The sequence below is a fragment of the Rhineura floridana genome, chromosome 1, assembly GCF_030035675.1.
Source record: "Rhineura floridana isolate rRhiFlo1 chromosome 1, rRhiFlo1.hap2, whole genome shotgun sequence".
Lineage (NCBI taxonomy): Eukaryota > Metazoa > Chordata > Lepidosauria > Squamata > Rhineuridae > Rhineura > Rhineura floridana.
In genome coordinates this window covers 163,464,684-163,608,862 of record NC_084480.1, presented here as the reverse complement: position 1 = coordinate 163,608,862, position 144,179 = coordinate 163,464,684, and the positions used below count along the sequence as shown (strand labels likewise).

Below are 144,179 nucleotides of genomic sequence, written 5' to 3'. Positions count from 1 at the left end.
GCGTAATATTGTTATGGGTTCACAGCACACAGGAGGAAAAGAAGCACATCCCACGGCAGACTCTGTGCATGATGAATGACATGTTTATGTTACCGTAGTCACAATGCTTGGAGCAAGAGCCCGTGGTAAAGGCTGAATAACAACATTACATGTTCAATGCTTCCTCAAAGCACCTCATGTTACCCTGCTGTTGTGTTGTGTTTGTTAATGAGTCTCTTTGGGATGAAAATGGTACAATATTAAACAATGATCAGGCCTGGAACTGTGCAAGAAAACCTTTTTGCGCACACTGTTTTATCTTTTGGTAAAAGATTCTACTCATGTCCACTGCTAACTGTTCACCAGAATAGTCAGTGCCATTATCTACACATTTTTTAGTTCTTTTTTGTGTGTAGCAAAGGACTGCTGTTCTTCACAGTGCTTTTTGGCGGTGGAAAAAAAACATTGTGCAATTTTTGTGACTATCATTTTTTTTACCAAGGGAGTGGCCCTGGACTACCCTTTAGGAGAAAGCAATGATTTTTCCCTTCCACTCACATATAGTCTCACATATTGCACCCTTACGGTAATCTTTTCATGACTGTAATCTGTGCATGCTCAGACACAATGCAGGTCTCAAGGTTCTTAGAGTGTATGTGACAAGTATATGTGTGTTTTGCATCGTTATCTGATATATACCTAGAGAATCATAGAATCATAGAATAGTAGAGTTGGAAGGGGCCTATAAGGCCATCGAGTCCAACCCCCTGCTCTAAAGTCTAAAAGCACTTGTTAAATTGCAGGGGCATCTTTGAATATATCAGCCTTTTGAAATGCCGATTGGAGAAAGCCCCCAGCAAACAAGCAACTAAGTAGTTGGCTACACTGGACAACCTGAAGTCAGATAGCCCAATATAGGTTGTCTGATTGGACGCAAAGGTGGTCAGGGTTCTGAACGGGTTACTTTTCTAGGCTAGGGGGATCACAATTCAACTTTGCTTCACTGGCAACATCAGTTTAAAATAGTAAGGGTACATCAATGTGTTTAACAAAGGGGGCAGTTACAGCTGCAAATGACATTGCTAAGCAATGAACCCAAGAGGCTTCAGGGCATGTCTTCTTGCAAAATGATAAGATTTATTATTTCTTTCACATTTTACATTTCAAGCACAAATTTACCACTCTACAGGTAACTACAGTGAACTAGTAACCGGAGTCATTGTGATCATGTCACCCAAATTCCACCTTTACTGCTGCTGCCTGCATGAGCCAAGCATGTCACACAACATTTATTGGGTGGTTAAAATTGGTTGCTTGTACTGCATGTCTTATGTGGTGTTGGTAACCTTCCTGTATATAAAAATTTCAGAACATCACTGCTAATGTCCCTTTTGACTGCTGTTTCCCAGTATGAACCACATTTTAACATATTTACAGGATGCACAGAAACATGTCAAAGCCTTGCATAGACATAAGGGTAGCCATAGTTTCTCTTTTCTTTGCAGGATGGCTACACCATTCAACCTATAGAAATACAAAACTTTCTTTTGTCATGCATTTGGAGACAAGGCATTGAACTGCCTCTTGACTGGGCACTCAAGTATCCTTTCAGTGGAGAACACACCACAGAGGAACGATAGGGAAGAACTCCTAGAAGAAAAAATAGCACCAATAGAAATCAATATATCAGTCTTCGATCATTTAGCAAGTTCTGTTTCAACAGGAACAACAAGAAACAGTGCTAGAAGGTATTTCAGGGGACAAAGTTTATCACATTTGGCTATAGAGTGATCATTCATCATTTTTTCCCCACTTAGTACAAAACAGAGGGAATTGTCTTCTGACCTGGTTCACTGGTATATAAACGTGTTGGGGTTAGTATTGTGTGTGCCAGGAGAAAAAACAGACCATATTTTAATTTTTTGAAAATTATATTTTACTGATTGCCTTAATATCCCATGCAAGTAAAGTAATGCTCAAGATTCTACAACAAAGACTCTTACCATATATGGAGCGAGAAATGCCAGACGTCCAAGCTGGATTTAGAAAGGGAAGAGGCACCAGAGATCATATTGCAAACATATGTTGGATAATGGAACGGACCAAGGAATTTCAGAAGAAAACCACCCTGTGCTTTATAGACTACAGCAAAGCCTTTGACTGTGTAGATCATGAAAAACTATGGAATGCTTTAAAAGAAATGGGGGTGCCACAGCACCTGATTGTCCTGATGTGCAACCTATACTCTGCACAAGAGGCTACTGTAAGGACAGAATATGGAGAAACTGATTGGTTCCCCATCGGAAAGGGTGTGAGACAGGGGTGTATTTTATCACCCTATTTATTTAATCTATACGCAGAACATATACGGAAAGCGGGATTGGACCAAGATGAAGGAGGTGTGAAAATTGGAGGGAGAAACATTAATAATTTAAGATATGCAGATGATACCATACTCTTAGCAGAAACCAGTAATGATTTGAAACCAATGCTGATGAATGTTCAAGAGGAAAGCACAAAAGCAGGACTACAGCTGAACGTAAAAAAGACTAAAGTAATGACAACAGAAGATTTATGAACCTTTAATGTTGACAGTGAGGACATTGAACTTGTCAAGGATTATCAATCCCTCGGCACAGTTGTTAACCGAAATGGAGACAATAGTCAAGAAATCAGAAGGCGGCTAGGTCTGGGGAGGGCAGCTATGAGAGAACTAGATCTTCAAATGCAAAGATGTATCACTGAACACTAAAGTCAAGATAATTCAGACCATGGTATTCCCCATCTCTATGTATGGATGTGAAAGTTGGACAGTGAAAAAAGTGGATAAGAGAAAAATCAGCTCATTACAAATGTTGTGTTGAAGGAGAGCTTTGTGCATACCATGGATTGCAAAAAAGACAAATAATTGGGTGTTAGAACAAATTAAACCAGAGCTGTCACTAGAAGCTAAAATGATGAAACTGAGTTTATCATACTTTGGACACATAATGTGAAGACATGATTCAGTAAAAAAGACAATAATGCTGGGGAAAACAAAAGGAAGTAGAAAAAGAGGAAGGCCAAACTGTCAGCTTCAGGGCTGGGGGCTGGGCAGTAACGAAGCAGCCAGCAGTTAGCTGGGCAATAAATCAGTCAAGGCCAGGCAGATAACGGAGGCTGGCTGGCAGAAGAAAGGCTTGACAAACTAACCAGTAGCAGTGTCCAAGAGCGTCATCCAGGTAGGGAAGCAGAGTTCAGAAAGCCACGGGTCCAGTCCGAAGGTCTAGAGGCTAGCAACGGTGTTACATGCGAGGGGTCACAACCAACGTTGTAGTCAGCAGTCTGCTGCAGCCACAAACTGCCTTTTATAACAGACTCCCTAAGCCAGGTGCCCGTGATTAGTCTCCCAGCTGCTCAGAGCTGCTTGTTCTTAAACGACCCGACCTCTTCCTTCGTTGCTGTGCTACTCGCTGGCATCTCCTTTCTGCAGGGGGGAGGGGAGCCTCCTGTTCATACCCAGAATCCGATTGAGGGGCTTCAGCCAGGTCCTGGACATTCTCCAGCTGGGGAAGAGCCAGAGTTGTGTCCTCAGGGGTTCCACTAGTTCCTTCTCCTGGGTCTGCCAACTCTGCCTCTTCCTCCTCCTCTGAGTCCTCTGAAGGGGCCATGACACAAAGATGGATTGATTCCATAAAGGAAGCCAGAGACCTGAACTTATTATTATTATTATTATCTATTATTTATTGCACTTTTAGACCGCCCTATAGCAACAGGCTCTCAGGGCGGTGTACAACAGGATAAAAACACATTTAAAACCAGCGAATGTGAATACAACATATAAGTATAAAACAAATTAAAAACAGATTAAGACAAAATTAATAAAAATTACAATTAATTAACTATAACATTAAAATTAAAAACTAAGACTAAAATGCCTGGGCAAAGAGGTAGGTCTTTACCTGGCGCCGAAAAGATATCAAAGAAGGCGCCAGGCGGATCTCATCAGGGAGGGCATTCCATAATTCGGGGGCCACCACTGAGAAGGCCCTAGATCTCGTTATTGCTCTCCGGGCCTCCTTGTGAGTTGGAACCCGGAGAAGGGAATTCGACGTCGAGCGCAGCGAACGGGTAGGTTCATAGTGGGAGAGGCGTTCCATCAGGTATTGCGGTCCGGTGGAAACGTATTGGTAGCCAGTACAGTTGGGCCAGGACAGGTGTTATATGATCAGATCTTTTAGTCCGAGTGAGAACTCTGGCCGCAGCATTCTGCACCAGCTGAAGTTTCCGAACCGTCTTCAGAGGTAACCCTACGTAGAGTGCATTACAGTAATCCAATCTAGAGGTTACCAGAGCATGGATAACTGAGGCAAGGTTCTCCCTGTCCAGATAGGGTCGTAGTTGGGCTACCAGCCGAAGCTGGTAGAACGCATTCCATGCCACCGAGGCTACCTGAGCCTCCAGAGACAGGAGCGGATCTAATAAGATCCCCAAACTACGGACCTGCCCCTTTAGGGGGAGTGTAACCCCATCTAGGGTAGGTCGGACATCAACCATCTGGGCAGAGAGCCCCCCCACCAACAGCATCTCAGTCTTGTCAGGATTGAGTCTCAGTTTATTAGCTCTCATCCAGACCATTATCGGACCAGGCAGCGGTTTAGTACATCAACAGCCTCACCTGAAGAAGATGAAAAGGAGAAGTAGAGCTGCGTATCATCAGCATATTGCTGAAAATGCACTCCAAAACTCCTAATGACCTCGCCCAGCGGCTTCATATAGATATTAAAGAGCATGGGGGACAGAACTGAGCCCTGTGGGACCCCATATTGGAGTACCCAGGGCCTCGAGTAATGCTCCCCAAGCACCACCTTCTGGAGACGGTTCTCTTTTTTTTTTTTTCAATAATTTTTATTCAGATTTTCATAAAACATACAAGACAAAATCATAAAACATTCAAAGACAAAAAACAAAATCAAAAATAGTTAAACAAAAAGAAAAAAAGAAAAGAAGAAAAAAAAAATAAAATAAAAAATAAAGAGTAAAATATTGACTTCCCATTTGTCAAAGATCAAATCAGTTATAAGTCTATAATATATAGCAATCCTGTCTCTTAAGTCATATTATAAAATCACTTTCCTCCAGTAGTTATCTTACTTAATCATCAAATCTCATAAACATTACTTTATTCTTTCCACAAAAAGTCAAAGAGAAGTTTCAATTCTTTAAGAAATATATCTATCAATTTTTTTTTCCAGATAAGCATATCGATTAATCCATCTCATTACTAATTATGATAATCTTATTGTCATAACCATAGTCAAAATAAACATTTCAATTAATCCATCACATCAGAATCTGTTAGGTTCAGTAATTTCAGTAGCCATTGTTCTATTATCTCTATTAGTTCCATTTTCCATCTTCCATCTTCAGTAGTCTTGTTAAGTCCAGTAATTTCAATATCCAATCTTCCATTATCAGTATTCCATAATAATCTTGCTGTCAAAGCCATAGTCATATAATAAGAGTCTGATGGGAATTACCTCTATCCCAAATATTTTCTTGCCATCCATTCTGAATAAGTTGCTGAAATACTGCTGTAAAATCATATCTCTGTTCTTTTTTTCAAAATACACTGGGTCATCTCTTAAAAGTTTTTCCATTGTCACATGGCTGCAGTTAATTCCATAGATTTTCTCTATATTGGGCTCCATCACATCATTCCAGTCCAGAAGATAATCCATGCCATTGATAACTTTATCTCTAGAATCTTCATTAATTTCTTCAGAGATAACATTGAGTTCCAAACAATAGATTTTATTTCTAAAGTCCATAGACTCCAAATCTTGTTCCTGTTCCACGTTTGTTCCAATCTCCGGGATCTCCTCTCTCACAGGGACCCCTATTCCAGTCTCCAGGGTCTCCTCTCTCACAGGGACCCCTATTCCAATCTCCGGGGTCTCCTCTCTCACAGGGACCCCTTCCAGGGTCACCTCTCTCACAGGGACCCTTATATCTTTAATCTCCTGCTTCATTTTACTCAATTCAATTTTCGTTATCTCAATCTCATTCATTATTCTCTGAAACATAGTTATTTCCAGATTCTCAGCCACTTTCTTAATTGCCATTTTAAAAGAAAAATATAGGAAAACCACTTCTTATTTCAGCAACAATTGGGTTAATACTCCAAACTTGGTGACATCACAGTATAAACAGAGCAGACAGCCTTATCTCTCCAATAGTTAAGTAAACAAAATGCAGTTCCCAGGATCGAAGCAATTAATGGCAATCGTCAAGAAACAGATTCGTCAAAATAAAATAGACCAAAAAGAGAGTAGTCTCAAAACAGTATAATATTTTTCAAAATAAAAATCTGGAATAGAAATCCCTCTTCTGTGTGTATCTTTAGAATGCAAATCCAGGACAGCTTTTTGCAACAAAAACAGAGATAAGCTATTAATTAGTGCGTAGCAGAGAGAAGTTACGGCTCCCCAGTGAGATGTCAAAAACCGATCAATCTGGCAAATCTCTTTTAAACAGCAACAATTTAAGTCAAGTAAAAGAAAAATATAGAAAGAAGGGTGCTTGCCTGTTAGTGCGTTCTCTCTTAGAAGATAAGATGAACGTTCGCTTTAACAGATAGAGCTTGCTGTTGAAAATCCGTCCCACCTTCGTCGGCTGGACCTCGTCCCATAAATTAATGAGATCTGGTCGTCCCAACAAAAATAGGCTTTGAGGTTAATCTCTTCGTTTCTCCCTACCCGGGAGAAGTTTAATCAGTCAAAAAAAAAAGAAAAAACTGACTGATATATCTGAATAAGCTTCTTTTGAGGCAGGAGCCCGTCTCAAAAGCAGGCACAGGCTAAGTCACCCTTCCCGGAAGTCCTGGAGACGGTTCTCGAGGTAGGAGCACAGCCACTGCCAAGCAGTGCCTCCAACTCCTAAATCCGCAAGTCGCCCCAGAAGGATACCATGGTCGATGGTATCAAAAGCCGCTGAGAGATCAAGGAGAACCAACAGAGTTACACTCCCTCTGTCCCTCTCCCGACAGAGGTCATCATACAGGGCGACCAAGGCCGTTTCTGTACCAAACCCTGGCTGAAAGCCCGATTGAAATGGATCCAGATAAGCAGTTTCATCCAAAAGAGCCAGGAGCTGGCGAGCGACCACACGCTCTAGGACCTTGCCCAGAAAAGGAACATTTGCTACCGGTCTATAGTTGTCAAGATTGTCGGGGTCCAAGGAGGGTTTTTTTAGGAGCGGTCTCACCACCGCCTGCTTTAGGCAGAGTGGGACCACTCCCTCTCGTAAAGAGGCATTAATCACCTCCTTGGCCCAGCCGGCTGTTCCATTTCTGCTAGCTTTTATTAGCCACGAGGGGCAAGGATCCAGAGCAGAAGTGGTTGCCTGCACCTGTCCAAGCACTTTGTCCACATCCTCGAGCTGTACCAACTGAAACTCATCCAATAAAACAGGACAGGACTGTGCTCCGGACACCTCATTAGATTCAACTGCAACAATATTGGAGTCAAGGTCCCGGCGGATGTTCATGATCTTGTCTTGGAAGTGTCTCGCAAACTCGTTACAGCGGGCTATTGATGGTATCATTGCGTCCTGAGGACCAGAATGTAAAAGTCCCCGGACAACTTTATAAAGTTCCCCTGGGTGGTTAGCAGATGACTGAATGAAGGCAGCAAAGTACTGCTTCTTTGCTGCTCTCACTGCCTTCACATAGAGTTTGGTAGAGGCCTTCACAAGTGCATGATTACAGGCGTCGGGAGTTCGTCTCCATTTGCACTCAAGCCATCTCCTATCTTGCTTCATCACTCTTAACTCCAAGGTATACCAAGGAGCCAAGTGAGCTCTGCAGCGGAGAGGGCGCACCGGGGCGATCGTGTCAGCCGCCCGGGTCATTTCCGTATTCCACAGAGTGACCAGGGTTTCGACAGGAGCGTCAGTTTTATCAGCCGGAAAACTCCCTAGAGCCTTCTGAAAACCCTCAGGATCCATCAGTCTCCGGGGACGGACCATCTTAATTGGTCCTCCACCCTTGCAGAGGGGAGAACACATTGTGAGTCTAAACCTCAATAGGCGATGATCTGTCCATGACAAAGGAATAGATGTAAAATTCCTTACTCCCAGATCATCATCCCCCAATCCAGTGGCAAAAATCAAGTCTAGAGTGTGCCCCGATATATGCGTAGGGCCAGTAACAAATTGAGACAGCCCCATGGCTGTCATGGTGGTCATGAAGTCCTGAGCCGCTCCAGACAAAGCGGTCTCGGTATGAATGTTGAGATCCCCCAATACCAAAAGTTTGGGGGATCGCAACAGTAAATCCGAGACCACCTCTGTCAGCTCAGTTAGGGAAGCCGTTGGGCAGCAGGGTGGACGGTACACCAACAGTATTCCCAGTCTGTCTCACTGACCCAACACAATATGAAGACATTCCAGACCATTAGCCACATGGATAGGGTGCCTAACAAGAGGGATGGAACTTCTATAGACCACAGCGATTCCCCCTCCCCGACCCTCGGATCTACCCAGATGCTGAACCGAGTACCCAGGTGGACACAACTGGGTAAGATTAATACCTCCCAGATCACTCACCCAGGTCTCAGTAATAAATGCCAGATCGGCCACCTCATCCACAATCAAATCATGGATGAGGGAGGTTTTATTATTTACCGATCTGGCATTAAAAAGCAGCAACTGGAGATCCAAGAGTTGGCTGATAGAACTACCAGCAATCCTATGGGTGTGAGGAGGACCGGAACACGGCACAGCCACCAATTGTCTGGGTCGAGTTCCCCTAGGCTGGCATGTCCTCCTCACAGCGCCATACCTCCCATTACCCGTCACTACGCTGACTGGGGCCCCCACTGGTCCTCCCTCCCAATACACTATCCTCCCGCCCAGGCACATAATAAATAAAAAAAAATAACAAAACACAAAATCTATACACACTCACACACTCACTCACACAAGCACTCATGGATCCAAACAATATAAGAGTAACAGCAGCACAGAAAATAAAACTTATCTGAACAGGGTGGTTCATGACAGATGCTGTTGGAGGTCACTGATTCATAGGGTCGCCATAAGTCGTAATTGACTTGAAGGCACATAACAGCAACAACATATTTTACTGAAAAAACTTTTTCTTCAGATTTACAGATGGTGCAGAAATCATAGTTGGATATTGGGAAAACTGGATGTGGGGTTTCATGGCGTTACAGAGAGGTTTTGGATCTCCTAGATCTATGGGGTAAAGGCAAGATCCAGAAATTCTTAAGTCCAGCCACCACAACATAGAAACATTTGAAGATATAGCTAAGCAGATGTCCATGAGAGGATGCAACAGGACCAGAGATGAATGCAGAAATAAAACAAAGTCCCTGCACGGTGAATACCGGAAAGTGATCATTCACAACTGGAAGTCTGGGAATAGCAGAGTTACATGCCTGTTCTATGAGGAACTGCATAGCATCCTTCGCGGGGATGCTAGTATAACCCTAAAAAGAATTGTGAGTATTCACAGTCTGCCTTGCACTGAGCAAGCACCTGCTGCAGCGGGAGCAGAAACACCATCTGCTAGGTGGTCACAGCAGTCCAATATCGATTCTGAAGGTTTGTTTACAGTGGATGTCGATGGTGACCTTGAAGAATGAAATTTTCCAGGGGTGTTGCACAAAACTCACTGATTACTTATGCTTTGTTTCAATCCCCCCCCCCTTTTTTTGGTATTATATAGTCTGGTCGGTGAATGGGACCACCTTTTTTTTTTTTTGGTCTTGCAAATCATTTGTTTCTGGCACTGGCACAATTCTTCCAGCTCCATTTTAAAGACAATCTTTGCAGCTATGTTGCATTCACCTCTCTCCTTTTTTTAAATTTGGCAAAAAAAAAAAAAGATTATGATTAAAATCAATTACCTATGGATCCTTCAATCAAACATCACAACCTGAGGGTCAGGGGACATGATTCCTGTCAGCCTGTATCAGAGTTGACAATGTCAATGTTTGTGTAAAAGACAATGGCATCTGCAGAACACTGGCAGGAAAGTAATGTCAGTTGCCCATTTTTCACTTTATTATGCCTGGAAAACTTTCAAGTCCCAGCAGGGTTTCTTTGTGCTATCAGTTGCACAGAGATGTGTAGATAGCCTTTCTAAATCACGATAATTTTATGTATATCGATAGGGATATGCGGATTACACCTTTAGTTGCCAATTTTCCACTTACAATTCTGCTAGTGCTCAGGAACTATGCATGTGAGAAATGACTTAAATTGTAGGTGTTACATGAAAAGATATGTTGTTTATAATAAACTGTTTTTGTACTAAAGAAGGGAGGATTCATAAGAACCCTGTGGGTACTTTGCACCAGATGTCTAAATGAACAGTCTGAAATCAGACTGCTCACTTGAGTTAACCGGTAAAAAGCTTCCACGAAGAGCCTTGTGGGTTACCTGATTGGAAGCAAATTTGGTCGTGCTTATGAATGGGTCAGTCTCTGATGTTACAGCGATCCAAGTGTTTATTATTTTATGTAAAACATTCATTGAAAATATTCATGGAAAAATTAATTTGGGAGGGCACTGTGCGTCAAAAGACAGAGAAAAGGACTAATGCACCCAACTAGGATGCTTTGAGGAACGGCACTTAGCAAGTATGATGAAAGGCAGGTTCACATTTGTCCATTTAAACTGCTTTTTGAGAAAGGGACACAATTGACTTTTTTCATAAATCACTTACTGCCACGGGGATATACTCTGTTGCATGTCATAGGGTTTTCTGTAGCCTTTTAAAGTTGCTGAATGTTCACATTATTGCACATGGTTTGAGGTCGTTGGAAAGACAGTCCGTTATTTGTCGGTTGCATGCCTTAACTATGGTGTTTTTTTTTTTGGACTTGAGTATGTATTTTGCTGCACCTCACACCTTCATTCACGCGACATTGAAACATCAGTCTCTTCCCCCCTCACTTTCCCTTTCAATAATTGCAGACCTTCCAAATAAATAGCAAGTACATTATCACCTTCCTTGCTCCTAGCCTTTCCCCGAGCCCATTAATGAACAGTACACCATAAGGGTGCAAGATATATATGCATATCAGTGCAAATAACATGATCAGGACTTGGATGGTCAATGTAAATAGTAAATCCATGTGGATTTTGCCAAACAAGCAGAATTGGGTTATGTGTGCAAATATATTGCACCCTCACTTTTAAAGTTTGAAATCTGTATGTGCTTGGGAACAATACATGTACCATGCGGGCATATATGTGTTACACTGCAATCTACTTTTAGCCAAAGAAGGGTGCATCACAAGTGACACTTGGGCAAGAGGGTATGGGATATAGCCATTGAATCCTGATATTGACTCCATCAATGCAGTCTCCATTTCAAAGAATGCGGAGACTTAGAGTCTTGTATGTGTTAAAAGGAAAATGAAGTTCCTAGCAAACAAGCAGAGAGGCAGAACTAATTGAATTTGTGCTGGATAGATGCCACCCAGACTACAATTGGACAACCAGAATCCAGATTGCCCAATCTTGTCTACTTCAAAAGGTTTGACGTAACTGCAACAAGTGGTTTAGGCATATCAAAAACAAAGCCCCAATGGCTATCTGATGGGAGGTTAATAGGGAAAGGGTTTTGAACGGCTTACTATTTGAGACTACGGTGTTCAAGATTCAACTGTGCTTCCTTGGAAACATCAGTTTAAAATGGTAAGGTTCTTGGAATGTGTGGATCCAAGGGCGCGTTACAGCAGCAAGACAGGGTAAGGGTACATCAATGTGTTTAACAAAGGGGGCAGTTACAGCTGCAAATGACGTTGCTAAACAATGAACCCAAGAGGCTTCACAGCACGTCTGCTTGCGAGAACAATGAATGGCGGATTAACATTCACCCATTCAAGCGGTTTCTTTAAGGCACCCTATGGGCGGCGCTGGCCGAGCGCTTGATTGAACAATAGCGCCTGACGTCACTTTTTTCATCAACTTTTTGGGGGGGCGGGATACGCACCGATCACAGAGCATCACACGGGCTTTTCTTTAGTCATCTGACGGAACAAATTATGACAGTTTCGCACGCACATGGTTGTCTCTTGGAAAACAAAGAGCGATGACCAGGTTACAGTAGTGAACCATCACTGTGTTAATTTCTTGATTTCTGGGACAGTTATTTTTTCACTTCTCGGCAGGGGATGATGCACAGACCTTTGCTATTCCTTTTTGTTTTGTTTACTCTCTATTTCCAGTGTTTCGTTGCAGGTGTGTGCTAGCTTGCTGTCTCTGATTTCTTCTAACACTAACCGTCTAGCTGTCTCAGTAACGGCGCCTATACTTTGCAGCCACGTTCACAATTTCTCCTGTGCTGTTGCAGGAAAAGCTTTAATGTGCCAGCAGGTTATTATTATTATTTAGTTGCATTTCTAAACCGCCCTATAGCTAGCAACTCCCAGGGCGGTGTACAACATGATAAAACCACAATATTTAAAATACAGCAAGTGTGTATTGCGCAAACAATATAAAACATTATATAAACAAAGTAAAAGAAAACTAGAAATAAAATAAGTAAGATTAAAAGCATAAAATACATTAAAATGCCTGGGTGAAGAGGTGGGTTTTTACCTGGCGCCGGAAAGATGACAGGGAAGGCGCCAGGCGTATCTCATCTGGGAGGGCTGTGACGCCCTTCCCTGGCTCTCCCTGTCAGGTTCCTACCTGCGCGTGGCTACTGCCTGTCACTAGGCACCACCAGGGACTCCACCAGTCCGGACAGTCCTTTATTTTATTGTTTCTCTCCCCGCTCTAGCACAGATCTCAACAGATCCCCCTGCTAGGCAACCACCAGTCACGTCCTAATACTAGTATTCCCAGAGACTCTGAATACTGGTATTGTTATTCTCTTCACCGCTGCCACCATTTGTTACAGTTCCCCTTCAGCCTTGGTCATTACCTTACCCTCCCTTCTGGTCTGTGAAACCCCAGCCAAGGATCAGGCCTTTGGTAAACCAAGTTAAGTATTTATTACAGATAACAAAGCTAACAAGATTAACAAGATTTCTTCTTAAGGCACATAAGCATATGGTTTTACTCAATACTAATCCGAACTCCACCCCCCTCCTTCTCCACTCTCTCCTGGCAAACAACTCTCTAAACCCCACCAAGCAACCCACTCAGTTCACCTCATCCACCACCACCACCTCCCAGATTCCACTGTCTCTCTTCCTTTTATACGTTCAGCCATTTTAAACATTCAGCCAATCATCTAGCATTCTACTGCCCATTCACTCCCCCTCCTCTTTCACTCCACTTACCATGTATCTTCTAAAACAACAACACTTACCATATATACATTAATATAGGAACATCACATTTCCCCCCCCTTAAAACAACGGCAGAGTATTATTCCTGTTCCAGGATTTATACGTCGCGTTAACAAATAAAAGTCTCTATGGGGAAAATGTCTTTCTTTGTTCCTCCGTCTGGTCACGTCACTGCAGTCCCAGCCACTTGCCTGGAAAGTCCATCGGCCAGTACATTGTCCTTGCCTTTTATGAACTGGAAGTCCACTTGATAGTCCTGTAGGGCCCAGGACCACCTCTGCAGCATAGTGTTATGGTTTTTCATAGTCTGCAACCATAACAAGGCCCGATGATCCGTAGTCACTGTGAATCTTCGTCCCCACACGTATGGGCGCAACTTGTTCAGTCCCCACACGACCGCTAGGCACTCCTTCTGGACCGACGAATAGTTTTTCTCCCTCGGCGTCAGCTTGCGACTCAGGTACGCCACTGGATGTCTGGTGCCTTCTCTCTCCTGTAGCAAGATGACTCCCAGCGCCAGGTCCGACGCATCTGTAGCCACGATGAATGGTTTCTCATAGTCTGGTGGTATTAATATGGGTCCTTGGCACATGGCTTGCTTCAGTAGATCAAAAGCCTTCTGACATTCATCCGTCCATACCACACGCTCAGAACACTTCTTCTTTGTTAATTCATGCAAGGGGGTTGCTATTTCCCCAAAATTTCTCACAAACTTCCTATAAAATCCAGCCACACCCAGAAATGCCCTTACTTGTTTTTTGGTTAAGGGGATCGGCCACGCTTGTATTGCCTCCACCTTGCTCCATAAGGGGGTGATTTTCCCACTCCCCACCTTATGTCCTAAACAGATTACTTCCTTTAGTCCAAACTGGCATTTCTTAGCTTTTATTGTGAGGCCTGCTTTTCTTAAGGCCTCCAATACTGTTGTCAGGTGTTGGACATGCTCAGGCACCGACTTGCTAAAAATGGCCACGTCATCGATATAGGCCACTGCAAAATCTGACATGCCTCGCAACACAGTATTGATTAGCCTCTGAAATGAACTTGGTGAGTTCCTTAGTCCCATGGGTAAGGTCACAAACTCATATAACCCATCTGGTGTACTGAAGGCAGTTTTGGCTCTGGATTGCTCGTCTAGTTCCATTTGCCAAAATCCTTTACAGAGATCTAGTGTAGAGATAATGGTTGCTGCCCCCAATAACTCTAACATTGCGTCTACCCTAGACATAGGATACGCATCTGGGACAGTAATTTTATTGATTAGCCGATAATCAATGCAAAACCTTGTCGTTCCATCTTTTTTCGGAACCAGGACAATACTTGAGGCCCAGGGACTGATGGATTCCCTGATCACTCCTAATTCCAGCATATCTTCCACCTCCTTTTTGATCTCATTCAAAACTTTCCCATTCACACGGTATGGAACAGATCTGATTGGGGCATGATCTCCAGTATCAATGGAATGTATAACTATACTGGTTCGGCCAGGTTTGTTGCTAAAGAGATTCCTATAGGTTTTCAAAACTCTCAGAATCTCTTCTTTTACTTCCTCCTTCACCTCCTCTGACCATTCCACTTGATCTACCCCTCCTTTGTCTTTGCTTTCCTGTACCAAATCTGGAAGTTCAGGCCCACTTCCCTCAGGGAATAAGGTAACCTGCAACACCTGTGCATCCCTGGTATGGTAAGGCTTTAACATATTTACATGAACCACTTTGCTTTTGTTTAATTGGTCTGTGGTGATTACATACGTCACTGTGTCAAGCCTTTCTCTGATGGTATATGGTCCTTCCCAGTTAGCCTGTAATTTGTCATGTTTCCTGGGTATGAACGCCATAACCATATCTCCCACATCATACACACGTTCCCTGGCTGTTCTGTCATACCAGTAACTTTGCTTCTGCTGTGCTTGACTCAAATTCTTTTTCACCACCTCCATCATTGATGTTAATTTATTGCGGAATTCCAATACAAAACCTACTACAGATGTTTTGTACTCTCCCAGGGTTCCTTCCCATGAATTTTTTAATAGTTCCAAAGGTCCCCTCACTTTTCGAGTGAACATGAGTTCAAAGGGTGAGAAGCCTGTTGACTCTTGAGGGACTTCTCTATATGCAAATAAGAAGCATCCCAAACGTTCATCCCAGTCTTGTGGGTGATCTTGAACATAGCTTCTGATCATGCCCTTCAAAACGCCATTGAATCTCTCTGTTAACCCATTAGTGGCGGGATGGTAAGTAGTGGTCTTTAGATGTTTTAGACCACAACATTTCCACATACATTGCATCACTTCTCCCATGAATACACTGCCTTGATCCGTCAGCACTTCATAAGGGAAACCCAGCCTCATAAAGATTTTTAATAAAGCCTCTGCCACTACAGGGGCTTCTACAGATCTTAGTGCTTCTGCATCTGGTACCTGGTGGCAAAATCGACCATCACCAATAGATATTTCTTGCCATGCCTTGTGGGTTTGGAAAAAGGGCCCACCAAATCTATTCCCACTCTATAAAAGGGTTGTCCAATTATAGGAAGGGGCTTTAAGGGTGCCTTAGTCTTTACTCCACTTTTTCCCACCTTTTGGCATATTCCACAAGATAGACAATGTTGTTTTACATCTTTGGAGATGTTTGGCCAACAATAGTGTGCCACCAATCTCCTCTTGGTCTTTTTTATTCCCAGATGTTCTGCACATGGGACATCGTGGGCTACCTCTAGCAATCTGGTTCTGTATTTGCTAGGTACTATCAATTGCTTCACTGGTTCACATTCATCCTTTCTCTCAGCGGGCATCCACAGTCTATATAAAATCCCATTCTCACACACAACTTGATTCCTCAGTTTGTCAGTGAAAGGAATCTGTTGGGTCAGAGCTTGTTCCCTGAATTGCTCTGCTTCTTTCTTATCAGAGACCACTTGATACAGTTTGTCTCCTTCAGCAGGCCTGCTAGTGGTTGCTATGGTGACCTGAGGCTGGTTAACAGATTCCACCCTGTTTGTTTCAGCCCCCCTTAATATGGCTTCTTTTTCTCTGCCAATTTGCTGTCTGGTCACTACATATATCTTTCCTTGGGCTCCCATTACATCTCTTCCCAGTATTACTGGTTCTTGTTGCTGGGCATTAATGCCTACTTTATATCGGCCCTCTCGGCCTCTCCAAGTCATTTCCACCAGGGCCACAGGCAAACTTTCTGGTTGACCCCCGACTCCTTGGATAGTCACAGTTTCCTGAGGTAATATTACTTCAGATTTTATTAAATCTGGCCTCAGTAATGTCTGAGCGGCACCAGTATCAAGCAATGCCCAATAATTTGCCCCTTGTACACTCACTTCCTCTCTCAGACTTGAATCAAGGTCTGTTACTTCTGTCCAGTTTATCTGGCAGAACTGAACCTTTTTCGCTGTTTCTAAAGCCTTGGGCTCTGTTTTCACTGCCCTTGTCTGAGCAGGATTACTAATGGGGTTGGCAACCTCACGTTGAAAACGTAGGTGCCCCGGTCTACCACATTTGTAGCATAATTTCTCCTCACTTTTAGGGTACACAGATCCACTCTGGGGTGTCCTGTGCCCTTCAGATTTTAATGGAGGACTCACTCGCTGTGGTACCACATCCCTTCTGCCACCATTATATGGTCTGGGTTTAAAATCTCTTGATGTTTTCCCCACCCAGCCAGTTCTGTTGGAGGCAAAGTGATCCGCCATCTCGGCAGCCTCCTGCACCGATGTAGGGGAACGGTCTTTGACCAGGAGCCTTATTTCTGGTGGTAACTGATGGTATAATTGATCCAATATCATGAGGTTTTTCACCTCCTCCACAGACTGAGCTTTTGCACTTGTCAGCCATTTCCCAAATATGTCCATCAGTTTTGCCCCCAGCTCCACGAAAGACCTCCCTGTCTGTATCTGGCAGTTTCTGAAAAGCTTTCTAAAATAATCAGGCCCCAGCCTGAATCTTTTAAACACTGCTTCTTTGAATTCAGCATAGGTGACGGGCCTGTCTGAGGGGAAATATTGGTATACCTCAGCCAATTCCCCTTTAATCAGGTTTGATAAATACTGCATGTATTTATCTTCAGGTAGCCCCCACAACTGAGCTGCTTTTTCAAAGGGGCTGAGGTAAATTTGAGGATCTTGACCAGGCTCATAGACAGCAAAGTCCTTTGGAGTAATTTTTATTTTTGCTCCATCTCTGTCCTTTCTTGTTTCATCAGAATGAAACTTCTCTCTTTCAAATTTTAACTTTTCTACTTGTAATTCAGCATCCACTGCTTGTTGCTTCTCCCTCTCCTCAAACCCCATTCTCATTCTCTCCGTTTCCATCTTCAACTTCTCAGTTTCCAACTCCCTCTGCTTGTCTTTTTCCTCAGCCTCCCATCTTAACTTCTCTCTCATGTACTCTATATAAGCGGGATTGCTTAAGTATCCTTCTGGGGTCTCTTCTCTGACAGGTTGTTTTTGCTGGGCAGTAGCAAATCCTATAAGTGCTACCCTCAATTCATCTACCCCTTTACCCTCGTGAGGTAAATTGAATGTTATGCACTTCACCAGCTCCTCTCTTTTCATTTTTATGTATTCAGCCATGGTGTTTGAGTTCACTCACTCTTTGCCACACACTCTTTGCCAGTCACTCTCACAAGAAATCTTGTTTTGTTATTTCTGTTTGCCACACCACTGTTCTGGATTCTCTAGTATTCGTATCTGGATTCTCTGTTGTTCGTATCCCACCGCTACTGACACCACCTGTGACGTAGTCTCCTTTGTTCGTATCCCACCGCTACTGCCACCACATGTGACGCCCTTCCCTGGCTCTCCCTGTCAGGTTCCTACCTGCGCGTGGCTACTGCCTGTCACTAGGCACCACCAGGGACTCCACCAGTCCGGACTGTCCTTTCTTATGGTTTCTCTCCCCACTCTAGCACAGATCTCAACAGATCCCCCTGCTAGGCAGCACCACCAGTCACAGAGGTAACCAGATAGAGAGACTCAGGCAGAGTCTCTGGGACTACTGGTTATAGGATGTGACTGGTGGTGCTGCCTAGCAGGGGGATCTGTTGAGATCTGTGCTAGAGCGGGGAGAGAAAAAATAAAATAAAGGACAGTCCGGACTGGTGGAGTCCCTGGTGGTGCCTAGAGACAGGCAGTAAGCACGAGCAGGTAGGAACCTGACAGGGAGAGCCAGGGAAGGGCGTCACAAGGGCATTCCATAATTCAGGGGCCACCACCGAAAAGGCCCTAGATCTTGTTACTGTTCTCCAGGCCTCTGTATGGGTTACTTTTAAAAAAAGAGTTCTGTGCAAGTATAGGGACAACACAGGTCTGAGGTTGATTAGAATGAATGTGAGTTTTTAAGAAAATTATGACTGAGAGCTTTAGTTTTCAATCTTTTTTTATTAAGTAAGGTCGGATCCCGAAGGACCCTCTGGGGAGAGAGAAATGGTTTCTCGTTTCTGTAACGAATTGGTCACCATTAGTGACCAATACAAGTGTGGGAGTGACCATCATTGGACAATCTTACTTCAGACTGTCCAGTGTAGCCAAAAAAAGCACCAGCAATGTTAACAAGTGCTTTCAGAATTCCAAGGCAAAAAGTCTCAGAGCGTGACACATTGGCAACCAATGGGACTGTGCCTATGAATGTCAAACTATTTAACCTTGCTGCAAACAAATTTGTCCATTGCTTAATTGATCACATTGGTTTCTAATGGTAAGGGTCTTGCAATTGATGGCGGTTAGAGGGCATCATTTTGATTTTAGCCTCCCATATGCACGTTCCACCACATTCCTAATTCTATTGAAGCACCGATTGAAAACCATTTTTTCTTCATTGAGGTAACCCACACAGGGCTTCAAGAACCAACGATGCATGGGATATGCACCATCCCCCAGCAGCAAGGGTGTTATTGTTGGGTTGCCTGGCACAAACTGTCTATTTTCCATTGCCTCAAAGAGAGACGAGTGATGGAAAACAAAGACAATGTGGTTCCTTCCGCTCCAGCCCACTTTGAGTCCACGACCATCCAGTGTGGTCACATGTCCCTTGTAGAAGTATAGAGTAGAACCCTTTGCGATTTATGTACTCCTCCCTGTCCTGTGGGTGCAAGGATCTGCACATGGCAACCATCCACCATACCCACCACCTGAGGAAAGCCCACGCTCATAAAACCATCCATCACCTGTAATTAAAACAGCAGCATTGAGAAAATGAAAAGACACTATTTGTCAGCAAAATCTCATCACAAAGTAAAATAGAACCCAGGTGAAAGTGTGTGTGCCATAGCAGAGGAAAGGAATGTGTGGTGGTACACAGCACTGCATTTTTTTAATGACCAGCCACAGTTACACACATACGACCCAACCTGTTTTTGGGAAATTTAATTTTTTTAAAGAATTTGGAAAAAAAGATTCAGACAAGGCACACACAGAGAAACTGGATGATGATCTGCATGTTCCCTGTAGGAATTTTGTGTTTGAAATAGTAACCAAAACAGTATTATTTATTTGGGATTGTGTAAAATGAATCCCCCCCTAACACTCTGCTTTCTTCAGATTTGGTGAAATGTAAAAATGATTCATGATGGTAAGGCATTTTCCCAAGATAAATAATTTGGAAAGTTGGTATAGGAGAACATACAAAGCATGCCCATGGGCGTGTTCTCATGTAACAGATTTAAGAAATGGTAGAAAAAAACACAGTTGGGATTCCAATGAGGTGCCCACCAAGCACCCCTTTTTTAAGGTCACAGGAATGCTGTTGTATGAAGAAGGCCAACAGTCATAACACCAGCGATATGTTGTCTGGAAGCACACAAGAGGATCACAAAGTTGTTTTAACATTATACTTTCTCCTGAACGTTTTTTACAAAGTCGAGTGGGCAAACCGATTATTGCTGTTATCAGATAGGACCCATCCCATAACAAGGTTGTTGTGTGTGGGGGGAGGCAGGGAAATGAACGAAGCAGGCACAATGCAATGTTGATGTGTGAGCGTTGTTGCGTGACAGCGCACGTTACTTTGGAGTTAAGTTGAGCAAGAAACTTCACAGAGGCTTGAGAAAGTTTTAAGAGTCTTTACTAAGACATTATGGCCAAAGGCATAGTTCCCCCCCTTCTTCCCTCTTCAAAAGCAAAAGTAAGAAAGACACAGACAGCACTCTAACATCAACAGTTAGACCTTTTTCCCAAGCTGTTATCTACCATTACCATGACAACTACTGGCCTTGGATGTCTGCTCTCTCAGGCCAGGCATAGCAGATAAGGCTGCTTCTCCAGACACTTCTTGTAACTTTCAAGACTTTCAGACTTGATGGAAAAACACTCAGTGACAGTACAGTACAATGGTCAACATGCAAACCTTTGTGCTGTAAGAAATACAGGAGGAAGGCTGATTTCATAGCACTGTGAGTCCACAAGTTAAAAAAAAAGTTTCAATGCTCAATTTGGAAATCGGAAATAAATCTGAAATAGGCTGGCACGGTCGTTGTTCTTCTTAAAAAACATTTATGGAAGCAATTGTGGCATGCAAACCAAGTAAGAGATTGTAAAATTCAGCAGAGAGGAGGATGTAGAATGGATTTTCTAATAACTGTTTTTCATAGGTAATATTAAGTAGACAAATCAAACTCTTTTTTATTTTAAGCATTGAACCTCCGCCGCTGCCAGCACCCACTTCAGATCATTGTGGTGCCATAGCACAGTAAAGTGCCCCCCTCCCCCTGTTTTTTAAAACAAGGACTATTGTCCAGATAAGGGTCAGATGACCCAGAGAACCTGTACAAGGTTGGAGTCCTGCCTCATGGTGCTTTCCAAGCTTAACAGTAAGGCGGAGAAGAAAGTGTTCAATGGCAAAGCAGACTTCCAAAACAATCCCAGCCACTGTCGCCTTTCCAATCCCAAAGTTAACCGCTACCACCCTGTAGCACTCCAGGGTAGCAAGCCAACATATCTCTACAGCCACATGTTTCTCAACAGGAATTGGTGTCTGCATGTTTGTTCCCTGCCTCTCAAGGTGAGGCTTGAGCTGCCGCGCAATTTCAAATAGGGTGGCCATTGACATCTGGAAATTTTTCTTCCACATTTCATCATCCCACAGTGGTAGGACCTCATTTTCCCACCACAACCTTTCACACTCCGGAACCCACACTTTACGCTCCAAATTGCATCTGCCCATGATGTGCCTTGCCATACAAGCATTGAAGTGCAATTTGTTTGCTGTTCTTCCATCAAATGTTGGCTGGGAGGTTGTCTCATCGAAGAAATAGAGGTAGCCATGATGCCTAGTGTTTTAGGCATTTGTTTTGTCAAGTCAAGAGGCAAAAGTAACTCTGAACAAGAAAATGCACTTCACCTGCCCTCCAATGGACAAAGATGGTAAATGGCCCCCCAATATCGTTGTATCGCCCAATTACCGGTGATGTGACAGAAGGCACACGCACACACACACACTGTCTCCCACTATAAAAATTACATTTCATAGGTATACTCCGGAAGGAGTAAACATTTAAATTTGGGGGCGGGGCCACAAGGGAACAGCAGTACTGTACTAAACCTTTCCAGATGAATGCAAACTAGTGTGAATGCAAAACAGCAGATTGGAACGTAGGAAGGTAGGAAGTGTATGAACCTTGGAAATCTATCCCGATGGAAAAAGCTGCGTATTTAATCCAAAATTAGGGTCCCATGTGAACCAGCCCTCAGTAACATGGTTACAACCTCACCTGATAAAAATGTACGTAGAGTTTCATCTAACTTCCATCACCTCAGTAGCTCACCTGAAGCACAGCTGCTGCACCAGTGAAACGCCCTGTTATCCTGTTAACTACCTCCATGTAGTTGCAGTTGTTTTATTTTTCACTGTAAGTAACCTTGAGCATCATTCTGGGTTGAAAGGTGGAACAGAAATAAAATAAGAGGGAAGAGAAACAGTATTATAACAAAGGGCTGTAAGTTCCCCACCCATGGTATATAGCATTGTTTCTCAACCTTTTTTAAACCCATGCCTCCTTTTAGCTAACATAAAAATCTATTCCCCCTTCAAACCTGGCTCCACTAATTATTTTATTTGAATTTTCAAAAGGATTGAGATATCATGACTTTGAATTACTGTATAAAGAAAAATTTGGGCTTAATAATAAAAATTAATCAAAGTACTTATACATTTTTTCTGTGCAGCCATTTTGAGATAATCCAATACCCTGCAATAAAAATAAAATGGTTGTTTTAATTTTTCTTTGTGTTGTGATTTCATATTGCATATACATGATAGCTTGTGAGATAATGCTGAACTACTATACCTATGATGATGTGCAGATCACGGAATGATCTTCTCATCTTCTGAACATAACATTTCATAAATATTTTAATATTGTTAATTTTTTACTTATATTGTACATATTTGTCGGAAACACACCCCATTAATATGCTCTGAGGGGGCACTGGTTGAGAAACACTGGTTTATCGGATTGCAGACATCACCTTTGCATGTGGAATCTGTCCACAGGCAACCTTTGTCCACTGCTCATCCCATAGACTAAATCTGTCTGTAAATGACTGGAGCAGTGCAAGTGATATGCTATAATACAATTGGCACAATTAAAGCCATAATAATTTTTTCCCATGACAGCATCTGTCATGTGCCCACACCTTGCTAACCCACTTTATTTGTTAGCAGGGGGGGGGACACAGTTTACTGTTTATGTATCACCACCAACTATAGCAATGCTGTGATAGGGATTCCTTTATATACTCCCCCCAGCCCTGCTGCTATCATGGCTTAGGTATCCAGGCAAGCCTCAACTACCCTGTGACATGTCTCTTTAAAGCTTACAGCTGTGGATTGAGCCCCTGTAACCTGATACAGTTCGCTTCTTTCAGGTACCTGCTGCCACCACAGATAACATGTATCTGATTCACCCTTAGCATAGCCAAATGATGAGGTGTGTGTGTGTGAAACAAAATAATATTTATTTAAAAATAGATGTATTTATAAGCACAAGTTCACTTTGGGTTCATAAGCATGTGGTTTTGTTAATTGTCCCTAGGTCTTTCACTTAAGTTACTGTATGGTCTTTAAATACCTTAAAATTGTTTCCTAGCCTATCCATTCCACGCTAATATTCTTACGTTAACTCCACCCTTTCACCATCTAAATCCAAAATAATAAACCGGTGTTGAACCTACACTATCTACCACTCTGCCCATACCATACAATCCTACTCCAGCCCATGCCTCACACAATACTGATCAATCCACAAACAATCCAACTGCCAAACAGGCACACCCTTAAATATAAACTTCTCACTTTTAGTCACTCAGCCAATCTCCATCCAGTACACTCCAGTATTCTACTCAATCATTCCCCCCATCAACACTCCCCACTTACCTTAATTATACTAATGATATGGAGTAGTGGTTAGATTATCAGGCTAGAGGACCTGGGAGACCAGGGTTCCAATCCCCACTGAGCCATGAAGCTAGCTGGGTGACCTTGGGCCAGTCACAGTGTCTCACCCTAGCCTACCTCACAGGGTTGTTGCGAGGATAAAACGAGGAGAGAGAGGAGAGCCATGTACACCCCCTTGAGTTCCTTGGAGGAAAAGTGGGATATAAATGTAACAAATAAATAAATAAACAAATAATATTAAACCATGAAATATTAACATAACTGTATGGATGATCACAGCATCCAAAGACAATATCTAATACCTAGCATACCAATGCTATGTGAAACACAGTGGACTAAAAACTACAAGAGTATTCGTGTCTTTGAAGAAAATTATACAACTATTGTCTCACAACTCAAGCAATTAACTTTTATTATTTGTCTTGTGATCATAAGCAAACATTTGTCAGTGCTACAGCCAGTCATCCTAGCTCTGCAGCCAGTAAAGTTAGATTGGATGGAAATGAAAGTAAATATATGGAGTTGCTGGGAATAATAGAACCACTCAACATTTTTATCAATGACTTAGATGACGGGGTGGAGGGAAGCCTTATGAAGTTTGTGGATGATTCGAAACTGGGAGGGATAGCTAACACAATGGAAGACAGGAATAAAATCCAAAGGGACCTGGATAGACTAGGAAATTGGGCTGAAATTAATAAAATGAAATTCAATAAAGACAAATGCAGGATTCTGCATTTAGGCCACAAAAACAAAATGCACGGGTACAGGATGGGAAATACCCGGCTTAGCAGTAGTGTGTGTGAGAAGGACCTTGGAATTGTAGTGGATCGCAAGTTGAACATGACCCAGCAGTGTGATGCTGCAGCAAAAAAGGCAAACGCAGTTTTGGGCTGCATAACCAGAGCTATAGTTTCCAGGTCGAGGGAAGTAATAGTCCCACTATATTCTGCTTTAGTCAGGCCTCATCTGGAATACTGTGTTCAGTTCTGGGCGCCTCATTTTAAGAAAGATATAGACAAGTTAGAGCGGGTTCAGAAGAGGGCGACAAGGATGATAGCCGGTATGAAGAACAAGTCTTATGAGGAAAGGTTGAAGGAACTTGGCATGTTCAGTCTGGTGAAGAGAAGGCTGAGGGGTGACATGATTGCACTCTTTAAGTACCTGAAGGGCTGTCACATAGAGGAGGGTACAGATTTGTTCTCTGCTGCCCAAGAGGGTAGGACTAGGTCTAATGGTTTTAAGTTGCAGGAGCGTAGATTCAGATTGGACATTAGAAGGAACTTCTTGACAGTAAGGGCAGTTCGGCAATGGAACTGACTGCCTAGGGAGGTGGTGGGATCCCCTTCGCTGGATGTCTTCAAGCAGAGGCTGGACAGCTATCTGCGGGAGATGCTCTAGCTGTGGATTTCCTGCTATGAGCAGGGGGTTGGACTCGATGCCCTACAAGGCCCCTTCCAGCTCTATGATTCTATGATTCACTCAGGTAAGCTAGTGAGGAGACTTTTAGCACAATAACCGAGAAATGCAAGAAACTGGCAGATGAAGTGGATGTAGAACTTACAGTGCCCAGACAAATCCCACAACAGGACAACCCTACCAGTCATCCCAACCAATCCATAGAAGGGTTCTACCAGTGGCATAGCTGAATTTGCTAATTACCTCTTGCGATTCCTTTTAGTGATGAAAACCAACCTGCTTACAGTTTGCTGAAACAACATCCATTTCAGATGTGCTAAACTGAAAAACAAACTTTCAAGCATTCCATTTATGAATGTTATAAATGTTAAAAATTTGGGGATGAATCTGTTACTTGGCATGAGTTGTGGGCAAGACGACATACCAAGGAAACATACCTGTCGTTGTGCAACATATGCAATATGAGCCTTACTGAATTGTTGGACCATACCAAACTGTTCCCTGCTATTAAAATGGCCATCCTCACAGTACTTTCACTCCCAGTTACAATATGTACAACAATCCTTTAGCACTTTACCTAATGTGAAGACATGGCTACATTCAACGAGTGAAGATAATTGTGGATGAGGCGGCCGATCTGGCATGTGTAACTGAGACCTGGGTGGGTGAGCAGGGAGGAATCAGTCTCTCCCAACTGTGCCCGCCTGGATACTTGGTTCAGCTCAGGGCCGGGGAGGGGGAGTCGCTGTAGTCTATAGGAGTTCTATCTCCCTCTCCAAGCACCCTGTCCATGTGACTACTGGTCTAGAGTGTTTGGAAATTTAATGAGTCATGTTTTAAATTGCTTAATGTGTGGTTTTTAAGTTGTATGTTGATATTTTGATGTTGTAAACCGCCCAGAGAGCTTCGGTTATGGGGCGGTATAAAAATTTAATAAATAAATAAATTAAATAAATAAACAACGAGTGAAGATTGATTGCCTGGCTTTTGTTTTGTTAGTAGAGAAAAGCGGAAGACCTATTCCAGACAAATTTATAAAATAAGTTATTGACCATTTTGGCCAAACAGTCTGATTGTTTTCAGACCTTATGCCTAGAATTCCACACCACAACCATTATTATCATTATTATTTACTATTATTTATTATATTCATTTGTTGCTTACTACAAAACTTACAATTTTTAAAAGCATCTAATATTACATTTAAAATACATCAGAGATTTCAAAAACTCACAAACAACTAAAAGTGCTCATCCAAGAATAACATAAGGACACATCCTATCCCACCGATTTAAAAGATGAACAGCAATTAGGAGCAAAATGCCTGAGTGGATAAACATATCTTGACATAGTGCCTGAAGATTGACAGTGTTGGCACCAGGGGTACCTCTCTGGGGACAGCATTTCATGGTTGGGGAGCCATCACTAAGAGGGCCTGATCTCATGTTGCCACCCTCCGTACCTCCCTTGGAAAGGTCACATGAAAAAGGGCCACAGATGATAAAAGTGCTTGAAGTGAGGCAAGAGCAACTCCTGTTTTGTTCTTTTGTTCATGTTCCAGAAGGGAGATATAGTTGGGTCCTCCAGATGGCTAGGCTTGACTACCTTTACTCAGAGCTTGGAAAAGTTACTTTTTTGAACTACAACTCCCATCAGCCCAATCCAGTGGCCATGCTGGCTGGGGCTGATGGGAGTTGTAGTTCAAAAAAAGTAACTTTTCCAAGCTCTGCTACCTGTGATGCTCTGACTGACTTCCTTCCGTTGTTAGACTGCTTAGGAAAGCTTATTTGCCCCTCCTCCTCCTTCTCTTCTTCAACTAGAGGAGACACCTTTGTCTCTGCTCTCTCCCTCCTGAGTCATGACGGCAACTCCCAAACTTGGGTGTTACGCCTCCAACTTAGTTAGTTAGTTAGAACTAGGTATGCCTTTCTATCTACTATGTATTTCTATAAATAAAGTAGCTTTTCTTATTTTACTAAGTCTTAAGTCTCAGTGATCTCAATGCAGGGTAAAAGCCTGCTTTCTTAGGTAAATGCACGCACACGCTGGCACACAGCATCTCAGACTGTTGACAATCTCTGCTAATAACTATACAAATTTACATAACAGAAAGCAGAGTCCAGGTAGGTTCATATGGGGAGAAGTGATCCCTAAGTAGCTTGCTCAGTGTTTCTATGCAAAGTGAGTGTGTGTGGTTTACTTGAGAAAGCAAGCCTTTACCTTGCTTTGAAACACTGAGACTTTAGACTTAGTAAATTAGTCCAATCCACTTCCTGTGTAGCTTGGAAGAATTTCATAACATGTGCCTCTGAGCAACACTTTGCAAAATTTACACTAAAAAAACTCCAAAAATAATTGTGGAATAATGGCACTGACTATTCTGCAGAATAGTATCCAGTGGACATCAGGAGTGTCTCAATTTATACAAAATAAAACAGTGGGAGGTGAAATATATTCTAGCAAAATTCTAGGTGTGCTCTATGTTTTTAATTGACCTTGCCCATCTTGCCTTAAGAGGAAAAAAGATGGCGTCCTGAGCAGTAGATGTGTTATCTGTGGCTCTACAACTAATATAGTTAATACAGCTAAATACAACAAAAGAATAACGCAGAAGGGTCCAGCTGTTGACATTCTTGACATTCTTCTCTACTGCCGAGGCAAGTCTTCCTCTTTTATCTTGCTAAATAAATTTAAAGTCTAACTAACCTTGAAAGAGAGGAACGCTGAACTATAATTACAAGTGCAAGGACACTAAGATATCTGCAGAGAACTATCTTATTTAATTTCAAAAACAACTTAACTCACTTTTACAAGATCTCTAAGAACATTAAGCCGATAAATAATGGTGCTTACCAGAAGTGCATGTAGAGCCCAGGGTGCTTCCCTCATGTCTGAGCTGCCGGCGTTTTCTGCTGGGCGTGGGACTCTCTCTAGCTACAAACAAACTGAAATTACGCAGTTCTATAAAAGGGAGAGCAATGAATTTAAAAGTGGAGGAAGGAAAGTAACACCAACAGCACCTGACCTCAATTTAGGGGTTGATGAAGATGACCTTGATGTGTCTCTCTGTAGCACAAAGTTATTGATCGGGAGACAAGAAGATTTATCCTGCCCTAATTTAGCTGAAGAGCTAAAATGTGCTGAGCAACTCATCGGGCCTACAACCCCTCCTTCTTTACAATTTAAAGACTTGACAGTTAATCTATCTACTGCAACTTCAATGCCTTCCTTAGAATCTACCTACAGAGAACCACTAATAGAATCTTCGACTCCTAGAAGTACAGAAACATTACTACCAACGGTGCCTTCGTTATTAATAAGGAACTCCTTTGAACACCTGGACCTTAGTGTTTGTGAGTTTATAGACTATGTAGATGCTTTATACAAAGACCAAGGAAAAGTTGATGAATCACACAATTTGGCTAAAAGCATTTCTAGTCATGAAAACTATCACCAGCTTAAGAATAATCCACCAACAACAGAATGGTCTGCATTGGTGATTCAATACTTATCCCAAATAGTAACATATGTTGCTGAACTAAGTTCGTTAATAACAACATTAACAGAGCTCACTACCAAAATAGACCTACAGACGAACTATCCTAAAATTAATAAGATCTATAGATCCCAAGCTTCACAAACCGAGGTTAAGAAAAGGAGGATCAGTGCCAAGAATAAGATCTCTAAGAAAGCAAGATCTGATCAGCAAATCAAAAAGAGCAAAAATATGAAAAACCTCAAAATTCCTAGGAAATCACATATGAATTTCAGGAAGTTATATAACATACTGGACTCCTCACGACGATTAAAAAAAAAGACAAAGAAGAAAAAGAGATCAAAGCCGAACAAGAAACCTACAACCCTTCGGACGATAGAACCTCCTCATGATGCCAATATTGACACATTGAGGCAAAATCTATCTCAAGAGATTCTAATCCAAAAAGGAGGAAAACTGAACTATAATACATCTAGTCAAGAACATTTATACCATAGTGATAACAAGGGGAAGATATCGACACAGTCACAACAAAGGCATTGGAATTTGGTTTTAAATCCAAGTAAATTAGTTTTTATAAACTATCCCAAACCCAAAGGATTTCTTTCACAAACCCAACGTAGAATTCATCTTTGGGAAATAATTCAGAGTATGGCTCCTAATCTCATTGATATAAATGCAATTACAGCAGTGCATTATTATTTCCATAATTATACCTCGGCTAAAGCAATTGTTACTTTTCAGGACTCTAGAATTACAAAGCTCTTATATAACAACAAAGAGAAATTTGAATACTATCTTGTAGGACTTTCAAGGTATTTTGAAAATCATGCCTTGCCACAAAGTCTTTTGAATTCCTCATCCATCCACTTGAACTTACGAACTCAATTGAATCCATCATTGGTGAATGAGAGAAGAAAGAGTGGAAATTCTCCCAGTATAGAGTCAGCTGATTGCCGTTTATTTAGTACAGGTAACACATCGAATACTCTTTCGGAAGAGAAACTTCTCCAAGATTTATATCCAGATTTCACTTCGGAGCAACAGACGGAGACCATTACTAGACTGAAAAAGTTAATACAGACTTTAGAAAATAGTAGAAAACCATCTACTATACTCGACGTCCAGGAAACTCCAGCTAAACTTAATTCAGGGGATAGATTAAATCCCTATCTGGATTACAATTTAGTACAATTATCAGATGCTAACCTCTCAAATACCTCTTCACTGCTTACCCCTCTTTCTTTACCCTATCGATCCTCAAAAGATAATAAAATTGAATTAGACCCTCTTACAATTAGACAGATTGAACATACTGAAACAATGACACAGAAACAGAAATCCACACGCCCCATTATGAACTGACTAAAACCAAATCCCAAATTGAAGCCATTAAAAATAATATCATGGAATATTGCTGGTTGGAACAGTAATTCCATCAATCAAGACACGAAATTTTTTCTGGCTTCCTATGATATAATAACTTTGCAAGAAACCTGGATTACAAATGAACCAGCATTGGAAGGCTTTCTCTCCTTCTTCTTACACGCAACACCTAGTGAAAAGGGAGGCAGACCCAAAGGTGGGATCTGCACATTTATATCTAATTCTTTGAAGGTTAAGACCACAATCTCTGGGAAGTTACAAGATCTTGCTATCGCTCTTACCCTGGATTTTACGAAATTCTCAGTGATACTTATTAATACATATTTACCACCTGCTCGGAATAACAATACAGCTAACGAAAGAATTACCCAGCTGGAGATTTTCATTTCGAAATTGATGATGGAGAACCCAGAAAAATATTTGATTTTACAAGGCGATTTCAACGCCCGAATTGGCCCTTCAGATAAGACTTTATACCAAAAATATCACCAACTATCCTTATTGCCATCAGAGATTTTAAATATTCCTGTTCGCTGTTCAACAGACAGTGGAATAAACTATACTGGACTTTCATTGATAAAGATGTGCAACGAAGCAAATCTGATTTTGCTGAATGGGCGAACCCCCGGTGACATCCCAGGGGGATTTACTTACCATGCGACAAACGGATCATCCCTCATTGATTTGGTATTTGTTTCAATAGATCTTTTTTCATTGATAAATAAATTTCATATCGAACACCGACCAGAAAGTGACCATTTACCTGTGATAACAGAAATTAATTTCGACCTAAAAGATCTTCATTTATCTCATAAAACATTCACCAATAATGATATAGAATTTTGTTCAATCAGGGTTAAATGGTTACCTAAGCTTAGCATTGAGATATATAATATGTTAAATTCCTTACCCATTCTTAAAATAAAAAATGATCTCCTGGAATCCACTTCTCCTAATACCTTCTTTCCTACTTTTCAAAAACTCATGATAAATGTTCAAACAATTATTCACAAAAACTCGCCTTCCCGAGCACCTCCTGGCCGATTAAAATCTAAACCATGGTTTGATGACCAATGTGTTCTAATCAAAAAACAAATGACAAACATCTACCAGAGAGCTATTACTACAGGGTCCCGTGAGGATTTGCAAGAATATTGTGAAACAAAGAAAAACTATAAAATTCTTATTAAGAATAAAAAACAACAAGAAATAGACTCCTTATGGCGGAATCTACTTGAAGCTGCCAAATTAAAAAATTCCAGTAAATTTTGGAGCCTTGTCACATCATACTGGCCAAAATCACAATTTCAAAATACTGTAAGTGTACCAGCTCATATCTGGGAAAAAAATTTCTACAATCTATACTTAGATCGTATAGATCCAAGTCCAATGATATATTTGTTAAATGAGAACATCCAGGAATGGCCTCCGGTTAGTAACCAAGAAATTATGTACCTAATTTCAAATTTGAAACCCAATAAAGCCCCCGGACCAGACAACATTCCACCTGAACTTTTTAAATCCAACGCAAACTGGTGGGCGCCTGTACTTGCCTCATTATTTACACACATTGACTCAACATTGGAAGTGCCAGAAGATTGGGGACTTGCTACAATCATTCCTATTTATAAAAAAGGACCTGCCAATGACCCGGCCAACTACAGACCGATCAGTCTGATAAATATAATCAGTAAACTGTACGCAGCTCATCTCCATATAAAACTAAATGAATGGCTTGAACAAAATAAGATATTAGCTATTGAACAAGCAGGATTTCGTACCAAACGATCAATTTTTGATCATATTTTGGTATTGCATCACCTAATTGACAAATATACAGCTAGAAAAAATGGAATCCTTTATGCAGCATTCATAGATCTAAAAGCTGCATTTGATTCCATATCTCGCCCCCGTCTCTGGTCGAAATTAAATTACCTCGACATGGACAGACGCCTCCTGGCTTTAATTCAGGGTCTCTATAGTAATACATCACTACCAATAAGATGCAGTGCTAAGGGCCATTTATCTAAGCCAGTCCCAACATCTAAAGGTGTCAAACAGGGCTGTGTACTTGCTCCTGTTCTATTTAATATTTACATCAATGATATAGTAAAACAGCTAGCATCTGTTCCTGCCCATTCTCCTATTTTAGCTAAGAAATCAAGGAACATTTTGTTATATGCGGACGATGTAGCTCTACTTTCTCAAACTTCTGTCGGTCTGAAACGTCTTTTAAACAGCCTGGTAGATTATTGTTCTAGCGAGCTGTTAACAATAAATTATGAGAAATCTAAAATAATTGCTTTTACTCGCAAAAAGATAAACGATCGCTAGCAGATACAGGGCCATAAAATAGAACAAGTAAATTCATTCAAATATCTGGGATACGTATTCCAAGCGTCAGGTAGCTGTCAGTTCCACAATAAACTTGCGGTCTTAAATGCACGAAGAACGATGAAAACTTTGTTGCCGTTCTTCTTCTCCAAAGGTGGACAAGCTTTCCTACCAGCTACAAAAATTTTAATACCAAAGTAATACCTCAGCTGACCTTTGGTTCTCAAACGAATAAAAATCTGAAATTCAATGAATTTGAATCAATTCAAACTATTTTCTTGAGGTCAATTACGGCAATTCCTTCATGTATCCCAAATAACATATTGAGACTGGAAACGGGAGTATTACTAATTGAAACTAAGATCTGGCTTTTAAGAACCAACGCCTGGTTAAAACTTATCTTTGACCCTATAGGACTTGCTCCTGATATCCTAAGTGATAACTTCCAGTCGCCGTGGGCAGATCTTGTAACTGAAAAATTATTAAAAATAGGTTTTTCCACCCAATATGTTCTTTCCCTGGGACATGATGCTGCCTTAGCAAATATTCGCCAGCGCTTGAAAGATTTAGACTTTCAACAACAGCTAGTCCTAGTAAAAAATCAAAGGCATAATGCCAAGTTCTTTATTCCAATGTCCTATTTAACAAATTTAGAAGTGCCAAAATATCGCAAAGCCTTTGCTTGGATTAGAATGAATACTCTCCCTTCAGCTGTTATGGATGGTAGATTCTCTAAAATCCCATATAAAGATAGGTTATGTCCCTGTGGGGAAAATGCCGTGGAAAATAACACACATATATAGGAATCTAAGGCACCAATTAATTACTCCTTTACTGTCTGGTCTCCAGCATAAAAATGAACAATTCTGGCTAGAATATTTACTAAATGACACATCACCAAAGATAACCGTACAACTAGCAAAGTTCAGCTTTATTGCACAAAAATTAAGAAATAATTTTATAAAAATTTCCTAGACCAAGTTACTGCGATTTTAACTTTGAAGACATAATGAATGATAAATTGTAATTTTCAGTAAACTTTATAAAAAAAATTGTTTTTATACTCATATAACATTTTATCTATTTTACCTCTATTTTATAACATGTATATGTATAACCGACTAAACTTTGTATCCAATACTATTGGACTATGTTGTTGTCAGAATATGTTGTTTATAATGTTTTCATGCTGACCATATGGTCGTAATAAAATCTATCTATCTATCTATCTATCATCTTGCCTTAAATGAAGTGGTTTAAACATAGAAGGCTGAAAACATGCATCCTCTTTTTTTAAGTTTGTTTTTTCCCAACAGCTAGAGTCATTGCTGAAGTAGCATATTGTAATCAGTCTGATTTTACATCAAACCGCAGTTTCAGATTCAACTGTTAATGCACCCAAAATAGAAATAGAACATAACCTCCAATTTGAAACACAAAAGGCTATCTTCACCATCATATGACATTGACCAATACAAAGCCCTTGAAATTAATAAAAATAAATTTGACAGATTTCTAGGATGAATAATGAGGGAAATAAAATTTTCTAGATTAGATTCTCTGTAGAAACATTAGTAACACAGGAAAGAAGCAAAGTAAGAAGAACACCAACAAACATACAAAACTATAATTCTCCATCTTTGGAGATAGCAGGTGTTGCCACCACTCACCATATGCTCAGAGGCACGTTACCAAATTCTTCCAAGCTACACAGGAAGTGGATTGGACTGTGAAAGACCAACCCAAATTGTGTTTGCCTTTTGACAAATTTGTAGGGCTGTACAATATCTCAGAGAGGAGGTCAGGTCTCCTTCTCCCCTGGTGCATTCAGTATAGCTGCCCAATTTCCCTGCTTTTTAAAGTTTGATAGAAATATCTGTGGGCTATAGGTACATTCTTAAACCGCAAGGTTTTTTGCCTATTAGTGAATAAACATACATTTAGTGAATGGATTAAATATGTTATTAATAAATTGGGATTTGATATTTAAAAAGGTTAAGGTCTTCAAAGACACACCTGAAGCAATTTTAGGTTCCATCTCAACCCAGTGTTTCTCATCTATATTTCTAATTAGATACACCATTTGATGGATTTGGAAGGTGTTATTATAATATGGTAAGGTAGGTATGCTTCATCCCCCTAAATTTGGTTTTCAATAATTAAAGATTAGCAGCTGGTATAGTACAGTGGGGAGAAGAGCCTGGCTGGGAGTCCAGAGTCTGTGAGTTCAAATCCCCACTCGTGTCTCCTGGGTGTAAAGGGCCAGCTAAAGATCACCCTACAGGGAGTGGCTCAGGGGTTACATGCCCTGGCACCTGTGCAGCTGTGGGCAAGCTGCATAGTCCCAAGGAGCCCAGTTGCCCCCCAGCTGGCAATTGTGGACAAGGAAGGGGCTGGCTTGTGCAGCTGTGGCAAGCTGAGCAGGCCCTAGCCAGCTGGAGAGGACTAGCTTCAGAGGGAGGCAATGGTAAACCCCCTCTGAATACTGCTTACCATGAACACCCTATTCATAGGGTACCCAGAAGTCGGGATAGACTTGAAGGCAGTCCATTTCCTTTTCATATTAAAGACTGTGATTATTTGTTGCCATGATTTCATTACTTCTTTGGGTATGGTGATAGGTAATACCTGAAATAAGAATAAAAAGCAGGGGAGTATTTGTGTTGCAGCTATCCTGCCCAATGTTGAAAGAAATAAGTTTTTCCAGGATTTTAGACTATTTCTGTGCTTCCTGATGACTGGATTATAGTTTAAATAAAACCATTTGTTCATGTTTTTGGATAGGAAAACACCAAGATATTTAAAAGACTTGGCACAAATAGAGATACCTAAGGCAGTTTTAATTAGTTTTCGTGTGGTGGGGCCTAAATTTACAAATAAGGATTCAGATTTAGTATAATTAATTGTGAATCCAGCCATTTCTTTGTATGATTGGAACAAATTTGCCAGGCTATTAAAAGATTATATTGGGTCCGATAAGAGAAGGGCTACATCATCCGCAAATAAGTTTATCTTGTGAGTGGTTCCATTTATATTATAACCTTTAATAGTGGTGTCCTCTCTCACTGCTTGTGCCAAGGGTTCCATGGTAAGAGCAAATAAAAGAGGCAAGAGAGGGCATCCTTGTTATGTACCCTTTTCAATCTTTATATAGCTCAACTTGAATGCTTTAACTCTGATGCTAGCCAAGCCTTGTTTATACAGGTTTTGAATGAGTTTAATGAATGCATCCCCAAATCTATAAATTTGCAAACCTGTATCAAAAAGTCCCAATGTAAAGAATCAAATGCTTTTAGAGCATCCAGCCTGAAGATTGCTAATGGATTTTGGTATTTTCTGCTATGCCAAATAATGTTTAGTAGCCACCTGATTGGGTCTGAGATTTGTCTACCTTTAATGAAACCAGTTTGATCTGGGTTTATGATAGTGGGCATGATTAGACTAAATCTGTTGACCGAAAAAAGAAGTAAATATATTTTGACTTTGGTTCAGCAAATTAATAGGTCTAAAATTATTCATATTGGAGGGATCTTTATCTGGTTTGGGGATTAAAATTATGCATGAGGTTCGAAGACGGTGGAATTTTATTATCTTCCCAAATTGCATTAAACAGCCATGTTAAGTTAGGAACCAGAAGTGAGCTGAATTTCTTGTAGAAATCTGTGGAAAAACCATCCAGCGCTGGAGCCTTATTATTTTTAAGCTTTTTAATAACATCTTTAATTTCATTTTCAGTAAACCTGTTATTTAAAACAGATCGTTGGTCATGATCCACCTTTGTGAGTTTAAGCTTCTCTAGAAAAGCCAGTATGTTTATCTCATTGGGCTCTGGGGCTTGGTATAGTTTTTTGGTAATAAGATTTAAATACAGTGAATTTATTTGGTTTTATACATGAATTGTCCATCCTCTTGTTTAATGCACCAAATTATTTGAGAGGAGAGTTTACGTTCTAGCTTCCTTGAGTTGAACTTTCAATTGAACAGGTGATTTTGGAAGATTTCCAATGTAGAAATCCCTAATGTGGTAATGCCTCCATCCTTTGAATTGCTGGAATTTATTGCTTTTGCGATACAAGGGGTGATTAAGAATAGGGATCAAAGATTAAATAGGGGAGTTAAGTTTGAGCTAGATTTTTTCCAAATTGTTAAATTTAATTAACAAGGGTTAATTATAGTACAGTAGGGCCCCGCTTTATGGCGTTCCACTTTAAGGCATTCCGCTGATGTGGCGCCTTTCATTTTCAATTTTAAAGGGTTTTTTTCCCCCTTTTGCGCCGTTTTGCGCCGTTTTGACGTCATTTTCGCATGATGCGGCGCATTAAAGTCAATGGGGTTCCGATTTACGGCGTTTTCTGCTTTACAGTGGGGGTCCAGAACGGAACCCACCGTATAAGTGGGGCCCTACTGTATATGATTTTTTTCTTTATATGAATCACACATGGAAGACCTTTGGATTCTTGTAAGGAACCTCATACTCTTTCCATATCAAGCCAAGACTTATTTGCAGATTCATGAAGAAGATGCATTATGCTTTTTAGATGGGAAGCATCATAGTAAAGTTGAAGTTTTAGAATACTCAGGCCACCTTTTTTGAGGCTCCTTTACAGATTTTTAATTAATCTAGACTGTTTGCCCTGATGAATGAATTTATTAATGATTTTTTGTCAACCGATACGTTTATCTTTAGGGATTAATATCAGAAAGTTGTTGTTGTTGTTATGTGCCTTCAAGTCAACTACGACATGGTGATCCTATGAATCAGTGACCTCCAAGAGCATCTGTCATGAACCACCCTGTTCAGATCGTGTAACTTCAGGTCTCTGGCTTCCTTTATGGAATCAATCCATCTCTTGTTTGGCCTTCCTCTTTTTCTACTCCCTGTTTTTCCCAGCATTATTGTCTGTTCTAGTGAATCATGTCTTCTCATTATGTGTCCAAAGTATGATAAACTCAGTTTCATCACTTTAGCTTCTAGTGACAATTCTGGTTTAATATGTTCTAACACCCACTTATTTGTCTTTTTCTCAGTCCATGGTATCCGCAAAGCTCTACTCCAACACAACATTTCAAATGAGTTGATTTTTCTCTTATTCACTTTTTTCACTGTCCAACTTTCACATCCATACATAGAGATCGGGAATACCATGGTCTGAATGATCCTGACTTTAGTGTTCAGTGATACATCTTTGCATTTGAAGACCTTTTCTAGTTCTCTCACAGCTGCCCTCCCCAGTCCTAGCTGCCTTCTGATTTGACTATTGTCTCCATTTTGGTTAATGACTGTGCCAAGGTATTGATAATTAATCCTTGACAAGTTCAATGTCCTCACTGTCAACATTAAAGGTTCATAAATCTTCTGTTGTCATTACTTTAGTCTTTTTGACGTTCAGCTGTAGTCCTGCTTTTGTGCTTTCCTCTTGAACTTTCATCAGCATTGGTTTCAAATCATTACTGGTTTCTGCTAGTAGCATGGTATCGTCTGCATATCTTAAATTATTGATATTTCTCCCTCCAGTTTTCACACCTACTTCATTTTGGTCCAATCCCACTTTCCGTATATGTTCTGCGGATAGATTAAATAAATAGGGTGATAAAATACACCCGTCTCACACCCTTTCTAACTGGGAACCAATCGGTTTCTCCATATTCTGTCCTTACAGTAGCCTCTTGTGCAGAGTATAGGTTGTGCATCAGGACAATCAGGTGCTGTGGCACCCCCATTTCTTTTAAAGCATTCCATAGTTTTTCATGATCTACACAGTCAAAGGCTTTACTGTAATCTATAAAGCACAGGGTGATTTCCTTCTGAAATTCCCTGGTCCATTCCATTATTTTGTTCTTGGCTGACTGGAAACTACTGTATTTCTGAATGGCCAGATACTCTGAATTAACAAAAATATTTTTTAAAAAAAGTAAGGAAAATTGTTTTCAAAAAAGTCTTCTAATGGATTTAAAACACAGGCACACACTTTTCCTTGATCCCCTCCTCAGCTGCTACCTTGTAGAATGTAAACAGAATACCTGCCCTGTAATATAACATTTCACTGGGGAGAAGTGGTAGAGAAGGGAGCAGGGAAGATTGAAAAATAATATAACATCAATTCTTGCCTAAGAGACAGGGGTACCTGCGATTTCTGTGAGGAAGTGAACGGCTAGAGGTTAGAGCAAAGAAAGAGGTAAGGACAATATTTTTAGAGCAAGAAAGATTGCCGCAAAAACCCTACAAACAGTGGCGTACCTAGCGTATTTGACACCCGGTGTGGATAATTTTTTAACACCCTCCTCCTCTATACGACAAAATTATTTTCAGTAATAATCATGAAATGAAACAAATAATAATAATGGCCAGAAAATAAACGCAGACAGTGAAAATTTTTCTTTTATTGAACTTCGTATATATAATCATGCCAGGAAAAAAAATATATAAATATTACAGTACAAAAAAGGAAAAAAGTTTAATTACATTAATGTATTTTTTGAAAAATGGGAAAAAAACGTATACCTACATATTGGTCTGTCACAGTAATGAATTACTGTCTCTGTTTTCGAGCCTTACAGTAAAATGTTCCCCTCTTACTACAGGCAGCTAGAAGTCAGTGTGACCATAAAACCACTTCTACATATCATCAATGATTTACAGCCTATTCTGGACAACAATACACCCCTCCCACAGGCCCTGGGTGCTACACCTGTCCTTGCTTAGAAACAGCCCTGTAACCTTAAAAGCTACTTACCAGCAACAACAGGCCATATAACAGAGATACAGATGGAGGGACCAGATCCTGTGGCAAACCCAGATGCCATTTCTGACCTTAGTGCTGTTTTATCTAGCAACACTATTGCAGGACCTAACAATGTCACCCACAACATAAACATCAATAGGACTATTGCTGGCTGGGAGGTAGACGCCAACTGTAACCTCCCTAACCTTTTTCTGCTGCACCTCAAGAACAGCAACCTGTTGCCACAGCTAAAGCTGGTTTCCAAGGGGCAAGCCTATTTGGCAGTAGCCAACAGGTCAGCCCCAGCCCAGGGAAACACCAAAGGAGTGTCGCTCCTTTGATTTGTTCCTTGAGGGTGTGATGAGAGGGAACCTCATGTGGATCACTGGCTGTGGATGAATTTGCTCCTAGCTGAGAGATTGGAGAGGGGCAGCTGAATGTGAATTAGCCAGACTTACCAGTAAAAGATGGAATGTTGGCTTCTCCAACAGGCTGCTGCTCTTGAGGTGCAGCAGATGTTGATTACCACAACCATTACCAGCCCAGAGAAAGGTGGTTGAACTATATGTACCTATGTACAGGCAGGCCTATGGGATCTCTGGGGTGGATTAGGTTTTTATACTGTATTACTGAAGGGATGGTCTTAGATAATGTGATCTTAATACTGTGATTGTTGCTTTTATGTGTTTTATTGTGTTTTGTATTTTATATTGTTGTACGTCACCCAGACTGTCCGTTAATTCGGACAGATGGGCGACTAACAAATAAAATTTTATTATTATTATTATTATACAATTCAGATGTGACACAGACAGAATATGTTCTTTGTACTTTGGAACTGCTTTGTCTGTTAAATCTTGAGTAATGACTTCTGAAGCACTCTAACAAGGGCACTGTCTGGGCTATAGCTCAGTGGTCAAGCACATGTTTTGCATATGAAAGGTCCTAGGTTCAATACCCAGCATCTCCAGGTAGGACTGAGGAAGACCCCTGCCTAAGATCCTGGAGATACACTGATAGTCAATGTGATATGATAGCCAGGGCTGTGGAGTCGGTACGCCAAACCTTCGACTCCGACTCTGACTCCTCTCTTTTTCTACTGTCCGACTTCGACTCCACCCAAAATTGCTTCCAACTCTACAGCCCTGGAAAAGGGCTGTAAATGTCTTTTTAAATTGGAGCTCTCATAGGAGCATTTTTATCGCTGCCTGAATATTCGCTGTTCTTGGCATTACAGTATTTGTCTTCATCTGGGTCCTGTGTCATACACTGACACACAAAATGTTTTCCATCTTGAGTTATGGTGAAATGCTCAACTACAGCTGACTTCATGGGGAGCTTCTTTGACATTTTGAATTTATATTTTAAAAAATTTGTCAATCAAAATTTATTTTAAAGCTGGAGTCGGAGTCGGTACATTTCTACCGACTCTGACTCCACCCAAAATTGCTTCTGACTCCACGACTCCGACTCCACAGCCCTGATGATAGCTGACTAATAGCCTGATTTATTATAAGGCAACATCCCCTGAAGATCTGGATCTCTTTTACTACCTACGGGCCCATGCTGCCAGCTTAAACCTTGAAAAGTTTCATTGATGAGTACATCTGTTCACGCTCTGCCTATGACAGTTACTATTTATGTGAAGTAACCTTATGCCTATCTAATGGTAAACTAATAAGCTATATGAACAAAATTTAATAATTTCATGTTAAATATTTCAGATCAGAAAACACTTTAAATTAATGTTAGATAAAAGTAATCCTGTTTAAACTGAACTGTGTTTCCAAAAACTTGAAATTAGTACATCATCTGTTATTTTTGTCCATTTAACATAATTATTAAAGCATTCACCACAGGTCTCTGAAGAGGGATGGATATAAAGGAGGACAAAAGGAAATACACATGCAGTCATTCAAGCGTTATTGTTTTTCATGTTATATGAAGTCATAAAAAAATCCAGAAAAAGTCATTTCAAGGCCTACAATCCAAGAACGTTTTGCCAAGGAGGTTTTATGCCACTGTGATACAAAAACACACAGAGAAAAAACCCTGTCTCTGCCATTTGGGCTCCTGCTGGGAGGAAGGGCAGGATATAAATCAAATAATAAATAAATAAATAAAATTTCTGTAATTCAAGAGTTTGCTGCCAAGGACAAATTATGGTTTGGGGTATGATGCTACCTTTCATTCCTCTACAGCAAGACTGATAAATGCCCAGTTGTTCTACACACACAAAATCTTTCCTTCTTAAAGGGAACAAGACAGCTTATACAGCATCATTACATCCTTGTAGAAAAAAACAAAAAATGTCCTTTTTTAAGTTAAACAAAAATGTGCTGAAAACCAACACAGCACCATCAACACTTTCCAAGAAGGGAAAGAAATGATTAGAGAAGAAAATGGAAATTAAAGCAAAAGAAGCCAGCTCTGCGTACAAGATCAAGCCAACTAAATCTAAAACTGACCAGCTCTGGCTACAGTTCTCTCGCTTTGTTAAGAGGTCATCTTTGCTTGTGATGCAAGATCAAACAAAGCAGTCTCTCAAAGAGATCTGACCCTTCAAATGAGTACCATAAAGGGTACTGTTCCTCTCGTTCGTTTCCAGCCCCCCCCATCTCTACGACAGCCAAATAAATACTGACATACATTTGACGATCTATGTAACACATTAAAAAGGGTGAGATAGATATGAAAATTACTTCCCTGAGTTTGCAAGAGCAGCGCTCTAAGCACTCTTGCAATGCAACCACAACAAAAGACCACATATTATATATATATATATATATAAATAAAATGAGCGAGCGGGGGGGGGAGTGGGGTGGTGGTATAGGAGTGAGCGAGGGGGGTGAGAGGGGGGAGTGAGAGAGTGGGGGCAAGACATCGGGGATGGGGGTAGCAGTACAAGTGCGGGAGTGTGTGAGCGCTGGCAGGAGAGTGGGCGTAGAGACGTTAGGACGAGTGCGGGAGTGCGCGAGAGCAGGTAATGAGTTACATCCAAGCTCTGGGCTCGGGCCAGGCAGCAATTGAACGTATTTGAGAATGCACCCGCTTATTGCGTGCACGGGGGGGGGACGCCCACCCGGGGGACCGCTCCCCCCGCCGTTCCCCCTTGGCACGCCACTGCCTACAAATTTTATCTCTTTGCTCACGCAAGAACGTCCCTTAAAAGTTCACTTTACAGAAGCGATTCAGAGTGACAGGAATATTGGCCAATAAAAAGCAAACGTAGCGTGGTGGGTAGTCGTTTGTTTTGAAATGTTTCTCGTTATTTTAAGAGCTGGATAGGAAGCATTACCATTAAAAAGTAAAAATGAGATCGGGCGGGGAGCATAGTTATTTAATCTTAATTCCCAGGTCACCATTGGCAAAGTTACTGTTTAAAACTACAACTCCCATCAGCCCAATCCAGTGGCCATGCTGGCTGGGGCTGATGGGAGTTGTAGTTTTAAAAAAGTAAATTTTCCAAGCTCTGCCATTGGCCCTGAGAAGAGCAGAGGGACCATCGAATGACAGGGCAGGTCATCCAATTAGAATGCCGACCGGAAATGGGTGTAATAGGCAAATACTGTCCTATAAATTCGATTGTCCTTCCGATTCTTTTTTTCTATTGGTCTCGACCAGCAGATGGCAGTTGCATCGAGCAATAATGATAGCAATTGACACATAAGGGCGGGGTGAAAGGCGGGATGAAAAGCAGGGCGGGGCGGGGCGTCGCGTCGCTGACGCCGGATGAGGAGAATCCGAGGGGGAAGTTTGGTGGCTGTTGCCCCGGGCTGTGAGAGGAAGCAGAGGGATCTGCCCCCCCTTTAGGTCGTTGGTATGGGCAACCGAGGAATGGAGGAGCTGATCCCGTTGGTGAACAAGCTACAGGATGCATTCAGCTCTATCGGACAGAGTTGCCACCTCGACCTGCCGCAAATCGCCGTGGTGGGCGGTCAGAGCGCAGGCAAGAGCTCTGTCCTCGAGAACTTCGTTGGCCGGTCAGTCAGCCGTTCGTGGGGATGGGGGAAGAGAGGGAGACGCAAGCTGTGCAGGGAGGTTCCATCAGGCCGACTCGTAGTGGCGGGCGCAGTTTGCGGAAATGCATTAGGAGAATGTTGAGCGTGCCTAGTGTGACGCTTGTGGCGTAGGCTCCGTCTGTGAATAACTCTCTCCTCCAAAGTCGGTCCAGCTCCGTCAATGATGCTGTCTACGCGAGTTGCGTGAGTAGAGCTGCAGGCGTAAAGGGAGCTCGGAGAAGAGCTTACGGCTCTGCCCACATTGCATGTGAATAAAGTGTGGGTTGTCGCGGGTGATTTTCGTAGGTAGCCTTATGAATGGTGGAATGTGACGTTCTCTCCCCACCACCCGCAGTTGATATGGACGACTACCTCGATGTGCGTTCTCATTGTCCAGTCCAGTAGATTCGCTTGGCGGGGGGGGGGGGGTTGTCACAAAGAGTTCACGCGGTTTCCCCACCCTTCTTCCTTCCGTACACACAGCTCAGACTCTGTGCTGTTAGCTACTCTGCCAGTGTCTATTCTAGGGTAAATTACAGGGCTGTACTCGAAGTAACCATTGTGCGTCTGCTCTTGTTGCCATTATTATTATTAATATTATCATCTTCATCATCATTATTATAATTATTATTGCAATTAGGATTTCATATCCAATCTTAATGAGGTCACAGAGTTACAGTAATATATTGTTACAACAGTATAAATACACAGTATTAAAATAAGTTAAAATAAATAACAATTTAGTAAGTGGTTTTCCCTAGGTGGCCGTGGCCTTGTTTATACGATTCACTAGAAAATACAATAATGCTGGGAAAAACAGAACGGAGTAGAAAAAGAGGAAGGCCAAACAAGAGATGGATTGTTTTCATAAAGGAAGCCACAGACCTGAATTTACAAGATCTGAACAGGGTGGTTCGTGACAGATGCTGTTGGAGGTCGCTGATTCATAGGGTCGCCATAAGTCGCAGTCGACTTGGAGGCACACAACAACAACAGTCCTTTTTGCATAAAGCTCAGCTTTCTTGGGGTGTTGCTGCATGAGAAAAGTCTCAAACTACCAGACTGTCATAACTGAGTTGTACTTGTTACCTGAGCAAAAGACGTGCTCATCAAAACTGCCCTTAAGAAGGATTGCAAGGATGGGAGAAGCTACACCTGGCATGCTCTTTTCTGTGTAGAACCTAAAGAAGTCTTGCACATGTAAAAAGGTATTAAGTGGGTCTCCCACCTAGGTACTTTTGTACTGTGAGGAAGAGTTAGCAATAGGTCTCATAAGCTACTCATCTTTGCTTGCCCTGTTGTTTCATTTTACACATGTTGTATCTAACAAGTTGAGGTGTTAGGTTCTTGCACAATACATTTGGCATTCAGAATGAGAATGCTGTTCCTCATTTTTTGTGCCATATACTTAATCAAAAGCAACCCACAATTTCAGACATAAATGCATAATACCTTCTTAACCACTAGTTGAGCCACTACATGGCAGGCCTGCAATGGACTGGAATATAATGGATGTATTCAACAGAAACTATTTACTTTGCACTTGAGGTTACACTGTCATTTAGGTTAAAGGTCATGGGTTTTATTCAACTAAGTCCTACTCCAAGCAGACCCAGTGAAATTGATGAACCTAATTCATGTCTATTACCTTCAATGGGTCTATGCTGAATAGGACTACCATTGAATACAACTCTCTGCCTTATGCTGTATCTTACAGCTGTATTGATAGGATGGTTATTTGAAGAATAGAATTATATTGTTCAGTTAGCCACTTTTTTCTTAAAGGCTCAGAGTAATCTGTTACATAAAACATAAAATGAAATATATACCAGTGAAATAACTCTTTGATAGGCTCTTCCGCTGCTACCTGGTTACTCCCACCCTATTCCCTGAGCATTTATTAATGCACTATAGATGCAAACAGTATGGATGTGGGATGGGATGGTGCTGTCAAATAGATTACTGTGCCAGGCAGTCCACTATACAAAACTCACCTGCGTTATCTGTGACAAGCAATGGTTGCCTGTAGGCAACAACTTCTAGAGAGGTAGCCATGCTAGTTTCTTGCAACAAAAACGCCACCATCTTCAATGTGCCACAAAACACTAACAAATCTATAGTGATGTAGCTTTTATGGACTTTATTTATTATAGGCATTTTTACCTGTCCTTGAAACATGTTTCTATTGTACTTGGGGGTAACCACTAAAGACAGAATCTGCTTTTAACCCCTGATACTGAGCACAATGACCTTTGCTGAGAAAGGGACTTTTTATGGAGGTGCCTGCCTTGTGCTACCTCCCAACACTTAATGGATGTTCTGCTTGTATTAAATATTAGTGACTGATAGATAGTTCCATCTACCAATTCATAGCATATATTTTCATTCAAAAGCATTTCTGTAACAGTTAAACCAAAATATACCTTCTCATTTGGTGATTTTAGTGGTATTGACTGTGATTTGCTTTGTCTTACAACAATTAATTGTAATGTCATAACTCTACATAAAGATATAGAAATAATAACAATTTCATCCCCAGGGAGTCTAATTTCGAATCTTTTTGCTAAAGAAACCTCTCACTCCTCCTTTTTGTCAAGGGGATTCCTGGTCCCTTCATCTAGCTTGTCTTCGCAATCTACCATTTAGGAATTGCTGCTTTAGTTGTGGTTAGGATATTCTTTGTTTTCCCCCCACTCATGTTAGTGTGGAGAAAAATGTTACTGGAATGTGATTGTGACAGAAAAGGAGCACATTGGTTAAGTTTTTAATCTCAATATACTTTGTGAACACTGATCTTAATAGCTTTAAGCAAGAGTGGGATATCTCAGGCCCAGGAGCCAGGTGTGGCCCTCCAGGGTCCTTCATCCAGTTTGGTCTCTCTTCCCCAATCCATGCCTCTCACTGGTGCTGCTCTGCATCTTCCTCAAGTGTTTTACTTGCCTAGAATGTGTCCTTGAACTGCAGTAATGCCTCTCTTAGTTCCCTGGTTCCATTGCCCTCCTACTTTTGCATTTAGCCCTGCCCACCCCTGGCATGCAATCCCTGAAAGTTTGCCCATGAGGGAATGCAGGGCTCAGACTGAAAAAGGTCCCACCACTGGTCTAAAGCATTATGCACTAGAATCTGTGTTTAAATATATATTGATCATCACTGCCAGTAACTGAGCTATATCCTGTGTGTATATTTTTCCAGGATTGAATTTCTTACCTTAATCATTGTACTTAAGACATTTTATATTGTACTTGATCTCCTGAAGAGTGCTAACTTTTTCCAAGATTGTATTCTGGTCAGAGGGATACTACAGATGTCTGGTCCTCACTTTGAAGGATTTGGGGCTTAGGTGTTGGGGAACTCCTTTCTGTCTTAAAGACATTAAATGTCTTTTATGTTTAAATCTTATTGCTGTTTATTGTTGTGTACATTGTTGTACACAGAGGTCTATATTTTTAGAAAAACAAATTAGAAACATTATGTGTTGCACCATGTACCAGGCAAACATATAATCTACATACCTCTCAAGAGTTGATGGTGTTGAACCAGCAGACAGAATGTCCTTATCCAAAGCTAAAGGTGCAGCTTTTTAGACCATTAAAAGTTATACATGTGATATGTTTTCTCAGGTTCTCTATCTGATTCTCTTTACCCCATGTAAAATGGGTATAGCAATGCCCCTCTTCCTTTGGGTTGTTATATTAGTGACAGACAGCTGACTGGTATTATATTTCTGTGTTTGCTGCTCAAAGATTCAAGAATGGAATCCAATTAAAAATAGCAAAAGTTAGAAGTCTGTTTTGTGTTGTAAGGTTCCAATGTAACTTAGTTTGGGAGCTTTGCATGTTCTGTGTGAGAATAGTTTCTGAGTTCTTTTGTGTTTCACTTTTTTATCTTTAAGATGGGGGTGTAGTAATGTAGCAGCAGAACATTTTTTAGGCAAAGTAGTTTTGTTGATATTTTTGGCTTTTAAAATCAATTGTTTAGGAACACAAAACCTGTATCTAATTTTCTGGAAGACATGGAGCAGGTATCTGAAGTCTTTAGAAAAGCTGCTTTATGTGAATTATCACAGGGTTCACTGCATATACTCTTCTATGAACAATCGTGAAAGATGCTGCCTAATGAGTAAGATTACATTTATTTAATTGCTGACTTTCAACAAGTAGTTCCCAAGGTGATTTATTTAAAATTCAACCATTTAAACAGTGATACTAAAAACCACAATAAATAAAACAGCAGTCAGACAGATTCATACATGTCAAAAGGAGCAGAACAAAACCCACCAGCATTTGTATCACAAGATCAGATCCCCATCTCTTTCCCCCAAAGTACATCTAATCAGATATCTCTTCCCTTTCCTACAAATGTGCCCTCCAAAGGGAGAGATTTCTACGATTCTGGACCCACTGCACTAAAAGCCTTGCTCCTTGTTGGACAATCTGTCAGCACCAGCTGCTGTTCGGAACAGGGTGTACTTAGTAGATCTTAGACAAAAGTGTGGTTTATAGGGGAGAATCACTGTAAACAGATCTGTAAACAGATAATTGGGACCCAAACATCTACTGCTTATAAACTAAATCCAGCATCGTGAATTATTTATTTAAAATGTTTATAAAATAAACAAAGTAACAAAATATATAAAACACAATAAAAACAATTCAGATTACTAACATCAATTTCAAACAGTAAAACCAAGAGCACGATAAAAAAAATTCAGCATAAATACAGCGAGGCAGAACTCATGAGACCTTACTTATCATTAACATCAGCTTTCCTGAAGTCCAGGATACATGTATGGCTACTCTCAGCTTTTGTTTCCTTTAAAATCAAGAACTCAAGTATAACATGGTTACTTTCCCCGAGAATTGCCGTAACTGCCACTTCATCCACAAAGTCACCTCTGACTGCTTTCACACTGCACTTTATTCCATTATTCCAACAATTTCTTACCTAGTAATTTGCACATTATATTTGGCCTTTTGCACGACATAAAAGCTAGTTCCAGAAATCTAGTGAAATATAGTGGTAGTTTAGCACTAATTTTATGATAAATAGTACCAGAAATAATCCATTTGCAAGCTTGGGAACTGAAATGCTTGAAATGCCAGTATATTGGCTGAAAAAAAGCCATGGTTCCTTACACAACAAGTACTGCAGTGTGAATAGAATTTTTGTAATCAGGACAGAAGTGCTACCATTTTAATCTGTTAAATTAACGCAATAAGCCCCATGTCTGAATGTGACTTTTATTTGTTAGAATCAAGTCAAGGATAGCTGATCCTCTAGTTCCTTCCTCCACTTTCTGCAAGAGAAAGTTATCAGCAACACAAATCAGGAATTTCTTGGAGGGGCCACGTTTGGCAGAATTTGTCTCCCAACAGATATCAGGGTATTTGAAGTCCCCCATTACTACTATATCATGCTTTTCAAGTTTTATCCTCATCTTCTCCTTGATTGGGTGGTGTGTAGTAAACTCCAGTCACCATTTTCCTTTTATTCCTTGTGCCATTTTATTTTAATCCAGATACTCTCGTTGGGGCTACTGAGCTCATTTAAAATATAATGCGACTCTGCCTCCTTTTCTATTCCTTCTGTTCTTTTTGTACAAGTTATATCCTTCAATTGCTGTATTCCAGTCATGGGAGCCATCCCACCAAGTTTTAGTTATACCTATCAAGTTGTATTTTCCCTCCTGTATTAAGAGTTCAAGTACATTCTGTTTGTTTCCCATACTCTGGGCATTAGTATACAGATGTCAAAGACCATGTGATTTATGGTCTGGTTTCAGAGAGCCTGGCTGTGAGTCCAGAGTCTGTGAGTTCAAATCCCCACACATGTCTCCTGGGTGTCAAAGGCCAGCTAAAGATCACCCCCACAGTGAGGTGAGGGGTTATGTGCCCTGTCACCTGTGCAGCTGTAGGCAAGCTGCATAGTCCCAAGGAGTCCAGTTGCCCCCCGGCTAGCAGTTTCGGACAAGGAAGGGGCTGGCTTGTGCAGCTGTGGCAAGCTGAGCAGGCCCTAGCCAGCTGGGGAGGACTAGTCTCCGAGGGAGGCAATGGTAAACCCCCTCTGAGTACCGTTTATCATGAAATCCCTATTCATAGGGTTGCCATAAGTCGGGATTGACTTGAAGGCTGTCCATTTCCATTTTTTTCTTTCTACATTTTTATGAGGACTCTTATTGGGCCCTGCTGGAGTCGTTCTCTCATTTCCTGTTACTGTCAATCGTTACCTCCAAGTTTATGTCTCCTTCCCGGTGCTCTTCTAGCAATGCCCAAGGAAGAAGAGGCTGTTTTGCAGTGTATGTTGAGAGCTTTGCTGTCCATTCACTAGGAAGAGAGGAACCAGAAGAAATCAATTGCTGAAGAGCAGAGACAGTGTTTTTCCCCTTCCTATTGAAGCACTACAGTGAGGAGATACACCCCCCCCCATTTCCCTGCTGATTGGCAGAGGAGCAGGGGACTCTGTCTGCATGGTTTCTGGGTGTGTGTGCACTGGCCTCTTTGGTCATATCCACACTTATATGCAACACTTAGAGTGTTGGCCAAATCTCATTGTGGCCTTGAGCTGAAAAGGGCTAGTAGTCTCTGCTCTACATAGTCAACAGGGCTATTATCTGATAATATTTTAGCAGGTGAAGACTGCTTAGTACTTATCACCTTCATATGTAATCTTTTAATAGCCTAGTTACTACTGACAAAACTTGTAGATCATGTCCGTGTGGATGCTTTGGTGACTATGTCAGGTCTGTTAGGTCATCCCTTCAAGAGCAGGTTCTGGTTCCTGGCACAACGTTGGAGAAGGACTAGACCTCAGAAGTAGAACATGTGTGGTCCATTCATGAGGTCCCAGGTCCAATCCCAGCATTGCTAATACAAGGATTCTAGGTAGCAGGGCTCAGAGGCCTACTGAAACCCTGGAGAATTGTTACTAACGTAGACAGTACAGTGTAGATTCATATAACTCTGCATAAGGAAGCTTCTTATGTTCAATTTCCTGAAAGGCTGCTTTTGTAAAGAGGGCTGGGCACTTCTGCTAGGAAGTGGAGTTGCATAATGAACAATAGTAGTGTGGGTTCGGATGGCAAGCACTTCGGCAAACTGGTCAGGAACTCCTAGGATTGAGGCAAAACTGCTCACTGTTCTTCGGGACATTTTTGACAGTGAATGCTCCCTTCTTTTGATTATTCCTATGAGAATGTTCACTTATTCATTTATATTGCTCATCTTGTTGTGTTCTTTCAATTAACATCAAAATGTGCCTATACGTGATAGGCTACATTGTGTTGTGACATGATCCTGTAAACTAAAATATTCCCTGATTTGGCTAGGATTGCCAGGTAACTAAACTAAGAAGCAGCAACCAGGAGAAAGAGAAACTTGTGGGAAAGCATTAGCAGGTAGGCAATAATGGTTCCAGATAGGTTTGGACCCAGAAAGATGAATATTTGTTTTTTGGTGAACATTTATGTATTTCCATCAATGATTGCTAAGAGAATTTAGCCAATATTTGTATTGAGAGAACATATTTGGCAGGCTGTCTATGGACATATGTGTACATTGGGGCTCTTAGAAATATGAGCTGACTTTACTGTGGCAAGTGGCTGGGTGCTGAACACAATGCTCTACGTTGTGGAGACCTCTACAGCACATCTTTGCACTGCAAGAAGTTCCTTTTGCTCATCCTTGGGTAGGAACGGATAGTGGGCCAGGACTTTGGCAAAGTGTTGGAGAAGCTCACATAGGTTAGTGAAAGTGGGGGAGAGTTCAGTTTCATTTGCAGTCAGTTTAGCTCTTCATGGCTCTCTGCCATTATTTAACTCCCTACACCACATTGAGACATGGAGCCTGGCCATGTTGCACCTGTGCTGCCTGGTGTCAGGATACAACCGATAGAATGTTGGGGAGGTATTTGGCATATGTGCCACCATCTAGCTCTGGCTGAAGAAGAGAACATCTAAAAGATCAGATCTTGTTGACTACAGTGCCTTTGCCACTGTTTGCCTCTACTACCTTCACTGGAGTCAGGCCTCACACCAAGGCCCAAGTTCTGTTTGCCTTACAATATCCAGTGCCTCAGCATTAGTTGTCATCTTTTCAACAGAATTGCAGTGTTAGCTTACACATGGTCACATGGTCTCCCTTCTTGGCCAGGAAAGGTACAAATCACCATCAAGAACCCTGAAATGGTGAATTCCCAGAAGTCTACAAATTGTGTCTTGACTTGGTAGCTAACAGCTCTACTGAAAATTTAAGTGTGCAGCCAACAACACAGGTCCAGACGAAAACCTTCAAAAGACCTGCATTTTTTGTAAAACAAACATAGTAAAAAATAGTAAAAGAGCAAATAAATCACAGCACAGTTTATGTCTAATTTGTGTATACTCATATATAAAATAATGGGTGCATTTGATATAATCCAAACACATTCATAACTCTAAGCTAAAGAATTTAAGGACTTTATAATAGGAGAGAAATGAGAAGGTGGGAGCACAACTATTTGTTGTACAAATTTCCAGAGAAAGATTGTAAAGTATACCTCTCCTGGCTCAGGATTTACTGGGTGGATACAAGTATCACCTGGTGATGAAAAGTTGCATAAGAATATACTAAATGAATAAACAAATCATCTTATGAGGCCCCTCTCTCTGCCCTACAAGCATCTGACATTCATTAGGCAGACACTTGAGAAAAGGCCGCCTTGGTATCTGCACCCAGACTTTGGAACTCCTTACTGAGGAGGGCTTGTCTGCCAAACAGGTGTTTGGCCTACAAGTTTGGTCTGTTCCAGATTGCTTTGCTTCTCTGTGCTTATAATGTCTATTTCCATTTTAATTTTTGTTTTCAACTCTGCCATATTTTACCTGCTCATACCTTACTTTATTGTAATATCGTGTATGGGTTAGGTTTTTTGTGTGTGTGGATTGTACTGTGTGGAATGTCTTGGGCATTTTATTTGACAAGGCACCATGGTGACTATGGCAGTCCTGTTGACAGTCCTCTGTAAATGCCCTTTGTCAGCTGTTCCACAGAACTGCAAGTTTGTGATGAGTAACTTGTTGTAAACCATGCTGATGTTTTTGAATGAAATAGCAGTATACAAATATGTTTATTAAAAATTAATAAGAAATAAAGCAGGCTATTTGGTGGCAAAGCTATGCCTGGGCTGTTCTCTCTGTTACTGTGCAGGGTTCATCAGGGATTTGGATGCTGTAGTATTTTATGAAACTTCCAAAGGGGGAAGCAGATTTGAAAAACAATCTGGCAATTTTGGATTAGCTTGATAATATCTTTATCAGATTGTTATCAACTAGGACCTTTTGAATTGTGCAAGGCAAAGTAGATGGATTTGGCTTGAACGGACCCAGGAAGATAGGAGTCCATCCTGACTCTCTCCATCTGCCTGAGGCTTTCAACAAGACTTGACTAGATTCCCAACCATCAGTGAAATTCCACCTTAAGAAATCAGTGCACTTGTGGCTGCTGCCCCTAGACATTTACTATTCGTGGATAAAGTGCGCTTTATCTTTTGCATTCCTGGAGGTTTAGTGACGACTTCAGCATTTTTCATGGCTGTTGTAAATTGACAGGACTGGGATCTGAACCTCTGATGGTACTAAAATGAAAGGAAGCAAAGCTGGATGTAGTATTATCCTAGGTGGAAACTCTCTAGGGTACATCAGCCTTCTGCAGCCTGATGCCATCTAGATCTTTTGGACTGAACTCTCACCATGCCTGGCCATTGACCATGTTGACTGGATGGATGGAAATCCAACAGTATCTGGAGGACAGCAGGCTGGGGAAGGTGGAGCACAAGCATACATGGAGCACAAGCAAAATAACAAAACAATTGTCAGAAGTATCTGTTTACACCAGAAAAGTCTTATTGGCATTATTTATTGTAAATTTAAGTCTCTAGGAGAGAAGCAAGGTAAAAACTCTTACATATAGTAAGGTGTTAACTGGTTAGCAAGTACAGAAGAGTATAGTGAGCAACTGCATATTATATGGCTTCTCAGAGTGGGACAGTCAATTGCTAAACATGATAGCAAATCTGATAAGTTCTGCTACTCTGCATAAATAATGATTCTTAATCATTTTGGATTGTGTCACTACTACAGATACGGAGTTGCTTTGGTTGTATTGGTATAATGCAGCCACTTGAATACAGGGACTTTGTGTGAGGAAATTACCTTTTGACAAGTTTGTTCAACTGAAGTTCCTAGAGATAAGTTGGAGCTGCAACAAATATTGCAGTGTAAACATGTTTAGGAGGCTAGCCAGCCATCTCCTCTTCCATTCCACTCCCTTGGTTTTCCATTTCTTTCTCCTCCCCACTCCAAAAAAAAAAAAAATCCACACAGAGAATGGATTTCTTATAGGATAACACTGCTATTTGGTGTGCTGGGTGAGATAAGAGTGCCTGTGGTAACGTAACTGCAGAAACACCCTTGGCTTGTCAACACTGCTATTTGTATTCAGTGTAGGAATGGCCTGGCTTCAGTGCTGCATGTAGCTTTGTTTATATTTTATTTGCAGAGTGGGTGTTTCCTTCCATTTCCATGAAATAGCTGCTTGTTAAAGTCAGCTGTATATTTCTGCATTTTCATGTGACCAAACCAAGTTCTCCTTTGACCTCACTTGAAGTTGTCTACCAGTTATGTTGTGAAGCTCAATTGTTTTGGCATTATGCAAGAAGACTCTAGGCCTCTTCTGCTGATTCACTGTGGTTGTACTTCTTGTCTTGCAATGTATACCCTTTAGTGGGCACTTGCTAAAAGCATCTGTCTTTTTATAAAATGGTTTCCAATATGACTGCAGGTTTTAATTTGTTTTTGTTGATTAACTGAATGTTGATCACTAAATGAAGTGATCTGAGCTGTGGCTAGCTAAAAGATTAAGTGTCCCATCTCTGAGCAGGGGGGCTGGGGTAGGGGCTGTGTGTGTGTGTGTGTGTGTGTGGTACTTTAGGTATTGCTATCAAAGAAGAAAAGATTAAGTTGAAGAACAATGAATGTTTGTTTAGATGCCTGTGCCCTGCAGGCAAAGAAAGGGTTGACGTGAAGGGGGTGATGGAATGTAAATAAATATCAGATTTATTGATAAATTTGGCAAAGCAATACTATTAATTTTGTGGAGGGAATATAAAAAACAACAACTGCATAGTATAATACATAAAATAATACACTGTAGGAAGAATATTAAAAACACACTATTAAAAACTATTAAAAACCCGGCATATGCTGGGGGGTAAAGAAAGGCCGGGGATGGAACTGGCAATCCCACCCCATATATATGGTCTGCCTAGTAAACGTCACAAGACATCACCCTAAGAGTCGGAAACGACCCGCACTATAAGTGCGGGGACACCTTGACGTTTATTCTTTATGCCATTGTTGTGTACCCTGGGGGGAGATGATTTGCATTAAGAGTCGATATCATTCATAACATTTTCAAGCTGCAGCTTGAGACTTTTCAGCTCAAAGGGCTGTAGCTGGGCACAAGAGCCACTCGGAAGGTCTAAAATCTCACTGTATGTTGAACTGCACCCCCCCCCCCTGAGAAAATGAGGCAAATGTCACCATAAATTTGGCAGATGTGATGAATACCATGAGCACTAAATGAGCACAGACAAACAACAAGCCCCATCCCTAATCTTCAGTTTTGTGTAGTTTCCCCCCACTTCCCCCTCTCCCTATTTCAAGGCTATAATTTTATTTCTTAACTTTTTTTGGTAATTTCTTCACTAAGATTTTGAGGTTTTATCCCCAAATTCATAAAATGTTTCATTAGTGTACTGAAGATCTCCCACTATTGTTGCTACATCCAGTGAGTTCATTTCTTATTTCTTTTCAGTTGATTTTGTGTAGGTAGTGGGATTGTTGCTTTATTTTATGCTGAATTTCCAAGTCTTTATAGTTCTGAGTAGATCAGGCCTCTGAAGTTCCTTAGCCTTTTTTATTCTACTTTGTTCAATTATTGGTGTTCCTTTAATCACAACTCTTCATGTGTTTCACAAATTATTGCAGGGGTAAGAAGCTCAGTGTCATTATTTGTAAGGTATTCATTTATTTCAGTGACAGTTATCTCAGAAGTTGTTGTTGTTGTTGTTGTTGCATTTATATACTGTCCCATAGCCGAAGCTCTCTGAGGAAAGTCTTGACCTGGCACTGAAAAGATAACAGTGTTGGTGCCAGGCGCACCTCGTCACAGAGATCATTCCATAATTTGGGGGCCACCACTGAGAAGGCCCTCTCCCTTGTTGCCAGCCTCCCAGCTTCCCTCGGAGTAGGCACCCAGAGGACGCCCCTTATGTTGAGTATAGTGTACGGGTGGGTTCATGTCGGGAAAGGCGTTCTATCAGGTATTGTGGTCACCAAGCCGTGTAATGCTTTATAGGTTTAAACCAGCACATTGAATGGAGCTCGGAAACATACAGGCAGCCAATGCAACTGGGCCAGAGTTGGTTTTATATGTTTGAACCATCTGGTCCCTGTTACCAATCTGGCCGCTGCATTTTGCACAAGCTGCAGTTTCTGAACCGTCCTCAAAGGCAGCCCCACTGGCCTGTGTGAAAGGGTGGAAAGAAAGAAGCCATTACTCAAAAAGTACCATCTGAAAGCACATCTGGAGTTTGCCAGAAAGCATGAGTGCCCCAGCTGCGATGTTGGAAAAGGTTTTGTGGTCAGATGAGACCAAGGTAGAGCTTTTCGGCCAAACTCAAAGCACAATGTGTGGCACAAACCAAACACTGCCCATGCCTCAAGACACACCATCCCTCCGGTGAAGGATGGTGGTGGCAGCATCATGCTGTGGGGATGCTGCTCATCACGAGGGACTAGGCATCTTGTTAAAATTGAAGGAAGAATGGATGGAGCAAAATACAGGGAAATACCGCAAGATAACCTCCTTCAGACTACTAAAAAAACTGAAGCTTGGGAGGAAATTCACTTTTCAGCAGGACAATGATCCCAACCACAAGGCCAAAGCAACATTGGAGTGGCTCAAGAAAAGAAAGGTGAATATTCTGCAGTGACCCAGTCAGAGTCCTTATCTCAATCCCATTGAGAATCTGTGGCAGTCTTTGAAAAATGCAGTCCACAAGCGACGTCCAACCAACCTCAACATCCTGGAGCAAATCTGCCAGGAAGAATGGGTCAAAATCCTTCCAACACTGTGTGCAAAGCTCATACATCCTTACCCCCCAAAACCTAAAGCTGTTATTGCAGCGAAAGGTGGCTCTACCAAATATTAATGTGTGGGGATTAAATACTTATGCCAGCAACATATTTTGGTTTTTTTGTTGTTTCTTACGAACATTTTCCAACACAAAACCAGTGTCACCTTACAATAATTGATTTTGAGTTTCAGTGTTTCAAAATAAAACATCATACAGAATGAAATTACAGTGTACCATTTGCAATTCAGTAATATGAGAGCATTGGTCAGGGGTCTGATTACTTTTGCGAGGCACTGTATATGCTAGATTTTGGATTGGTGTAAAGCAAGTCTATCCTTGTTTTAAAGGTCCTCCTACCTGTCATGAACTTGTCAGAATGGTTCAATGTAACATGGCTCTGATGCAGTATTTTGTGGGGATTTCATCTTGTGCGGACATGGGAGTGAGTGGAAAAATCCAAGTTTTGTTTCTCAGCTGCAGCTAATTAGGAGGCCTAAGAAGAGACACCTGTTTATCTGATGAGAGCCTGGTACCAAGGTCAAGCAGACCTGGGAATGGAGGGGAGGATAGGCCTGTTAGGCGCGAAGACTGGAGAAGCCTCAAGAAGCATTACCTCATTAGAAAGCCCCCTGATTGGCTAAATTAGTATGGTCTGTTACTAGGGTCTTTAAGTATAGGGAGTGAAACCTATACCCTTTGTTCCCCTGGGTTCCATCTAGACAGGTGGTTACCTGAGTGGGGTTCCACTGCCTTTCACTACCCAACTTATGCCTCTCTGGGGAGAGGTGAGAATTTCAACAACTACCTCTTCAAGTAAGTAGAATAGGCTAGTTAGTTTTGTTATTTTGGTTTGTGTCTGAACTCTCTTGTATGTTTTACCTAAGCCCCTGTTTGGTTATGAGTTTTAAGGAATTGTTTTGCTGCTATTAATTGTGCACTTATATTTTATTCAATAAAGCTACTTCTTATTTACCCATGTGTGTCCTTTGCAGGAGGGGAAATCTGGCTCTGAATCTAGTACCTTGGCCACTGACCACTGACTACCGTGTTTTGGGGTTGCTTGGGGCTTCAGGACGATGAGCACCTGTTTGGCTCTTGTCCTTGGTAACCCCTGGCAGAACTATTTCTGGGCTTTGGCTTTCCCCTGACTCAGAGTGGTTACTCAGATTAAGGGGTTGTGGCAGCCTGAGTACTACCTTGCAAGGTTGTTGTTGGCTTGCTCAACCTTGGCAAGGGGGGATATTTTGCCAGGATCAATTGCCCAGGGTTGGGAATTGGGTCCTGGAAATGCGCCTAACGCCTGTAGGGTGACACAGGGCATGACACTACCTAGATTTATTTCTTGCAAAGTTCTTGATAGAAATCTCCAGTTTACTCTGTTGAAGGGTTTTTCAGCATCAAGAAAGAGAAATATTGCTTGTTGTTTTTTTGACAGATTTCTATGCAGTCTATCATTTTCTTGACATTCTATTGTAATTTTCTGATTCTAATGACTACTGTTTGATCTTGATGTATATATTTTGGGATTATAGTGTTTAGCTGTTTTGCCAAAATAGCACTCCATATTTTCACATCCTGATTAAGTAGGGATATCTGCTTAAATGACTGCGGTATTGTACGATTTTTACCTGTCTTTGGGAGGATTTCTATTACACCCTGGACCATGTCACTGGCAGCTTTTTTATCACAGAGGTTCATTTATCATTGTCACATGGTACAGCAATATTTTTTTAAAACTTGGCTGTCAGCCCATCTGGTCCTGGTGCTGTGTTATTTTTCAAGTTGGATATTATTTGCTTAACCTCATCTTCCGTTACTGGAACTTCCAGTGGTCTTACATCTTCATCTGTTATCTTTGGCATGGCAATTGTAGAAAATATTCTGTTCATTTGTTCTGTTGATGAATTCTGAGCTGTATACAATTCTTGATGGAATTGCTGGAATAGAAACATACTGCACACTTTGAATGTAGGAGAAAATGTGGATATATGATAACATTTGAATAGATCACAGATGTTCTCTGACTCTTGTGGATAGGGACAGCTGTTGGGTGAGATGGCAGGAGAGAACTGAATTTTCAGACAATGAAAGGAGGGCAGGAAATAGAAAACCTGATATTTGTACCATGGTGCCTCTTTTGTATGTTTACAAACGTGCACCTCTATGATAGAGGATTGGTTTATGTGTGTGTCCAGAATTCTACACCAGCATCTGTTTAGTATTCTGTATATGTCTAATTTGGTCAAATTATCAGGAACTCTCAGTTGCCCCTTAAAGTTAGCCATGCAAATTGGACATCTCAAGGTCTCACTTAGACTTTCCAGCTCCACTTGCTTTTTCTCTAGGCTTCTGAGAGTCCATGTTCTAGCTTTACAGCAGCTTTTCCCGTCCTTTCTTAATATTTGCTAATTTAAAACAAAGATCTAAATACAGTTTGAAAGGAAAAAGCTCTCATTAACTGTGAAAACCGTAACAGTAATGTTGGACTGCATTCATCATTCTCATTCTCATAAATCAGGGGTATCCAACATGGTGGACTCCAACTCTCATCAATTCCAGCCAGAATGACCAATAGTCATGGGTGATGGGAGCTGTCATCTGGCAACATCTGGAGGGCATTGTATCGGCTATCCCTGCCATACATTATAAAACTGACCTCATCTTCCTTTCCATGCTCCAAAATCCAACCTTGTTGTTAAAGTGGCCATTAAACCCTATGGACATAACTTTGGAATGGTATGCTCTCTGGCGACTTCCAGAGTACCAAGCATATAGTAGGATTTAAAATGTATTGTTTGTAATTCTCCTTATAGTAATATCTATTTTAAGCCATTGAAATAATCTCTTGTAAAAATACTTTGCAGAGATTTCCTGCCCCGTGGATCTGGAATTGTTACCAGGCGTCCCCTCATTCTTCAGCTTATCTTCTCTAAAACAGGTATGTAGTTCTTTCCTTGTATTTAAAGAGTGACCCAAGTCCTTGTGTGAATGTTGGTATGCTCATGTGCAATTTCTTCTTCAATTGACTACTCTAGAATGCAGGAATCTCATATTTGCTCTGGTTAACTTGCATTGCTTATGTGCCTTGTAGGACTATATTTCAAAGCTTTTATGGTGTTTCCAGGTGAGCAAGTCAGTGTCTTTATTAAATAAGCTAATCTATTATGCTTTGATAAGAAATTGCACGTGTGTTTTGATTAGACTCACCAACTTAATTGTGCTTCCGAATCAATAAAATTAAAATAGAAAAAATGTTTGAGTTATATTTATGTTGGTAATTATGGATTTATGGTTAGTATTCATAAATACTGAAGTCATTAATACTTATTTCTTATTAATAGTTGTTTACAGAATTTATTGACTGCCTTTCTCTAAATGGTCCTAAAGCAGTTCCTTTGTGAAAATCTGATTATGTTTAATTGGACAGCCATCTGTTGGGTATGCTTTAATCTGGATTCCTGCCTCGATGGCCTTATAGACCCCTTCCAATGCTATGATTCTGTGAATTGTCCATGTATATTTGATGTAGGGTGTAAAAAGTTGCCCCCCATCTCCTCCTCTTGCATGGCCAAAAGGAGGAACTTGGAAGCTTTCACTTCCACCTTAGGATGACAAGTTGTAATTCATCAAACAATGGTTAGTTTAAACAAGTCAGCTTCAGTAACTATGATTTGGGGTTAGCTTGTGTAAAACTAATCATAGTTAATGTAAACCACAGCTAGGTGGCCCGGACAACTAGACAAATTGTGGTTAAACAAAAGTGGAGATGAAAACTTCCTAACTCCTCCCAGCCACATGGAAGTGGAGAAACCATGTAAGCTCAAGGCTCACTGTGGCTCGTTCCAGTTCATATGCATCACATATAACTGTGCTTTGTGTGATGTGCACAGCTCCCCTCATATTCAACAATATGCTAAACTTCCTCCCTCTTTTGACCTGTTACATAGGTAGCTATGTTCCAGAGATCTCTCCATTTTGTTGTATTTGGAAACAGTTTTTATCTCCCACCCATACCTGACAACTTGGAATAGATAATGCAATGAAACAGAAATCCCAATCACTCCACATGTACTTAATTCTAGCTGCTGAATCGAAGAGCAAAATCGAAAATCTAGAAAGAATTCAGATATAACTTTGTTGGACCACTAGGAGACAGTGAGGCAGTCGATGATAAATGTGTACCTCTTTGTCCTTACTGCATAAACTTGGGTTGTGGCTGGTACAGTGAAGAAGACATCCTCAGCTGATTTTCTGGTGTTACAGTTAAGAGAAACTCACTGAAGGGTGAAGAGAAATATCTAGTCTTTGAGATATTCAAAGTGGAAGCTGTTAAAGAACTTTATATGTCCTGGATGCAATAAAGATGCTGGTCATAAGTCAACAGGGGAATAATGTAGATTAAATATGTTTATTTTGTATCAATCAGGTCTTGTAATAGTTTTTTCCAAAATAATTGGGTCTTTCCCTTGTGGTGGTTAGATTAACACGGAGAATTCCTTGAATGAGTAGAATGGATTTTTTTTAGCTGTTGGACGCGAACATAATTTCTCACATGTCAAGCTGTTGTGTGTATCTGATTTGGAAGCATAATTGTCCAGTGCAGTTAGAAGCACAAATACTGAGTCATTTGCTTAGGTGAGTTGATTTATCATTTTTTGATTAAAACTAATAAATCTAATAATGGACAGTTTTGTAAAGCATTAGAATTGTAATAGAAAGAAACATTATTCACCAAGTTAATTGCAGATCCGAAACAATTACATTGAAAATTTTAAAAATAGTATTTATTTTTATGTTAATTGTTATGGATTTATGATTAGTATTTGTAAATATTGAGGTTATTCTAGCTATTTATTTTATTTATTTTGCTTACAGAATGTAACGATCACTTTTCACTGAATGGTCCCAAAGTGGTTTCCAATATAATAAAAAATTGCAAATATTAAAACAAAAATGTATTTAAGAGCTAATCAGTACAATAAAAGAGTTGGACAAGCCAAATGCACCATCAGATATCCAGGTTCTGGTTTGATTAGGACCTTATATACTAACAGTAACACCATAAACTGAGTTGCTAACACATAGGCAGCCAGTGCAGGCCCCTGCCCTGCCTGAACACTTGGAAGTCAGACACGAATGACGAACTGTGCTTTTCTTTAGTAAGTTTAATAGAAGGTTTCTGTTCATGCATCAGCTTACAGGTTACACAGAATTCAGCAGCATTATTAGGAGAGTAGGCATGACTTTACTGCGCTATAATGTTGTCACAGCAACTAGACACACACCCTCGCCGGCTTAAGAAAGGATGGGTAAGCACACTATTTGCGTGAACTAAGTGTCACTGTAGAGAATATGCACACACCTGAGCACTCCTCCTTAGAGGGGCCATTGGGGCATGTTGGACTTGCCGGCACAAGTGCCTCCGTTTGCAAAGCTAGGGCGGCTGCTCTGCATCACCAGGTCCTTCCACATCAGAGGAAGGGGGCTGCTCTGAAGTGGAGGCAAAGCAGGCGTGGGAAGAGGAGGGTCATTGGGCAGAGTGGCACCTGCCTGCCTGGGTTGGACCTCCTCGTGGGTAATTGGAGCTATAGAGGCAGAGCTGTCACCGTCTATGGCAAGAGAGTTCTCAGAGTTCTGTGTGCTGGTCGGCCTGGCAATGGAACTGTCATCCCATTCAAAGTCCTCCTCCTCCTCTGCGGTCTTGCTGCTCCACTCCCATTCTGCTGGGCTCATGACATCATCCCCCCTCCCTGCCAATCCCCACCCCGAAGGCTTGGGTTTGCCTGGGTACCGTTCATGGAATTCTTTCACCAATTCTGGCGCATGGACATCTGGCGCATGGACATCTGGCGCTGCTTCCTAGGATCTCTCCTCCGGTCCAAACCCCTTCCAGTGAATCAGGTACTGTAGCTTCCCTTGACACTGGCAGGAGTTGATAATCTGTTCCTCCTCATATTCCTCCTGACCGTTGACCTGTACAGGAGCAGGGGGTGGTTCAGGTGCTTGGTATGGATGCAGAGGTTCCTCGGGGGTTAGCAAGGAACAGTGGAATACTGGATGGATTCTCATGATGGCAGGCAAGTGTAAGCGGTATGCGACTGGGTTGATCTGTGCCTCTACTTCGAAGGGCCCCACCTACTGGACCTCTAGTTTATGGCAAGGTGTGGTTGGTAAGTATTGCGTGGAAAGCCACACTCTGTCCCCCACCTGTATTTCAGGGCTAGATTGGTGATACTGGTCGGCAACCCGCTTGTAGGCAGCCTTGGCCCTTGCTAGCAGCTCTTGTAGCATCTGGTGCATCACCTGTAGTTCTTGCACGTATTCTGTCATAGCCGGGACAGCCAGAGTGTTGGTTGGATTGTGAAAGGCACGAGGGGGTTGTCCATAATTGGTGAAAAAAGAAGTCTGTTGGGTAGAGGCATGCACTGAGTTGTTGTAGGCAAACTCTGCGAGAGGTAGCAGGGACACCCAGTTGTCCTGCTGGTAATTGACATAGCAGTGAAGGTACTGCTCCCAGGTGGCACTGACCTTCTCTGTCTGCCTGTCCATCTGGGGATGGTGGGCAGAAGACAACCATAGCTCAGTCTGTAACAGCTACAGCAGAGCGCATCAAAAACGGGCAGTGAACTAGAGTCCCTGGTACAAGACCAGGCTGTTCAGGCATCCATGTGCCCCCAAAATGTGTTTGATGAGTAGTTGAGCAGTCTCCTTGGCAGTTGGTAAGCCAGTGCACGGGATGAAATGGGCCATTTTGCTGAAGGCATCAACTACCACCAGAATGGTAGTCTTCTTCTGAGAAGGGCGTAGATCTGTGACAAAGTCCAGGGTCACCGTTTCCAAGGCTCTTTAGGTGTGGGAAGCGGCTCTAACAGTCCGGCTAGCCGCCCAGGGGCGTGCTTGACTCTCATGCACGTGGGACAAGACTGCACATACCTTTCAACATCATGCTTTATTCTAGGCCACCAAAAGTCCCATGTGACCGCCTGCAGAGTCTTAAACGCCCCAGACTGCCCTATAGTTGGGGTGTCATGACACGGATGTAGAATGTTGTTCTGAAGCTCTCTGGGGGACACATACAAGGCCTTGTAGTGATAGAGCAATCCCCCTCTTCGGGGAAAGCCTGGAGCTCCTGAGAGGGCTCTTGTAGCTTCTGGACTCACTTTTGGGCAAATGGATTTTGTTCCTGAGCAGTGCCTAGCTCTTCGGCCCAGGGGTCAGGGCAGGCCACTGCCCCATCTTGTCCAGGGAGATGATGTGATTCAGGGGAGGGTCTGCCTGGGGTTTGTTGTACTCTGGCTTGCAGGAGAGTGCATCCTCTCTATGGTTGTGGGCATGGAGGACATAGGTGATCTCGAAGTGAAACCTGGTGAAGAATTGGGACCAGCGCATTTGACACTGATTCAGTTTGACACTGATTCTCAAGGCTCCAGTGATCAGTACGGTCTTCCACTGTGTGGCACATTCCTTCGAGGAGGTGTTGCCAGGTTTTGAATGCTTCACAGATGGTGAGTAGCTCCTTCTTGGAGGGCTGTAACAACAGCGCTGTGATGGCTGTGTCTGAGGCGTCTGTTTCTACCACATGTTGGGTAGGTGGGGGGCATGTTGTAGTATTGGTTCTGAGGAGAACAGTAGCTTTGAGAACAGTAGCTTTAGCTGCTCAAAAGCCTGCTGGGCTGTCTTGGTACATCGAAAGGGGCCAAAGCCATTTAGGCAGTCTGTTAGTGGGAGCGTCATGTTGGAGAAGGCAGTGATGAACCATCTATATTACTCAGCCGATCCTAGGAACCACTGTAAGAACACAAGAACATAAGAAGAGCCTGCTGGATCAGGCCAGTGGCCCATCTAGTCCAGCATCCTGTTCTCACAGTGGCCAACCAGGTGCCTGGGGGAAGCCCGCAAGCAGGACCCGAGTGCAAGAACACTCTCCCCTCCTGAGGCTTCTGGCAACTGGTTTTCAGAAGCATGCTGCCTCTGACTAGGGTGGCAGAGCACAGCCATCACGGCTAGTAGCCATTGATAGCCCTGTCCTCCATGAATGAGGACTTCATGGCCTCCATGGCAACCATGGGGCTGTCTCAATTTGCCACTGGCCCAATGCATGTGTCGGGGCATACTCTTGATTTGATTTTCGCCACTGGACATGGAGATGGCGATCTGGAGGTGGTGAGTTTTTCATCGACTCCATTGTCATGGACAGATCACCGCTTGCTGAAGTTTAGGCTCACAGCGACCCTTTCCCTCTGCAAGGGTGGGGGACCTATTAAATTGGTCCGCCCCCGGAGACTAATGGATCCTGAGGGTTTCCAAAGGGCTCTGGGGGATTTTCCGACTGGGAAGACTGGCGCTCCTGTCGAAGCCCTGGTCGGATTGTGGAATATGGAGATGACCCGGGCAGTTGACACGATCACTCCCATGCGCCCCCTCCTATGTAGAGCTCATACAGCTCCATGGTATACCGTGGAGCTGAGAGTGATGAAGCAAGAAAGGAGGAGGCTTGAGTGCAGATGGAGGCGAACTCCTGACGAATGCAATTATGCCTTGGTGAGTGCCTCTTCTAAGCGGTATATAGTAGCGGTGAGGGCAGCAAAAAAGAGATATTTTGCTGCCACAATTAAGGCATCTCTCTCCCGCCCGGCGGAGCTCTTTAAAATCGTACGAGGGCTTTTACATTCTGGCCCTCGGGATATCATAGATTCATCTGTAGCCCGCTGTGATGAGTTTGCGAGGCACTTCCAGGATAAGATCGCATGCATTTGCCGGGACTTAGACTCCAATATTATGGCAGTGGGATCTAATGAAGCATCCAGAACACGGTCTTGTCCTTGTTTATTGGATGAGTTTCAGTCTGTACAGCTTGAGGATGTTGACAAGATCCTTGGACTGGTGCAGGCGACCACATCTGTGCTGGACCCTTGCCCCTCTTGGCTGGTGAAAGCTGGCAGGACCGGAACCGCTGGCTGGGCCAAGGAGATAATAAACGCCTCTCTGAGAGAGGGAGTGGTCCCTGACTGCCTAAAAGAGGCGGTAGTGAGACCGCTCCTGAAGAAACCCTCTTTGGACCCAGATAACCTGAACACTGCTCAATACCCTGGACTCTCCATTGTAGAGTCCCGCAGGGATCGGTTTTGTCCCCTATGCTTTTTAACATCTACATGAAGCCGCTGGGTGCGGTCATCAGGAGTTTTGGAGTGCGTTGTCACCAGTATGCTGATGACACGCAACTCTATTTCTCCTTTTCATCTTCTTCAGGTGAGGCTGTTAATGTGCTGAATGGAATATACATTGGTAATAGAAGATGGAGAAGTTCCATACTCTCTGCGAAAACAAGACCAGGAGCAGACTGCGGTACAGATCATGAACTGGTAATATTGAAGATCAGAGTAAAGCTAAAGAAGAACAAAGCAATCGTAATGCCAAAATACAATTTAAATAACATCCCAGAAGAATATAAAGATCAAATAAGGATCAGATTTGAGGCTTTAAAATTAGTTGACCGACAACCAGAAGAATTATGGAGTGAAGTCAGAGATATTATCAGGGAAGAATGCAAAAAGACAATACCTCTTGTTAAAAAGAAAGACCACAATGGATGACTGAAGAAATTCTTCAAATGGTTAAAGAGAGAAGGAAAGCAAAAGGAGATAGAAACACAGTCAGAACCCTAAATGCAACAATACAGCGACTAGTACGTAGGGACAAAGAGAAGTATTACAATAGTTATTGTATAGAAATAGAAGAAGACAACAAAAAGGGTAGAGCAAGAGCCCTATTCCAGAAGATTAGAGAAATTAAAGGGGAATTTAAACCAAGAGTAGGGATGTTGAATCTGTAGGGGAACACACTGAGTGACCGAGATAAAATAAAAGGAAGATGGAAGCAATACACTGAAGAACTCTATAAAAGAGATGCAGGATGACAGAGTCATTCATGGAGGAACCGTATGATGAAGAACCAGAACTTTTAGATTGTGAGATGAAAGCTGCTCTTAAAATACTTGGAAGAAACAAATCACCAGGAGCAGGTGGCATACCAATAGAGTTGCTACAAGCTACTGAGACGGAATATGTCCAAATTTTCACAAAAATTTGTCAGCAAATATGGAAAACAATGGTCCACAGACTGGAAGCATTCAATATACATCCCAATTCCAAAGAAAGGGGATCCCAGGAAATGCAATAATTATTGGACTATTGCCTTTATATCCCATGCATGTAAACAAAGGCTCTTACCATACATGGAGTGAGAAATACCAGATGTCCAAACTGGATTTGGAAAAGGAAGAGGCACCAGAGATCATGTTGCAAACATACGTTGGATAATGGAAAGGAGCAAGGAATTTCAGAAGAAAATCACCCTGTGCTTTATAGATTAAGCAAAGTCTTTGACTGTGTAGATCATGAAAAACTATGGAATGCTTTAAAAGAAATGGGGGTGCCACAGCATCTGATTGTCCTGATGCACAACCTATACTCTGCACAAGAGGCTACTGTAAGGACAGAATATGGAGAAACCGATTGGTTCCCCATCAGAAAGGGTGTGAGACGGGTGTATTTTATCTCTCTGTTTAATCTATATGCAGAACATATCATACGGAAAGCGCTATTGGACCAAGATGAAGGAGGGAGGGAGGGAGGGAGAGATATCAATACTTTAATGCAGACAATACCATACTACTAGCAGAAACCAGTAATGATTTGAAACTAATGCTGTTGTAAGTTAAAGAGGAAAGCACAAAAGCAGGACTACAGCTGAATGTCAAGAAGACTAAAGTAACGACAATAGAACATTTATGTAACTTTAATGTTGACAACGAGGGCATTGAATTTGTCAAGGATTATCAATTTCTTGGCACAGTCATTAACCGAAATGGAGACAATAGTCAAGAAATCAGAAGAAGGCTAGGACTGGGGAGGGCAGCTATGAGAGAACTAGAAAAGGTCCTCAAATGCAAAGATGTATCACTGAACACTAAAGTCAGGATCATTCAGACCATGGTATTCCCGATCTCTATGTATGGATGTGAAAGTTGGACTGAAAAAAAGCGGATAAGAGAAAAACTCATTTGAAATGTGGTGTTGGAGGAGAGCTTTGCGGATAATATAATAATAATATAATAAATTTAATTTCTGTGTCGCCTATCTGGCCAATGGCCACTCTAGGCGACGTACAGAACAGTTAAAACACAATAGATAAAATACAACATACAATATAAAAACACTATAAGAACAATACAGCAGCAACAATATTAAAACAGGGTAGGAGGCATTGCATTCATAGCAATTAACCCTCCCCGGAGATCCCAAAGGCCTGTTGAAAGAGCCAGGTCTTTAAGGCTTTACGGAATACATTTAGGGAAGAGGCATGCCGGAGATCTTGTGGGAGGGAGTTCCAAAGAGTGGGGGCCGCCACTGAGAATGCCCTCTCTCTCGTACCCGCCAATCTAGCTGTTTTTGTCGGCGGGATTGAGAGAAGGCCCTGCGTGGCTGATCTTGTTGGGCGGCATAATTGGTGGCGTTGAAGGCGTTCCGTCAGATAAACTGGGCCGAAACCGTATAGGGATTTAAAGGTTAATACCAACACCTTGAATTGGGCCCGGAAAACAACTGGAGCCAGTGTAGATCGGAACAACACTGGGGTGATGTGATCCCGGCGGCGACTATTCGTAAGCAGTCGAGCCGCCGCATTTTTATAAGTTGTAATTTCCGGACCGTTTTCAAGGTAACCCCATGTGGAGCGCATTACAGTAGTCCAGACGAGAGGTGACCAGGGCGTGTACTACCAGGGGGAGCTGATGAACAGGAAGGTAGGGTTGCAGCCTTCGTATGAGGTGTAGTTGATACCAGGCTGCCCGGCTCACAGCCGAAATCTGAGCCTCCATGGACAGCCTGGAGTCAAGCACAACCCCAAGGCTGCGGACCTGGTCCTTCAGGGGTAAACTCACCCCATTGAACTTCAAGTCAACATCTCCCAACCTTCCTTTATCCCCCACAAGCAGCACCTCGGTCTTATCGGGGTTCAGCTTCAGCTTGTTCCTTCCCATCCATCCACTCACAGATTCCAGGCACTTGGACAAGGTCTCCACAGCCAACTCTGGTGAAGATTTGAATGAGATATAGAGCTGAGTGTCATCCGCATATTGGTGGCACTGCAGCCCAAATCTCCTAATGATCGTCCCCAGCGGCTTCATATAAATGTTAAATAGCATGGGAGAGAGGATAGAGCCCTGTGGCACACCACAATCGAGAGGCCAAGGGTCTGAAACCTCCTCCCCCAATGCTACCTGTTGATACCTATCAGATAGAAAGGAACGGAACCACTGTAATACAGTGCCTCCAATTCCCAATCCCTCCAGGCGATGTAAAAGGATACTGTGGTCGACAGTATCAAAAGCCGCTGAGAGATCGAGGAGGACAAGAAAGGTGAATTCTCCCCCATCTAATGCCCTCCTCATATCATCTACCAGAGCGACCAAGACTGTTTCAGTTCCATGCCCAGTCCTGAAACCCGATTGGTATGGATCTAGATAATCCGTTTCATCCAAGTGTGTCGACAACTGATTGGCCATCACTCGCTCAATGACCTTGCCCAAGAATGGTAGGTTCAAAATTGGGCGAAAGTTATTGAAAACTTGGGGATCCAAGGAGGGCTTCTTCAAGATGGGCTTTACGATTGCCTCCTTGAAAGCAGATGGCATCACACCCTCTTTCAAGGATGCATTTACCACTGCTTTGATCTCCTTGCCCAATTTCTCTCTGCAGCTCATAAGGAGCCACAATGGGCATGGGTCAGTTAGGCAAGTGGTAGGCTTCACAGTCGAGAGCACCTAGTCCACATCCTCAGAAGGGAGAAGCTGGAACCAATCCCAACTTACCGGTATGCAACTGGCCAACTCTGGTTCACTTACTGTGTCCACGGCGTATGGAATCGAGCTCCGTAGGTGTTCGATTTTGTCGGCGAAGTGCTTTGCCAATATGTCACAGGAGGGCTTTGACTGTTCCAAGGGTTCCTGGGCAACTGGACCGACCAGGCTTCGGACCACCTGGAACAGCCTCCTGGGACAGCACTCCACAGACGCAATAGAGGCAGCAAAGAAAACCTTCTTTTCTGCCTTTATTGCCACTTGGTAGGCAACTACTGCTGCTCTGACCTGTGTCCGGACATCTTCGGAGCGGGATTTCCGCCACTGGCGTTCTAGTCGTCTCACCTCCTGCCTCAGAGTACACAACCGTGGTGTATACCATGGTGCTAACTGAGTTCTATTCAGGGGGAGAGGACGTTTCGGAGCCACCCGGTCTAATGCCCTGGTGATCCCATCATTCCACTCCCTCACCAGGGTTTCGACTGGGCGACCTTCAGCAGGTTCTAGTTCCCCTAGCGCAGTCAGGAATCCATCCGGATCCATCAGGCGCCTGGGGCGGATCATTCTAATAGATCCTTCACCCCTGCGGATGGGGTGTGGCATTGAGAAGTCTATGTTTACCAGGTAGTGATCTGACCATGACACTGGGGTGGAATAAACCACTCCCAACTTCAGAGCACTCCTCTCCTCTCCCAGGACAAACACAAGGTCGAGAGCATGACCGGCTACATGGGTGGGCCCAGTGTTATTAAGGTGCAGTTCCCAGGAAGCCATGGTTTCCAGGAAATCCTGAGGGGATCCAGTGAGAGTGGTCTCGACATGCACGTTGAAGTCACCCAGCACTAACAATTCTGGGGACAACATCCGTACAGCCGAGACCACCTCCAGCACCTCGGCCAGGGAGTCTGCTGTGCAGCGGGGTGGGCGGTACACTAGCAGGATCCCCAAACTGCCCTTCGGGCCCAACCTCCAGTACATGCAATCAACAAATTGGGTCCTATGGAGAGGAGGTCTGGCAAAAACCAAGGACTCTCAATAGATTACTGCCACACCCCCTCCCCGCCTTCCGACCCTCGGCTGTTGTGCGTAACGGAAACCTGGTGGACACATGGCCTGAAGAATGGGAGCAGAGGCCTTGTCCAGCCAAGTCTCCGTAATGCATGCCAGGTCTGCCCGCCCATCCAAGATCATATCATGGATGAGCGCAGTTTTTTGTGCCACAGACCTGGCATTACACAACAGTAATCGAAGGTCGGTAAAAACCATGCGTCCCCCAGTTATCGTCTGGTTCTGGACAGACCCGGAACGGGATGGGTATAATGCATCTATCCCCCGTTCCCCTATTCTGGCTAGGTCTGCCAGCAGCACCCTTCCAGCGTCTGCTGCCCAATTTTTCTATAACTTGGCCCCTCACCTCCCTCCCTGGCTTGCACATACCTCTGTCCCTATCTGTCAATTAACAGGCCACCCACCTTAAAACAATATTGGTCCGGAGACCCGCCTCCGTCCCTAACGGCTGTATTTTAATTAAATTAATTTGAATTAAATAAAATTAGACTAAGTCAAAGCAAATTTTCCACCCCAATTCCACATTCATTCATCCATACACACCACCGCCGTCGCCTGTTAGTCCTTGCAGTGCTCTCACCGCCGCTTCCCGGCGCTCTAGGGCTCTCCACGGCTTCTCGGCCTCGGCGCCGCACTTCCGCGGCTGCCACGCCGCCACCAAGCCGCTCCTCCTTGTCACCTCCTCGCCGTCGTTGGGCCGCTCCTCCTCGGCGTCTTCCCTCCACCACCGCCGCTGTCGGACTGGCTCTCGCGGCGCTCTCACCACCGCTCACTGCCGGCTGTCCAGGGCCTTTCGGCCTAGACGCTGCACCTCCGCGGCTCTCACATTGCCCCCAAGCCGCTCCTTTCCGGCACCTCTTCACCGCCGCTGAGCCAATCTTCTTCGGCGTCCTCCCACCGCCGCTGGGGCCGCTGTCAGGGCTGGCTCTCGTGGCGCTCTCACTGCCACTTACCACCGGTGACCCGACGCCTCGCCGCCCGACGCCCGCGGCTCTGCTCTCATCCAGATAGAAGTGCCCCAAGGCTGCCAGGAGAACACCGTCCCGGCAGCAGCCCACGTAGCAGCGTCAGGCCGGAGAACGCCGGCAGCTTGAGCCAAGTTCGAATCCGAGCGGCCGCTCTCCATTCTCCGGCTACTCTCTGCAACGTTTTCTCTCGGCACCCTCCACGGCGTTCTCTACTGCGCCCCTCCGCTACGATATCACCCTCTGGAGCCAGGTAGGAGGGTAACCATCTCAGTTTACAAAAGGGGGTGACGATTGTTCTACTCTGCCCATTCATGCCCCCAGAAGATGTTAAATAGGTGGTAAATAGGTGGTAAATAGATGGTCACTGCGGAGCTCCGAAAAAGACGTCTGCCTATGCCGCCATCTTCCTTTCTCATCCATGGACTGCAAAAAAGACAAATAATTGGGTGTTAGAACAAATTAAATCATAACTGTCACTAGAAGCTAAAATGATGAAGCTGAGGTTATCATACTTTGGACACATAATGAGAAGACGTGATTCACTAGAAAAGACAATAATGCTGGGAGAAACAGAAGGGAGTAGAAAAAGAGGAAGGCCAAACAAGAGAAGGAAAGGAAGCCACAGACCTGAACTTACCAGATCTGAACAGGGTAGTTCAAGACAGATGCACTTGGAGGTCACTGATTCATAGGGTCACCATAAGTCGTAATCTACTTAAAGGCATATAACAACAACAATATTTTGGTTTTATACTCTGAAAACTGCTTTGAAGCCTATTTCGGCATTAAATACTCGACAACCTATGTTCGATCAGGTATACCAGAATCAGATGTCATGGGTGTTAATTTTCAAAGCACAGTCTTAGCCCCTCAAAAGGAACTGAATCTCCCTTGATATCATACGATACCTTATAAACCCTTGAAGGACTCTATTTTAGGAGAACCTATAGTAACTATATGTGGGGGTGGAAGATATGGTTCAAGAAAACCTTCTCACCATATCAAGAGATCTTACCATTGTTTATCAATTCCGACACGACGTCCTCGGCCAAATAGACAGGTGTACTTGGATGACAACCCGCCCGGATTACTAGTCCTGCTTTTTAACGCCAGATCGGTAAATCAAAAAACTACGATCATTCAGGACCTTATCCTGGATGAACATGCCGACTTGACATGTATTACAGAAACCTGGTTAGATGAATTAGGCGGGGTGAACCTTGTCGATCTCTGCCCTCCAGGTTTCTGTGTACACCAACAGGCTAGACCGGGGGGTCGGGGTGGGGGAGTCGCAGTGGTCTTTCGTGACTCCATTCCTATTACCAAGTACCCTCTTCTGCAAATTCCAGGATTAGAGTGTCTTTATTTGAAACTCGGTGGGCGGACCAAAATAGCAATTTTATTGGTGTATCAACCTCCCCGCTGCCCAGCAGTCCTTCTATCTGGACTATCCAAATTGATCTCTGACCTGTTATTGGAATCTCCCAGGATGTTGATTCTGGGTGATTTCAACATCCACGCAGAGTCTTCACTTCATGGAGAGGCCCGAGACTTTATAGCAGCAATGTCTACTATGGGCCTATTTCAACTAATAACAGGCCCTACTCATACAGCGGGTCACACCCTCGATCTTGTTTTTTATGCGGGACAGGATGACAAGGTTCTAGGAGTGGTAGATCCCTTGATAACTCCGTTGTCATGGACAGACCATCACCTAGTCAGCTTTAGGCTAACTGCGACTCATACCCACCGGGGGGAGAAGGGACCTATTAAAATGGTCCGCCCCAGGAGACTGATGGATCCTGATGGTTTCCTATCAGCCCTTGGGGAATTCCCTGTCTCCCAAGTAAACGATTCTGTCGATACTCTGGTCAATCTCTGGAACAGTTCTCTGACCAGGGCGATCGACACAATCGCTCCCGAGCGTTCCCTCCTGCGTTCCAGAAGAAAACCAGCCTTATGGTTCTCAAATGAACTGATGGTGATGAAACACACTCGTCAGGGGCTAGAGCGACGTTGGCGGAAAACTCGAAGCGAATCTGATCGACTTGTCGTTAAAGAATTTTCAAAAATTTATTCAACTATTAGATGATCTACTCAAAAGGCCTTTTTTACAGCTTCCATCTCATCAGCCATTAACCAGCCGGCTGAATTATTCCGTGTGGTTAGAAACTTGCTTAACCCAGCTGACCCTGGGGATAACAGGGATTTTCCCCCAAATCACTGTCAAGAGTTTGCCTTTTATTTTGCGAATAAGATCGATCAGATCCGCTCCGACTTAGAAGCCAATTTCAATGCAGTCTCTATGGATGTACCTTCGGCCTCTGTCTGTCCAATTAAAATGGATTCCTTTCAACTTGTTCAACCTGAAGATATAGACAACCTCCTTGGAGGAATGAGACCTACCACCTGCCCACTTGACCCTTGCCCTTCATGGATTATTAAACAAGCCAAAGGAGGTCTGGCTCAATGGGTCTGTGGAGTAGTTAACGCCTCACTCCAACAAGGCTCCCTACCGGGATGTCTGAAAGAGGCCATCGTGAGACCGCTCTTGAAGAAATCCTCCTTAGACCCATCATGCTTGGGCAATTATCGACCAGTATCCAACTTACCTTTTCTAAGTAAAATCGTGGAACGGGTGGTGTCTAGTCAACTTCAACGCTTCCTAATGGAAACGGATTATCTTGACCCATTCCAATCTGGGTTCAGACCTGGCCACGGGACCGAAACGGCTTTGGTCGCCTTGGTGGATGACCTTCGAAGGGAGTTAGACAGGGGGAGTGTGTCCCTGTTGATTCTCCTGGATCTCTCGGCGGCCTTTGACACCATCGACCATGGTATCCTTATTAATCGCCTCTCGGGGATGGGGCTTGGGGGTACTGTGCTTTGCTGGCTCCGCTCATTCCTGGAAGGTCGATCTCAAAAGGTATTAATTGGAGACTCTTGTTCAGCCCCCTGGCCGCTGACCTGTGGTGTTCCACCGGGTTCCATCCTGCCTCCATTGTTATTTAACATTTATATGAAGCCACTAGGTGAGGTCATCCGGAGGTTTGGAGTTTGTTACCACCAATACGCTGATGATACTCAGCTTTACTTCTCCTTTCCCCCTGAAGCCAAGGAAGCCGTTCGTCCCCTAAACCAGTGTCTGTCCTCAGTGACGGATTGGATGAAGAAGAACAAGTTGAAATTAAATCCAGACAAGACAGAAATGCTCCTTTTCAGTCGCAAGGCTAACCTGGAAACGTGGAATGTACCTGTGTTAGACGGGGTTACACTCCCCCTGAAGACCCAAGTCCGCAGTTTGGGTGTGCTTCTGGACTCGGCTTTGAACCTGGAAGCACAGGTTGCTGCTGTGTCCGGGAGCGCTTTTGCCCAGCTAAGACTGGTCCGCCAACTGCGCCCGTTTTTAGAGTTATCTGATTTGACAAGGGTAACTCATGCCTTAGTTACATCCCGGCTCGACTACTGCAACGCACTCTATGTGGGGCTGCCTTTGAAGACAGTTCGGAAGCTTAAACTGGTCCAACGTGCAGCTGTAAGAATGCTAACAGGAGCCGATATTCGTGCTCACACAACTTCTCTGTTGCAACATCTGTATTGGTTGCCGATCTGCTTCCGGACTCAATTCAAGGTGCTGATGTTGACATTTAAAGCCCTTTACGGCTTGGGCCCTGTCTATCTATCCGACCGGCTGTCTTTTTATAACCCTCCCCGTTTTCTTAGGTCCTCCGATAACTCCCTCCTTAAGATACCCTCTTCCACCCAAGTTCATCTGGTAGGAACCAGAGACAGGGCGTTCTCAGTTATCGCCCCGAGACTCTGGAACTCCCTGCCTATAGAGGCACGGTTAACCTCCTCACTCCCTGCATTTCGTCGCCAGGTTAAAACATATCTTTTTCGTCTTGCTTTTAACCCAGATTAAGGATTAGGAAATCTTTTACCTATGAGATGATTAGGATCATTTTATTGTATAGGGCTTACTATCTAACGTTGTTTTAAATGGGTATTCTTAGCTGCTACTGTTGTTTTTACATTGTATTTTTTATCACGGAATTGTTCGCCGCTCTGAGCTTCTTTGAAGATAGAGCGGCATAGAAATGTTTAAAATATATATATATATATATAGCCTCGGACTAAAGCAACGGCATATTGGTGACAGAACATAATAGACAATGAATATTAGCACATTTGGGGGATATGTTTTTCTCCTCAGCACTAGAGATGTTAAGGCCTCGGGGGAAAAAAACAAGAAAAAATCAGAAAATAAAACATTATTTCCCATTTCTCCCCATATTTTTCTGGTTTTTTCACCGAAGAATTGGAGAATTCCTGGGAAAAAAGGTGACGTGTCCCCCCCCCCCCCAAATTTCTCCTTTTTCCCCACTGGGCCTTCCCACGTCTACCCAGGACTATTTTCATAAAATGAGGCTGCTGAGCATGCAGTGCAGACTTACAAATCAGGTAGGCGTGATAAAGCATGTGGTACAGTTAAAAGTGGTTTTCATGTGAGCCCTCAAAAGCTTTCCCAGAGGTCTGTGTCACAACCTGACAAAATGTTTCCTCTCTTTCAGAATATGCTGAGTTTTTGCACTGCAAGTCTAAGAAGTTTACAGATTTTGATGAAGTCCGGCAGGAGATTGAAGCAGAGACGGACAGGGTCACAGGAACAAACAAAGGCATCTCTCCTGTCCCCATCAATCTGAGAGTGTACTCGCCACATGGTAGGTGTGGTTTTGTGCCCTGGATGAGCCTTTTAAAAGTGGGTATTACTGGACCACAAGCATATACCTGAGGGCTATTGGACTACTGAAAGCGTACTGGCCTGGAAATACCCACTTAAAAAGGAATGTTATGGCTTTATGTAGTATTTCTTAGGAATAAGAATCTCTATTCGCTTAAGCTCTGGGAAGATGACAAGGCATCAGATGTACCTTGTTTTAAAAGGCTTTGGGGTCTTACTATCCTGAAGATAACTGGTCAGACATATGCTTTTTTGTTTTTATGAGAAGACACGTTCCTATAACTTTGAAAATAATGTCATGACTCTTGCTTTGTGAATAGAGACTCACAAGAGGTTTTGGCCTTTTTGAAACAATGTTTTAAATAGAATTTTGTATTAAGAAACTCATTCTGAGGTTTCTATATTTGTTTTACAGAAATGTTTTTATAAATTATCATTGAAGCACATAGGGTTGATCTCTCTAAAGTCTTGGGAGTCTTCCCTTCCTCCTTTGATGGAAAGAGTTTGGCAAAGCTCCTTGAGGTCCAGAGTTTGCCTTCACAAAGCAAAACTTGATGACCTTCTCAAAGGAAGGTTCTTAATGCTTTTGTCTTTTTCTTTTCTTTTCAGTGTTGAATCTGACATTGATTGACCTTCCAGGTATTACTAAGGTGCCAGTGGGTGACCAACCCCAGGACATTGAGTACCAGATAAAAGATATGATTTTGCAGTTCATCAGCAGAGAGAGCAGCTTGATTCTTGCTGTGACTCCAGCCAACATGGATTTGGCCAACTCAGATGCTCTCAAAATGGCCAAAGAAGTTGACCCACAAGGTAAAAACAATACTCCATTTTTTCCCTTTAACCTGTTGCACTGATAAATGCATACAGTCCCAAGGCAGAACAGAGTAGGGACTCTGAAATATCACTCTGAGCTACTCTGGTGACAAAAGGAAACACTGAATCTTACTAGGTAGAATAGCCTAATGTCAAGATGTTTTTTCTGCAGTCCTGTAACAAACACTTTACTAAAATGCTTATCTTCAAAGGGAATTTCCTAGCGGGCCCTGGGAGCAGAATGATAACATAAGGTTAGGACAACTGGAACTTGAAAATGCAGAGTAGAACAAAATGGAATAATTCCTGCCCTTGGTAGTTGTAATTTTAGTTCTGGGTAGTATGAAGTAATGCTTTACAAAAAATTTACAAAAATCATAATCACCCTGAGAAACCTGAAATGTGCAAACTAGCTCTGCTAAACATATCATTTATTACACTGCACTTACCAAGGTGATAATGTTATGTCATATCTCTGCCATTACTATTGTGTTGAGAAATTGTTTTGTCAATAATGTGTGATACAGTTTTGGAGAGCTTATTTAATTGCTTCCCTGAATATTTGGACCATCTTGTGATCAGAAGTTCTGTTTTTTCCTCAGGCTTACGGACTATTGGGGTAATAACCAAGCTAGACCTGATGGATGAGGGCACTGATGCTAGAGATGTTCTGGAGAACAAACTCTTGCCTCTTCGAAGAGGTAGATAGCTGTTAAAATGTACAACTAAGGGATATGTGTTTGCATGAACTAGGGATGTGCTAGAATTCCACCCAATTCGGATGTGGTACGGAATTTTCCATTAATTTGCTTATTCACTATAGTTGTGGTTTGAATTTTTACGCAGTGATTTTCTGCAACTATTTTTGGAAACAGATTTTTTAAAAAATCCTTATCTAAAACATTGATATGAATATCAATATTTTTATCCATATTTCCTTCAATTTATTGATATTCCTTTTATCATTTCCTTTCAAAATATTGATGTTGCCTTTAAAAGTATCAATATTAATATCAGTATTTTTTCCATGGGGGAAAAACGGATGAGTAAAATTGGGCAAAGAATAAACTTGAATGGATGACAGCATATTAGGTTGACAGATTGCTTTCAAACCGGCACTGGCCAGTAGATCCCATCCCTAGCATGAGCACAAGCCTTGTAGCACTAGTCAAATTCATAGACTTGAATAAAAAGTGTATTTCATAATCAGACTTGAATGAAGTACCGGGGTTAATGATATGGCTCCAAATTGTCATGCAATGTATATTTAATATGCACTCAATTGGATTTTGTCCAACAGTGCTGGAAGAAGTGAAAGTAGGTAGTCTTGAAGTATGCTGTTTGTTTTGCTGTCTTTCCATCATCCTTAAAGCTCTGAGCTTTCTTTTATTCTTGGCATTATTGGGCACAAAATGTCAGCAAGATGCTTGTGGGACATGATCTGCAACCATCTGAATTGGGAGAGGCCATGCAAGCCCTGGACCACTGCCTGGACTCGGTGGTGGGCTGGATGACGGCCAATAAACTGAGACTGAATCCTAGCAAGACAGAGGCACTGTGGGTTGGTGGTTCCTGAGTTCAGATAATTGATCAGTTGTCTGCTTTGAATGGGGTCATACTATTATTTATTTATTTATTTAGTTTCATTTATAAACCGCCCATAGCCAATGGCTCCCTGGGCGGTGTACATCAAACAGTAATACAATAAAACAATAAATCAACAAAATCAGTCAATATAAAATACAAATACACTAGACAATATAAGAAACAACTAAAGCAATAACACATTAAAATACATAAAAATATATTAAACATATTTAAAATGTATTTAAAATGCAGTTAAAATGCAGTTAAAATGCCTGGGAGAATAGGAAGGTTTTAGCCTGGCGCCGAAAGGATAACAACGTAGGCGCCAGGCGTACCTCCTCGGGGAGACTGTTCCACAATTCGGGGGCCACCATAGAAAAGGCCCTGGATCTTGTGATTACCCTCCGAGCTTCTCGATGACTCGGTACTCGGAGGAGGGCCTTAGATGTCGAATGAAGTGCATGGGTAGGTTCATAGCGGGAGAGGCGTTCCATCAAGTATTTCGGGCCCACACCGTGTAGGGCTTTGTAGGTCAATACCAGCACCTTGAATTTGGCCCGGAAACAAATTGGCAACCAGTGCAAACGGGCCAGAACAGGTGTAATATGTGAGGACCGACTGGTCCTTGTCAATAATCTGGCTGCTGCGTTTTGCACTAGCTGCAGCTTCCGAACCATCTTCAAGGGCAGCCCCACATAGAGTGCATTACAGTAGTCCAATCTAGAGGTCACTAGAGCATGAACAACTGAGGCGAGGTCGTCCCCGCCAAGATAGGGGCGTAGTTGGGCTACCAAACAAAGATGGTAGAACGCATTCCGAGCTACCGAGGCTACCTGAGCCTCGAGTGACAAGGAAGGATCGAGAAGAACCCCCAAACTACGAACCTGTTCCTTCAGGGGGAGTGTAACCCCATCCAGAACAGGATGAACATCCTCCATCCGGAAAAGGCACTCACCAACAGCGTCTCAGTCTTATCTGGATTGAGTTTCAGTTTATTAGCTCCCATCCAGTCCATTATCGCAGTTAGGCAACGGTTCAGCACATCAGCAGCCTCACCTGAAGAAGATGAAAAGGAGAAATAGAGCTGCGTGTCATCAGCGTACTGATGGCAACGCACTCCAAAACTCCGGATGACTGCACTCAGAGGCTTCATGTATATGTTGAAAAGCATGGGGGACAGAACCGATCCCTGTGGGACTCCACAATGGAGAGTCCAGGGTATCGAGCAATGCTCCCCAAGCACTACCTTCTGGAGGCGATCCGCCAAGTAGGAGCGAAGCCACTGCCAAGCAGTACCCCCAACTCCCAACTCCGCGAGCCTCTCCAGAAGGATACCATGGTCGATGGTATCAAAAGCCGCTGAGAGATCAAGGAGAATCAACAGAGCTACACTTCCCCTGTCCCTCTCCCGACAAAGGTCATCATACAGGGCGACCAAGGCTGTTTCTGTGCCAAAACCGGGCCTAAAACCGGATTGAAATGGATCTAGATAATCGGTTTCATCCAAGAGCGCCTGGAGCTGGCTGGCAACCACACGTTCTAAGACCTTGCCCAGAAATGGAACATTCGCTACCGGTCGATAGTTGTTCATATTGTCTGGTTCATACTCCCTCTGAAAGAGCAGGTCCGTAGTCTAGGGGTACTCCTGGATCCATCTTTGTCACTAGAGGCCCAGGTGACCTCCGTGGCTAGGGGTGCCTTTTATCAGCTTCAGCTGGAAAGACAGCTGCAGCTGTTGTCTATGCACTGGTAACCTCCAGGCTGGATTACTTGTCATGCGCTGTATATAGGGCTGCCCTTGAGGTTGGTCCAGAAGCTGCAGCTGCTGTCTTGTTGTGACCTAGCCACCTTCTCAGCATTTGTACTGGGCCATGTGCAAAACTGTGAGGCAGAAACTAATATTTGGAGCTGTCCACTCATAGGCTACATGGGAGTTGTGAATCGGAGCCAAAAGGATATTGATGGTAAGAAGGACATCAGAGCAGCACTGGCAGCTGAGCGCAAGTTCTTCCTTTCCCATCCTGCTTACAGACACATGGCAGACCGCATGGGAACCCCTCACTTGCAGAAGATCCTCAACCAGGTACACTGTTCTTGTTGCAGCCTGGCTCTTTTGCCTGACTCTTTATAATTGGTTTATCTTCAGTTGGACACCACTGTTTCCCCCTAAACTTTGTAGAGGTGCTACATTGTGGAGGAGGATGTCTTACACCTCTCAGCTCATATATGATCTTTCCCCCTGTCTCTACTCTCACAAAAGGAGGTTAGAGCTAGTTCAAACATTTCAGAGAAGCAGGGGAGAACAGAAAAGGGCTTCTTGGTTTCTAGCTTATTTCTGTTTCAGCTCAGTATTTTGCTGGTCTTTGACAAGAAATAAGTATACAGTGGCACTAATCTGCTGTCATACGCAGGCTTGTCATTGGATGTTCCAAGTGAACATGAATGAAATTTCTTGGAGCAGAAGATGATCTGTAGATGGTTTCCATAAATTACTGCCTGCTTTGGAAGGCATGAAGGGGCTGGGCTGGGAGCAGCAAACTTTTCTTCTAACTTTCTTTGTCCCCAGCAACAGTAAGGGCAAGTAGGAAAGGACTTTAGTGCTAGAAAGAAGGAGAAGGTGAACCCTGGGGAGCTGTGCCTTGTTGGGCAGAGATGGGGCTGAAAGGGTTGTTTGTTGCCATACCTAACTCTGAACAGTGCCTTGGAGCCACATCTATTCCTTTTGAGCAAGATGAAAGATCCATCACAGCACAACACACCCCTGATTGAGAGCAAAAGAGAAAGGCCGCAACCTAGCTGACTTAAAAGAGAAAATTGCTTGTATTCAGCAATAAACAACACTGCTCATAGTGATGTTGATGTAAAACAATTATCCTCTTTTTTTCTCTCATAGCAATTGACAAACCATATCCGGGAGACTCTGCCATCACTGCGCAGCAAACTCCAGAGCCAGCTTCTGTCCCTTGAAAAAGAAGTGGAGGAATACAAGAACTTCTGCCCTGATGACCCTACGCGGAAAACCAAAGCCTTGCTTCAGTAGGTCAAATCTACATTGAGCTTTACCTCTCACTTGGGCAGCTTCCTTTTTGCATGTGTGCTTTCTGGGATTAGCTTTCAGGAGTTGCACCAGTGTATCTTGAGAAGCATGAAAATGTAATTTTTTGTTTTAGAGAGGATAATATGTTGTGGCAAGCATCCAGTGTGTTTCCTCTGTGTGTTTCTTACTTACACAATACTATTGAAGTGTAAGTCGCACTTTACAGTGTTCTATAAGCACAAAAAAAGTGTGTGCGTGCTGGAGGGCATCCTTTTGGATGCATCATTTATACAAACAACTTGGATGTGGTGTCTAATCTTTTATGTGGAGCAGTAAGCACTTTCTGGAATACCGGTCATAGTTTAAACTTGATCAGCATGACAAAATTGGTGGCTAGCATTATGTCAGCCAACGTTTGAGTGCTTTAACATGTTCTGTTCTTCATAATGGAGTATATTATATTTTGATCTATTATTATTCAGTCTCATTAAATCTTTTGATTTACCTAGAGTTTTCACCTGGACCATAGAAGTTTTTATATTGTGGTAATGATATGGGAATGAGAATAGTTTCCCATCTAGAAATAATAATTATGATGATCAGCCTTAGTGGGAGTTGCCTTCTTCTGCTGGGAATCATTTTATTTGCTTAGCTTTCTGGCAGAGTTTAAGATTTCATGTATACATTCCAATAGAAGTTGATTGAGTAAAAGTGTTATCTTTCACTGTACATTCATGATGGCTTCTGCTGATTCAGCAGACACTGGCATGATGGAAACCTATAACAGGTCCCAATATTATTTTTGTATTTTATTACCTGCTTTTTACCTTGAGGTTGCAGGGCAGATTGCAACCATTTAAAATAACCTGATATCCCTCTCTGGGGTCTCCCCTACACTTGATACTAATGGATGCTGTACCACTGGCCCCAACAGTGTGGTGGTTCTACTGTTGAATGCCGGGTCAGTCCATAATAAAACCATGCTGATCCATGATTTGGTCATGGATGGATGGGCCAACCTGGCATGTATCACTGAAACTTGGTGTGGGAGCTGGGCGGCCCAGATCTGCCCATCTGGGTACTTGGTACAACATCAGCCCAGACTGGAGGGTGGGGGGGGAGACGTTGCAGTAGTCCTGAGGAGTTCCTGTGTCGTGGAGTGCGACTGGGGGGCTGCATCTGATGTTGGGCCAAAGAGACAGATTAGGGATGCTGTTGGTATACTGCTCACCCTACTGCTCAACAGCCACCCTGACCAAGCTGGCTGAGGTTATCTCGGGTGTAGTGTTGGAGGAACCCAGATCAGTGGTTTTGGGTGACTTCAGCAACTATGCTACCTCGGGTCCAGCTTGGGAGTTCATGGCCTCCATGGCAACTATGGGCCTGTTTCAAATGGCCATTGGTCCAACACCAGAGCAGGGCATACCCTCGATCTAGTCTTTGCTCCATGAGGGGAGGGTGGTGGTCTGGAAATTGGTGGGATGGCTATCACCCCATTGTCATGGTCAGACCACTTCCTGGTGAGGTTTGGTGAGCGGCAATCCTCCCCTGCAGGGCTGAGGGACCAGTTAGGGTGGTCCGCCCCAGAGACAGATGGAATCTGATACATTCCTGAACGCTCTGAGGGGGGGGGGTTCAGTGGATAGAGCAGATGATCCTGTTGAGGCCCTAGTCTCACTATGGAATGATGAGACTCATAGGGCCATTGAGACAATCGGTCCTGAGGGTCCTCTCTGGAGCTGTGGAGTCTGCTTTGCTCCTTGGTATACTGTGGAGCTCTGGTCAATGAAACGGACCGAGTGAGGGCCAAATTGTAAGTGGCGTAGATCTCCGGAGCAGACCGAGCACATCTTCGGGCTTGCAATCAGAGTTGTGGGGGCAGCAAAGAGATCCTACTTCTCTGCCTCTGTTGCATCCTCAAGGAACCACCTAGCTGAGTTGTTCTGTGTGATCTGGAGGTTGATTATTCCTGACCAGGGGAATGGACCTCTGGAGCACATGGTGTTCAGCTGTAACCAGCTGGCTAAACAATTTGACGACAAAATCACTCAGCTCTGCACAATAGTAGTCACTGCTACTATTGTGGCAGTGCCAGCTGAAGTATCCAATGCAACGATAAACCCAGCGTTGTGGGATCAATTCCCGTAAATGCAGCCTGATGATGTATACAAGATGCTTGCAGTGATGTGCTCGACTGCCTGCTCATTAGATCCATGTCCATCCTGGCTTATTAAAGCTAGCTGGAGTGGGGTGACTGAATGGGTCACAAGTGTAGTAGATACCTGTTTCTTTTGCTTGATCTCTCAGTGGCATTTGATACCTTTGACCATGGTATTCTGGGACGACTCAGTGGAATGGGTATTGAAGACACTGTATTATGGTGGTTCCACTCTTACCCTCTGGGTTGTATCTAGAGAGTAACACTGGGTGAATGTTGCTTGGCCCCCTGGCACATGTGCTATGGGGTTCTGCAGGATACTATTCTCTCCCCAGTGCTATCCAGCATCTGTATGTGGGGCTGCCCTTGGCCTTGGTTCGGAAGCTCTAGCTGGTGCAAAATGCAGCGGTCAGAATGTTGATGGGAGCACATGGCCAACAACTTGTGACATTACTTTTAAAACATCTGCACTGGCTGCCCACCTGCTGCTGAGCCAGGTTCAAGGTCCTTGTATTAATTTACAAAGCCCTAAGCAATTTAGGTCCAGGGTATCTTAGGGACCACCAGAACGCTTATATCCCAGCTCAGTCACTGAGATCTTCTGCAGGAGCGGCTCTGGTTGTCCCCCGAGTTGGTGAGGCTCATTTGACATTGACACAGAATTGAGCCTTCAGTGTCATTGGCCCAGTTCTGTGGAATGCTCTGCCAACAGAGATTCAGCAGGCGCCTTCTGCTTTAACTTTTAAGTGCCTGCTGAAAACCTTTCTGTTTCGCCAGAGTTATGCAGGCAATTAAGAATGTGCTTTTTTCAACGACTGATCCTTTTTTATTGTATTTTTAATGGTTTTTTAAAAAAATCTATGGTTGTTTTAAACATGTAAAGTGCTTTGATGTTTTAACGAAATAGCAATATACAAATATTTTTATAAATAAATAAAAACAATTTAAAAACAACTTTCAATTAATATCTGTGTAGGATGGTCCAACAGTTTGCAGTGGACTTTGAGAAGCGAATTGAAGGCTCTGGAGACCAGGTAGACACACTAGAACTATCAGGCGGAGCCCGAATAAACCGCATCTTCCACGAAAGATTCCCTTTTGAACTTGTCAAGGTAAAAGACGTGGGGTTTTATCTCCAGTGGGTAATTTTCAAGCTTGGTGTTTATCCAAACCATACCTGTGTGTATCATCACACAGTTGTTGGCAATCAGTAATACAAACCTTCACCTTTCACCAGTGTTCTGTGCTTTGTTAGGACAGAGCAAAGCATAGATGTCTACTTTTTGGCTGATGATTTTGGAAGGTCTTAACTAATCACTTAAAGTTAGACAGGCGCAATTGTGGTCCTATAGAAGTCACTTTCATCCTTGTGGAACAATACCAAAGAAGGCACCTGCAGACCTAACTTTGTGCAAGTGTAAGACACATAATATGGCCTGCTGTACATTTCTTAATTGTCTTATGGCAAAAAAAATAGTCCTTAAGGTTAAAGTCCCTTAACCTTAAATTTTCTATTCACAGATTTAAAAAATCCAAGACAGTGTGCAGGCTTACAATCAAATAGACATGATATAAAAGGAAAAAATGGAGAAGAAGAAAACAAGCGAGCACAAATTCTTAGTTACATAATTGTTTTTATAATGGCTAGTTGTAATGAAGTAGTGCAAGAGCAAAGAAGCTTCTGCTTTTTGCTTGTGGAAAGCGGCAGTTCCCACACTGAGTCATTGTTAATGCAGCCTTGGCCCTGATGCATCTTCATTAAGTTCATGATGGCCCACATATGCCAGAGCATATGCACATATGTGGCTGATTTCATATCAAGCATCTTTCACCTGAATGGTGTGGTCATATTGTAATAATGCTGGATGGGTTGGTGTTTCCTAGGGTTCTGGATCTTGCACATGACCCAAGGATGAATCTACCAAAAGGAGAAACAAGAAATTTAGGATGATATGGGCTGTTCAGGAGAGGCCCCTAAGCAGTTATTAAATGCTTAGCTTTCAACTGTTGCTCCCATGATTGTCTTCATACATGCAATGCTGTGGGCCAGGTTCCACTCCAGGATACTGGGCTGGCTAGGGCTTGTGGGAGTTAAGAGTCCAAAATATCTGGAGGGTACCAGATTAGTAAAGGCTGCTGGAGTGTGTTACTTCTGTCTTACTGACTCTGTTGTCAGCACATTTCTATTGAAGAACTGATGTTTTATTTAGTATCTACTCAATATCCAAAAATCTCAAAGCAAGGTGCAGGAGAATAAAAGGCATACAATAAGAACATAAGAAGAGCCTGCTGGATCAGGTCATTGGCCCATCCAGTCCAGCATCCTGTTCTCACAGTGCCCAACCAGGTGCCTGGGGGAAGCCCGCAAGCAGGACCCGAGTGCAAGAACACTCTCCCCTCCTGAGGCTTCCAGCAACTGGTTTTCAGAAGCATGCTGCCTCTGACTAGGGTGGCAGAGCACAGCCATCATGGCTAGTAGCCATTGATAGCCCTGTCCTCCATGAATTTGTCTAATCTTCTTTTAAAGCCATCCAAGCTGGCGGCCATTACTGCATCTTGTGGGAGCAAATTCCATAGTTTAACTATGCGCTGAGTAAAGAAGTACTTCCTTTTGTCTGTCCTGAATCTTCCAACATTCAGCTTCTTTGAATGTCCACGAGTTCTAGTATTATGAGAGAGGGAGAAGAACTTTTCTCTATCCACTTTCTCAATGCCATGCATAATTTTATACACTTCTATCATGTCTCCTCAATGCGAACAACCAAACTAGGTTAGGTTTTATTATTGTTGTTGAGATTTTTAATTTTTTAATGTATTATATGTTTTATTTTGTACGTCGCCCAGAGTGGCTGAACAGTCAGCCAGATGGGCAACTAATAAATTTAATAAATAAAATAAATAATAAAATAAATAACTAAAACAGCATAAAATACAGTTCAAACTACACAGTGTAAGATAGTAAGATACAATACAATGCATGACCAACATTTAGCCTCAGAAGGCTTGAGTGAAAAGTCTTCAGCATGCACAATAAGTAAGTAAGTGTATGACTTATTTCAGGGCAATGGTCTTCCATGTGTTCACCTTGACACTTGCCATTGCCTGCTTAGATTAATTAAGAAATTATCTACTAAAGGAATTGCTTATTCAAAAATCACAAAGTATACATATTACCATAGTTTCTAGGCTTGCTGAAGGAGAGAGGCTTTATGCAAGTCCAGGTAGTCTCCAAAGACAAACTACACCATTATTTTGTTAAGGTTGAATGATACTTGGAGTAGTGGATAGGTTCCTAGACACTTCAGTGATCCACTTGGTTTTTAGACTGTCTTGAGAATTTTCTCACTGACCCTGCTGGGCAGACTCACCTTGTCATCCTCTGGAATGGGCCGTTTATGTGTTTGCTCTGCCCCTTCTTCTACACTTGTACCACAGCATTGTCCTGGTTTACAGAAGGAGATTGTGTTCTGAAGTGTTTGGGATTATTGGAGTTCAGGTTGCGAAAACCCAGGCTGAATCCAGTGAAATGCAGGGTAGAGCTTAAAGTTAAGACTATGCTGTAGCAGTCATGACAATAAAGAGGTATTCTTTTGCCACTGCTGTATGTATCCACATGGTGCCAACCAGCAGAACCTTTACACCACTGTCTCCTTTTTGCTTGGATCTGTTTTAGATAGTGTTGCATAACAGACAAGTCCTTTGGAGCTCTTTAGATGAGCAAGTGTGTTTAATGTTCTCATCGTGGTAGTTAAAGCATGTTGAGAGAAGGAATACCACTTTTCAGTGCTACAAAAATGCCTCTTCTAGGGTAGGGTTTGTCCTTTTCAGTATTGAGAAAAAATTCTCTTGATCTAACAAACTGGGGCAATCATGGGCCCTGTCTTTAATCTGCATGCTGGTGAATTGTGGGTGTAGAAAAATCAGAACTTCAGTCTAAGTTGAGCCAGAGGTTTTGCATGGAAACTGCTCTAGTAGCCCTGTGGATAATCTGTATCTGGAGATTAACAGATTGATTTGTATTTGGAAGGTGTCAGTGTGTTTGATGTTGGTGCCTTTGTATAATGCTTCTGCGATAACCTGATTGGATGCATTCAGTGGAGCTGCATTGGGAGATAGTTGCTCTGTCCCTTGACAGCTCTCCTGAAGGGTTTGCATGCATTTGTTCCCAAATGCAAAATTTATGTTCAGCTGATTCAAAATTTGTGTTCAGCTATTAGAGTTCTGACATTTTGGTGTCATCAACATGCTGATGATGTGCAACTAATTTCTCTTCAGATCAAGAAGCAGCATTGAATTCCTTGCACTAATGTCTGGATGTTATGAATTATGTGTGAAGATGAAATAAATAAATCCAAAGAAAGAAATAATTATGAGCTAAATGGTTGACAGACTGTGATTTGGGACATTTTCTCATCCCTCATAGGACCATGCTTTCCTCCACTCTTCTTGAAGAATCAAGTTCACAGACTTGGGAATCCAGAGTTGTTCCACCCTAGATGGTCAAATGGCAGCTGTGACCTGGAGTGCTTTTTGTGAGCTGCATCAAGTAAAGCAGATGCACTCTTTCCTTGATTAGACTGTGGCCACAGTCACTCACATCCTAAAAACCTATTGATTGATAACTGTAAGATGCTCTATTATGACCTGTTAGTAGCCTTTTCTAAAAAATCACAAGATGACATATAATATTTAAAAAATTCAAAAACAATAAATAGTAAAAGAGCAATAAAATAGACCACAACCTTCAACGTCTTTGAGGTAGGTGGAAAGGCTGAAGGGCTGCATAGCAGCTTAATTGGAAGAGGTGTGTCCTGGTAGTTGGTGACAGAACGGGCATGGCCTGATAACTGCTGAGTGCATCTAGCAGCAGCTGTGTGTGCTGGGGTCTCATTCTGTTTCCTGACTCCTAACTGAGCAACAGGAGCTATTGCAGCTGGTCCAGAGATTATACAAGCAAGCTGTCAGAGAGCGAGTGAACAGGGAGAGTGAGCAGGAGTTTGGCGGCAGAGGTCAAAGGGGGGGGTCCCTAATAAAAAAAATCTTGTAGCATGCACTACATACCAGTGGGATTTTCCTGTTAACCTTCATGGAGGACAGGACAAAGCACAAGTAGGAAAAAAAAGAAACAAAAGGTAATAGCAATTATGGACAGAAAGGACATTCAAGTGGTGGTGACCCACAAGGTGTGTACAGTATTTTCTTGCCTGAGAACATGGTGTACACATGCAACTAGTGCAAGCTGGTGGCACTGTCAGAAGAAAAAGTGAGAAGCCTGGAGCAGCAGGTGGGCACGCTCAAGAGTATAAGAGAAGATGAAGAATTCTTAGACAAAATGCTGGTACTATAGCAGCAAAGAGAAGTACAGGAGGTGGAAGAACAGCAGCATGTTGAAGCAGAAGAGGAGAGTGTTGAAGAGAGGAACAATGAAGTAGAGGAAACTCCATGGAAAAGGGTGAGTTAGGAGCAGGAGAGATAGAAAACACCCTTCACCGGTAGAACTATGGAACCACTTTCAAGCACTTGAGGATGAGACTGCAGGACAGCCTGCAGAGGAAGAATTACAGGAAACCCCACGTGACAGCAAGTGAGAGGCTGGAGCTCAGTCAAGCAGAGGCAATGAAAGCACGCCCCACAATAACAAGAAGAGTAGTAGTGGTGGGAGACTCCCTACTGCGTGGGATTAAAACCCAAGTATGCTGAGAAAACCCATGTACTCAACAAGTATGCTATTTCCCTGGAGGACAGATTAGAGATGTAATGGAAGGGTTGCCATCTCTCATAAAGCCCAATGACACACATCTTTTTCTTCTTGTCCATGTGGGAACAAATGATACTGCCAAGTGGAGCTACAAAGAAATCACAGCAGACATTGAAGCTCTGGGAAGGCCCAGATAGTCTTCTCATCCATCCTTCCAGTATTTAGGAGAGGAGTAGAAAGGGAAAGAAAAATATGCTGGGTGAATGACTGGCTTCGAAGGTGGCGTCGACACAAGAGATTTGGATTCTGTGACCACAGGCTGCACTTCCTGGAACATAGACTGCTGGCAGTGATAGGTTGCACCTCACAAGGACTGGGAATAATGTGTTTGGCCACAGCATGGAAATTTCATCAGAAGGGCTTTAAACTGAATCCTACGAGGGAGGGAGACATAAACTTGGAGGCAATGATTGACAAAGGTTTAAGCACAGAAACTGAGAGAATGACTCTAATGCGGCCCAATAAGAGTCTTCATAAAAATGTAGTAGGGAAGCCAGACCATAAATCACATGGTCTTCGATGTCTGTATACTAATGCTTAGAGTACGGGAAACAAACAGGACGAATTTGAACTTTTAATGCAGAAGGGTAAATACAACTTGATAGGTATAACTGAAACTTGGTGGGATGACTCCCATGACTGGAATACAGCAATTGAAGGATACAACTTGTTCAAAAAGAACAGAAGGAATAAAAAGGGAGGCGGAGTCGTGCTATGTTAAAAATACATATCCCTGCACAGAAATACAGAAGGACGAGTTTGGTAGCTCCACTGAGATCATATGGATTAAAATAAATGGGGCAAGGAATAAAAGGAACATGGTAGTTGGAGTCTATTGCCGACCACCCAATCAAGGAGAAGACAAGTATATGAAAGAGGATTGTTTTTATATAAAAATATATTTCTTTAGAGAACTAGAATTTTTCTAATATTTTCTGTTATAAAAATTCCCTCATTCTCTCAGCTAAAAATCTTCTTGAGTTTGTCTCCTCGGCCTGGTATCCATGGTGACTGATATGCCTAGAATGCATAGTACAGCTTAATCCTTGGTATTATAAGATAAATGGAACAGAATTTGTACTGAACATCCCAGCTCTCCAAGGCCTGGGACAGAATAACAGTGTAATGTAGTTAACTCGTAGCTGAAATGTGCTGGTTTTAGAATTACTGAGAAATTTCCTGATTGGCTGGAAGTTAATGTAGACAGCATAATCACTGTGTAACAGCTATGTAATGCTCATGTATAACCCCTTGATTGGATATGCTATTGTCTTTGTTCTAAAATGTATAAAAACCCTATGCAAGCAGTGCCACATTGCAGAGATCCACCAAACATTATGGGAGAATGACCGTGCGCTCTTAACCAATATGCTGCATGCCTGTGCTTCCAATTTCCTAAAGGACCCCTGGTCTTTCGAATCCCAAAATTTCCCGTCAGATGAAACATTTGAAAAGCAAACTGCCACTGTTTCAAGGAGGCATGATGTAGTAGTAATGGGGGACTTCAGTTCAGAGCTTGGAAAAGTTACTTTTTTGAACTACAACTCCCATCAGCCCCAGCCAGCATGGCCACTGGATTGGACTGATGGGAGTTGTAGTTCAAAAAGGTAACTTTTCCAAGCTCTGCTTCAGTTACCCTGATACCTGTTGGGAGACAAATTCCTGACTTGTGTTGGAGATAACATTCTCCTTCAGAAAGTGGAGGAAGGAACTAGATGACCAGCTAACCTTGACTTGTTTGTAACCAATCAGAGATGACCTAGTGGATGAAGTGGCAGTTATGGGAACTCTGGGGGAAAATGACTAAGTTATACTTGAGTTACTGATTTTAAAGGAACCAAAAGCTGAGAGTAGCCATATATGTACCCTGAACTTCAGGAAAGCCTATTTTAATAAACTCCGAGCAATGATAAGTAAGTCCCATGGCAAGCAACCCTAATGAAAAAAGGAGTCCAAGATGGCTGGGAGTTTCTAAAAGAGGAAATTCTAAAGGCCCAATGGCAGACAATTCCATCAAGGAAAAAAGGGGGAAGCCAGCAGAAGAAGCCAGTGTGGCTTCACAAAAAGCTTAGAGATGACCTGAAAATAAAAAAGGACACATACAGGAAGTGGAAGGAAGGCCAGGCCACAAAGGAAGAGTACAGACAGGTAGCACTGAATTGCAGGGATGGCGTCAGAAAGGCTAAAGCTGAGAATGAGCAGGGGTTAGCGAGAGATGCTAAAAGCAACCAAAAAGCTTTCTTCAAGTACATCCATAGTAAAAGTCAGAAAAGAAATGGTGGTTCAGCTACTCAATGAGGATGGCAAAATAATAAATGACAAAGAAGCAGCAGAAGTGCTTAATTCCTATTTTGGCTCGATCTTCTCCCAAAACAGGGTCTATGCCCCTCCTGGCAAATGTGAAGTTAAAGGGGCAGGATTGCAGCTTGAGATCGATAGACAAATGGTCAAGGAATACCTAGTTGCTTTGAATGAGGTCAAATCTCCAGGGCCCAATTAACTGCATCCTAGAGTATTGAAGGAACTAGCTGAAGAACTCTCAGAACCACTGTCTATTATCTTTGCAAAATCGTAGAGGATGGGTGAAGTGCCCGATGACTGGCTAAAGCGGTTAGTTTATAAGCATCTTGAAAACAATTCAGTGATTACTAGAAGCCAACATGGATTTGTCATGAACAAATCCTGCCAGACTAATCTTATCTCATTTTTTGATCAGGTAGCCTCCCTTGTAGACTGTGAGAATGCCATGGACATAATATATCTTGACCTCAGCAAACTTCTGACAAAGTGCCCTACGATATTCTGATTAGCAAGCTAGCTAAATGTGGGCTGGATGGAACAACTATCAGGTGGATCCACAGCTGGCTACAGAATCATAGTTAAAGAGTGCTTATCAATGGTTCCTTCTCAAACTGGGGGGAGGTAACAAGTGGGGTACAGCAGGGCTCAGTCCTGGGCCCAGTGCTCTTCAACATTTATATTAATGACTTGGATGAGGAGGTGCAGGGAATGTTTATCAGATTTGCAAATGACACAAAATTGGAAGGGATAGCTAATACCCTGGGGGACAGAAACAAAATTCAAAGAGATCTTGATAGGCTGGAGCATTGGGCTAAAAACAACAGAATGAAATTTAACAGGGATAAGTGTCAAGTTCTACACCTAGGAAAAAGAAACCAAGTGCACAGTTATAAGATGGGGGATACTTGGCTCAGCAAGAAGGATCTTGGAATTGTTGATCACAAGCTGAATATGAGCCAACAGTGTGATGTAACTGCAAAAAAGGCAAAAGCTCTTTTATGCTGCATTAACAAAAGTATAGTTTCCAAATAGCATAAAGTACTAGTTCCCCTCTATTCGGCACTGGTTAGACCTCATCTTGAGTACTGCGTCCAGTTCTGGACACCACACTTTAAGAAGGATGCCGACAAACTGGAACAGGTTCAGAGGATGATCAGGGGACTGGAAACAAAGCTCTGTGAGGAGAGACTGAAAGAATTGGGCACATTTAGCCTTGAGAAGAGACGACTGAGGAGAGATACAATAGCACTCTTCAGGTACTTGAAAGGTTGTCACACAGAGGAGGGACAAGATCTCGTCTTGATCATCCCAGAGTGCAGGACATGGGATAATGGGTCAAGTTACAGGAAGCCAGATTGTGACCGAGCATCAGGAGAAACTTCCTTAATTGTTAGAGTGGTACGACATTGAAACCAATTACCTAGGGAGGTGGTGGGCTCTCCAACAGTGGAGGCATTCAGGAGGCAGCTGGACAGCCACCTGTCGGGAATGCTTTGATGTGGACCCCTGCATTGAGCAGGGGAGCAGACTCAATGGTTTTATAGGCCCTTTCCAACTCTACTGTTCTATGATTCTATGACAAGGAGGTCCTTCACCTACAGTGAAAACAGCTGCACTGCCCTTGTAAACAGCTGAGGGTTTGAGGGCTTTTGGTTAGCTGTTCTGGTGCTAGTAGTTGCTGTTGTTGTGTGCTGAATGGCCTGGATCTATTGTATCTGAGAAAACTTTACCTAGTGAGGCATAGCAGGTGACCTCCTTTGCAGTTTTAATGAATGTTTTATTACTCATGCCTTTGTGTGAGCTCCTACTAGAATTTTGTCCCCTTTCTGATGTACTGTTTTTAAAAGCTTCTTACTTACTGATTTTAAGATTTTATCATTCTTCTCTGATGCTTGCTCTGGTGAATGAGTGAATTATAAATCTTAATAATAATGAATCTTGTGATCAGCTTCCTATTTGAGGATGCCTTTCTCCAGTAAGGGAAAATGGAACACTTCTAGTTATTGAGAATATTTATCCTTCCTGATTGGGAGAAGGGTTTTCTAGTCTTTCATATGTAGGTTTGAGTTCTGGAGGGCAGTTGACCAACTGTAGTAGGAACGATGCACCAATAGACACCAGTAGAATGTTCATTTTAAGTTTTAAAAATGGTTCAGTTCCTGGGATGACACTCTGTCTTATCATACCTTATCCACTCACTCCAGCATTGGGCAAAGTCCAATTCACAGTTCACACAGATGTTAGTTTTGACCCAGGGTGAAACTCACTGAAACTCAGTGGCACTACTCCCACCAGATGGAGACAGAACTTGCCCTTGAGGGTGGCTCAGAGGAGCTACATGTTCCAGGATGCCCTCCTTCTACTGAGGTAATGGTCATAGGCAAGTACCCTATTCTTGGCTACTATGCCTTTGTATCCTGGATCTTTACACAAGTTCTTGCTAAGATGGTTGGTAAGTATGGCTTCACCAAGGTGCAAGCATCTGAGGAAGAAAGTAGATCCCTCTTTGTTTTCAAGGTAACCAGCAATTTTGTTTCTACCACCTTTTGTATTTTTGGCTCTTTGTCCTCTAGATGGAGTTTGATGAGAAGGATTTGAGACGAGAAATCAGCTATGCAATCAAAAACATACATGGTGTAAGGCAAGTATTGGAAGAATGGCTGATTCAACACAGCACAGTATTATCATGTCATCCACTGATAAAATGTATACAATGATAACTATCAGGGGCACCCAACACAAGCTGATAGTGAGTCTGAGGGATCTCTGCTACTGATCGCACTTCCCATTCTGCCCAAGTCAGAATGAAAAATGTTAGTGAGAAGATGCAGGGAACTTGAATGATGGTCACCCTGTCACTGTGCCTGGTGCTTTACAGATCTAAAGGGATGGAGGAATTTGAGCAAGAGACGAGAAAAACCTTGGACTTTACACGTATTTGCAAATACTCCTAGCACAGCACTTCTTTTACCCCCTCCCCCGCATGCTAATTTCAGCAGTCTTTTGCTTTGTTTTTGTTTTGTTTAGAAGCAAAGATGCAGCCATGAGAGATTTGTTTTTGAGACACCTTTTTGAGTTTAGCTGTATCTAGCTAAATTTGAAGTCTTCTTAGGACAAAAGCTTTTAATGTTCATATAAAATGGGCCAAAAATCCATAGGCTGGGAGATTCTGCAACTCTGTTGAAATAATGAACAGTTCCTTTTAGCCCCTGTACTTCTGGGGCAATAATGCACAAGGTCCATTGATTCCAGTGCAATTAACTTCTCTTTCTCTCCTTCCCCCGTCCTGGCAAAGTATCTCTAATGGCCTTTGCCCTGCCCAGCTTTTCATCCATCCTGTTATTTATCAGTGCCCTCTGTTTCTTAATCATTGGGGGGGTTCTTTTCCCTAAAAGCTGATATGCTTACAGTTTGCTTTCTTGCCTGCTGCCTTTCCATATTTTGATCTAGAATAAATGCCTTCTTAGGGGAAAAAAACTGTAAGCGGGTACATTGCAGAAATCAGTTTGCAAAGTGTTGTCTTGTAGCAGAGATTAGTCTTCTTTCCCTGCTCTCCTTCCATCCACAACAAATTATTCATTTTCTGGTGCCCTCATTCCATCCCTTGGGTGGTGTTATTTAAATGAATTGTGTTACTGGCAGGTGGGAGAGGGCTTGTTGCAGTTGTGGGAGGGAATTGTGTTCTAGAATGCTGCAAGCCTTTAAACCTGTTCTCTTCTCCCTCCTTGTTTTTCTTCTCTGCCATGTTTGTGCCTTCCCTTCCTCCTGCGTGTGGATGACTGTAGGACGGGGCTGTTCACACCAGACTTGGCATTTGAGGCCATTGTGAAAAAACAGGTGGTGAAGCTGAAAGAGCCTTGTCTGAAGTGTGTCGACTTGGTTATTCAGGAGTTAATCAATACAGTTAGACAGTGTACCAGTAAGGTATTGAACTAGCTGGAGGCAGCCTGGCCCTTACTGAGTGGGTTGGGAAAACCTGCCAAAACCGCACTGTTCTAATCTGGTCACCTTGACTAGCACAACCTCCAGCAAGAGCTACAAGCTTCTTCAGAAATCCGGATTGGCTGGTGTTAAGATGGGATTGGGGTTTACTCTGCAGGGGAAACTGTTAAGTTTCATACGCTTCTACAAAGATGCGGTAAGCAGGATTGGTCTGTGTTTTAAGCTTCGCCTGTTTTTGTCCTGTGCCTCTAAACAGAAGCTTCTGTTAGCTCTCTGGAGGTTGCCTAGGCAAGTGGGCAGATTCTTCTTGGATCTTTGCCCTTCTCTAAGTGCACGGCCTCTTGATCTGCCATTTAAACCGCTCCCACAAGTTTTGTTTGCAAAGGCATGGCCATTAGAAAGCCAAGCCACTGTTTTGGCAAATTAGCTTCAAATGCACCGATTGGCATAATGAACCATTTCCATTCTAAAGGTCATCTATTGGGAATTCATTTCACTGTTTCAGTATGGTTGTCCTATCTACATGGGTTATTTCCATATTGAAAAAATGACCTCTTAGAGAGCCAGCTTCTCCCTTGCTTCATCTACTGGAATCAATAGCAAGGTCTATAAACTGAGGCTGCAGGATCACGCCACTTGATTGCGTGCCCTTTTGACAAGAACTTTGATCCTTAGCAAAGTAGTGAAAATGCTCCCCTTAAGAGCGGTTTACATTGCTTGCTTACTGCAGTGGTGTAGGATCTCTGGGTTTGTTTCTGACAGAGGAGTTGTGTGCTTTTGTTGTTACGTGAAGAAGCCAGCACTTGCTCTCCAAGATCCTTCAAGTCCCAGCTATCCTAATGCAGCAGAACCTCCTGCTGTCTTCTGATGCACAAGGCATTTTAGCTGTGATTGGGCAACTTTCTTGAATTCAGATTTCAAGGACTTTGTACAGGAATCAGTCCCCAAAAGAAGTACTTGTTTCTGGGGTGGGGATGGAGAGGCAGAACTGTGACACAAGAGTACTTGCAGACACTGTCACAGGAGAGGAATGACTTCAAATTCAGGCCTTCAAGACCAGGTGGTCCCTTTCCTGGGACAGTGGCATTCTTTGCAGGGTAAATGAGTCAAGGAAACATTGTTAGACTGTTATCACAATGAAATGCTGACTGCCGAGGCAGCCTTAATGATATGGTCAACCTGTGTCAGCTGTACAACTTCAGACTGTATGGGCCTCACTTGATGGAATGCTCCATGGTATAAATATTTTCTGCATGCAGAGAACTAACATGTTAGAGAGGATTCTCATCTTTCATTCTCCCTGCCATGTTAGTAGATATACTGTTTTTATGTATGGAGGAGCATTAAGTCATGTCAGCCCCACTTCCAGTACAGCCCAGGCACAAGGTGACCACTACAGTCACATCATGGAATTCCAGCATCATCTTCACAGCTCAAAAGCTCTAGCAAAGGCGGTAATTATCTCTCTGGAAGTGCAAAGTCAATAATATATTAACTACAATTTCTAACCATCACCAAATACTGTAAGTATATTTCCCTTCTCCTGTCTGCCATCGGATGCCAGGCAAGTAGAAAGGGGCACCTTTGTACTGCTTCCAAAATGTGGCAAACTCTACCTCAGTAGTAGCCAAGCCTTTTGCCACAAGTCAAGTACAAAGTGGTATCACTCCACTATATTCTGTAGTGTGTATACAGCGCCCCAACCCTGTGCCTGAGGTAGGTTTGATTTTAGTCTCCTGAGATGGTGAGCAGGTAGGAGCATAACCCTTGAGTGAGGCAGGACTTGTCTGACTTGACATAGTCTGATCCTGAGGTGTTTCAGCTTCATTATTACTGCTACCTGTTTAACTTGTGGCATCTATGCCATAGATTGGCTATTGACTCATTCTCTCAGCCTTAGGGAGCCAGTAAAAGGCAGGTTTCTATCTTCTTTGCCAATCACACTCCTGCTGCAAGGGGCAGACAGAACACAATCTCTTTGCAGCAGCACTTGAAGTTACTCCGAGCCAGGGCCAGCTCCAGGCATGCGGGGCCTCTTGGGCATCAGCTTGCCCTGGCCCCCCAGTGGGTGGGTAGGTGTGCGTACGTGCGTGGGCTCCCCTACCTGTCTAGTCTTAATGAAGATGGTGGCCACGGTTTCCCTAAGGGGAATGAAGCCTCCACCGCCATCTTTGTTGATGGCACACGTGCGTGCTATGCGCGCACATCTCTGCCATCAACTAAGATGGCGGCAGCGGCTTCAGTACCTTAGGGAAGCTGTGGCCGCCATCTTCATTAAGAGCAATGCTAAAAAGCGGGCTGACAGGTAAGTGGGGGGCACGGATCGTGAAAGGGGAGCGGAGGGCCCCTCAGGGGCTCCTGTAGCTCCGGGGCCCTCGGTCCAGTGCCCAACCTGGCCGCCCTTTAGAACAGGCCCTCCTCTGAGCGCTGCTGAGAGATCCTGGGAAGGAGTAGTTCCTTGTCAAGAGTTTGGCAACGCAGAAGGATCTTCCTGAGAAAGTGCTGCTGCTTTTTTGTTTGCACATTTACTAACCTTTTGAATTTCTTTCTCCCCTGTCACTTTTTTATTTTCGTGCTTTTCTTCGGAATCTCTCCTTTCTGTTCGCGCTTTCTGCATGGTGCAGGACGGGGCTCTTCACGCCTGACATGGCTTTTGAAGCTATAGTGAAAAAACAGATTATAAAGCTCAAAGAGCCCAGTTTGAAGTGTGTTGATCTGGTGGTCTCAGAACTGGCCATGGTCATTAAAAAGTGTGCAGAGAAGGTAATGAGTCTCTACTTCCCTCCTCCCCATCTCCCTGACACCTGGAATATGCCTGCTTGTGGTGCCCAACTAAAAGGAAGTTAAACACTTTCAGTGAGGGCAGTCTGTGTTGGAGCAAAACCAGAGTGCCAGCAGCTGCCATTATCTTTATTTGTTTATTTAACACGTATACTGCTTTATAGTTCAAGAAATCTCAAAGTGGGTTTACATCTCAACAAAAATCAATATTTATTATATAACAAATCACGGGGGGGGGGTTCGTCCGAGGGATGTCCACCAGAATATTTAATTTCCCACTTTGATTGTACAGCAGGGTCCCGCAAAGACATTGCACTGGTGTTGCTTGGATTATAACTGTAGTTGAACATGCTTTGAAAAGCAGATAAATCTTAGGAGCACTTCCTGTGACTCAAAGCAACTCTTTTCAGTTGCTCTGCAAAAATAAGTTTGCTTGAACATTGGATCACAAAAAAGCTCTCATATGTATCAGTTCTAAAAGCATGTTGGCAAAATGCAATCACCACCATCCACAGTGAATTGTGGGTAGCCCTGTGCATTTAATAAGAAAGCAAGCAGCTCTCACTCTTTTTCCTGTGGCAGTAAGAAGCCAGACTCATAAGTGTTCCTTCTGCTAAATTCCATAGGGGTCTTGGGCTGTTTCCCAGAAGTAGGCAATGGGGAGCATAGAGTGCATTAAACCCACAGAAAAATACTTTGTATCCTTATTGAATTGGCAAAAAAATGCTATTATATTGTGCCTCAGGACTTCCCCAGTGGTCAAATTGAGAGGCAGCCCACCCCTTCCCTTCCTCTATCCTTGCGTGTCTCTGTGAGTGATGCTAACAGCTGCAGAGATCTGATATCTTTCCTGCTTGTCCTCAGCTTGGTTCCTACCCTAGACTTCGAGAAGAAACAGAGAGAATTGTTACTACATACATCAGAGAACGAGAAGGGAAAACCAAGGACCAGGTGAGCAGTGTTTTTTTGTTAACCCTCGAAAGAATCCTTGGGGATGACTGAGAATAGCAGAGTCAGAATCGAAAATGATGTTCTGTTCCAGCTGTCAATCACAGCAAAGTGAACCCGCTCTTTGCTCAGCTTCCTCAGTGTTCCCATTGAGCTGGTATTGCTGTCACATTAGTGCAAATAGCACTGAGCTCTCACAAGTGAGGCCACAACTTCCAAAGATCAGAACTTGTTTTGAAGGCCAGCTGAATTGGATTTGCTTCCTATAATCCTTATATTGGCTGTACTGTTGGTAGAAAGATGGACCTGTTCATCCTGTCCTGGTGGTAGAAAACTAGGACATGTGTAAAAAGGAATAATTATTTTCTGCAAGCATGATGTCTGCAAAGATACACTATTTACTCCTCAAATGAGAACCAATAATCTACCAGTACAGGACAGGCCAAGGGAAAAGGGGCTGAAATTCACAGTCATACAGAGAGTGCACCTGGTAGTTGGGAACAAATATGAATTCTAGCTGCAGTGTGCTGGGATCTTGTCCTTGCACTCTGGTCAGTAAAATTCTTTATCACTTCAGGATGTAGCAGAGAATTTTTGAGCCGCTACTTACTTCAGTTTGGTAGAAAGGCATTTTTTTAAAGCAAATCATCTTAAACATCTGTGTTTAATAATAAAAAGGATGCAGTTGCAAGAAAATTTGGGCTTCCTTTTATTTATAATTCGTAAAGTTGGAGACTTGAAGGCACATAATGACAAAGTTAGAGCTCCTTAAACTGAAACAGTGTACCGCTGTTCTGTAAAATCAATATATCTTAAGTACACACAACTTTATTTGAACTGTGTCCATAGTCAACAGTGTCATACCTCTTGTGAAGAATGTAACCCTAAAATGGACTGAAAGGCCCATTTGGTCTGATCCATTGTCCCCACATAAACCAGACCACAAAGAGAGGTGCTTGTTGAGCACAGAGTTCAAGATGATCTTATGACACAAGGCAGAAAGCCAAACCTTTCCCCACTCTTTAAAGAGCATTAGCCAGTCTGATCTGTAGGATAATTCCTTTTCAAAGTGTAGACAAAACTGCCAAGAGGCTTTCAAGAATGCTGGTAATGAATTGCGGCTCCATGCCAGCCAACATCCTATCTTTAGCTATAGCTGTCCTTGAAGAGGGAAAAATGACCAACATAACAGATGGGCAATTTCCTAGTTAACGAGACCGTAAATTGATTACATCTATATAAATCTGTGTGTTAGTAACACAGTTCTGAAGGAAAAACACATTTTTGAATGATGCATCCATGCATTGTAATAGGCGCCATCTTTGAAGAATCATTACATCCTTTATGTGTGTGAGGGGGAGGGAATACCACTTCTAAGATGGTATCTGCCACTTAAATGTTTTATAAGTACTTAATTTTTAATATAACATTTAAAAAAGTGTTGCCCAATTAATTGGGGGGACTTTAAAACCTTTTGATTGACATTGGCAGCCCATTTGCTACCGGGCCAAGTTCAAGGTTTTAGTTTTGGTGTACAAAGCCCTATACAGCTGGGGACCAGGATACCTGAAAGACCGTCTTACCCCTTATATACCCAGCCGATCACTGTGCTCTGCAGGTGAGGGCCTCCTGCAGAAACCATCTTATCAGGAGGTCCGTTCTGCACAATATAGGAAATGGACCTTTAGTGTGGTGGCACCTGCCCTGTGGAATTCCCTCCCTTTGAATATTAGGCAGGCGCCATCTCTGCTATCTTTTCGGCGCCTTTTGAAGACTTTCCCCTTTCAACAAGCCTTTTAGGTTGAGACCTATCCCAGTATGTGTCTGTGTTAGAATTGCTTAATATGTTTTTTAATAATGTTTTTACCCCTTTTTAAAAGTTGTTTTTTTAATGTTTTTAATGCTGTTTTGTTTTAATGTATTTTAAGATCTGTTTTTATGATGTTTTAAAGTGTTTTTAGCGCTTTTTTTGCCGCCCTGGATTCCTGCTGGGAGGAAGGGCGGGATAAAAATTAAATAATAAATAATTAAAATGAAGTGTATCTGATCTATTATAAATCCCTAATAAAAATACTAAAATACCCTTCACAGACTTTTTTAACATGCATAAAATTAACATTTGGTTACAACATATGATGAGAATGATTCGCTTCCTCCCTTTGTGATGGATTTCCCCCCTAACTCACTGAGCTTTAAAATACTGCTAAAATAAATTGCTAACTTGGGGAGACCATTTCCTTCAATAACAGCAATAGAGTTCAGGTTGCACAAGAGCCAATTTTCCAAGTTTGGCTATTTTGCCAAATCATTAAGGATAATGAATTTTTGCTACTTGATTCCAAAGCTGTAGAATTCATTTCTCAAGTTTATTACTTTAGAGCAAATGGGGAAAAACTTTCTGGTCCTCTATCCCCACAAAATCACATCCACCTTAAGTCCTAAACCTTAAGTCTGAAGAATGTTAACCTCTGGTTTCTTATCTGATTTTGTCTTGAAACTCTTGGAAAGAACAGTGAAGTTCCATGGATACTGTATGATTCCTGCTGCCTATTCCATAAATGCTTGTTTAGATTAATTACACTACAGTTGCAAACACTCATTAGAGCTGCAAAGACATACTAGAGAGCAAGTCTATTGAGCACACTGGGACATTCTGTAGTGTAGCCAGGGATAGGATTGCACTGTTAAATGTGTCTGATATGCCATTCTGCATTCTGTCATCTGCACAAGTTTTTTTTTAAAAAAACTTTGTCTTACTAGATAAGTCTATAAAGGATATTTTAGGATGTTTACATTTGGTGCTTTTGGAATGTGGTATTGGACTACAGGCTAATTAGCAAATAAAATATTTGGTTTGGTGTGGCCAGATTTTATTTCACAGTTCAGGATCTGACATTGGTGAAGGAACTTCATCTGTGATGAACTTAGCAATTTTTCTTTTAGTTTTGCTTGTGTGTTATGCTCTGCTCGTGTAATTTAGTTGGAGCACCACCTATTCAAATTAGAATTGTGGAATGCATAAAAAGATGTTCAGGGCAACGCTCTCTACACAGGCTGAGTATTATTATTATTTATTACAGAAGAGTGGGCTAGACGAGCTGTTCTTATGACTCGTTTCATGCCACTGAGCTGGTCTTGTCTTACCTTCTCTCCAGATTCTCCTGTTGATTGACATAGAGCTGTCCTACATCAACACTAACCATGAAGACTTCATTGGATTTGCCAAGTGAGCATCGGCTGCCAAGTAAAATACAAGAGACACTGGCTTGGTTCACACATAATACTAAACTGCGATTAAATTTTTAATTATGGTTTAACTTGAATTAGCAGTGTGCTGATGCATGCTACCCAAAAATCCCTGCAAAATCTTGGTTTGTTATGTGCAAACCCACACTTATGGTTTGTTGTCCCCATGATGGAGTGGAGAAGAAGCAAACCAGGTACTAGTGTACTGGTCGTTCACATAAAACCATGGTTAAATATTAATTATGATTTAACACTGCCTGTGAAGCAGGCCACTGGGAAGCATTATGTGGCCTAGATAGTACTACTGATGTGGGAAATGAAGAGAAGTTTTTTGCCAAGTAGCTGAGAACATATTGTGACTGAATGTCTACTTGGATTAAGCAACAGCACTCTTTGCTTGAAATGTTTTCTTAATGCAGAATTGCTTTCTGGTAGTAGAGATCTCGGACTGGGGTTAAATTAATTTGAATAACTAGAAGCTGAAACTAATGTGTGATTGAGATTTTTGAGAAGTTTTGAAATTCAGTAGCAAATTCTTAAGAATGAATAGATAACAGCAAGTGTGTGTGAGAGAGAGAGGAAGAGGGAGGAAGGGAGGGAGAGGGGCAGGCCCATGCTTAGCTTTGATTTGCGACCATTCCTTCCTCAAGTCTTGGAGCAAGTAACTCAGAAATGCATATATTTTTAAAAGCCAGTTAAATGAAAATCACAACGATTTAAACTTTATCACTTACAATGAATTCATTTAGATTCTTACCCTGTTCTGTTACAAAGTTGTGTCCAGCTAGCAAAAGCCAAACAAGAAAGGAAGGTCTTATCCCACTTTTATTTTTATATATTTTATTTATTAAATTTGTTAGTTATCTTTCTACACACACGTGCACTCAAAGAGACTTACAGTTAATAAAAAGTAAAATAAAAAAGTAAAACATTAAAAAAAATTTAAAAGTTAAAAACAAAAATAGTACATAAGGTGGTGGAGTAATACTTACGAAAACTACACAACAGAAGCCCTCCAAAAGCCTTCCACAGTAATGGTGGGAAAAGAGAAATGTTTTTGTCTGATGCCTAAAAAAAAAAAGATAAAGGTGTCCCTGCACTTGTAGTGCGAGTCGTTTCCAACTCTTAGGGTGACTTTTTGCAGCGTTTCCTAGGCAGACCGTATATATGTGGTGGGATTGCCAGTTTCTCCCCCAGTCTTTCTTTATCCCCCAGCATATGCCGGGTACTCACTTTACCGACCACAGATGGATGGAAGGCTGAGTGGACCTCGACCCCTTTTACCGGAGATTCAACTTTCTCCTTCCGTTGGAATCGAACTCCGGCCGTGAGCAGAGCTTCGGTTGAGTTACCGCTGCTTACCACTCTGCGCCACGGAGGGTCTGATGCCTAAAGATGCCTAATTATGGTGCCAGGCGGACCTCCTTGTGGAGAGCGTTCCACAAATGGGGGGCCTCCACTGAGAAGGCCCATTCTCATTTTGCTATTCTCCACATCTCCTTTGCAGGGGGCACATGAAGAAGAGCCTCCAATACTGAGCACATGGTCTGGGTTGGTACGTATAGGGAGAGGAGTTCCTTGAAATATTAGGCCATTAAGCACTTTGAATTGAGCCCAGAAACTAATTGGTAGCCAGTGCAGTTGTGCCAGAAATGGTGTTATATGCTCAAACCCTCTTATTCCGATGAGCAGTCTGGCTGCTGAATTCTGCACCAGGTGCAGTTTCCAAACTGTCTTCAAAGGCAGCCTCACATATAACGCACTGCAGTAATCTAACTTAGAGGTTACCAGAATTCAGCCAACAGAAGTCAGGCTATCCCTGTCCAGATAGGGTTGTAGCTGTTATCTGACAAGTCTTCCAGGAAAGTGTTGCACTTTATGTATGGGATGCCTCTATGTATGGGATGGTCTGATGTTTTGTGCTAATAGCATTGAAAGCAGCTTCAGTTGAGCTATTGTAAGACTTGTTGGGACACAGGAAAAGAGAATCACTTGTAAGCACATAGGGTCCAAGGCTTTGCAAGACAACATCACCACTTTGCATTGTGCCCAGAGGACAATAGGGAGTTTACGCAATGTGTTAGAGAACTGATGCGTTACATTCAGGGTGCTTGCTGTCACTTCACCATCCCTGCCTTCACCTTTAGCAGAGGGAGATGTGGTTTCCCTTTTCTTCCACCACCCTTTATAACAAAACTGCTATTAGGGACTCTGCCTATTTCTCCTAGCCCTTGTTATAAACATCCACGTCAAGCCCACCCATCCACCCCATGTATCTTTATGACTCTCAAAGATAACAGCTCTGGGTTGGTCCTCTGTAACCTGCTACAGTTACTTTCTCAGATACTTGGTTGCCACCATTGATACTGTTTCCCCCTTTTTGTTTATGTGTTACCACCCTTGTTTTCTTGTACAGAAGGGCCCCACTCATATGGCAGGTTCTGTTCCAGGCCCCCGCCGAAAAGTGAAAACCGCCGGAAAATGGGGCCCTGCTCAGCTGTAACGCGGGAGCTCCCCGCCCTACAGCTGATTGAGCGATCAGCTGTAACGCAGGGAGCTCCAGCCGCCGCACTCCAGCCGACAGCGATCAGCTGGAGCGCACAAGCTCCCCGCACTACAGCTGATTGCTCGATCAGCTGGAGCGCGAGGAGCTTGCGTGCTACAGCTGATCGCTGTCAGCTGAAGCGCGGTGGCTGGAGTTTCCCACGCTGATCGCCCCGCTGGCTCTGCCATATTAGCAGAATGCCGAAAAGCGGGGCGCTGACAAGCAGAGCCCTACTGTAATAGTTGGCCAAGAACCAGGCATGTTTAAAAAGAACAAATAAGTTTGTTTATTTAACAGATGTTTCTAAGCAAGATTGTTTACATTTCAAGTACTCAAGCACGTGGTTTCTAAATATGTTCTTTCCTTATATAGTTCCAACAGTCTTTACTGTATTATCAATTAATATTAACTTGGCGCTCTGGGTTCCTACTGGGAGAAAGGGCAGGATATAAATTTAATAAATAATAATAATATATAACCTTCTACAACCCCCTCACACCCACACATATCCTCCAACCCTCTCCCTCAAAAAGTCAAAACCTATCTGCCTCCAATTACAATTCCTATCCGTCAACTCTCAAACCTTTCAAATATCTGTTATTCCACATTAACTTAGCCAATTACATGCAGCATTCACCAACATTCCATACTCTCGTTCCACCCTCCCAACTCCCACTACTTACCATACTCAACCTATTAAAACCTCACTTACCTTATTTATTTATTTATTTATTCGACTTATTAGTCGCTTATCTGGCTGAATTGTCAGCCACTCTAAGCGACGTACAAAGCAGAACATGTAAACATCAAAACATTAAGAGACTAACAATAAAAACTAACAATAACATAAAAGCAACAATTTACAGTTAGTTGTAAATTCTCTGAATGCATTAAGTGGTATATAAAAATGCTAATACACTGGTCTGTTCCACTATTTAAAAGAAAGGTATAGGTGTGTAACAAGTCACTATATAGATTAAGGGTCTAAACATTGAAATAAATCCACAACAATGATTTATACAAAAATATGGAACATAACACATGCCATCACCACAGTGGTGACTTTAGAAGTAAAGGGCAGGCCCAGAGTATAGCATGTTATAGTCTATAATCTATATCTGTCTGATATAACTATGCCAAAAAGGGATGCATCTTTTTTTCCATTGGAAATGTTGAAAAACACTCTTAGCTTAGAAGTGCACCTTAGACGTTCATATGCAGCAGCCAATTCAGAATCACTTAGAGACTTGACAGATACTTGAATGATGCTCTCAGGTCCTGGTGATTACTTTAAAAAAAACTTATCTTTGTCTTGTCACCTCTGATGTACACAGATCTTCAGATACTCAAATGTGGGTATCTCTCCAACACTGATGTAAAAATGTATCAGTTGTCTCCGGTTTCCCCAACTCCCTCCAGTATTATTTCATATTTTTGTTATTCAAGGATTGTACACCCTCTCTAGCTAGTTTTCTGCTTCTTTGTATTGGTTCTTACTTGCTTCTCAAATTATTCTTGGTTTGCCTCATTGTAAATTTGCATTTTGGTCCATCTATGGCCCCTTTCCCTCTGTGATTCAAGGCTGTTTAGACATATTTCTTGACTGTTTCAGACAGGTTTGTGTGCTTTCTAATATATGGAATGTTTTGATTGGGCTTGTTTAAAACAATTATCAAACCCAGCTTCCTGAAGACATAGACCTTTCTCCTTTCCTCAAAATGTTCCCAGTGCCTAATAGATCTAAACTCTTTAATCTCATGTGCTTAGTAGTTTTTATGAATGTTTTACTTACCTAAATCATGGAATCCAGTATCTTGAGATTGTTTCCTAATACCATTTCTACTTCTGGTACCTTTATAATAACTGATTCCTGATCTGTCTGTAGCAGTCTATCTTGATGCCTTTCTATTCATTCTTTATGGCAAGCAGACCGCATGCCAGTCACAAACTATGTACATTTGTAATAATATATACTATGCATATTTGTAACGTATACAAAAACTATATGCAGTTATAATGGTGAAATTGTCTACAGGTGACCCCTGAGAAACATCCTTAGGGTTCATCACTCTAAGTTGTGAGTACTTTCAATTTCCTCAATATGTTGTCCTTCTGCCTTCGGGTTGTAATTTTCCACACCATTACAGGAGCTGCCAGAATGGGACTGAAACATTTTTTCCTATGTCCCTAGAGATTTCCACGAGGTACTTCTGTCACTCCTTCCCTGCTCCTCAAGCTTAGCTCCTGTAGTTCTAGCCCCAGGGGAACTCACTTCTTCTTTGAGATTCAGAAACTTTTTGCGGTGTGCCCACACTCACAATCTCTGCGCAGCACAGACACTTGTATATATGATGCTTGATGCAAAAACTAGACATGTGTTAAGAATTTGTGGCCAATTATCATTCCTTTGCGAGTGTACTTTCAAATGTGTGCATTAAATAGACATGCTTGTCAAATTAAAATGATTATAAGATAAAATACTACTTGTTTCACATAAAACATTGGATGGGTTCATTTTACAAATGTAATGTATGAAGTGCCCATGATTTCTTTATAGGGGGCTGTAAGCAGAATTTTCAAGACTTGTGATTTTTCACCAAGAGCATATGATCTCAGTAAGAGGTCCCTGAACCCTTTAAACTTGTTTACCTTTTCTTTAATGCTGCCCTGAGAACATCTGTTGTAGGATGACTTAGAAATACCATAAATAAATTTTAAAACATACTATTTGGCATCAGCCCAGCAAGTAGCCTGCCCCCCTTTCCTCCTCCATTTTCTGTCTCCCTCTCATGTAATGTGCGTGTGTTCAGTTTATTCATGTATCTCTTCACGTTTAATTTACAGTTCATGCTTTTTCCTTCATATCTTTTTTTCACCTTGCTCTTCCCTCTGGATACCTCAAACTTTCCCCAATCTCTCCAGCTGTTACACTGAGCAGCACATGGCGGCTGGGTGCGTATCTGCCTGTGAGAGTTTATTCTTACTAGGTCTAGAGTCTAGCTTGTCTAACTATTGAAGAACTTGTTGAAGGGGTCTTATGAAGACTGTGGTGATGATTGTCATTGGTCAGTGGAAACAGATTTCCACAAATCTCTTCAATGGCAAGCACCCCTAATCCTCTAGCAAGGAGTAGCGCATAGATCCTCTCACTGGAGATCCCATTTGAGCTGCAGATTGGAGAAACTAAGAAAAAGCGGGAATTTCAGTTGAGCAGAAATTCAAAAGACGGGAAGAGACTCCTGCTTTTTTTTTTACCTTCTCCATATCCCAGCATAAGCAGGAGAGGAGAGTGCTCTTGCACTCAGGTTCTGTCTGCAGGCATCTGGTTGGCCACTGTGAGGGCAGGATGCTGGACTAGATGGGACATTGGGCTGACCAGCAGGCTTTTCTTATATTCTTAGGTTCCCCTCTCCTAAGCCTTCTGCATGTGCCAGTGGAGTAGGGAGAAGGAAGAGGCACAGTGGCAACCGCAAATAATGGTTGGCTAACACGCTATCTAAAACCAAGAAGGAAAGAAACCCAACCTAAACAAACCTAGAAGAATTCAATTGGGCTAGATGATCTCTCTGTTCAAACATTATATATAATTCTGTTCTGTTTGAAATGGCTATTAGTCATAAGACGTAATTAAAAACTTCTATATGTATCAATACAAATCCTTGTGCTAGATATTTCTAACAAATATAAGTTTAATATACATAAAATGGCTAGCATTCATAAAACCATATATAAAACAATCATACATAATAAAATGTCATTGTGCTGAACATACTCCAAACGCATTTCAACCTATATAGGTCTTCTTCAGTGGGAACTGTAAATTTTTATCAATTAAATGTTGTTGTGCTCCTTTAGCATTCCTAGATCCTGTAAACAATAAGCACGACCTACAGACAAAGTAGAGAACAAATATAGCCAACTATAACTCAATATTATGCATATAAAAAGCAAACTGATAAAAATTTACAGTTCCCACTGAAGAAGACCTGAAATGCGTTTGGGATATGTTCAGCACAGTGACATTTATTGTTATGTATGATTGTTTTATATATGGTTTTATGAATGCTAGCCATTTTATGTATCTTAAATTTATATTTGTTAGAAATACCTAGCACAAGGAATTGTATTAATACATACAGAAGTTTTTAATTGTCTTATAACTGATAGCCATTTCAAACAGAATAAAATTATATGTAATGTTTGAACAGATAGATCATCTAGCCCAATCGAATTCTTCTGGGCTAGTAAGCTATGTCAACATTTGTAGAGTCCTGAGTGGACAGCCATGGAACATACAGCAAATGTGCATGTTCTGTGTACATGTGCATGTAACTGGATGGTGAGAGGCAAGTTGCATCTAGCCATCATGGTGTCCCAGAATTATTCTGCTGCCAGCTTTAAAAACTGGCAGTGCCACAGGACAGGATTAATATTCTAATACCGCATTGGTTGAAATACTGCGTTGTTCTCTCCAAATGCTAGGAGGCAGGTTCTTTCAAGTAAAGATTTAGCTGAGGGCTGGAGAAGGAGGTTTCTTCCACTTCATCCCTAACGTCTTTTGCCTCTGTTGTGAACAGTCCCAGTTTCAAAGCCCTGTTTCCTGCTAGTTTAGATCTGAAGTGGGGTGTTTCAGAACTGCTCTGGCTGTGTAGGAAGTCTGTGTGAGAAGAATCTGTTGAATGGCATGTATCTCCTCTGGCCCATTGCTGGTGAACCTTTTCCTGCAAGTGTTGGTTTTTCTGCATTTGTAACCTCTCTAATTTGGCTTGACTTTAAGATGATTGAATGCATTGCTTACTCAGTGTAGCTAACATGTAAGTGGACCCTTGAGTGGGGGGTGTCACCCAGCAGGCATGTTTAATGTGAAACCATCTTTTTGTCCTTTTTCTTTCAGCGCACAGCAAAGGAGCACCCAAGCAAATAAGAAAAGAGCAATCCCAAATCAGGTACTGATGCATATGTCTCCTTCTTTCAGACTGGTAGAACCTAGTGTCAGTATACCCAGTCCAGCCTGTTGGGCACACTATATAGTTGCACAAAATTGAACTGGCTTGTGAGCAAGGCATATTTTTAAAAATGGTGGTGCCATTCTTGCCTTATGTCATTTGAAAACTGAAAATTACTTAATGCTGGCCACAAGGTGCACAGTGCCTCCACCAAGTTGTTTGCTGCTTAACTCGACCAGAATAAATTTCCCCTACAGATAGAGCCAAAACTCCATGCCAATTGTAACACATATAGAAGAGAAAAACTTCAAGACAGAAGAATGCAACTAGAAATCTCCAAAGGAATGTTTTCAGTCTTGAGTCTCTTCCATATCTGATAGGCAGGTCTTGAGCACAGTACTGGAAATGTAATTTGCTGCAGGAAGTTAGTTTGCATATATATGTTAATTCTTGTTTGGAAAGACTGTAATGAAACATTAACGCTGTACAATTATAATTAATAGCATGTAACTTTTTTCTTTTGCTGTTTCTTTCTGCTTCTCCTTTTTTTCAACCATTTTTGTGTTTCCTGCTTCTCCCTTCCCCTTCTACTCCCATTATTTGGTTTTCTTCACTGTTCTGTCCCCTCATCCTGCTTTTTCCTTATTTTACCTGCACCACTAATTTTGCCAACCTCTAAAGGGTGAGATACTGGTAAGTACCTGTATACTGTGCTAGTGATTGATTCGTAAAACCTGGTGATGGAGACTTCCTTGAACAACAACAACAAAAAAACCCCAAATTGGGTCAACTCTCTGCCTCAAACAAAGTGCACTTAATTGTACAGAAAAGCAAGTGCCTTCAAATTGTATTCCAGGACATCCAGACATGGGAACCATAACTCTAAACTTAACTGCCACTGCTGAGTCTTGGGCTTATCAAGTGGGTGATGAATGTACCTTTAAGTGGGAATGGTAGCTTTCTAAACCCTTCATTTTAGCCTCAGAAAATTTGGTTTTAACCCCAGGGTCCTTGGAACTCTATCAGAAATGGAATGGGACAGTGTCCATATAGCTCCTCTTGAGCTCTGTCCTTTCATTGTGCTCTCTTTGGTAAGGTGGATTGCCACACATGCTCTTGTAGCCTCATCCTTACTTTAATAGCTAAGGCTCCATGTCTCAGTTGCCTGTCACTGGACTCCATCTAAGCGCATCTGTAGCTCAAGCTTTGAAGCTGTGCGTGCCAGTAAACCTTGGCTGGTAACTGCAGTGTTTTGAGCTTCTGCGCTCTCCTCTGGCATTCCAGGCCATGTTCTCTCTTTTCCTTCTAGAAAATTATTTGAAATCTTTTCCCATGTGATACATGACTCTGCAGTGCTAGATTTACTCTTTGCAGAGTAAGTTCAGGGCATGACATAAGGGGGAGTCCTAAACTCCAAGTGTAAGAAAGGAGTATTGGGTGGGTGATAGGGATAACACTCGATATCCCTGGTGCACATGCTGATGAACACTGTGGGTGAGAGCAGAGAGCTGGCCCAACTAGAAGTGCATATAACTGAGGCTGTTCTAGAAATGAGATAGTGTAGTCTCAGTCCTCCAGATACGGTCCATGGGCAACACATGTGCCACCATCATTTGTTTGCTATATAGTACCTGTTGGAAGTGGCCATATCAAGAAGCTTCTGCAGCATAGTCAGTATTTAACCTACTCAGAAGCATTACTTCTTGACTCTTTCTGCATCTGAAACAGTGACAGCAATTTCAGTTAAAAAGAATGCCTACAATTTGCTTCTATGGAGAAATGCACCCACAAATGTTATCATGTTGGTAAATGACTGCAAAGCAACAGTTGTCCCTTCAGACCTTGAGTTCCTGCCTGCTGAGACTCAAGTGGCAGCTGAAGTATTGAATCATGTGCTACATCCATATGCTCAGCTTGGTCGGCAACTGTCACAGCGTTATCCCTTGTCGGTTTCCAGCCTGACGTGTACAAATCTCCATCTCAACTGCTGCTACTGTCTATAATTCTTGGACCAAAAAGATATTTGCTTGCCCCATCATTACTTTGTGCTCCTTTGCCTTGTCTGGTGAGACCAATACTGCTGTATGCTTTTCCTTTAAGTGCAATAGTTTCCAATAAATTTGGATGGATGGGTTTGGTTTTGATTGTTACATGATTTAAAAAAATATTGCCCTTTGAACTCATAGTCCCTGAAGGATGTATTGTGGGAGATAGTCTTGCAGTTGGCAATAAAATGGGTACATTATTGATTCTACAAGAAAATGGAACTGCCAGAAACTTTGGATGCAAGTGAGAGGTACAATTCTTAGTAAGCGTTGCAGAAACACTCCTCTGCTCATTCTATTCTGGAAATAATTTTCACATGTACTTAATGCAGGAATATTGCTTTATGCAGTATTGTACATATGTGACATGTGTGCTAGCTGGTCCATCTTGAATGCTTATGCATTCATTCTGCTCAGATTTAAGGTTTCCTTTTCAAATGCTAGTTCCACTGGACAAGAAATCAGTGTCTGAGTTCTGTATTCTAACCCAGTGGACCAGAATGCTGAGCTAGTGTAAAATCAGTGGCACAGCCTTCCCCTGGAATCCCAGGCAGCCTGTCAGAAGTTCTCATTATATCCTGAGTTTCTTGAAGAGTCCAAAAGTTTTGACACATCCATTTTCATGATATTCTAAGGATAATGTTGTGTGAACATGGGGTGGGCTCCTTTGGGGATAGTTAATTCTTACTTTTTTACACACACACACGTGCTTCTGTGTGTAAAATTGAGGAGTACCTCCAATTTTTAATTTGGCAAGAAGAATGTCAGCTATCAGGAGTTTGGGAAACACTGCCATAAAGCATCCTGAGGGCCTGTTTATTCTCCATGTCTCCAATTCCAATGCAGTTCATGATCTATTGCTGGCTGTGAGAATGTGGATTGTGCTTCAGTAAAAGGAAGGTGGAGATCTGACTGGCTGGGCTGTGTTTGATTTTACTGACATTTGAAGGTGAAACTTGTTTTTCAGGCGACAAAATGATAGAACTCATCCTGCTGCATTTGAGAGGAAGTGAGGAGCCCTGAATAAATATTATGTATTTCTTCCTTCAGCTTCTTGTAAGCTTGTCTGGATAGTCGTAGGGGAACAGCAGGATAAAGGATAAGGAGATTGGTTCCCAGGGGAGAGCTTCTCTTGCCCTTATTGCACAGAACTTGCCCTGCTGCACACTTCTTGCCCCCCTCCCCCCGTTCTCCAAATCTGTAAACATAATCCCTAAAAAGGCCAATTCAGGCAAGTTTCTTCTCTTTCCTAAGATGCTGCAGAAATTGATTCCCCTGGGCTGGTGCCGCTTGACTGGGCTCCACAAACTCAACTACTGCCCCATATGTCTTTCTCTATTTCTTCCTCCACATTTGTCTCAAGGTCTTGCCCCCTCTTTTCTGGCTTCTGGCCAATTAGATTTAAAATGTGGCTGGCATCTGATTCGGAATCTTTTAAATTAAGAAAAATACTTTACAGGGAAGAAAATCTGACCTGACTTCCTTTCCAATGTCTTGAGTTCATTCCTCTTGCCAAGTGAATTGAGTGAGTTAAAACAATAGTTTGCAGCAGCAGCCCATGCCCAGCAGTGCACCACTCTTGCTGTATGTCTGTCGCCTTGGTGTGTCTGTTGGCAGCAACCTGAGCAGCTATGGAAAGATGAGGATATGCCTGATCAGTGGGCATTTCTTTACCGTCATGCCTTCTCAGTGCTGGTTTGGAAAGCTTAAGTGCAGTCCAGACCGACTTCCAGGTCCCTTTCCACGGCTGCTGAACATTCTCGCCTCTAACATCTGTAGTTCTTGTGTCTAACTGTTTAGCCCTAGACATTTGGTTTGTTGTCTTTCTCCAGTGTATTCTTTGGTCTGACATTACCCAAATGCCTTAACGTATAGACTGCTTCCTTTCCAGTCTCCTCATTACTAATCTTTATGGTGCTACTAACTTGGATAGAAAAAGTTTTATACGTTCAGCTGTTTGGGCTTCCTTGTGGAAGAAAAAGTGTCATACAAACATTTTGAATGAATGAATGAGAACTCTGTGTGATAAACATAGCATTCGTTAACCATCTTTGGCAGAGCAAAGTGTTTGCTGTGTCCTTCCTACAAAGGCCCACTTAGGAGGTGGGATGTTGATCAGATATCCCAAAGAGATATTTTGTATCTTACCAGAGAGGGGAATTAAAACTGAAGCTGCCTGTTTGTGTATTGGCTTTAAACAAAACAAGTGTGTTCACGGTAACTGCAGCTTTAGTGAGTCTTGCAAGATATTCCTAGCTGCCCTGTCAGCTACCATGAAAAGCTACCTTGTCTTGGCTACTCCCTCATGAAATTAAGAGCTGTCCCACCCAGTTGCTTTAAAAGTACTCAAGCAATTGTGCTGAAATATTCAGATCTTCAAAGCATAGTTCTGAGGGCTAGTGGCTTGTTCTTAATGCATTGCAAGCCCTATGAAGCCCTAGGGTCCTGATGATTCCTAGTAAATAGAGGTAGAGAAATTCAGGACTGAGCAGGGAGCTAGAACCCAGTTTTAGTACTGGCTTCCCTGTTGCTTGCCTGTTGCTTTTATTCAAGAAATTTATAATGAGCTAGAGACTTGCCACCATCAGTGGAAGACATACAGGCATACCCCGCTTAACGTCGCTTCACTTAACGTCGCCTCGCTATAACATACATGCTCCATACGCCACCATACCCCGCTTAACGTACACGCGCGTCGCAATTACGGACACTTAATGGCATGACGCCACTGCCATCTAGTGGCGATTGCAGTGCAGTACATGCATACATAATTGCTTCACTTTAAGTACATTTTCACTTTACATACACGCTCCGGTCCCATTGGGTATGTTAAAGCGGGGTATGCCTGTAATATCCTTCTGGAAATGGGGATTTGGTTGTTGGGCAGATTTTGGGGCGACTTACTGGCAAAACAAGATGTTGCTTTTGGCTTATGCCTGGTATTCAGAATTCTTAGTGTGGTATAGTGGCCATAGTAGTGAGTTTCATTGTGGAAGTACTTGCTCATGTTATCATTCTTGCTTAAAATAGAATGTTAACTGAGTGAGTATTGACTTAATCTGTTCACAGGATGGTTCTGAGTTCTTTAGAACAGTGGTTTTTAGGGAATCCCTCCCCCATTAGCTTGTCTGAGGAGATCCTGTGCATTACAGAAGATTCTGGGTCACATTCTAGGCAAGAATGGGCTGGTGTCAGGCTTGTGAGATCTGCTCTATATTTTTATTAGAACCCAAAAGTCTGCCAACCAAAGCCAGATGCAGAGTAGTGACTAATGGGCAGTTAGATATATAATGTTGACTCGGTGGAGCCAGCTGTCTCCAACATCCTACACCATACATTGGGATAACCTTCATATCTACATCTGAGTTATAACAGACCAGTGATTAATACCCTACTTTAAAACTAGCCTGCAGAGCTGCATAAAGACTTATTTAAAGGCAACCAGTTAATACATGTATGTTGTTTTATTATTATGTTTTAGATTTTTATACCTGCCCTTCACCATAAAGTCTCAAAATGTAAAAATACAATATTAAAATCAGTTAAAACAATTATAGATGAGAAACACTATAATTTTTTAAATGCAAGTTCAGCCATGTCAAAGGTAGTTTTTTCCTTGCAATTTTGTTTGCTATTGTTAAAACTACTGGAAATCAGAAACCATTGCTGATATACAGCAAATCGCCCAAATCTACCAATGATCCCTATCTACTTGCTTCCCATTTTAGAGAACACAGTTTCTTGAGTGACACTAGGACACCAGGAAGTATGGTACTGTTTCCATAAAATACTAATTATATGCCTATTGGGTGTGTCTATTGCTCTTAAAAGCACACACTTCCATGTGGCTGTTCATTGCAGAGAACACAGGAAGTCATGGGCAAGCTGTCTAAGAATATTTTGTCCACCGCTACCAATCCTGAAGCTTATTCATGACAAGCTTCTGAAGAACTCCAGAACCCCCTGGAATGCTATATGAAAACCACTGTAACCTTACATTTCTTTCTTCTTTTTCCTTTGTATTTTTATTTCTCATTAAAGTTTCTTTTTTTAAAAAAAACCCACTACTCTAGAGAGAGGACAGGATGTAAATTTAATAAATTAATATATATATATATATTATTTGTTGCCTGATTTGAAAAGCTAGGTCTTGAAGTTTCTTTCAGGGTAAAAGAATGCTGTCATTCCTGGAGCCAAGTGTAATCCCAAATGTTTTGAGAACAAATAATCCCACCAAGAAGCAGAAAAAGCATCAATATTGGTATTCGATATATCAGTATTGATATTTTTAAATGTTTTAATATGTTTTTAAAGGTGTTTTGTTTTAAGATGTTTTTAAGATGTTTTAGAGTGTTTTTAGTGGTTTTGCTTGCTGCTCTGGGCTCCTTCTGGGAGGCAGAATATACTTAAATTTAATAAATAAATTCACTATATTAAGCTCATTTACTTTTTTCATTTTGTGAACTGGTGGTTAGTTGGACTATAGCAGTGAAACAGCCCCCAAAAGTTTTGTTCACAGCTCTAGTGGAGGCACCTGTGAAGTTAGCATAACTTCTTCAGGTAGGGAGCTGTCTTTCAGGCAAACAGAGGGTGTGTCATTAGCTACAAGTGTGAAATGCAAGACGTTGACAAAGTAACTATCTGCAAATAGGAGCAAAGGTAGTTGGAAACAATTGACTATAAGCATGGTATGGCCCACACAAATCAGTACAGTAGGGCCCTGCTTTTTGGCGCCCTGCTTTTTGGCGTTCCGCTAATATGGCGCCAGTGGGACGATCAGCTGGAGAGGGGGTGGAGCTTCCCGCACTCCAGCTGATCTCGCCAGAGGAGGGGAAGATCAGCTGTAGATCGCTACAGTTGATCTCCTCTTCTGGCGCGATCAGACCCCTGCACTCCAGCTGATCTTGCCGGAGGAGGGGAAGATCAGCTGTAGATCGCTACAGTTGATCTCCTCTTCTGGCGCGATCAGACCCCTGCACTCCAGCTGATCGTGCCGGAGGAGCAGAAGATCAGCTGATCTTCTCCAGCGCAATCAGCTGGTTAGGTTCCAGACCCCCGTGCTACAGCTGACCCGCTTTTCAGTGGTTTTCGCTTTTCGGCTGGGGTCTGGAACCTAACCTGCTGTATGAGTGGGGCCATACTGTACAGCTTTGTTCAGGTGCCTCCCTTTTTCTCCTCATAAAGTTTCACTAGGTGTGTGGCTGCTTTTTAAGTTGCAGCCGTGTACTTGAGGATTGCCACCAGTGTACTGTGGGTGCTGCCTGCATTTTTCCAGGTGCTGTAAGCTGCTTCTTGTGGTGTTCACACTGATATGTTTCAGTGCCATGGACTATCTCTTTATGCATTTGTGAGGCACCTCATTGACACCTATAGGCATATTTCCATAAAGAGAAGCAACTCCTGACCGTTTTTTTTCTGGCAGCATCAATTCATATGTCAGTGAACACTGGGCGGCTCAACAGAATTCTTCAATACTCCGTATTAGTTATTCCTGCTTCTTGTTTTTGTGTGCATGGTTGATTGTGTGTGTGATCTTTCTAGTTCTGCTGCTGCAGAGTCCTGGTTATCATAGCATGTAGACAGTTCTACTTTACAGGTCTATCACATCTTGGATGCCTTTTTTTATGCAAGTACAAAGAGCTCTAGATTTGAATTTTGGTCACATTAAATGTTAATGCGTGCTTCCAATTCAGTCTTGGAGGATTTCTTATTGATGAGATGCTTCCTTAACGTTGGCGATACTGTGGAATTTTGCAATCGTGAGCCAGGCTGTCATTGACTAGTATTTCAGAGCCAGTGTATAGGTAAGAGTTACGTTGTATGCAGGAATTTTCAAAGGGCTTCAGGTCTTGCCAGAACCATGCTGCTATAAGCTGAGTGTGAATGCCTTCCCTGTCTAGCGTCCTGCTGCAGCTAGGGCAAGAATCTTAAGTCATTGTGCCAGTCCTCTTGACTGCAAAGCAACCCCATCCATCTTGTTCTCCAAGATAGCCTGTAACCTGTTCTTCCTTCCCCACCTACTCCTTGATTTTCTCTAGGTCATCCGACGAGGCTGGCTGACCATCAACAACATTAGCATCATGAAAGGTGGCTCTAAGGAGTATTGGTTCGTCTTGACAGCAGAGAGCTTGTCTTGGTACAAGGATGAAGAGGTGCGTAATTTATGTGTGGCGTATTGTTGCGTTGAGTGGTGACCTGGTTGCATTGTAGATACTCAGTTCAAACCCTTGAAATCACACATGTGCCTATATTGAAATGTGTGGTATTGCCTACACCTTTAAAATTGCCCACTTGCTGATGCTGTGAAAATTTGAAAGAAAAAAAATAAAAATGGACTTGTGTAATATTCTAAGACTTTGACAAACTTTGTTCTGTTAATCACATAACCACAAAGTGCACCATCTTTTTTGTTTGTGGTATGAGCCTCTGTATGCAAGGATTCATGTGGAGAGACTGCGGAGAGTGCAATAACAGAGAAGAGAGGACTCATGGTGAATTGTGGGTGTGGGAGGAAGAAAAACCCTTTGTCCTTCCCTTTCTTAACCCCCTCTCACTCCACACGTGTCCATTGACTTCCTCCCTTCTCTCCCCCCTCCTAACTCCCTGCCTGCTCACTTTGCTTTCATCTCCTTTACCTTCTCCATTGGGCAAGCTTCATGTTCAGGACCTCATCTTAAATAGGGAGGGTAAAGATTGGCTGAATAAGGGGAGACAGGAAAAATGATCATTACCTCATTTCCGATGTTTGTTGTGAGTTCCCCAGTTCTTCCTTCTTGCCCTTTTTGAAGATAGGGACAACATTAGCTCTCCTCCAGTCATCCGACACTTTACCAGTCCTCCATGATTTTGTAAAGATAATAGACAGCGGTTCTGCGAGTTCTTCAGCCAGTTCCTTCAATACTCTAGGATGCAGTTTATCGGGCCCTGGAGATTCGAACTCTTTCAAAGTGATTAGGTATTCCTTGACCATTTGTCTATCAATCTCAAGTTCCAATCCTGCCCTTTCTACTTCATGTTTCCCGGGAGGGTCACAGATCCTTTTTTGGCTACTGAGCCAAAGTAGGAATTGAGCACTTCTGCCTTTTCTTTGTCATCTGTTATCATTTTGCCTTCCTCATTGAGTAGCTGTGCCACCATTTATTTTCTCTGTCTTTTACTATGGACATACTTGAAGAAGCTTTTCTGTTGCTTTTAGCATCCCTCGCTAACCTCAGCTCATTCTCAGCTTCAGCCTTCCTGACACCATCCTGGCAATTCCGTAATACCTGTCTGTACTCTTCCTTTGTGGCCTGGCCTTCTTTCTGGACCAACCTCAAGGGCAGCCCCACATACAGCACATTACAGTAATCCAGCCTGGAGGTTACCAGTGCGTGGACAACAGTGGTCAGGCTATCCCAGTCCAGAAATGGCCACAGCTGTCTTACCAGCCGAAGCTAGTAAAAGGCTCTCCTCGCTACTGAGGTCACCTGGGCCTCTTGCGACAAAGATGGATCCAGGAGCACCCCAGACTATGGACCTGCTCTTTCAGAGGGAGTACTGCCCCATCCAAAGCAGGCAACTGACTAATTATCTGAACTCGGGAACCACCAACCCACAGTGTCTCTGTCTTGCTAGGATTCAGACTCAGTTTATTGGCCCTCATTCAGCCCACCACCGAGTCCAGGCATCGGTCCAGGGTTTGCATGACCTCTCCCTATTCAGATGTTACAGAGAAATGGAGCTGGGTATCCTCAGCATACTGCTGACACCTCACTCCAAATCTCCTGATGACCACTCCCAAGGGCTTCATATAGATGTTAAACAGCATGGTGGACAGCACAACTGCCAGGGGGCTGAAAGATAATCACCCAATGCTATTTTCTGAAAACGACCCTGAAGATAGGATTGGAACCACTGTAAAACAGTGCCTCCGATACCCATCTCACCAAGTCAGTCCAGGAGAGGATACCATGGTCAGTGGTATCAAAAGCAGCTGAGAGATCAAGTAAGAGTAACAGGGTCGCACTCCCCCGTCCTTCTCCCGATAAAGGCCGTCCTTCAGGGTGACCAAGGCTGTTTCAGTCCCATAACCAGGCCTGAACACAGACTGGAATGAGTCAAGATAATCTGTTTCATCCAAGAGTACTTGCAATTGCTGCGCCACAACCCTCTCAATCACCTTCCCTAAGAAGGGGGTATTTGCAACCGGTCCATAATTGTCGCAGACCAGTGGGTCCAGGGTGGGCTTTTTCAGGAGCAGTCGGATCACCGCCTCTTTCAGGGCAGCTGGGACCACTCCCTCCCACAGTGATACGTTGACCACACCCTGGATCCACTCGGTCGAACCCCCTCTGCAAGCTTTAATAAGCCAAGAAGGGCAAGGGTCAGGAGGACACATTGCTGGCCGCATCATCGCAAGCACCTTGTCCACGTCATCAGGCCGCATCAACTGAAACCGTTCCCAAGAAGTTGCAGCAGACGTTGCACTGGACACCTCACTGGGGACTCCAGTAGATTTATGTATTTATGTATGTATTTATTGTACTTATCCACCTCCCCATAGCTGACACTCCCTGGGCGGTTTACAGAAGATGTGGATGTTATAGCTTTCCTTTTGTTCCCTGCCCAGCCTCAGTCTTTCCAGCATAAGCGGCTTAGACTGCCAGGTGGGCACTTCTTGGCATGCAAATTGCTCTGGTGTCTGACTAGTAGTTTACTACAATTCTCTTCTGCTAGTCTTGTGTCACTTCCCCCCCCTTCCAGCAACATGCAGCCCATCACAACTAACATACACCATTTCCTTCAACTCAAATGAATATATGTAAGGAATGCAGGGAGTCATTGTGCAGTTAAGTGGCTGTGGTCCATGGTATCCTGAGCTTCAGTGTTCCCTCAACCTACAGAGGAAAAGATTGTGGCTGAAAAACCGAGAGAGAGTGTATGTGCATGGAAGATAAGCTAGAGGTGAGCACAGTACATGAAACAGTGCAGGTTTATGTATGTTTACTGCTTACATTGTGGAGAAGTTAAGGTGGGAACCTTAACTTAGAGTTTCTGTGTGTTTTGATGCATGAGTGAATTTGTAAACAATTTAACTTTTTACATCAAAGATTTCTTAATCCTAAAATATTATTTAATAGTCTGACTGCTCAGTTGTAACAGAATCAGTAAAAAAATTCAACATTGCAGCTTCTGAAAGAAAGATGGAGCATAAAACATAGGAATCTTACATCCAAATTGTGTGGTATTGTCATTGAAAAATATGGAAGAATTCATTTACATATTTTAGATCTAAAGCATACCAGAGAACTTATTTAAAATGTTTTTATCCGATCAAGGCAGGCTAGCAACCAATTTCAGGATGATGGGTTGTATCCAGTTAAATCATTGCACGAGCAGAGCAAGTTCTGTGAGCAAAATGGAACTTTTCCTCCCCCTGCTCACCCCTCTCATCTGCTCTTGGTATGGTCTGCATGTGCAATGATTTAGTTGGGTACAACTCTACAATAAATGTAACTTACAAATCAAATACGCAAGAGGCCATATTAATAGAACACTGCCAAAAAACAGGCGGTGAAGGGGCCAGGCAAACCTGTCAAGGTAAGCTGTTCAGTAGTGTGGGAGCCAAAACTGAGAAGACTTCTCATGTCCAGCAATCGCACCTTAGATGGCAAAGGAGTTTGGAGGAGGGCCTCCATAGTGGAGCAAAGTTCTGTTCAATTTTTGTAAAAGAATTAGTTAGAATAATGAGGTATTGATATACTTAGAACAAATGAATATTGTTATATCTTTAGGTGATATTCTGTGGTGTAATAAATGCAAAACAAGGGATGTAGCTGCAACACTTTAGGAGCAAACAGATGGAGAAGCAACATAAATCTCCAAACATGTCAATCTTGTTGGCCATAAAAAAATCGCAAACTTCTAAACACAGTTGGAAATGTTTTTCCAAGTGTTGGGGAAACTAATGGGGAGATAAAATTGCACTCATGTATATAGAGAACCTATAAGCATGTTATGCTGTGCTAAATGTTAAGACATTTTATTTAAAGTTACATATTAAATCAAGTGCAAAACAGGTGAGTATAGTGAAAGTTCAATTTTGGATGGAAGAAAACCTCATCATGTGGCTAGTTTTTGCAGCTAGGGTGGCCAGTGAGGCATTCCCATCCTGAGTTAATGGGCCATCCCTGCCTCTAAATTCCTCAAACATCCACTCACTCTTTTGTGTGGTAGCCCCTCTCATTAGATAGAGGAGAAAGTATTGTGGCTACATTGAATCAAATGCAATGGCATCAGCCACATAACTTTCATAAGAACATAAGAAGAGCCTGCTGGATCGGGCCAGTGGCTCATTTAGTCCAGCATCCTGTCCTCCCGGGCCAGCCAGTTGCCTAAGGGAAGCCCCACAGCAGGACCTGAGCATAATAGTTCTCTACTCATTTATAATTGCCAGCAACTGGCATTCAGAGGCATATTGCCTCCAACACTGGAGGCATGGCATAACCATTGTGGCTAGTAGCCACTGATAGCCCTGTCTGGTATGCCAGTAGGCCACTAATTGTTAAGCAGAAAAGGGAAATGGGGGGGGGATCATGTGAATGGTTGCTTGACAGTCATGAAGGTGTTTCTCGACACTTTTCATCTAGAAGCAATAGAGAGTGATTTGCCTGGGTGTATAGCATGCCACACGTGTGATTTTCCCATCGTTTTCTTTCCCCTTCTCTGACTTTATATTTGGTGAATCCACCTGGCTGGCAAATTATTGAAGGACTCCATTACTCTAAATTTAAAATTGTGGCCAGCTAGTGGCTTGCATGGAAGATTTTGTCTAGAGAATGTAGCTTGCCAATTTCTATCCATAGGGACTAGAGACATTATGTGCTATTAGCAGGTAGTACCAGAGACAGTGCTGCTAAGCAGGCTGAATAGCTGCGCCCAACCTCTTTTCTACTAGCCACTTTGGCACCAACTTTTCTGTCTACCCAGCACATTGACTAATGTGAGCAGGCAGAATAGTGAGGGCTGGAAGGCAGAGACCTGGGAAGATTGTGGCTGAAGTTGGAGGAAGTTCAGAGGACAAGACCTCCTACCTGAGTGATAGCTTTTTCCCTGGAAAGTGAGAAGTGATTTCCAGGTATCCAGGCCTAAAAGCTATCTTCACAGAGATAAGGCTGGCTCTATAAAGAGCATTGCTTAGAGCAGTGGTTTCCAAACGTTTTCCCCCATGGACCACTTGAAAATTGGTGAGGGTCTTGGCAGACAACTTAATGATTTTTCTGATTGTTATATCAATTGTAATACACCGTGCTAGATGCTGTATGCTTTTTAATTGTATTTTTATTGCTTCATTTATTCATTTTAAAGTATTTCTATACCTCCATGTCATAAAATATCAAGGCAGTGTGCAATGTTGAAACATAAAACACCTTTTAAAAAAACCCAAATAATCGTTAAGGTGACTGAATAATCAGTTAACTATTTTTTATAAAATGTATTTTATTTATTACAATTTGAATTCTGTGTACAATAAAATACAAAATAAGAAATAAAAGACTCAGTAAAAATACTATTAAAAATCGATTAAAAAAATTTATGTGATGGATGTGCCAGCTCTTATCTTCAATCACAAATCCACAGATACACTGCAAAGCCCTTGAATGAAGCTTGCAGACCACAGTTTGGGAACCCCTGGCTTAGACAATTAAAAACTATCTTCTTATTTTACTATTTAATTATAAAAATGTTTTCTTTTATATTAATAAACAGGATGGGTCAAAAAGTCAAAAGTAAGGATGGTTTAAAAGTAGTCTATGCAGTTCAATTAATTATTTAATTTCTGTGTCATAAAGTAGAGGGGTGAGTAAAACATTAGGGCTCAGGGGATAGCCCTCACTTTTTAAATACAGGTTTTCTCTGAGCTTTCTTTTGTCAGATCTTAAAGAATGTGAAAGTTTTAAGTTGTGGGCACTGATCATGGGCAGGCACACCATCATGTTTTTTAATAGCTTACTTTGGAAAAGGTGAGTTACATTTCGTTCAGCTACATCTTGCAAACTCGGCAAGTTTCAGCAAAAGTTGGCGTGTTTGGATACCCACCCCTGAGAACAATAAAGCTTCTTGAGTGTGTGTAGAACTGGATGCGTCTTAAGGCACACATTACAGGGAGTGTGTGGCTCTCTTTTGTATGGTGACCCTACTCACCTTTTGCTCAACATGCACTGTTCCAAAAGTCACTCTCATTTGAAAGCAAGTCAGTACTTCTACTCCTACAATTTGTTCTTTCTGCTATATCATCCTACCCTTAAGCTTTAAAGACAGCTTGCTTACAGGACCTTAGTGCCTTTGAACCTGAATGGCAGCAGGCTCTGTTGAGCAACTGCAGTGCAAAGCGTGTACTCCTTGAACCATTTTCTTCCTCCACCAAGGGATTCTTTTGTGTGCACACAGTCTGCAACCACCCACCCTGCAAAGCTAGCTAGACCCAGACCTCTCTTAGTTTTGAAGGCAGATGTTTCCTTCAGTAGGGTTGCTGCACAGCTAGAGGCTTTTGCCCTAAAAACAAACGTAGAGTGAGGCAAAAATAATAATAATAATTAAATCCCTTCTAAATTACTGGCACACCATTTCCTGGGTGGGAGGCCTCTCTGGAAGAGTTTTTGTCCAGAAGGTGGCAACCAGCAGGCCCTGTATAGACAAGACTGTGGAACTGAATTGCTGGTTGAACTGAATTTGCATTTATCTGCTTCCCTAGGAACTACATCGTAAAGCAAGCGTAGTTGGAATAGGCAGGGGATTGAACAGGACTCTCAAGTCATCTTTTGTGATTGTCAAAGGAGGGAATAAGCCATTTATGTACAATTAGCCAACTTCTTGCTAGGTCTAGAATCTCAGTAGCATCAAAAGTCCCTAAAGCAGGAGCTTACCTGAATGACCAGCACCCCAGAAGTGATGCTCATCCAAGCCCAGTCTAACCAATGTGCAGACTACTGTACACCTTTATAGCTTCCTGAACAGGTAGTCTGAACACTGGGCAGGCGGGTTTAGAATCCAGAAGCTTGCCTTCCTTGTAATCCCGTTCTGTTCTCCTTTCATAGCTTGTAAGTAGAGCAGTTCCATGAAAAAACCCACTTTGTCTTCTCTGACGTGGCAAAGTCTGTAGCTGAATCCAGACTGGAAAATAGTTGGGGCCGTTCAGGAAATCACAAGGGGGCGGGTGTGAGGTTTGTGGCCTCTGTATAAAGAAAAACGTCACTTTGGGGATTCTGTGTGTGTGTGGAGGCAGGCAGCATCTGGAGCTATAAACAATTCCAGATGTGGGTTTTTTAGAGAGGCTGCTCTGTGTGACTCATGGGGGCCTTCTCACCAGTGCTAGCCTGCAACTTGTTATAGAATAAAGCCAGGTTCTGCAGCTAAAAGCTTGAGGGAGCCTGCTTTTGCTTTCCCAAGTCTTCTTTCTACACTACCTCATCCACTCCAAAGTCCTGAATGGCAGGGGTTACCGAATTGTGGTCTGTGGACTGCCAATGGTACACAAGCTTCATTTAAAAAACCATACGACATCTTGTACAGCATACTGCAATTGCTACAACAGGGAGAAAAATCATTAAGAAATTCATCATTAGGAAATAGATCAGTAATTTTCAAGTGGTTCATGGGGGAAAAGGGTTTGGGAACTGCTGGTGTATTATATATATGGCTGAGGTTGCAACAGATTTCCACAGGCAAAACTCTGTCCTTTTTCTAGAAAACCTCTGAACTGCCCTTTAACATTTATATACTCAAAACAATCAAGTAAGTGACAGTAGCTGAAGCCTTTTTTTTTTAAGTCCTGCTCTGACTTTCCCAAATCTATTATTTCTACACTACCTCATCCAATCCAAAGTCCTGTATGGCAGAGGTTCCCAAACTGACCTGTGGACCACCAGTGGTCCATAAACTTCACTGAGGTAGTCTGTTAAAAAAAAACACTAGACTCCTTCTAGTAATTTGACTTACTATGTTGACATATATTGGTAGAAGTCCTTCCTCTAGTCCTGCAGCACAGTTTGCCTAGCCAGCTACAAGAAATTTGAGTCATTTCCCCATTTCTGTTCCCATTCCCTTTCTTTCAGCTGGGTTTATGATGCTCCAGAAAGGCTAGGCAACAGTCTTGCAAACCCATCCAGGCCCTCTCTGGCAGATCTGAATATCAGTGAAATGTTAGACAAAACCTAAATGACTTGTATCAGATATTAATATTTATACACTAATGCTAGAAGCAGCTAAACCAAGACTGGAGAACTGGAGTGCTTGGTCAGCATTGATATAGTGAGCATAACTGAAACCTGGCGGAATGGATTAAACCAGTTATTCTTGGATAAAATCTATATTGGAAGAACTGGGAAAGATGTATTGAAGGTGGTGCTGCTCTATATATGAAAGAGGGCATTGAATTCTGCATGCTAGGAACCACAAAAGAGGCACATTCCTCCACAGAATCATTGTGGGTGGTAGTACCAGGCAATAGGAATAATTTAGAACTGGGGACGTTCCCCTGATCAAAATGCTAAGGGATATTTTGAGATGAACAAAGAAATCAAAGAAGCATTGAAACTAGGGAATGTGGTAGTAATGGGTGATTTCAACAACCCTGACATAGACTAGCTACATATGTGTTCCAGTCACAACAAAGAGGTAAAATTCCTAGATATCCTAAATGACGGTGCTCTAGGGTCCTGCCTGAAGTTGAGACACTTGGTCTCAACAGTGGTGTTTTTTCTTTTTATTAAAGTAATAGACAGTTGCAGTGCAGAGCATCTCATGAAACTCTTTCTAGGAACTTAGTTTCACACTAGCTAAGCATGACTTCATGACTACAGACGTTGACTCAGCAACTGGGTTCCCCCCCCCCAAGTCTGCTTAAGTAGGTTGGGAGTGCGTGCCCGCAAACAGAGGCTCCTCTTTAGTTGAGTCTGTTGAATTTCCTCTTCGAGCGTGTCCGAGAGCGGGGTGAAGGTGGTGCTTCTGCCAGTCTTTCGTCTTCCCCCTCCGATGGAGGGGGGCTGCTAACTGTCAGTTCAGGCAGGGGAGGTGGAGGTGTTCCCATCTGGGAAGTGTCTGACAGGCCTGACTGAGCTCCCTCCCAGGTGTCTGGAGTTGTGGGGGCTGTGGAGTCCAAGACAAGAGTTGGGCCACCCTCTAAGTCTGTTCTGCTGCCAGCCCCTCCCCAGGTGATTTGTCCCAGTCCGTGTCCTCATCTTCTGTCTTGCGCCCGCCTGTCCACTCTCTCCCAGTGGGGGTCACGACACCTAGAACAGTTGGTCATGGAACCAACCAGAGGGTTGGTGACTTTGGACTTTATCTTATGTGGTTCCCAGGGCATGGTGTGAAATGTCAGTGTTGTCAAACTGATTGGGAGCAATGACTATAGTGCTATTAAATTAAACATACATGTAAATGACCAGTTGCCAAGAAAATCCAACACGGTCATATTTGACTTCCAAAGAGGAAACTTCCCAAAAATAAGGAGATTGGTAAAAAGAAAATTGAAAGACAGAGTCAAGAAGGTCAAATCACTCCAAAGTGCTTCGGAGCTGCTTAAAAACACAATATTAGAAGCTCAGCCGGAGTGTATCCTGCAGGTCGGGAAAGGGCCAGGATGATGCAGCGTCAAAGAAGCTATTAGAAGCAAGGAGGCTTCCTTCAAAAAAATAGAAGTCTTTTCCAAATGAGATGAAAAAGGAACACAAACTCTGGCAAAAGAAATGCAAGAAGACAAAAGAATTTGAGGAGCACATTGCTAAAAGCATAAAAACCAACAACAAAAAATTATTTGAACACATTCAAAGCAGAAGACCATATAGGGAGGCGGTTGGACCCTTGGACAACAAGGGAGTCAAAGCTGGGCTAAATTAGGATAAGGAAATTGCAGAGAAGCTAAATGAATTCTTTGCATCTGTCTTTACAGTGGAGCATATAGGGCAGTTCCCTATGCCTGAACTAACTTTTGCAGAAAAGGAGTCTGAGGAACTGAGGCAGATAGTGGTGATAAGAGATGAAGTCCTAGGCTTAGCAGACAAAATAAAAATTTACAAATCTCTGGGTCCAGATGCCATCCCCCCAAAAGTTCTCAAAGGAACTCAAATGTGAGATCACTGATCTTCTCACAAAAATATGTAACTTGTCCCTCAGATTTTCCTTCATACCTGGGGACTGGAAAGTGGCCAATGTAATGCCAATCTTTAAAAAGGGATCCGGGGGGGGGATCCTGGAAATTGCAGGCCGATTAGTTTAACATCTGTCCCAGGAAAACAGATAGTATTGTTAAAGATACAATAATCAAGCATATAGAAGACTAAGCCTTGCTGAAGCAGAGCCAGAATGCAGAACTTCTATTGGAGTTCTTTGAGAATGTCAATAAGCACATAGATGGAGGTGATCCAGTTGGCATAGTGTACTTACACTTTCAAAAAACGTTTAACAAGATACCTCACCAAAAACTCCTGAGTAAGCTTAGCAGTCATGGAATAAGAGGAGAGGTTCTCTTGTGGACCAGGAACTGGTTGAGCAGCAGGAACCAGAGAGTAGGAATAAATGGAAAGTTCTCCCAATGGAGAGATATAGAAGATGGAATCCCCAAGGATTGGTATTGGGACTTGTGCTTTTTAACCTGTTCATAAAAAATCTAGAGTTAGGGGTGAGCAGTGAGGTGGCCAAGTTAAAAGAGATTATGAAGAGCTCCAAAAGGATGTTTCTAAACTGAGTTAATTGGCAGTAAAATAGCAAATGCAGTTTAATGTGAGCAAGTGTAATGTGATGCATGTTGGGACAAAAAAAATCTTAATTTCACATTTACGCTCATGGGGACTGAACTGGCAGTGACTGACCAGGAACGAGACATTGGGATTATAGTGGATAGCTCGATGAAGGTGTTGACCCAGTGTGCTGTGGCTGTGAAAAAGGCAAATCCCATGCTAGGGATCGTTAAAAGATACGGAAAATAAAACTGCTAATACCATAATGCCATTGTACATATCTATGGTGCAGTCGCTTTTGGAATACTGTGTACTGTTCTGGTCGCCTCACCTCAAAAAGGGTATTGTAGTGCTGGCAAAGGTTCAAAAGGGGGCAACCAGAATGATCAAGGGGATGGAGCGACTCCCCTATGAGGAAAGGTTGCAGCATTTGAGGCTTTTTAGTTTAGAGAAAAGGCGAGTAAGGTGACATGATAGAAATTTATAAATTCATGTATGGCATGGAGAAAGTGGTTAGAGAGAAGTATTTCTCAATGACACGAATTCATGGGCATCTAGTGAAGCTGAATGTCGGAAGATTCAGGACAGCTAAAGAAAGCACTTCATACAGTAGATATGGAAGTTGCTCTCAGAGGAGGCAGTGATGGCCTCCAACTTGGATGGCTTTTAAAAGAGGATTAGACAAATTCATGGAGGGTAACAATATCAAAGGCCACTAGCCATGATGGCTGTGCTCTGCCTCCATCGTCAGAAGCAGGATGCTTCTGAATACTAGTTGCTGGAAACCGCAGGAGGGCAGAGAGTTGTTGTGCTCAGGTCCTGCTTGCGGGCTTCCCATGGGCATCAGGTTGGCCACTGTGAGAACAAGATGGGCCACTGGCCTGATCCAGTAGGCTCTTCTTATGTTCTTAATACAGTAGTAAAAAGAAATTAGGAGAATTAAAATACTGACCTATTACAATAATGTTAACTATAGAACAATTTGGAATTCCCAGGATATTGGGTGTCTTGTCAGCCCAAGTGTGAATAGAGTGAAGGATGTCAGTGCAACATACTTGTGGATGGAAGCCTTCTTTAAGAGCAAATATGAGAAAAGTGGGTGAACTTTGAATCAGACTCTCTAGGCCTCAGTTAAAGGCTTGAAGCTTGACATGGGCATGGCTAATACCTTGCCCTTGCCAAATCTGGATATGTCAGGGTTTTGTTTACATCTAATCATCTTGCATGTCAAGTAAATATTTTAGAACATATCTTTTTATAAATTTTATTTTAATTTTCAGATAGTACAATAAACAGTCATCACATATCCCCAACCCCTATTCCAGGTGACCAAGATCATACCTTTTTAGGGTGTTCTTCCTGCTGGACTATTGAGTGATTAGAACAAACCAACGTGTATGACTCTGTGAGCATTTCACCTTTTTTATCCTCATAGGAGAAGGAGAAGAAATACATGCTCCCTCTGGACAACCTAAAAATTAGAGATGTGGAGAAAGGCTTCATGTCCAACAAGCACGTATTTGCTATCTTTAACACTGAGCAAAGGTAAGAGAAGTATGACTGTGCATATCTGCCTTTCCTTTCAGACTCATGAGAAGTCGTTTTAGGCCCTTAGGCTGAATTCAGATGTATAATCTTGTTAGAAAGATGCTGTGCTCATCTCACAGAAGTGCAGAGACTTGAGAAGAAGTGGTCAACTACTTTGTGTATTTCTTTTTTAAAAAAATTAAAATAAAATCAAACACGCAAGAAGCGAGCTGCATGTTCTATCCAGGTTTAACAAACAGCAATGATACATGCATGGCACAGGATGATAGTACTTGGACAAATTGCTGGTGACATTTGTCATATGCTTCAAAGAGAGTTCTTGACTGACAAAGTATTGACACTTTTTTCAGCAATGTCTTCAGTTATCTTTAATATATTTGCTCATTGCCTGTTGACTATTCAAGCTTAAAGAGTTCTCCGTCCATGTTAGTTGTTGGGGTTGGAGCTGTCTGAGACAGGTTCTTGGCAAAGCCTGAATTGTGGTGGGGAGACTTGGTTCTTTAAAAGACTACATAGCGAAGAATCATTTTTTTCTCTTGGCTCAGTTGGATGATTTCCAGAGAAGTCCTTAAGAAAAAGTATGACAGATAGGTCTTACTCGGCCAAGCAGAAAGTAAAACCAAAGAGGAAAGTAGTAAAGTGGTGATGGTCTAGGCAGCCTTTCCCAACCGGTGTGCCTCCAGGTGTTGTTGGACAACAACTCCCATCTTTCCTGACCATTGGCAATGCTGGCTGAGGCTGATGGGAGTTGTGGTCCAACAACATCTGGAGGCACACCGGTTGAGAAACACTGGTCTAGAGCATAGCCCACAGGCCTAATTAGGCCTAACAGTCATTCTAATTTGGCCTGCAAGGCTGATTCCCCCTAGGCATAACCACCTGTCACTCACTTGGTGATGTGATGTCAGGTGTGGGACAGTAAAGTCACACTTGCAAAGGAACAATTGCCAACCTTAGAGTGCTCTCCTGATGGTTTGTTTGCAAGCACATCTTGCAGGTGGTACTGTTTAAATTTGGTGCTATCTGCTGCTTTGGCCAGGGCCAGGTCCCATCTGTCAAATGTGACCTTTGGAGGATTGGCCACAATTGTATCTGGACCACCAGACAAAAGTGGCTTCCCACCCCAGTTTTAGAGTGTTATTGAAGATATTAAAATGGAAGCAAAAAGCCAATGAAGACCGTATTAGACTTAGTAAACACAACTATTTTGGGCACAGATTGACTAAGTAGAGCAGCACTCCGTTCCATCTATCAGATCTTCCTGCACTCTTACCTTCTATTGTGACAGTAGAAATTAGTCAAAACTTCAAAGCACTTAGTAAACAAAGGTAAATATGCATAACATTCCTATTAGAGGATACTTATTGTATGAAATGGACTTGCTGGTCCAATGAAATCTGTCATTCTCCCACTATCTTTTTCCCCACACCCCTAATCTAGGAATGTATATAAAGACCTGCGCCAGATTGAGCTTGCGTGCGACTCTCAGGAAGATGTGGACAGCTGGAAAGCCTCCTTCCTCCGTGCTGGTGTTTACCCTGAAAAAGACCAAGTAAATGTTCATTTCTGCTTAATCCTTTATCAGGAAGAGAGGGATGGGTATGCTGACAGTCCGGTACTGGTGCTACTGAATGAGGGATCTCCTACTAGCTGCTGTTGTCTCTGGCTGGGAGCTGCTCTGGCTAGTTCAGGTTGGCTTATACTGAATTCTGAAGACATCAGTTAGGGACTGTGTCATGTTGGGTACCCCAGCCTTGAATGGGGTAGTTTGCTCCCCAAGAGAGAAAGTCGGCAGAAACTTCAGCTATTGTCAGCCCACCCCCACCTCCTGAAGCTGATGATTAAGGCAGTGACAATCTAGATGTGAAAAGCAGTCTTGATATAAGTATAGTGAAGGATGCAAGTAGGAATTTCCGTGGGCCAATCCCAGAACTTTACAGATGGCAACAAAGTACCGCTGCCATTTCCAAAGACTTGGGAAGGAAGCTGGGCATGCTCAGTCTGGGGAAGAGCAAACCGATGCAAGGCGCAGATTGAAGTTCTGGGTCAGGTATGCAAGAGGCTACTGGAAAGGGACCCACTTGAGCTGAAAAAAAAATCCCATTTGGGTCTTATTTCATGCTTCTGCATTAATGGGAATTCTGCAGCTCCTGTCAGCAGACTGGTTTCATTGCCTAACTGTTGTAATAATGAGACCTCCAAATTTGTGACATTCTTTGTGATTTGGTTTTGTTGTATGCTTATGTAGTGTTCTAGCTTGCTAGGTGATGGGAAAGGTTATGGCCAAAATATAGATTCATAGAATAGTAGAGCTGGAATGTGCCTATAAGGTCATCTAGTCCAACCCCCTGCTCAATGCAGGAATCCAGCTTAAGGCATAGGTGGCTATCCAGTTGCCTCTTGAATGCCTCCAGTGTTGGAGAGCCCACCACCTCCCTAGGTAATGGGGAAGGCTTACCTGGTATACAGTACAATGAACTTCCAGTGGTTCACTGACAGAATGCATTTTATTTATTTCTATACTACCATATAAAATATCAGGGCAATTTACAACGTTAAAACATAAAACACCATTTTAAATATAAAAATACAGATAATCATTGTGACTAATAAAAATAAAAACTAAAAGACCTGTCAACATCAAAGGTATTCAACAGATTCCTGAAATGCAGAAGTGAGGATGCCTGCTGAATCTCTGCTGGAAGAGCATGGGACCAGCAAAACTAAATGCCTGACTTCTTGTTGAGGCCAGTCAGCTCTCTGTAACATGGGGGTGGGAGGATTAAATAAAAAGATCAGTATGGTTTTTGGATGGTGAAAAGAATGGCAGTTCAGTTACCCAAGAAACAGCATTCAGAAATACAGGGGAACAAAATAAGGTTGAGAGAATGGATGCATTTCATCAGTGTGTGATGAACGAGGGGAATTGATGGAGAGGCAATGAACAGTTTCAGTGGAAGGTCTTTCTTTCCATTCAGCCAGTATGACAATAAAAGATGTTGCCCATTCAATTAGTTTGCATGTAACTAGTTCTGCTTCAGGACATAGGAGTGGCCAGCATGGATTTTTCGCATTCTGCAATGTTAAATTGAAAATACCCCCCATGCCATTCTGCTGCTTCCCATAAACTCATTTCAAAACAAAACCTTACAAAACGTATAGTCTTCAACTCAGAAACACTTGCTTAACAACCCTCTAAGTTTTCATGGCGATACACAAAACAGAGAGAATTGAGAGTTCAAAGTGTAATACAAGGGGGAGGGGGGAAATCCAGACCCCTGTTGGACTTTTTTCTGTCAGTGGTCTCATAATTTGTTGAAATTAATTAAAAACCAGCCATGTTCAGAGAGTATCTGTAATCCTGTTACTGACCTTGTCCCCCATACCCATGACCTTCATCTTCTGCAGTTTAAAAGTTGAAAAATATGTATGGCTGATTTTTAATTAATTTAATAAATTTAACATTGAAGTCTATTATAATGTTGGGCATGCTCAGTAAGAACCGTCAGTGTTCTAAAAGCCAGACTCACATTTGTTTGGGTTGGCTGATCAGGTGGCCACACCCATGCCAGACCTTCATTTCACTTTTGATAGTCTTGTCTTCCCCCAAAGAATCCTGGGAAGTGTAGTTTGTGAAGGATGCTGAGAGTTGTTAGGAGACTCCTATTCCCCTGACAGAGCTCCAGTGGCCAGAGTGGTTTAACAGTCAGCTCTGTGAGGGAAATAGGGTGTCTCCTAGCAACTCTCAGCACCCTTCACAAACTACACTTCCCAGGATTCTTTGGGGAAAGCTATGACTGTCTAAAGTGAAATAAAGGTCTGGTGTGGATGTGACCAGAGACAGCTTTGGTTTAAATTTGGGAGGGAGACTACATGCTCCTGTTGTAGAATACAAAGGTGGGGGAAACCCTGACAAACAATGATACTGTTTGCAATGGTTTCCTTGTGGAAAGGAAAGGAGCTTTTGCTCTACCCAGTGCCCACCCACCCAATCTTCTCCCTCCCCCTCCCCTCCACTTTCCTCCCTCCCCTTCTCCCCCCCTCCTCCATGGTCAGTTTTACCTATTCTAAGCATGATTTCACATGAGTAAATCCCATTGAACTCAATAAGCATGCAAATAATCATGGCTGCCTTTCTCTTCCTCCTCTCTCCTCTCCCTTCTTCCTCCCCTCCCTCTTCCTCCTCCCCTACCCACTTCAGCCCTCCCTCGCTCTTCTCCTCCCCCCCCCATGGTCAGTTTAATCTATCCTAAGCATCATTACACAGGAGTAAATCCCACTGAACTCAATAAGCATGCAAATGATCACACCTCTCCTCCTCTCATTCCCCTCCTCCCTGCTCCCCTCCCCTCCCCCCTGTCCTTTCTTCTCCCCTCCCTTCTCTTCCCCTACCCCTGTCCTTCCTCCTTTCCCCATCCCTCTGTGGTCAGTTTCACCTGTCCTCAGCATGATTGCAGGGGAGTAAATCCCATTGAAACATGCAAATGATCAATCCATTCTCAGCAAACTCGCACAGGATCCCATTTCTTACCTCCCAGATTAAAAAGCAGATAAATTCACTAGAATAGGCAAAAAAAACCCAACATACATATAGCCAACTGATAATTCTATCAAGCTTCAAAAAGCAGGAAAAATGGGCAGGTATAGTGAATGCACCAGGGGAGCAGGACACCTGACCTCCTCTCTGAGTTATACTGCCCTAGAAATTTGTCAAAATGCAAACACAACTTGCATGGCAGGTGTTGCCACCACTCACCATATGCTCAGAGACACATGTTACCAAACTGAAACACAAAAGGCTGTCTTCACCATTATATGGGCTCCTTCTGGGAGGAAGGGTGGGATATAATAATAATAATAATAATATATGACATTGATGAAGAGGCCTTGAAATTAGTGAAAATAAATTTGATACAGATTTCTAAGATGAATAATGAGAGAAATATAATTGTCTAGGTTAGATTCTCTGTAGAAACAGTAGTACAGGAAAGAAGCAAAGGAAGATGAACACCAACAAACATACAAAAATGTAATTCTCCATTTTTGGAGATGGCAGGTGTTGCCTCTGAGCATATGGTGAGTGGCGGTACATGTTCCCAAATTCTTCCAAGGTACATAGAAAGTGCGTTGGACTGTGACAGACCAACCCAAATTGTGTCTGCATTCTGACAAATTTGTAGGGTAGTCCAATATCTCAGAGAGGAGGTCAGGTCTCCTGCTCCCCTGGTGCATTCACTATAGCTGCCCAATTTCGCCACTTTTTAAAGTTTGATAGAAATATATCTTGGCTATAGGTACATTCTTAAACAACAAGGTTTTTTTTTTGCCTAATAACCTCTTAATATTATCAGCTATCTCAAACAATGTGATTAGGATGCAATACTATGCACATTTACTTAGGAATCAGCCCCATTGAACTTAATTTCTTTTTTAGTAAATATGCCTGAATTATGCTGTGTGACTTACCAAGTTGTCACAGTGGATCAGAGGTAGTACTCGAGCACTCTAAGCACCTGGGAGAGAAAATAAATTCCTTTCAGTTCTGCTGGCCAGACTAACATCAGAGTCTTACTGACCTGATCCTTCTATGGAAAATGGAGAGTACAAGCTGCCCAAAATGGAAATGGGCTGCCTTTAAGTCGATCCCAACTTATAGCGGCCCTATGAATATTTTTATTTATTTATTTGTTAAATGTTTATACCGCCCCACTAGCATAGCTCTCTGGGCGGTGTACAACAAAGAAATACAAATATATACAATAAAATCCCATTATAAAATACAACAAAAATATAGGACTTTCATGGTAAGCAGTATCCAGAGGGGGTTTACCATTGCCTCCCTCTGAGGCTGAGAGGCAGTGACTGGCCCAGGGTCACCCAGTGTGGGGATTTGAACCCTGGTCTCCCAGTTCGTAGTCCAACATCTAACCATTACGCCACACTGGCTCTCTACGAGCTGCCCAAAGACACCTCGTATCTGCAAGTGGTAGGACTATGTCAATAGCAAAAATTATCTCGGCTTTTCCAAAAACCACAACAAAACACTTTTAAGAACAAATGGCACAACTGGATACCCAGTCAGCAGTTTCTATACATTATGTAACCTATGTACCATCTCTGGCCTTGTGTCAGGCTGTGTTTTGCCTATGAGTTCCAGCCCTGACTTGTTTCCTGCAGTCAGTCATTTTATATTCAGCTTTGACCTACTATAATTTTACCTGTATCAACAAAAGCAAGCCATAATACTACACAGTGCAAGAATTACGCCCCAGAATAATTGTGCAATGCCGAGGGAGGGCAGAGGGGAGTATTTTAATCCCTGAATTTCAGGTCTTCATTAAATTGACTGCTGGCCAATCTGTTTGTTTATTTATTAGATTTTTATCCCACCCTACTGGGGTAGGAGCCCAACTCCCAAGTTACTCCAACCTAAACCCTGCTGTGATTGCTGGATAAATTGGTCAAATAATGACCTGAAGGGCTGATTAGACATACCTAATGTTGTCCAATTTTCCTCCATGCAGGTGGAGAATGAAGATGGAGCCCAGGAAAACACCTTTTCCATGGATCCTCAGCTAGAGCGCCAAGTGGAAACCATCCGCAATCTTGTTGACTCGTATGTTGGGATCATCAACAAGTCTATCCGGGATCTTATGCCAAAGACAATAATGCATCTAATGATAAATAATGTGAGTATTGGTTGGATTTTTATTTTTATTTTGGCAGGGGATAAGCAGATTGTTCTACCATTCTGCTGCGCTGTTTACCAGTTTTAGTCTCAAGTTTGTGGCTACTGGTTCTATATTTCAGTCCATTTCCTGCTGATCTTGTTTGCCATGCTTCTCCATCTTGTTCGAAATCAGGTTTGCACATAATCCCTCAACAGGATGCACAAGACTGATTTTAGATGGGATGGAGATATCAAGGGAAGATGGCGTGCATGTCATCTGCAAGGAGTGTGTGCCACCAACTGAGACAGCTTTAAGAAGAGAGTTCACAAATGCATGGAGAATGAGACTCAGTGGCTTAACGGCTAGCTGCTGTACCATCTCCAGGACTGGTGGCAGCATGCCTCTGAAAAAATGTTTCCAAATGTTTCTCAGCAGTTTTAATTCAAAATACAGTGCTCTTGGGGTTGCTGAATACAATGAAAATTAGATATGGGTGTTCATACTCTTGCTGATGGCTGAATCCAGGCTGGTTATTTTCCCAGAAGGGAGGGGGTGCAGTGTCCCAGTGACCCATGATCTTTTCACCAGTGGCAGAGGCAAGTGTATATATCCTCCTCACCACTGCAGATAAAACACATGACCAGGGTTAAGAAACTAGTTTGGCTCAAGCCTGAATATATCACAGCCAGCCCATCAGATTTTACCTCTTCTGTGTACCTATTGTCCCCCACCGTGACTCACAGACCAAGGATTTCATCCACTCGGAGCTGCTGGCGTACCTGTACTCCTCTGCAGACCAAAACAGCTTGATGGAGGAGTCTGCAGACCAGGCACAGCGCAGGGATGACATGTTGCGAATGTACCATGCCCTGAAGGAGGCCTTGAACATAATTGGAGATATCAGTACCAGCACAATTTCAACACCAGTTCCTCCTCCTGTGGATGACACATGGCTGCAGGCAGGGACTAGTGGGCACAGGTGAGTTGGGTTTCTGATAGTCATCTGATTCTGATGTGCTTTTGTGTCATATGTGTGGGATGGAAGTAGGAAAACCAGCAAGGTCAGAAGTTGCAAGTGACATATCACGAGTGCGTGTTGTGTCGAGTTGTTTCCTTTCCAGAACTCCAGGAAAAGCTTGGGGATCTACCTTTCACCCAACTTCCATGTGACTTCAGTACTGATCTAGATGCATAATTCTTGATCTACATTTGTTGGTAGTCTTAATTCTTCTTTTGTCAGTGGCATCCTGCAGGGACTTCAAATAACTTTGTTTGGTCCATTTGTACAAAATGACTGTCTTGTACAGAATGGGAAGCATAAATTCACACTTTACCATTTAGAGTTTTTGGCTGAAACTGATTATATTGGCTTCATTTGAAATTCTGTTCTCTGGAACTGTAGTAACTTGGCTTACCTGTTTTGATGGTTTCTTCTCTCTTTTGCAGCCCAACACCACAGCGCAGGCCTCCTTCTACTGTGTTGCCACCAGGGAGACCCCCAGCGGTGAGGGGCCCTATGCCAGGCCCCCCTTTGATCCCAGTACCTGCAGCAGGCTCTTCCTCTTTCGTGGCACCTCCCATTCCTTCACGCCCTGGACCGCAAAGTGCATTTATTACTAATAATGACCCTTTTTTAGCTCCACCTCAGATTCCTTCACGGCCAGCACGTGTTCCACCCAGTATCCCTCCAGGCGTGCCCAGGTAAGGGATCCTAAAGCAGTGCTTGAAAATTGGTTGGTTTATTGTATGATTATTTCTCATGAGAACAGAAAAGGTGCAGAATTTAGCTCCTTGAGAATTTCAGGTTTCATCTTAAACTCCTAGCTCTTATGACTTCAGAGATAGGTTAGCTGTGTATTTGAAAAAAAAAATTTGGTGATGTCCCAGAAGCCAGCTTTTATAATTACCCCATTTTTATTCATGAGACAAAACCACTGTGGAGTCTTAAAGAGCTTTTATTCTCCTTCTTCCTTCACTTCTCCTTCTCCCTCCTCCTCCTTCTCTCACGGCCCCCTTTCTACAGGGCCCTGTTCAGACCAATTTTATGACTCAAACTTATTATTCATAGAATACAACACCAGCCTATTGTTGAACAAAATTTCCAGTGATCAGGAATGGGGCTTCAATATCCTTGATTAAATTATGCAAACAAGCAAAATATATGCAGACTCCTTTCTGGCATACTTGTTCGAGGAATCCTGATGAAAACCAATGCCAAGATTCCTTTTATGATCTTTGCCCCCACTCTCCCCCAGATACTTGGTTGTCATGACCACTCTTTGTATCTCATCAGAATGGGAATGTTTTTGTCATGGTGCATGTGGAGCTAGTCCATTTAGTGCCTTCCATCCAGCTGCTGGGCAAGCACCTGCACTGGGAACACCCTTTCCATACCTGTGTGGGAAGAAGCCAGAGCAATATATCTGTGCTGCTGTTCTGCAAGAGTGTAAAAAGTTGTAGAATGTGATATTAGCCAGAAAATTTAGCTCCTTGAGAACCACAGCCTTCAGTGTTGCTTGTACATTTCCACTTCTTGTGGGTGAAAGTGTGTGACCAATGTCTGCTGAAATCAGAGGGGTTGCTGAATACATTTCGAATCATTAGGGAGTGTATACCCATCTCCACGTTGTTAGCAGAAGCAGAATAAACAATGCACAATTTTAGAATGTAAGAGAGTTCACGCAAATTTGTATAATGTACACTTTGCAGACTTCAGCTTTTCTTGTTGCAGAATTTGGGTTCCCTTCATGCAGGATTTTTTATATAGATAATCACCCTGTACACGGCCCTGATTATATTAGTATATAATGGAGACTCAAGATAACATGGCAGTGGGGAAAAACGGGTACAAGTGGGTTCCCTGGCACCAGCCATTAGGCCTCTGGAGCAGATCACAAGATCTGTCTTGCTTACTAGAGAAGCTGGACAAGCCAATCTCTAGCATAGCTGGCCTGATGTTCACCCAGGGCACCTACAAAGAGAAGCAAGCCAGCTTTTGGTGTCTACCTGAATCACCCCGTTGTACCAAAGGCAAATGTTCTTTCTAAACAGCTGACACATGAGGGTGGGGATGAGTAGTTCTGAGCTGTCTAAAGAATAATGATGATGATGAGTTCTACTACCTCTGCTTGTTAGCTAAATGTGCCACAAAATTAGCTATTCAGGGCATAGAAATTCCCCAGCTGAACTGGGGTAGTGGAATGGGCAACAGACATGTGGGCACTGGTTTCACTTACCAATGTTTTATGGTGATGTCTGCCTCTCCAGTTCTTCCTTTCCTGGTGTTTATTTCTCTCCCTCTGTGTTATTCTCTCTGCAGCAGAAGACCGCCGGCAGCACCAAACCGGCCCACCATTATCAGACCTGCGGAGCCCTCCTTATTAGACTAACCACTACCAGTACGAGGGAGAGCTGTTGCTTGTTAACTATCTCGTGGAGAGAAATGCCTTATCTCTTTTGTAAAAGAGCTCTTTGCAATTATGATCAACTGTAGCCAAGGCCCATTTCCCTCTCCCCCATATTCCCCCCATAGCACAACCACAGTGGCCGTCACCATGGGATGGGTGCTGTTGGGTGATTGCCTGTAAATAGCTCTGAGAGGCCAAGCATTCCTTGTTGTAGTTCCCTCTCTGTCCTTGGGTCTTGGCTAAGGAATCTTCTCCTCTGGGAAATGGGGGGAGGGGGTAGTTTCTTCACCTTCTCCCAGTGGCCATACCAGACCCATTCCACATGGGAACATGGAGTATTCTGTTTTGTGGAGGGTTTTTTTGCACTTTGCCGAAAATACAGAAAGGAGGGTTTGTTTGTGAATGTGTGAAAATAGGGAGTTTGCATTTCCACCAACACTTGTGAATTAAGCACATAGAATCTCCTTTTGCCATTCATGTTGATTAGATTTGTCCACCTCTTTCCCCACACTGCCCCCAGCCTATGGATTTATTTGTATTATAATATATATAAATTCTCCCCCTTTGATTACCTTTTCTTTCTCTCTATAAATGTCAATGCAAAATTTGATTAGTTAATTTCAATGTTATAATTTTGAAGAAAAAATGAAATAATGGGACTGCAGATAGCAAATTGCTTATACATTCAATTAATTGAACTGGAGCAAGACTTTGCCAAGCAGAATAATTGGGAAGAGGAAGTCGCTGGGTTGCTTGTAAGCCTCAAGTATAATGCTGACTTGCATACCATACCACCCTCTACACAACCAGTGCTTATGCTTAAACGGAAACAGCTCGCCTTGCCAGCTGTGGCCTGGAAAGGCGTGATTGGTGGTCCCTCCTAATTTACACCAGGAAGACATCCAGGTGGCAGGATGTCTTAGCCCTTACAAGCTATAAACTGGCTGTTCCCTGATGGATTGGGTCTGCTGGAAAGCCTTTCCATCCTTAATCAAAAGAGTGACTTTGTGCCATGACAGAAACATCCTCTCCTTGAGATCACCTGTACTGCAGCTTACCTCTGTCTTTAGGCTGAGATAGGTTCTTCATGCAAACGATGTCCATAATAGGCCTCATGGCACTAGTGCTGCAAGGTCCCACTATCCCACAGAAGCTCCCATTAGAGTCTGTGGTCCATCAGAGTTTGTGTGTGTGCGTGTGTGTGTTTTGGTTGGGCGCTCCATATCTAGAGCCTGAGAGTTTGTGGAATAACACTGGAACCTTCTCAACAGCATTAGTAAAGCACTCTGCCCTCCCTGGGCTGTGGTTGTATATATTTCTTCCTAAAGACAGACTGTATTAATACTTGTATAAATTCTAGATTTTTAAAAAAGAATCATCAATTAAACCCAGCCCTCATTATACAAACCTATCAGGGATACCTCAGCCCTTCCTGAGATGAGACAAAAGGAATAGGAACACACACACCACCCGCCTTCAATGTTTCCTTCCAGTGGCCTCCTCCCTTTCTGCCTTCCTGGGGCAGTAGTTCCTTGCTTTGTGTCCTGGAGGGTATGACACTTCCATAGACAGTGCTAACTCTGTGCCTTTACTGCTGGAATGATATGCTGACTGCCTTAATAACCAGTGTTGCCTTCCTATAAATGCCCCTCTGCTTCCAAAGACACCATTGTGGGCTTTGGCCCTCTTTTGCAGAGCATGTCGTAACTTCCTGCCACTTACTGCCCACTGTTCACTTACCAAACAGCTGGCATTTGCCTTGGTAGCATGGACCTCTACTTTAATTCACTTTGCTCTTATTGCTTCCTGTTGACTCTTCGTGTTACCGTGAGTGAAGGGGCTGTGGGACCGTCTCTTCCTCATCTCCCAACAGTTTTGAGATAAGTGCCTCCATTATGTATCCTATTAATAAACTAAAAAATAAAGGGAAATTCTGCTGGTGGAAAGTCTCTGGCAGCCTGTGGGGTTGAGGTTGGGGTGTGTGTGTGTGTTTTGACTTCTGTTGGTTCTCAAAATGTCTACACTTGGGGGACATTGAGTTAATACTGAGCAGAAGAAATTAAAGCTCAGTTTGAGTTTCTTGAGCAGCATCTTTTTCCCGAATGACTGATTGCTCAACCCTGCCCAGTTTGATTTTGAATGGGAGATAGTTGTACAATATACCATAATAAAACAAGCTAAAAGTAATCTGAGTTACCACGTTAATAAGGCTTGAGGAGATTTAGCTATGGCTAACGTATTCATCCTATCGTTTTATGGCTGTTCATAGACATTGATTCCCGTACTGTTTGCTGCTGCTTCAGTACCACCACCACCCATTTTCAAGTGATCACAGCCATTCATGCTTGATGTGATAACATCACAGTGCTTCATACTGAGACAGGTTTAGCTGGTGTGCTGGTATCACTAAAGGCAAATGAAGGGTATTTACAGTGCTTCCTATTACTGGTCACATAGCGTGAACTGAGACAGTGAGGGATCACTCTTACCAATTGAACATTTTCACAGCATTCACTGAAAAGGATGAAAACTGTTGTTTTGAAATAGCTTCCCTCCCTTTAGAATGAAAATTAATTATCATGGAACAACCAATTACAAATGAACAAGCTTTTACAGATAGCTGTTGTAGGACACATTGGAATATTTTTTTTGCAGCTGCTACCTGCTATTTTAGAAGTTGCTTCATGGTCCGTCCATATAGTAAATGTACCTTGTGGAGAGGGGTAATCAAGAGTTCAGAGAGGCTGTTACATACTCAGCAATCACACCTCCTTGGGAAGTCTCAGTACAAATACTGTACCATGCTTAGAAGATCTTGCCTGCAAGCAGTGAAGAATAGATTGCTACCGAAAAACTTGCAAGAGACACATGCTGTCAGTCATGTGACAACTTCTGAGGAAATAAAGCACCTAAAATAGCATATATATATATATATATAATTTGACCAAACTGTTGATAATTTGATCAAACTTTGTAGTTGTACTTTCATTATATGGAGATTACATGATACATATAATAATGAATAACTGCAGATATGTTTAAATATTTTAATTTTTTTAAAATAAAAACTTGCAATTTATTGTACTTCTGGAGTTCTCTTACAACATATAGAGCAGAATAAACAAAATGGTGAAAGAGGTCTAACAATGAAAGAATTACCTTTAATCCTCTTCAAAAATAATGTTGAAATATACTGTTCAAAACTAGCTGCTAGCCATGATGGCTCTGCTTGTAGGCTTCTCACAGGCCACTGAGAGCAGAATGCTGGGCTAGATGGGCCGTTGGTCTGATCCAGCAGAGCGCTTCTTATGTAGCACAATTTTTACAACACATTTAAAATGTTTCTCAATTCAGTATCTTGCAAAACGCTTAAAATCTTTTATGGATTCTGTGTTGCCTGTACATATCTTGTTAGCATCATTAATTTAGTTGTAAATCGCATCACAACATTGTATTATCATACAAGTCTTGGATTTTCATTAGTGGCAATTAAAAAATGTTGTGAAAATGCTTATTCAGCTAATTTTAAATTCAATTATAAAAAAGCCCTGCTGATTAAAGATCAGAGTTGAGGCTCAAACTCCACAAAGCTGGGAAATTTGAAGTCCTGTGATCGGCAATGATGTGTGCAGTGTCGTAAATTGTGCTTGCTTACAACTTGCCCTTCATGCCCCCACATTTTTGCTCGATCTTTCAGGTTCAAATCCAGGTGAGGAGGATGGACTGCCTGGGACCAAATATACTCCTTGTTATCCTGGTCCTGTTTCAACTTACAAAGCATCTGAACTTTACTGTATTGCTAGAGGAATTCTCCTGTGACTTGATCCATGCCTGTTACATCAGTAGCTAACAGGATAGATTAAAAAAGGG

The 144,179-nt window shown here is 42.5% G+C and overlaps 1 protein-coding gene across 12 annotated transcripts; it reads left to right on the top strand.

The window, feature by feature from the left end:
- The first annotated feature begins 42,748 nt into the window (after nt 1-42,748).
- On the top strand, nt 42,749-143,323 carry DNM2 (dynamin 2). Of its 12 annotated transcripts, none has more exons than XM_061583484.1 (22): nt 42,749-43,031; nt 59,087-59,160; nt 75,689-75,838; nt 76,468-76,671; nt 77,277-77,375; nt 80,184-80,344; nt 81,155-81,297; nt 84,433-84,568; nt 94,089-94,156; nt 98,082-98,220; nt 99,103-99,189; nt 102,342-102,412; nt 107,900-107,929; nt 109,872-109,923; nt 110,605-110,616; nt 118,007-118,120; nt 130,119-130,228; nt 131,672-131,783; nt 136,756-136,920; nt 137,646-137,881; nt 138,349-138,603; nt 140,222-143,323. In XM_061583484.1, exons 1-22 carry the CDS (start codon nt 42,871-42,873, stop codon nt 140,289-140,291), a joined length of 2,649 nt encoding a protein of 882 aa, XP_061439468.1. In that variant the 5' UTR covers nt 42,749-42,870; the 3' UTR covers nt 140,292-143,323. The 12 variants fall into 12 exon arrangements, with proteins under 12 accessions (XP_061439468.1, XP_061439525.1, XP_061439478.1 ...); XM_061583494.1 differs by lacking the exon at nt 98,082-98,220 and adding an exon at nt 95,301-95,439 and having other exon boundaries at nt 42,750-43,031; nt 140,225-143,323; XM_061583475.1 differs by lacking the exon at nt 98,082-98,220 and adding an exon at nt 95,301-95,439 and having other exon boundaries at nt 42,750-43,031; nt 140,222-143,322.
- The last annotated feature ends 856 nt before the right edge of the window (nt 143,324-144,179 follow it).

Excerpts from the sequence above, each read along its gene's own strand:
- DNM2 (XM_061583484.1), top strand. The coding sequence starts at position 42,871 with ATGGGCAACCGAGGAATGGAGGAGCTGATCCCGTTGGTGAACAAGCTA. Across the intron at positions 84,569-94,088 it reads TCCCTTTTGAACTTGTCAAG|ATGGAGTTTGATGAGAAGGA; the intron begins GTAAAAGACGTG and ends TTTGTCCTCTAG. Across the intron at positions 107,930-109,871 it reads GAGCAGCACATGGCGGCTGG|CGCACAGCAAAGGAGCACCC; the intron begins GTGCGTATCTGC and ends TTTTTCTTTCAG.